General features: G+C 44.7%; 2 protein-coding genes and 1 pseudogene across 4 annotated transcripts in view; 1 reads left to right on the top strand and 2 right to left on the bottom strand.

Annotated features, from left to right (window-relative positions):
• Window positions 1-9,158: 9,158 nt before the first annotated feature.
• ABCC5 (ATP binding cassette subfamily C member 5) lies at window positions 9,159-110,262 on the bottom strand. 3 transcript variants are annotated; one of them, XM_025375650.1, is made up of 30 exons: window positions 110,077-110,262; window positions 106,484-106,667; window positions 76,083-76,240; window positions 75,422-75,577; window positions 74,621-74,768; window positions 69,606-69,839; window positions 69,299-69,472; window positions 68,584-68,731; window positions 65,442-65,590; window positions 64,463-64,570; window positions 58,786-59,142; window positions 55,140-55,211; window positions 52,557-52,681; window positions 52,365-52,437; window positions 50,598-50,801; window positions 48,757-48,900; window positions 46,971-47,073; window positions 42,119-42,303; window positions 40,891-41,037; window positions 40,481-40,610; window positions 39,004-39,157; window positions 38,785-38,913; window positions 36,468-36,654; window positions 34,998-35,087; window positions 31,576-31,765; window positions 26,423-26,582; window positions 17,842-17,920; window positions 16,447-16,560; window positions 14,837-15,001; window positions 9,159-10,624 (listed from the first exon to the last, which is right to left on the bottom strand). In XM_025375650.1, exons 2-30 carry the CDS (start codon window positions 106,610-106,612, stop codon window positions 10,523-10,525), a joined length of 4,314 nt encoding a protein of 1,437 aa, XP_025231435.1. In that variant the 5' UTR covers window positions 106,613-106,667; window positions 110,077-110,262; the 3' UTR covers window positions 9,159-10,522. The 3 variants fall into 3 exon arrangements, with proteins under 3 accessions (XP_025231435.1, XP_025231436.1, XP_025231437.1); XM_025375651.1 differs by having other exon boundaries at window positions 58,786-59,257; window positions 110,077-110,207; XM_025375652.1 differs by lacking the exons at window positions 9,159-10,624; window positions 14,837-15,001; window positions 16,447-16,560; ... (20 more) ...; window positions 69,299-69,472; window positions 69,606-69,839 and adding exons at window positions 70,583-71,729; window positions 72,141-72,215.
• Window positions 110,263-118,533: 8,271 nt separating this feature from the next.
• LOC112619684 lies at window positions 118,534-120,227 on the bottom strand (annotated as a pseudogene).
• A 9,399-nt stretch (window positions 120,228-129,626) lies between these two features.
• LOC112619236 (5-hydroxytryptamine receptor 3D-like) overlaps window positions 129,627-130,690 on the top strand; it is a 2,565-nt gene continuing 1,501 nt past the window's right edge. The window contains 1 exon segment of the mRNA XM_025377231.1: window positions 129,627-129,767. Within this exon segment, the coding sequence (XP_025233016.1) occupies window positions 129,627-129,767 (141 nt within the window).

The following is a 130,690-nucleotide window of genomic DNA, read 5'->3' as shown; positions in this document are numbered from 1 at the left end:
TTTTTTTTTTTTGAGACGGAGTCTCGCGCTGTGTCACCCAGGCTGGAGTGCAGTGGCGCGATCTCGGCTCACTGCAAGCTCCGCCTCCCAGGTTCACGCCATTCTCCTGCCTCAGCCTCCGAGTAGCTGGGACTACAGGCGCCCGCCACCACGCCCGGCTAGTTTTTTTTTTTTTGTATTTTTAGTAGAGACGGGGTTTCACCATGTTAGCCAGGATGGTCTCGATCTCCTGACCTCGTGATCCGCCCGTCTCGGCCTCCCAAAGTGCTGGGATTACAGGCTTGAGCCACCGCGCCCGGCCCAGTGTGAATGTACTTAATCCCACTGAACTGTTCATGTAAAAATGGTCAAAATGGTAAAATTTGTGTTGCATCTATTTTACTAAATTTTTAAAAAGTCAAGGGACAGAGATATCAGAGGTCGGGAGCCCCTACCCGGGTGGAGAGGTTGTTGACAAGCGTATGCAGTTCCCTCTGCTCAGAGCGCCTCACCCCTGCATCTCCATCTCTAGAATTTCTACCTACCTTTTTTTTTTGAGACGGAGTCTCGCTCTGTCGCCCAGGCTGAAGTGCAGTGGCCGGATCTCAGCTCACTGCAAGCTCCGCCTCCCGGGTTTACGCCATTCTCCTGCCTCAGCCTCCCGAGTAGCTGGGACTGCAGGCGCCCGCCACCTCGCCTGGCTAGTTTTATGTATTTTTTAGTAGAGACGGGGTTTCACAGGGTTAGCCAGGATGGTCTCAATCTCCTGACCTCGTGATCCGCCCGTCTCGGCCTCCCAAAGTGCTGGGATTACAGGCTTGAGCCACCGCGCCCGGCCGAATTTCTACCTACCTTATCTCAAGTTGATGTGATGATAACAATGCTTACCCCACAGGGCTGTTGGGGGATAAGCTGAGCTGGTGTGGTGTGAAAGTGCTATGGATTGTGCTATGGAAGTGCTATTTGTACTATGCTTGCGCAAATAGTAATACTGCTGCAATTTCCGCAAACCCCTGCCTTCTGTTTCCAACAAATCACGTTCCTCCCTCCTCAAAATACTGCTGAAGAGACTGCAGGCCTCTGAAAGCTTCACTCCACCAATCTCTGCTACCTCCAAACACACCAACCGTCTCCCACAGTGGTCCTTGCTTTGTTCTGGGCTGAGACTGGCTCTATTATCACTGCATTTGCCCCATCTTGATCATATAGCATGAGCAGTTCAAGGGCAGGCGCCGGTTCTCCCTTTCTTTGGGTTTCTCTAACAGTGTCAGCGATTGCTTGGAGCCTGGAGTTGCCATTGAGTGATGTGACTCACTGATAGAAGGACCTGGTGGTCCCCAAGTCCCTGTCCCATGGTGCTTAGCACTCCTCTGTGTGAGCCACCAGTGAGCCGTTTATGATGGCTCCTTATGCTGCCTTCATACATGACCAGGCCATTGTTTGACCTCCTCCTCTCTCCACTGCAGTGAGAGCTACTTTAGGCCAGGGACCCTTCTCAACAGAATATCTTGCATGTAATCTAGTGTACTGTTTCAGGGATCAATTTAATTCCGATGATTTTGGTAATTTGGAGGGTGGCTGTGATGGGTGGTGCTCGAAGACACTGAGGTTCTAGTAGAGGCTTTAGCATGGATGAAGGTAGTCAGGCACTGGCTGTGATGGTAACTATGGTTTTGGAGATGGAGCTAGGACAGAAATATGGATCTGTCATCTGCCTTGTGACCCAGTGATCACACTCCATTTGGGCTGCAGCTGTTATCTGGTTATCTTGGCCGGGAATGTTTCTCAGAGCCTCCTTAAAATCAGATAGTGTATTTGAAGCCTTTTTTTTCCTTTCCCTTTTTTTTTTTTTTTTTTTGAGTCGGAGTCTCCCTCTGTCACCCAGGCGGAGTGCAATGGTGTGATCTCGACTCACTGCAACCTCCACCTCCTGGGTTCAAGCAGTTCTGCCTCAGCCTTCCAAATAACTGGGATTACGGGCACAGGCCACCACGTCTGGTTAATTTTTGTGTTTTTAGTGGAGACAGGGTTTCACCATGTTGGCCAGGCTGGTCTCGAACTCCTAATCTCAAGTGATCCACCCGTCTCGGCATCCCAAAGTGCTGGGATTACAGGTGTGAGCCACAGCACCTGGCCTGTAGCCTTTTCTTACAGTTTATCATCCCAAAGGGAGATTTACCTGCTCAACATTTCCAAGTGTGTTGAACTTTGACAAACTTGCTCCCCTCCCTCTGTGCCCAAGGGTGATAGCACGCTGGCAGCTAAGGCTGGGATGTGGTACTGGGAGCAGAGACACACCCAGAACACTGGGCCAGGATGCGACCAGATTCTAGGGTGGCAGGTCACAGGAACACAGATTTGGAGTGGAGACCCTGGGTGACCAGCCCCTCTATCACCCAGCCAAGGCCCTCCATGTCTGATTGTGAGCTGCGGCCTCCTCAGTGAGCAGGTGGAGGTGGGCCACACAGTCACTTTTACAGGAGTCCCCATGCAGAGTGGCGGACCCTGTGGCAGCCCCTGTCCAAGTTGCACCTTCCCCCTCAGTGGTATCCCTATGAGTCCAGCCATGTCTATCCCCCAGGCCATGGGCCTCTCTGTTTCCTTGTTTGAATTCTAGGCCAAGAATGGACAACACTCAGCCTCTGCTCCTCTAAGAACAACTCAGGCTGGGCGCAGAGGCTTACGCCTGTAATCCCAACACTTTGGGAGGCTGAGGGGGGCAGATCACCTGAAATCAGGAGTTCGAGACCAGCCTGGCAAACATGGTGAAATCCCGTCTCTACTGAAAACACAAAAATTAGCTGGGCGTGGTGGGCACCTATAATCTCAGCTACTTGGGAGGCTGAGGCAGGAGAGTCACTTGAACCTGGGAGACGGAGGTTGCAGTGACCCGAGATCACGCCACTGCACTCCAGCCTGGGTGACAGAGTGAGACTCCGTCTCAAAAAAAAAAAAAAAGAAAAAAAGAAAAAAAACCCAAACCAAACCAAAAAAACTCAATTCAACTAAGATGACAGATGATACAGCTGCGCCCCTTCCCTGTATGAGGTATTTCCACACCAAATTTCTAAACCCGCCCTTCTGCAACACGGTGAAGGCTGTTATGTAAAGGCTTCATCCCCTCGCAGATGAAGGCAAGGCTCAGCAGGTGGAGTGATTTGCTCAAGGAAGTGGGAGGGCCACAATTCTACAGGCCTTCAGTCTCCAAGTTCAGTGTTCTCTTTCCACAGCTGCCTCCCAGCTGGGACAGGTTGGCATTCTCACAAGGAAGGTTCCTATGAGGAACCAGAGCTAGTCACACTTCCAGAGGTTCCGGCCTGGACTCAGAGGCCTCCTTGTGGCTCGGGCTGCCCCCAGGCCTGGCGTGTGCTTCTCGCCTGAGGCTGCCCGCAGGGTCTCAGAACTGGTGTACTCTTTCTTCTCCCTTGTCTGTCTGCATACCGCGTCCAGGGGAGAGCCCCTTCCATGGCCCTTGGAGAAACAGTGGCTAAGGAATGCTGAATGGACAGCTTCAGCCAAGGGCCTGTACCCAAGCAGGGGCCGTTTCCCATAGCCGACCCTTATTGTAGATCCCGCAACACCCTCTCCTATGGATAGATCTCAGAACAAAAGGACACTCCTTTCCCCTTCTAGAACAACCCAAACCCAGCACCCACTCCACGCTCAGTGCCTGAAAGTTGCTCCATCCCACACCCCCACTCCAGCAAGGCAGGCCCACCCCCTACTTCTCCCTGACTAGGAAGGGGAGTAGATAAAAATAAGGAGCTACAGAGACCACTAGAGATGGAAGAAATGAGAAATGAAGCAGAAGAGACCCCCCCAGTTACCTCCATACACCCGAACACAGAAGGAGAATTCCATTTGTTGCGTTTGTGTTTAACTTGTCCAATGTGCCCCAGTGCCCATGGGAGTGAATGGGAACAAATACAGGGGGCCTGCCTGCCTCTAGACATTACATGAAGTCCCCAAGGGACAGGAGCTATTTCTGGGGAGGGCTGGGAGACCCAGGAATCCCCTAACTGAAGGAGGGGCAGACTCAGGGACCACTTCCAGGCAGCCAGAGCACGGGCCAGTGCTAGAGGACATAGCCCTGCTTTGCATATTTTATTATCAATAGTTCCTTCTTTCACTCTCGGTGTGACTCTATGACCAGTGGCTCTGCCCAGGTTTCATAGATGAGGAAAGGATGACGTGATGCCTGACAGTTTGCAATGAACTCAGCATCTAGAATTTTGCAGAGTACTCCAGTGGAGTTCCCACGGGGAGCTGCTTTCCTTCAAGCCCAGCTTTGAGTAAGGGGAGAAGGGCAGTGAGATGCGCCACTGCCATGCTGTGCTCCAGTCAGGATGGGGGCGCAGGAGAGGCTTCGTGTCCGAAGAGTGTGGCAAAGGGCAGCCAACATCCTCCCCCTCCCTGCCCCCAACACACACACCCACATCCTCACCCCATCAAGGGCTGTAGAATTAGCCATCCAACCAGAATGATGCCTTTAATGCTCCCAGGATATTCATCTTATCTGAGAATGATTCATGGCAGCTATTATTTAAAATAATAAAAATATTCAAGGCTGGGCATGGTGACTCATGCCTGTAATCCCAGCACTTTGAGAGGCCGAGGCAGGTGGATCACCTGAGGTCAGGAGTTCGAGACCAGCCTGGCCAACATGGCGAAATTCCATCTCTACTAAAGATACGGAAATTAGCCAGGTGTGGTGGCATGTGCCTGTAATCCCAGCTACACTGGAGGCTGAGGCAGAATTGCTTGAACCTGGGAGGCGGAGGTTGCAGTGAGCTGGGATCGTGCCACTGCACTCCAGCCTGGGTGACAGAGCAAGACTCCGTTTCAAAATATAAATAAAAAATATTCAAGACAGTCAAAAGGAAAGATCAAAATGTTACGAAGGATGAGGGAAACAAGCTGAGATAAACATACAGGGCCCTGAGCTTCCTGTCAGCTAAAATAAGAAGCGGGGAACAATGTGTTCTAGAATCCTCACCGAGAAGCAGAGAATTTTCCCTAGGTCAGATTCTGGTTTTTGTTTTTGTTTTTTGTTTTTTTTATTTTGAGACAGGGTCTCGCTCTGTCGCCTGGGCTGGAGTGCAATGGCGCGATCTCGGCTCACCGCAAGCTCCACCTCCCAGGTTCACGCGATTCCCCTGCCTCAGCCTCCCGGGTAGCTGGGACTACAGGCGCTGCCACCACGCCCGGCTAATTTTTTTTGTGTTTTTTAGTAGAGATGGGGTTTCACAGTGGTCTTGAGCTCCTGACCTCGTGATCTGCCCAGCTCGGCTTCCCAAAGTGCTGGGATTACAGGCGTGAGCCACCGTGCCCGGCCCCGAGATCAGATTCTGAAAGGGATTTCTTGTGTGGACACAAATGCCAACAGAGATTTTTTTTTTTTTTTGAGACACAGTTTCACTCTTGTTGCCCAGGCTGAAGTGCAGTGGTGCAATTGGCTCACTGCAACCTGCATTTTCCAGTGATTCTCCTGCCTCAGCCTCCTAAATAGCTGGGATTAGAGGCGCCTGCTACCATGCCCAGCTAATTTTTGTATTTTTGTATTTTTAGCAGAGACAGAGTTTCACCATGTTGGCCAGGCTGGTCTCGAACTCCTGACCTCGTGATCTGCCCACCTTGGCCTCCCAAAGTGCTGGGATTACAGGCGTGAGCCACTGCGCCCGGCCTGCCAACAGAGATTTTATGGAAGATGAAGCAGCAGCTTTTCTCGTGTGCCCATTTCTGAGAGTTATTCCAGGACTCACCAAGGGTATTGAAACTGAGAGTGGTAGTCTTTCTCCGAGTACAACATGGCACGGTAGGGATTGAGGGGTAGAACTCGACCATACGTAGGCATGGAGGGATGGCATGCATGTTCCCAAGGTGTCACTTCTCTTAGCCAAACATTGTTTTGCTTATCTAAGTATGAATGCCAGTGATGGTATCAAATGGTCGGTGGCTGGGATCCAGCCCCTGTATTTTTGATCAGCTGACAGGATCCCAGAGGAAATATACACAGAGGCCGCTCTAAAAAACCCTTCTGTTGATGACTTCACACCTTTGGCGCCGTGAGGCAGCGTGGTGGGCTAGTCCGGAGAGTCTGGTGCCTGAGGACTCCTGTGGCTGGAGAAGTGGCCCAAGGCCCAGAAACTTCCTTGGTACCAGCCCCGGGTCCACATCCTTATTACAATGGCCCTTTAGATCTTACCACATTCTAGGTAAGGAAGGGAGATCGGAGGTAGGGAATACCAAGGACAAGAGGGAAAGGGTGTCTCTGAATGACCCAGGGCAGAACTGGCCAGGTGCCATCCCTGAACTCCTAGGTCATGACCGAGAAACTCAGAGGAGGAGAAAGGGTGAGAAAAAGTGAGCAAGTTACTTGAAGTTTATCTTCTCATTTGGACTATAAGCTCCCTGTGTCTGTTTCTGGTCTCCTGTGCCCAGCAGAAGGTATGGGACCTAGTGAATGTTCAATAAATAGTTTTTGGGAAAAGAGCCCAAGGGGGCTGGAGTCCAGGTATTGGGAGGCTGTGAGGGAAGAGGCGGTTGGATCAGTAAGTCTGGAAGGAGAAGTGTGGAGCTAAAGTTCCCGGAGGGCAGGTCACTCTCAGAGGCCCATGGGAATGACATCAGGGGGAGACTCCCAGAGTGGGCCTCATGGCAGCTTTTTTCTCACCAGTGGTCAGAATGGCCCCAGGACTGCAGCCCACCAGATTTGTCAAGGACACAAAAAATGAGTTAGAGAAGTCTCCCCCAGCCCCTAGCCCTGTGAACCAACCATTCCAGGCAGTGTCAGTGTCTCTGCTCCAACAGGTGTGTGCCCATGGTCCTAACTGCCTGGCACTGGTCAGTCCTAGCTGGGTATGGAGCTCCCCTTTGAGAACAGGGCTGTGCCAGGCCTGTGGGAGACCAAGTACTAGCTCTGATGGTTCTCACTTGGACAGCAACCTGCTTAGTCCTGCTAACCTGGGTCCACCTGAGCGGGTAGAAGGGAGCTTCGCTGAGCCAAGGAAGAATGCTGAATTCAGGCCACAGGCAGAAAGAAACAGGACAGAGAGAAGATTCCAGGAAAAGAGGAAATCTGCTCCCAGTACACACCACCTCCCTCGTGGAGGCAAAGAGGAAGAGGCAGAGTTCTAGAGCCATGTCCCAAATGAGGTGAGCAGGATCCAGGTTTTTCAGGTCCTATTTACGGACTCACACTAGTCATGGAGTTAGAGCTGGAAGAAACCTTAGAGGCCATCTAATCTAGCACATGCATTTGATGAAACAGAATTTGCTGATGAAATTGAAGCTCAGGTCATGAGATGAGGAACAGCTTGAACTCTGGGAGCATGCTGTTTGGGTTTGAATTGTGTGTGACTCACTTCATACTGCATATTGGCTTGAGACAACTTAAATCTTCATGAGCCTTTCCTCATCAGCAAAATGTGCTTAATTATAGCTACCTTGTAAAGTGGCTGAGAAAATCAAGTAAGGCCCATATGCTAAAAGTACCTCGTACAGTGCTTAGCATACAGGTGCCCCTGACCCTGAGTTCTAGCCAAGAAAACGAATACAGAAGCAATGTCTACTGTTTTCAGACCTGGCTCATAACCCTTTCTGCTCAACATTCTGTGCTCTCTTCTCTGATCAGCACAGTGGATCCAGCAGAGAAGCTCAAATCTAGAAGAGGTTTGCGGGGTGACGAGGAGGGAGGCAGCCTGGGTTCCTGAACGCACAGGCAGAACCTTCATTCACCCCTCCACAGACCACACTGCTTTGCTACAGGAGTTTGGTGACTGTGGTAAACTGCTGAAAGTCTGGGCTTGTTTCATACAGCTGTTAGCCTACTCTACTTGGCAACAGAGAATTATGAGCTGGGAAAGCACAAAATGGCGATATGGAAATTGCTTTTAAAAATTCAATTTAGGCTGAGCATAGTGGCTCATGCCTGTAATCCCAGCACTTTGAAGGGTCTCGTTCTGCTGACCTTGTTACGTTCTTGGAAGATAAATCTAGTGCCTCAGTAAAAGTGGTTACCGTTTAGATTGGTGCTGCCCAATAGAACTTCCTGCAATGATAGACACGTCCTATGTATCTGCACTGTACATTACTATGTTGTACAGGTCGCATACAGCTACTAAGTGCTTGAAAGGTGACACCCGAGGAACCAGATGTTTAACTTTAGGGTCAAGCCCCTGGGTTCTCACGCCAGCACAGGTACTTTAGAAAAATTTGTATAATTTCTACTGATGGTCAATTAACTAATACCAGTTTAAAAGCTTTCTTGGCTGCATTCAACACAATATAGTCAGAAATTTTAGAATGCGTACCTTTTTTTTTTTTTTGAGATGGAGTCTCGCTCTGTCGCCCAGGCTGCAGTGCAGTGGCGCCATCTCGGCTCACTGCAAGCTTCGCCTCCTGGGTTCACGCCATTCTCCTGCCTCAGCCTCCTGAGTAGCTGGGACTACAGGCGCCCGCCACCACGCCCGGCTAATTTTTTGTGTTTTCAGTAGAGAGGGGGTTTCACCACGTAGGCCAGGATGGTCTTGATCCCCTGACCTTGTGATCTGCCCGCCTCGGCCTCCCAAAGTGCTGGGATTACAGGCGTGAGCCACTGCGTCCGGCCTTTTTTTTTTTGAGACAGAGTCTCACTCTGTTGCCCAGGCTAGTGTGCAACGCCGCGATCTCAGCTCACTGCAACCTCCACCTCCTGAGTTCAAGTGATTCTCCTGCCTCAGCCTTCCGAGTAGCTAGGACTACAGGCGCCCACCACCACGCCCGGCTAATTTTTGTATTTTGAGTAGAGACGGGGTTACTAATTTTCAGTGGGTGAATCTGAATGAATTGGCTGAAAGGGTAATTATATTGTTTGAATTGCTAAGAATCCTTGACAAACTATTCATTTTAAATACATCTCACCACAACCACTCACCTCACCACAACCACTCACCTTTCCACTCCCCACCCTCTTATGGGCAGCCAAGGAGCTTTATTTGGGGACCATACCCAGGAACACAGGCAGCGGGACTAAGGCCCACAGAGATGATTCCAGGCGTTCAGGGCCCCGTGGCCCTTGCAACCAACCAGCTTTGCTACCAGCCCTTCCCAGATGCAACTCCATCGCTGGATATCCAGGTCCCAAAGCCATTCCAGGATATCCCACTCCCTTCCCAGAGAACTGTTTGATACACGAAGAGTTTTACAAAATCCAAAATAATTTTATTCACATTTTCAGATTTTTGCTTCCACAAGGTGTTCAGCAAACATGCTAAGGCGACAGAATGTCTAGTTGGTCACGACATGCAACGCTGACCACTCAACTGATGACAGCAGTGACCACGCCCACCTGAGCTACCAGCCCCACAGCACAAAGGGGGTTTGCGGGAACACACCAAACCACACAGCAACCAGCAACCTGAGGTAGGTCTCTTTACAGTACAAAAACTTCTACGCCAGTGTGAGACACTGATTAGCAAGAGCTGCTTCAAGTTGCAGACTTTGGGGGGAGAGAGAGAGAGACTGTGCGACAACTGCGGTGAGAAAGGAAAACAGACCCACGGAATCCTGAGCCCTGCCACTGAACTGTGGAGGTGTGGGAAGAGGCAAATGAAAAAGCGCCACCTCAAAAAGCAGCAGTTGGCTCCGGGGCTTGGAACCAACAGGTCTTGGAGCTGGAGAGCTCTGTGCAGTGGCCAGCTGTAGGAACCTGAGGCAGTGGGACTCTCTGTGGATAGACTGATTCTTGTTTAGAAACAACAGCAAAAAGAAGAAGGCAGGAAAGAAACTCCCTGGCTCGGAGGAATGTCTCTGTGATTCCCATTCCCAATGGAGGGAGTGAAAAGGGGCCCGGGCTTCGCCCCGCTGCTCTCCTGACAGAAACAGTAAGTGACACCAGGACAGAAGGCAGGAGCCCTGAGAACTCACGGCACTCTGCATGGTCTCCAGCTGCCCACCCCGCTCCACCCACCCCTGGAGTGGCCATGGGGAGGTGGCAGAGGGGGCTGTCGGAGGGCCCACTGTTGCCACACGTCTTCCTTTGGACACCCAGAAAACCTGGCACCGTGAAACCACCAGCTAGAGAAGAATGAAATGCTACCCTTCCTACAGTCTAATAGCAAAACCAGATCTCTAGTACAGCAAACTGTACAAAAATGATAGAAAGGAATATGCACTGTTATTAGCACAGTGCTTATTTTAATATAAAATAAACAGCTTACATTTTCACTGTAAATATAGGCTATGTACAGAATTATATATAGATATAGCTACACGTATAAAGCTTCATTATAGGCCTCTGATACAATTATAATAACGGTTCCCTGAACCTTTTAGAGTGCAATTAAGAACAAAAACTAAATTTTGTTTACATGAATATGGAATAAATACAATAATCAAAATATGACTCTCCCTAAAAGTGAAACACACAAGCCAATCCGGAACTGCTGTGCGAAAGATAAAATCGAGAAAGGCAAGGTTTCCGTAGGAGGACGCGATGAGGGGCCCGCCCCAGGCAGGGAATGGCAATGCTCTAAAGAAAAGAGACTTCGTCAACAGGGAGGAGTCAGCCCTTGACAGCGACCTTGTTCTCTGCAGCAGCAAACATGGCATAGAATCGGGAGCTGTCGTTGGACAGAAGGACCGATGGGGTGTCAAACTCCACCACCTGCAAAAGAAGGAGACGCCGTCAGGACGCAGCTCTGGGTCATGCAGGGTGATTCAGAGGATTCACTGCTCAGGAAGGGAGGGAAGTCCCAATGCCCCCTAAGGGTAGAATCTGGGGACAATTCAACAAGCCCTGAGTGCACCTCCCCACTTATTTTTTTATTTTCAACTATCCAGGGTGTAAGGGAAAGGACAGAGAAAACGACTTCCAGCATTTTTACAGTATGCGGTTTTGCCTAATAAAGTATTCTCATAGCAAAAAAAAAAAAAAAGAGAGAGAAAACGACTTCCAGACCTCCTTCACATATATCCAAATTCCTTCAGCCTTGGGAGCGAAGGAACCAACCAACCAGGTCTATAAACTGCAGGAAGCTGGTGGCTCACACCTGTAATCTTATCACTTTGGGAGGCTGAGGCGGGCGGATCACCTGAGGTCAGGAGTTCAAGACCAGCCTGGCTAACATGGTGAAACCCTGTCTCCACTAAATATTCAAAAATTATCCTGGCATGGTGGTGGGCGCCTATAATCCCAGCAACTTGGGAGGCTGAGGCAGGAGAATCGCTTGAACGCAGGAGGTAGAGGTTGCAGTGAGCTGAGACTGCACCGCTGCATGCTAATCTGGGCAACAGAATGAGACTATCTCAAAAAAGTAAAACAAAATAAAATAAAAAACAACAGGCTGGGTGCGGTGGCTCATGCCTGCAATACCAGCACTTTGGGAGGCTGAGGCAGGCGCATCACCTGAGGTCAGGAGTTCGAGACCAGCCTGACCAACATGGTGAAACCCTGTCTCTAGTAAAAATACAAAAATCAGCTGGGCATGGTGGCACATGCCTGTAATCCCAGCTACTGGGGAGTGTGAGGCAGGAGAATTGCTTGAACCTGGGAGGCGGAGGTTGCAGTGAGCAGAGATCGTGCCATTGCATTTAAGCCTGGGCAACAAGAGCGAAACTCAGTCTCAAAAATAAATAAATAAATAAATAAATAAATAAAATAAAATTAAATAAACTGCAGGGGAGAGAAGTTGCAGCTGAAGTCAAGGGCACACCAGACAAATGTCATTTTGTTATACAAGCTGATCTAACCCTATAGAGGGAAATGGAAGAGCTCAGAATGTCTAGTTGTCAGGGAAAAAAAAGGAAGTCAGGGAGTGACTTAGTCAAGTGGCCATTCCTATGATGGACATCTATGCAGCCACGGAAAATCACGTGGCAGCAGAACCCTGAATGATATGCTGGCAGAACCCACCTCCTGTGGCAGAGGCTGAAATGCATATACCCAACTATCTCAGCCTCCCCCGCCACAGGGCAAAGGCATGGAACATAACCTTGGTTAAGGAGATGTAAGAGGAAGTCTCCTTGGTGCTTCTAGGAGAGGGTGTCCTGCCCAGTGGACAGGCCACGAGGAGAACGTGAACGTGTCCTTTCTTTGGACACATGTCCTTCCTTTGGTTGGGGGCTTGAGCAGGCATCCTGTACCAGCAGGGGAAGGTGAGTACTGGTTGAGAGTGACACAGAGCCCCACACTGCTGGGCTGCACAAAAACCAACCCTCTGCCCTCCCGTTTGCCATGTGGGATAACAAAATCCTATCCTCCAAACCCCTTTTAGTCTGGTATTTTGTGTCTATGGCAAAGAGCATCCCATCTGCTGGAGTCTGTGTGTGCAGATGCATGAAAAACACAGGGTAAGTCAGTGTATTACAATGCTCATCTCTGGGGGTAAATGGCTTACCATCCTGTTTTTGCCTTTATGCTTTTTTGGTGTTTTTGTTTTTGTTTTTGTTTTTTTTTCGGCTTTCCTAAAATTACAAGGAAATTTTAATTAGCAAGAAAAAAATTAAGGAAAGAGAAGGATAGAGTCTCTCATAAAGAGTGAATCGGCTCCCCACTCCAAAACATCAAGCCAACTATAGAAAGAAAGGGATCTCAATTTGTGTCCTTAAGAAAGAATTTCTGGCTGGGCACGGTGGCTTGTGCCTGTAATCCCAGCACTTTGGGAGGCCGAGGTGGGTGGATCACCTGAGGTCAGGAGTTCAAGACCATCCTGGCCAACATGGTGAAACCCTGTCTCTACTAAAAATACAAAAATTAGCCAAGCATGGTGGCACGTGCCTGTAATCCCAGCTGCTCGGGAGACTGAGGCAGGAGGATCACTTGAACCCTGGAGGCAGAGGCTGCAGTGAGTCAAGATTACATCACTATACTCCAGCCTGGGCGACAGAGCCAGACTCTGGCTCAAAAAAAAGAATTTCCCAGATGTTCTTGGTCCCATCTATTATACCTTACTAGGCTCTATTTTAACACTTATGTACAAAGTAGTAGCTCAATATATCTTATGTATGACAGAATCTCAGTAAACACTTAGTTTAAGGCAAACAAAGATAGTCACAAAAAACACTAGTGTGAAAATAATTTCAAGATGAGGAGAAAAATCCTTAGCCCCCAAGTTCTCTCAATTCAGCTTTGAAGCCCAGGCTGAACCTGCCCTATTTAACACTTTTCTCAATATTTCTCCACAATTTAGACAGTGTGCTGGCAGTGGGCTTGCTGGCCTGAGTCCTGTCCCATCTCCTTCTCCTTCACTTCCTTTTTTAAAATCCCACCAATTTTTATTGTTTGCTTTTTTTTTTTGGAGATGGTCTCACTCTGTCACCCAGGCTGCAGTGCAGTGGCACTATCTCGAATCACTGCAACCTCCGCTGCCTCCCAGGGTTAAATGATCCTTCCACCTCAAATTCCTTAGTAGCTGGGATTACAGGTGTGTGCCACCATGCCTGGCTAATTTTTTGTATTTTTGGTAGAGACGGGGTTTCGCCATGTTGCCCAGGCTGCTCTCGAACACCTGAGCTCAGGCAATCTGTCCACCTCGGCCTCCCAAACTGCTGGGATTACAGGCGTGAGCCACTGCACCCGGCCTACTCCACTTCCTATGGACTTTCCCTGAGACTTTGTCTCCTCATCTGTAAAGTAGAATTCACGCTATGTCTCTCTCTAGGTTGTTGTGATGACTGATTGAATTTTGAGAGATTATATGTAAAGCACTAAGCACAGTACCTGATACACAGTAAACATTCAATAGAAGTAGCCATTATAGTAGCTGTTGCTGTGGTAGCTTCTACAATAGAAGACATGTTACCCATTATAAATGTCTTGCTATTTCCTCCAAATTATTAATTTACTTTTATCCTAGGGGCACACAAAGGAGGTATTTGTCTAACATAAATGTACTTAACATCACCTGTGCAAAGAACTGTAGTGCTAAACACTGCTGGGCCCTAAAGATGAATGAGCGGTGACTCTGCCTCAGAGAGCATTCAGGGAGTTTTCTAGGGAGACAGGGCATTGCACAATTCCTATCAGCTGAGGCAGAAGAGCTACAAGAGAGGTACAGACACAGCCTAGGGCAGCTGAGGCAGCCAGGGGGTTTCATGGAGGCTTTGGCATCTGGGCCATGTCATTCTTCAGGGACAGGCAAGTTGTGAGCAGGTGGATATGGGGGAGAGAAGGGCAAAGGGCCTTTTAGGCAGATGGAACTGTCTGAGTAAAGACAAATAAAAAGTTTTGAGAATGCAAGATGTCCATAGCCAATGGCGCCTGTAAGGGAAGAGTGGAAAATGAAGAAGGCAAGGCTAGGGCCAGGCTGTGGGAACGCCTGAAACAACAGGGTAAGAAGTTTGGCACTGCTACATGATTGCAAAAAAGCAAACATGTGCTGGCTGGTCTCAATAGGCCTCTGTGGGGGTGATCACTGTGGATGTGAATGAGTCACTGAGTATCTATACTCTCTGGCCCAAGTATGCCAGGGGTGATCATTGTGGATGTGAATGAGTCACTGAGTACATGTACCAGGGATAATTGTGTATGTGAATGAATCACTAAGTATCTATAATCTCTGGCCCAAGTATGCCAGGGGTGATCACTGTGGATGTGAATGAATCACTAAGTACATGTACTCTCTGACTTAAGTCAAAGTGTCACTACTCACACGCAACAAAAGGACAAACAGTAAAGTAAAATGAGAACCCCATCAGAGTGTGCCTGAGTAATCTTGTGATTAGGAGGCTGCATCCCTCCCAATAGCAACTAAATAGAGTTGCTGCAAGTGCTTATCTGAATGCCCAGAACGCTACAAAGATGGCAATCAGTCCATCCCTGCCAGGAGCCAGTTTCCTCCCAGATATGCCAAGCCAAAGTCCCTGAAGGACTCGGTACCTGTCCCTGGGCCAGCACCATAATCCTATCGGAGCCTAGAACCGTGTGCAGGCGATGGGCAATGGTCAGCATGGTACAGTCTGCAAATGCTTCTCTGATGGTCTCTTGAATCAATAAGTCTGTCTCTGTGTCCATGGCAGCTGTGGCTTCATCTAAAATCAGAATCTGCCAGAGAAGCAGAGGAGAAAGAAACTCGATTAAATTCCTTAAGCATTCTGGTTAATCTAGATTTTACCAAAATGTGTTTGATTATTAAGTTTTATACCATCTACTGTTTTTTTCTAAGCACACATATATGTAAAAATATCCTTTTACTTAGAAGTGATACAACTTCAAAACCATGTTTGCCTTGATTTCCATAACAGCATATTTGTATAATACTGATCTAGGCTGGGCTCATGCCTGTAATCCCAGCACTTTGGGAGGCCGAGGCAGGCAGATCACGAGGTCAAGAGATCGAGACCATCCTGGCCAATATGGTGAAACCCTGTCTCTACTAAAAATACAAAAATTAGCCAGGTGTGGTGGTGCACACCTGTAGTCCCAGTTACTCGGGAGGCGGAGGCAAGACAATCGCTTGAATCCAGGAGGTGGAGGTTGCAGTGAGCCAAGATCACACCACTGCACTCCAGTGTGGGCGACAGAGCGAGACTCTGTCTCAAAAACAAAACAAAACAAAACCTAACAAAACTAATCAAATACTTGCCCCTACATGCTCTGTGACAGTGAGTATGTGCAATTAATCCTTTTTTTCCCTTGAATCCAGTATGGCTGGTAACATTAATCTTTCTGGACATTCCTTTTCCTGTTTGTAAATGAAGGGGTTGGATTTGATGACCTTAAAGTCTCTTGCAGTTTTAAAATCTATATCGGCCGGGCTCCGTGGCTCATGCCTGTAATCCCAGCACTTTGGTAGGCCAAAGCAGGCGGGTCATGCGGTCAGGAGTTCAAGACCAGCCTGGTCAACATGGTGAAACCCCATCTCTACTAAAAATACAAAAATTAGTCTGGCATGGTGGTGGGCGCCTGTAATCCCAGCTACTCCAGAGGCTGAGGCAGGAGAATCGCTTGAACCCGGGAGGTGGAGGTTGCAGTGAGCCGAGATTGTGCCACTGCACTCCAGCCTGGGGACAAAGCAAGACTCCGTCTCAAAATTAAAAAAAAAAAAATACTATGTCTATGGTTTGCAGTTGTACAAAACTACTCAATGGCCAGAAACAAAAGTCAGTCTTGGATGAAGTTAAAAACAAAGCAATCCCTGTTCTCCCTCCCCAAAACCCGATATACCCAAACCCGATATACCCAGAACCAATATACCCAAACTCGATATACCCAAACCGATATACCCCAAAACAGACACACCCGAACCTGACATACCCGAACCCCACACACCCGAACCCGACCCTGACATACCCAAACCCGACATACCCGAACCCGATGTACCCAAACTGTGTCAGGGTTAGAGTTCTCACTGGCCATGCTCTTAGAAAGTGCCAACAGGGTTCACAGCCAGGAATACCTTTGGACCCCACTGCGTCAGGGAAAGGCTGCACTAAAACGTTGCCATTCTCTGCTGCCGCCCCTTCCCTGCCAACCACGAACTGCCTTACCTTACAGTGGCGGAGCAGGGCTCTTGCTATGCACAAAAGCTGCCGTTCCCCCACTGAGAAGTTATCCCCGTTCTCCATCACTTCAGATTCAAGTTTCAGAGGTAGCTGAGCAATCTAGGGAAAAGGAAAGTAGAGATCGGAGGGGTAAGAAACTAAGCTGAATTTCCTGAAAATCCAAGGACAACAAGAAATTATTCTGAAACAGATGAAAGAACTATTAGCCAAGAACCTGCCTCATCTGGAACGAAGGTGCAGGTGTACTGATCATGCGCACTAGGACCCACTTCCAAGGCAGTCCATGATTCCAATAGACTATTCTGTTAGCTTTATACCATTAAAACATCCCAGAAATTCCAATGATTTCATGTCCCCAAAATTCAGTCAGATAGTGGGCCTTAAGTTTTGGTTCTGAAAATATGGTCATGCAATAGGAAACAGAGTAAGGAAAAGTACTCTCCTTTTGAAGTCCAAAGCTGTAGGCCCGTGACTGTGAAACATTTTTTGTAAGCTGCAGAACTTACTCTTCAAATGAGAGGAATCCCGGTAGAGGAAAGGAAAAAACAGAGCTCACCTACTAATAGTTGAATTAGGGCAGGGGATCCCAGGCCTGACTCAACCCAGGCACACCAGAGACCTCACCCCAGGCCAGGGGTATCAATCTGTACACTACAGCTGCTCGTGCGGGCCTACTGAGTTATCCCAAAAGGTCTGTGGTCCTTATGCACACTGTGTGCTTTATGCAGACTCAATACGTTATGTATCTTTTTTTTTTTGAAACAGAGTTTTGCTCTTGTTGCCCAGGCTGGAGTGCAGTGGTGCGATCTCAGCTCACTGCAACCTCTGCCTCCTGGGTTCAAGCGATTCTCCTGTCTCAGCCTTCTGAGTAGCTGGGATTACAGGTGCATACCACCATACCCAGCTAATTTTTGTATTTTTAGTAGAGACAGGGTTTCATCATATTGGTCAGGCTGGTCTCGAACTCCTGACCTCAGATGATCCACCTGCCTCAGCCTCCCAAAGTGCTGGGATTACAGGTGTGAGCCACTGCACCTGGCCATGTTATGTATCTTTTGCATACATGTGGATGCTTCAAAGTATGTTACACTGTCATGACTAATAAAACAAATTAAAAGCATCACTTAATTCTAAGTAGTTGTCATTACTACCTTCAATCAATGGATAGTGCAAGGCCAAAATGACCGTGGGCAGTGTGGGAGGTGGGACTGGGAGAGATCAGCTTTTCCTAGGTATCTGAAAGACTTGGAGAGCCCTGCCATGAAGGCTTCGTCCACAGGCATCCTGGTGGCACAGCCAGACCAGACAGGGTGTGGCAATGGCACTGCCGTGCTTCCACCCTCACCATCCCAGCACGGCTCCCCCAGGCTCTTCACTTACACATTCTTTCATGTGTGTCCTCTCCAGGGCATCCCAAATCTGGTCTTCAGTGTACTGGTTGAAGGGGTCCAAATTTGATCTAGGGAGAAACACAGGAATTTCTCAGTGGTCCCGCCCTGAAGCGACCTACTGGCAAAGGCTGTCTGTGGAAGATGTTTAACACACATGCACGGGGAGAGAAGACTCCAAACCTTGACAATCACAGACGGCTCATTCCCCAACCAGCCAGATGGGAGCTCTGACTGCACAATGGGCCACCTCCTCATCTCCATAAAACTTGATTTATTCTTTTATTATTTTTACTATGTAAATAATACCAGTTATAGAACAATTTATAAATGCAAATATTGGCAAATATCCTTCTAGATTTTTTCCTGTGCATGTATTTGTTAAAATACATCTTTCAGGTGGGTGCGATGGCTCGTGCTTGTAATCCCAGCACTTTGGGAGGCCGAGGCAGGTGGATTACTAGAGGTCAGGAGGTCAAGACCAGCCTGGCCAACATGGTGAAACCTTGTCTCTACTAAAAATACAAAAATTAGCCAGGCGTGGTGGTGGGCGCCTGTAATCCCAGCTACTTGGGAGGCTGAGGCAGGAGAATTGCTTTAACCTGGGAGGCAGAGGTTGCAGTGTGCCAAGATCACACCGCTGCACTCCAGCCTGGGCGACAGAGTGAGACTCCATCTCAATAAAATAAAATAAAATAAAATAAATAAAATAAAATAAAATAAAATAAAATAAAATAAAATAAAAAAAAAAAAAAAAATAAAATAAAATAAAATAAATCTCTCCGTACATACAAACTTAGAAAAGCACCCTCTTTCTCTTGGTCTACCTGGTTCACAGCCCTGTCATTGAGCATGGGGCTCCACGACAGCTGGCCTGACCAGGAAAAGAAATTGATCCAGTAGAAGGGTGGAGGAAGAAGGAGAGAGAGAATAAAGGACAAGTCAAGAAAAAGGAAATTTCCTGGCACAGAAGACCAGTTTGGGGGCCATTTTTGCTTACTGTGCCAACAGTATCTACATCAAGGAAATCAGAGGTGATACCAAAAGAACGAGACTAGATTTTTTTTTTTTTAGTCTCTGTAACCCAGACTGGAGTGCAGTGGTATAATCTCGGTTCACTGCAACGTCTTCCTCCTGAGATCCAGCTATCCTCCCACCTAAGCCTCTTGAGTAGCTGGGACTACAGGCGCACACCATGTTATTTTTGTATTTTTTTGTAGAGATGGGTTCTGCTATGTTGCCCAGGCTGGTCTCAAATTCCAGCGCTCAAGCTCAAGTGATTAGCCTACCTTGGCCTCCCAAAATGCTGGGATTACAGGCATGAATGAGCCACTGTGCCCGGCCAGGACTAGAAATGTTTAGGACAGGAAAAAATTATCTTTGCCACTGAGGATGAGGGTGGAGAGCTGGTGGTGGAACAGGTATTTGGTGGAAAACTGGGATGTTACAGTAATTGTGGATGTCTTGTCTTGATCTACACATAACATTTGGAGGTCTAATAATCTGAAAAGTATTAAGAATAATTTGCTTTGCTCATAAAATTATGCCTGGCATGTGGGAAACAGGAAAATCTCTGGGAGAAACATGGACTTTTGCTCTATGCCACACACCTGTTTCCATACCTGGGGTTACTAATTACAGGCATGCAAATACAATCACGTCATTATCACAGAACTCTGGTGAGAGGGGGAGAGCAGGCCGGCACTGCCTCATTTCTGCTTTTTGGGCGTCTCTTGATCTCCTGGGAGATTCTGACCCGCCCTGCTCTCCAGTGCCTCTTGCCCTTTGCACAGCATTTTTCCCGCTTGGAAACATGCTCACTTCTCACTACCCCTGGCCTAGGAAGTGTTGTTTAATACTATACAGTTTAATGGGTTGAACTGTGTCTCCCCAAGAGACACCTAAGTACCTAAGAATGTGACCTTATTTGGAAATAGGGTAATTTGCAGATGTAATTAGTTGAGATGAGGTCATACCACAGTAATAGAGAAGGGTGGGCCCTTAATCTCATATGACTGGTCCTTATGAGAGATGGCCATGTGAAGGCAGAGAAACACTGGGAGGGCATCATGTGACAATGGAGGCAGAGGCCAGAGGGTGCATCCGCAAGCCAAGGAATGCCAAAGATGGCCCCAACTACCAGAAGCTGGAAGAGGCAAGGAAGGGTCCTTCCCTACAAGTTTCACTGGCAGCATGGCCCAACTGACACTTTGATTTTAGACTTCCAGCCCCCAGAACTGTGAGATAGTAAATTTCTGTTGTTTGAAACCATCTAGTTTGTGGCTTAAACTGTTTGTGACAGCCCCAGGATACAAATACAGCGAGTAAGTCCATCAGATGCCGCTGGATGAAACAGCAGGCATGGAGTCCCCCGTCATCCACAAGCGTATGCTTCAGGGAGCCCTGGTAGATGCCTCAAACCACAAATAGTACTGAACTCTATAAATGCCAAGTTTTTTTTCCCTATATATACATACCTATGATAAAGTTTAATTTATAAATTAGGCACAGTAAGAGATTAACAATAATGAAATCAAATAATTATAACAATATGCTGTAATGAACATGATTTGACTGTGGTCTGTCTCTCACAAAATATAGTATGTAATATTTTTGGACCCCGCTTGATCATGGGTAACTGAAACTGCAGAAAGTGAAACCACGGAGAAGCAGGAACTGCTGTACACAAAAGTGCAGTCTCCTGCCCACTGAGTAGCTGGCCCTATCAGATTTTCTATGGGTGAATATGACAACAAGCATAACATTCTTATTTTTTGAGCCAGAGTCTTACTCTGTCACCCAGGCTCGAGCGCAGTAGCATCTCAGCTCACTGCAACCTCTGCCCCACCCCCCAGGTTCAAGCAATTTTTGTGCCTCAGCCTCCCAAGAAGCAGGGACTACAGGTGTGCGCCACCACACCTGGCTAACTTGTATTTTTTGGTAGACACGGTTTCCCCATGTTGGCCAGGCTGGTCTCGAACTCCAGATCTCAGGTGATCCATCTGCCTTGGCTTCCCAAAGTGTTGGGATTACAGGTGTGAGCCATTGTGCCCAGCCCAGGCTTAACATTCAATTCACCCAGGTCCATCACACCGGCTGAAGGAGCTTCAGACCACTAAACAATGGGTTCCAGATAGAAAAGGAATGTTTGCATACACTGGTAGGTGGTACACAGTAAGGCAGACCAGACCCACCTCAACAGGGAGCTTAATCAGGAATGGAAAAATATCTTCCCTCATTAGAGAAGCCAGATGGTCCTGGGTCTGACCCACAGACAGAAATGAAAGCAAAGTTATGCATCCACTTAATCAAACGGTTTCAGTTAAGCGATTGGATAGAAAAGTGTCTGAACACGAGGGCAGTTATTTTTAACATCAGAACCCCTGGAGTCCTATCTTGCCAAAAGTACATTTTCATCTTTGGTTCTTTATATTTTATTTTTAGCAATAGTCAACACTGACCACTGCTAAATGAAGCCAAGAATATCTCCCAAAGTGTGAGACAATACAGCAATTCACCCTGGATATAGTAGAAAACACTGTAGTAAACCACGCTGCCCTGTCATCTGTGCTGGGTGCTTCTAGCAGCCTCAGTCTTCAGAGCAGGAGATTTTGGGACTCATGTACCTTCTTCTATCAGGAAGCTAAAGGAAACCTTATTTTGAGGTATGCAGAAATGTGGACTGATTGTGGCTTTTAGTTGTTAAGAGTCAGATTAGGTGAAAAAAGTTAAGAGCAAAAGTAGAGCAAATAAAAAAGACTAGAGAGAAAGGCATAGATTGGGTGACTTTCTTTTTTCGTTTTTGAGATAAGGAAGGCAGATGAGACTTTGAAGATGCTGGGAAAAGAAATGTAACTAAAGGTCAAGATCCATAAAGAGGCAAGTCTGTTTTTTAGAGAGATGGAATATCAAGGTTGTGGTTAATAGTGGGGTCATGACACATGCTTCAGGAGGCAACGCAGTGAGTGTAGTGAGTAGAGCCAGCCAGCCAGCCAGCCAGGGTTCAAATCCTAGCTCTACCACTTTTAGCTGTGTGTCTTTGGGCAAATTACTCTCACTCTCTGGATTTCAGTTTCATCATCTATATAAAATAGGCATAAAGGCCAAGGGCAGTGTCTCACGCCTATAATCCCAGCACTTTGGGAGGCAGAGGTGGGAGAATCTCTTGAGCTCAGGAGTTTAAGACTAGCCTGGGCAACACAGTGAAACCTCACTATTTTGTAAAATAAAATATGCATAACAATGGTGTCTGTCTCATGAAGTTTTGAGCATTTGTTAAACACAATTAAGATGGTTATGACAGGTGGGACACGGTGGCTCATGGCTAATCCTAGCACTTTGGAAGGCCAAGGTGGGCAGATCACCTGAGGTCAGGAGTTCAAGACCAGACTGGCCAACAATGTGAAACCCCATCTCTACTAAAAATACAGAAATTAGCCAGGTGTGGTGGCGGGTGCCTGTAATCCCAGCTACTGGGGAGGCTGAGGCAGGAGAACTGCTTGAACCTGGGAGGTGGAGGCTGCAGTGAGCAGAGATCATGTCACTGCACTCCAACCTGGGTGACAAAGTGAGACTCCGCCTCAAAAAAAAAAAAAAAAATTAATGAGCAGATCAAAAGGAGAGGGCAACTGAAGAAAAAGAAATGCGAACACTGTTTCTTGCTAATGAATGGGCACCAGGCAGAAGTGCTCCGAGTAGACAAGGTACCCGTCACTCACAGGGGACCAAGACTCAAGAGAGACCACAGTGACAGCTGGGGACAGCTCATCGTCAGCCTAGCCAGGCTCCGGACAGTCCTCAGGATGAAAAACACTCCAGCTGTGGGGGACAGGACAGAGGCCAGGGCTGGGTTTCCTGGGTCCAGGAAGCACAGGGAGCTCTGGGAGAAGGTGGGGAAAGCTAGGGCCATGAGACAGAGGCCAGCAAAAGTGTTTTAGGGCCTGGATGAAAAGGGGGCTCTCTTCTTGGAGCCAATCATGAGGGCAAAACAGTAGAGATCTGCAGAAACACAGGCCGGAGAACTCAGGCCCACACAGGCAGGTAAGGGAGGGCTGGGATGCAGGTACTAGAATGGATCAACACTCTGGCTAATCTAGGAAGGGGTGTGGTCCCACATGATCTGGCCTATGATTTAGATTAATTATATTAGTACACAGAACAACTCAGAAATTTATATCTTGTGACTTTCTGAGTTTTGTTGGTTTGATTTTGGTTTTACCTTGCTTTTCCTCTAAGAGTTCCTTTCAAGTTTTAATTGTTTGTAGGTGTCTCAAGAAGAGGTACCCACCCTCAATACTGGCTAATGGTGGTGGAGGCGCAGTTTCCAGATTCAGAGTCTCTAGGAGGTAGCTGAGGAAACAGCTCATGTATCCTGCCTTTGCCTTGGGAAACTCATCATAGGCTTTCTATCTTCTAAGAAAAGCCAAAGAGTACCAGCCGGGTGTGGTGGTTCACGCCTGTAATTCCAGCACTTTGGGAGGCTGAGGTGGGCAGATCACCTGAGGTCAGGAGTTCGAGACCAGCCTGGCCAACATGGTGAAACCCCGTCTCTACTAGCTGGGCATGGTGGCCCGTGCCTGTGGTCCCAGCGACTCAGGAGGCTGAGGCACGCAAATCACTTGAACCCAGGAGGCAGAGGTTGCAGTGAGCTGAAACTCCAGCCTGGGCGACAGAGCGAGACTCTGTCTCAAAAACAAAAGAATACCAAGAGCTGAACATTTTCTGGGATCCATAAGAACCCTGACAGGATAAAAGGAAACTTTAGGGGATAAAGGACAAGTCTGGCATTTAATTTTTCCTCAGTGTCTACTACTGACTAAAAAGCCAAAATTAGAGCTGGCAGAAAATTTAACTGAAACGATTTTCTCACTTTGCACAGCTGACTTCCTAAGCTGCACTCTAAGCTCAGTAGCTACAAACCCAGGACAGCAGTGTACCAACTACTGAGTTAGCCACAAAGCAGCCAACATTTCTTTCTCTGGAGATAAATGATTCCAATTCCACTAAAGCTACAGGTCTATGATGTTCTACCCACACCAGCTGCACATGCCCACGGTCAATTCTTTTTCTTTAAACGTTTTATATTATTTTAAAAAGCAGAGACGCGGTCTCACTATGTTGCCCAGGCTGGTCTCAAACTCCTGAGCTTAAGTGATCCTTCCGCCTCAGCCTCCCAAAGTGCTAGGATTATAGGCATGAGCCACTACGCCTGGCATCGTGGTCAATTCTTAACCACTAACTCTAGAAGCTCCCAATTCACAAACCCAAATGAAATGCTATAAAATTTTTAAATTAAAACTGAGGCTTCTTGGTGGCAGCATTTTCTCAAATTTAACATGCTTTATTTCTTAATTCTCTTCCAAATGATGATTTAAAAAAATAGTTCTTATGGCCAAAAACAAGTATCGTAAGGCCAATTTTTTTTTTCAAGGTGTTCCTGTGGCATTTAAATATAGAGAGATTTATGGGAAAAGCCAATTAGGCAACATTTTCCTTATTTATTTATTTATTTAGAGATGGAGTTTCACTCTTGTTACCCAGGCTGGAGTGCAATGGCGCGATCTCAGCTTAATACAACCTCCGCCTCCCGGGTTCAAGTGATTCTCCTGTCTCAGCCTCCCAAGTAGCTGGGATTACAGGCATGTGCCACCACGCCTGGATAATTCTGTATTTTCAGTAGAGAGGGGTTTCTCCATGTTGGTCAGGATGGTCTCAAATTTCCGACCTCAGGTGATCCACCTGCCTCAGCCTCCCAAAGTGCTGGGATTACAGGCATGAGCCACCACACCTAGCCAATAAACTCTACTTTTCTTCTGATATCGCTTGTCTGACCTTATTACCTCAATACCCAAAGAGAATGGTTTATTATCAACCACAGATACAGTGCATGCTGTCCAGATTCAACTACAGAAATACCAAAATAAACATACCCTAGGGTGTTGACTCTACACAAACACAGGTGAGAATTCTGCTGATTTACTACTATGGACTACAGGTTTGTGTGCCCCTAGAATTAAATTGTTGAAACACTGACCCCAATGTGATGGTATCTGGAGGTGCGGCTGTAAGGAGGGGTTTAGATGAGATCATGGTTTAGATGAGATCATGAGGGTGGGGCCTCAAGAAGAGGAGACACAAGAGCTCTCCTTTCCGAGGGCACACACCACAGGCACACACCGAGGAAAGGCCACGTGAGGACAGAACAAGACAGCCATCTGCAAACCAGGAAGAGGGCCTTCAGCAGACACCCATCCCGGCCTTCCCAGCCTCCAGAACTGAGAGAAATAAATTTCTGTTGTTTAAGCCACCCAGTCTATGGTATGTTCTTATATACAGCAGCCTGAGCAGACTAAGGTATCTACCAAAGTTCCTTGAGTTCAAATGCCATTTCCAAAGGTAGAGGGGATAGTTTTAAAACAAGTCTGAACACTGCCTATGATTATTTGAAATCAGGTTGGTACCAATTTTTCTGAAAACTGCTAAGAATTACTTTTAGAATGATTTTTTAATAGGGACACAAATGATGGAAATCCACTGTTTTTAGGAGGAAGAAGCTTAAGGGTAAAGGTAGGATCAGGTAAGCTTAGGAAAGATAATGTGATGCTTTCTCCTTGGTCTGTTTTAATAGGCCAAGAAGAGGGATTTTATCTCTGGCATCTTGGCAGATTTCAGAAAGTGACACAATTCCAGAGTATCAAAGAAGACACTAGAAAACGAAATAACACAAGAAGTAATAACGCCTGAAAGCCACCATTGGAACTGGAACTTTTGGCCGGGTACAGTGGCTCACGCCTGTAATCCTAGCTCTTTGGGAGGCCGAGGCAGATGGATCACTTGAGGTCAGGAGTTTAAGACCAGCCTGGCCAACATAGTGAAACCTCATCTCTACTAAAAATACAAAAATTAGCTGGGCATGGGGGAGGGCGCCTGTAATCCAAGCTACTCAGGAGGCTGTGGCAGGAGAAATCACTTGAACCCAGGAGGCGAAGGTTGCCTTAAGCCAAGATCGTGCCACTGTACTTCAGCTTGGGCAACAGAGTGAGACTCCAACTCAAAAAAAAAAACAAAAACTGCAACTTTTAGCACACCTAGGAGAGATGACAGAATGGAGTGGGAGGCAGGTGAGAATGATGTTGTTGAGGCTGATGACAGCAGCCACCATTTGCCGAATGCTTACCATTTGCCAGGCCCTGTGCTTATATAATGTACATGAACTTACTCAGCCTTCACAGCAACAGATCTTTAAAGCATCCCCATCTTATGGGCGAGGAAACAGGCACAAGAGTGGTTAAATAACTTGTCCGAAGTCACGGAGCAGAGCTCTGAGCCCAGATCTCTCTGGCCTCTTCAGCGCTGTGCTGCAGGCCTCCCTGTCCCCTTTAGTCAACCAAGTGGCGTGTGCAGTGGGGCTGCCTCTCCCTTCTGCACCAGCAAGCACATGGAGTAGTGGGAAAAGCACCAGACTAGAAATGGCGAACTCATGGTCCCAGGGTATGGTGCTAGCATCGTGTGGTCCCACATGCCCACTCAGCCTCTAAGCGAGGCACGAGGCATGCACGTGCTCAAGTCCTCACCTGACAGTGCCACTAAACAGCACCGGCTCTTGAGGAATGATGGAGAGTTTGCTTCGGAGGTCGGCAAGGCCAATATCACTGATTCTCACTCCATCAATCTTGATGCAGCCTCCAGATAACTCCACCAGACGGAAGAGGGCCATCCCCAGCGAGGACTTCCCTGATGAGTCAGAAGACATGCGAGAGAGGAGCTGTTAGCAAATTCTGTGAGGACAATGCTGGTTTAGCCTCAGGGCAATGCCAACTGTTTTTCTATTTCTAGTCAGTTGTTATTTCAACTGATTAACTGAGATAATGTATAAAATGATAGAAAAAAGTGATTAACTTTCCTGAGATACAAGGCAGACACCTTCAAATTACACAGCTTCAGCCTGAGAAGGAGGGGAAGGGACCATTCCATTTTCATTTTTTTTGAGATGGAGTCTCGCTCTGTTGCCCAGGCTGGAGTGCAGTGGCACGATCTCGGCTCACTGCAACCTCCGCCTCCTAGGTTCAAGTGATTCTTCTGTCTCAGCCTCTCGAGTAGCTGGGACTACAGGCACGCGCCACCACGCCCAAATAATTTTTGTATTTTTAGTAGAGATGGGGTTTCACCATATTGGCCAGGTTGGTCTCAAACTCCTGACCTTGTGATCCGCCCACCTCAGCCTCCCAAAGTGCTGGGATTACAGGCATGAGCCACTGCGCCTGGCCGACCATTCCATTTTCATGAAAGTAAAATGGAAAAATGCCTCCTGGTTACCTTAGGAACAGGTGCACAGAGCTGAATGCTTCTTAGGCAAAGTCAGGAGAACAGAGATCTTACAGCAAGCAGTTGAGGGGCAAACCAGAGGACAAGATGCCTTTTCTCCCCCTATCCCCTCATTACAGCTGAGAGAGAGACTAAGACAAGGCCTCTTGTTGCCACGGCAGCAGCTGGGGAATGGAAGAAGTTCCAGGGATAAACAAACACGCACGGGAAGAAGGTTTTGCCTCAACTCAATGAGTGGCTGTCAATGGCTCTACTATGACAGGAAACTATGGCAGAGAACAGGTTTGGGGGACCAGTGTTATTACAGTGGTCAGCAGAACCGGTTAACCGAATCTTCATTTGAAAAGTTTTACATAAGTAATATGAGATGACATCATCAAGCTCCCATAATCTTACTTCTATCATTTTGGGCATACTTCCTTTCAGTCTTTCCTCAGAGTTGAGATCATATCAGAAATGCAATATTGTAATTGCTTTTTTTCACTTAACACTGTATTGGCCATGCATGGTGGCCCACGCCATCCAGCACTTTGGGAGGCTGAGGCGGGCGGATCACCTGAGGTCAGGAGTTCGAGACCAGCCTGGCCAACATGGTGAAACCCTATCTCTACTATAAATACAAAAATTAGCTGGGCATGGTGTCGGGAGCCTGTAATCCCAGCTACTCAGGAAGCTGAGGCAGGAGAATCGCTTGAACTTGGGAGGTGGAGGTCGCAGTGAGCCGAGATCACATCATTGCACTCCAGCCTGGGCAACAGAATGAGACTCTGTTTCAAACAAAACAAAACAAAACAAAAGCATTGTATAACAGGCAGTCAACCATTTTAAAAAACATTTTCAAGATACAATTTTAGTGGTTGCAATATTCCATCATGTGGACGTATTCTTGATCAATCAGCCTTCTTAGGGTGAACATTTAGTTTATGTAAAACTTATAATAACGTTGTGTCCTATATCTTAGTGCTGAAACTTCACTGCTACCTCAGACGATTTCCTTGGGAAAGAATCTTAGAACTGAAACTACTATGTCAAAGGATAGAAACATTTAAAAGGTGCTCTCTCTATAGTGCCAAAAAGAAAATAAGTTTGCCATAGTCCTGTCTACCTTTCTGCAACTTGGTTCCATGGTTTAGATTTAGAACTACAGTGTTTTAGCTGTTGAATCATTTTCCTTGGCTGAACGCCTGGTTCTTGACCCTCCTACCCTTCTTTTGCCTCCGTGTCGTAAAAGACCTCTCATGAGGGCCTCATCGAGATCACCATGACGCTGTCTCTTCAGCACTCATGGAGGGCACAAACAGCCCACCTTGCCCCAGTGTCTACAGCCACAGCCCTACTGTCGGGATCTGTCCCCTGGGCATACCTCTGTCTTACAGCCCAATGGGAACCTGAAAACACCCATAAAGCTTGGAAGAAGTAACGCCCAGGAACTTGGAAAAAGCTGTATTAGGAGAGTATATTAGGACCCATCTTCCTAATGCAATAATCCCCACATGCTTCTACCAGAAACAAGTTAGGAAACCTGGTTTGTCTAGCAGCATAGTTCTTCTCCTAGAAATGAATGACTCCAGGCCGGTGGGCGCAGTGGTTCACTGTAATCCCAGCACTTTGGGAGGCCAAGGTGGGTGGATCACTTGAGGCCAGGAGTTTGAGACTAGCCTGGCAAACTTGGCAAAACCCGGTCTCTACTTTAAAAAAAAAAAATTAGCTGGGCATGGTGGCATGTGCCTGTAATCCCAGCTACTCCAGAGCCGAGATCACACCACTGCACTCTAGCCTGGGCGACAGAGCGAGACTCTGTCTCTCAAAAAAAAAAAAAAAAAAAGAAAAGAAAAGAAATGAATGACTCTGTTCAGAGTTGGGGGACTCAGTTCCTGGCCCCTTTCCCAGATAGAAGAAGGGGAGGGAGACACCCCCTCTGGGCCAAGGCAGTGCTTTAAGAGCTAAGCTAAGGGAGCCAGGTGCAGTGGCTCACGCCTGTAATCCCAGCACTTTGGGAGGCTGAGGTGGGTGGATCACCTGAGGTCAGGAGTTTGAGACTAGCCTGGCCAGCATAGTGAAACCCTGTCTCTACTAAAAATACAAAAAATTAGCTGGGCGTGGTGGCGGGCACCTGTAATCCCAGCTACTAGGGAGGCTGAGGCAGGAGAATCACTTGAACCCAGGAGGCAGAGGTTGCAGTGAGCCGAGATCACGCCACTGCGCTCCAGCCTGGGCAACAAGACAAGAGTGAAACTCCGTCTCTAAATAAATAAATAATTTAAAAAAAAAAAATCTAAGCCAAGGAAGGAATGGTGCTCGAAGCAATGGGTTAAGTTGTTCCACTTTAACAAAAGGCACGTAGATTTGGACAACCTGGACTGGAAGACTTTAGAGTCCTCTGAATCTGACCATCTTTGCATTGATGGAATGTGCTGGTAAGAAAGGCAGTGAAGTCCTCGACTGACATGAATGACCACAGAAGAGTTTCCAAGTTTCCCGTGAAACTTGGAAGCAGCTCTGTTAAGACAGAGTGTAAATCAGGCTTTTTTTTGAGATGGAGTTTCACTTTTGTTGCCCAGGCTGGAGGGCAGTGGTGCAATGTCGGCTCACTGCAACCTCTACCTCCCAGGTTCAAGAGATTCTCCTGCTTCAGCCTCCCGAGTAGCTAGAATTACAGGTGTCCACCACACCCGGCTAACTTTTTGTATGTTTAGTAGAGATGGGGTTTCACCATGTTGGCCATAAACTCCTGACACCTCAGGTGATCCACTCACCTTGGCCTCCCAGAGGGCTAGGATTACAGGTGTGAACCACCATACCCGGCTGCTATGTTCTTTTTCTTGTTTATTTCTTTTCTGACACTAACTACTGTTTAATGAAGTTGTGGTGCCTGTTTTGCCTGTCTCACCTGTGTTAAAGGGAAATCATAACAAGGGACATCGGTCAGCTTTCAGGGGAGCCGTGTACCCCTGGGGACCAATGCAGCAGAGGGGCTCAAGGCAGAGAACAGTAAAAAGGCTTGGGGACAGCCACTCTGCTTGGCTGAAGATTCCCTTCCAGCATGAAAGACCTGGAGCAATGTCTTGTTTTGACATGAAGTCATTCCCTCAAACAGAGAGGAGGAAATGGTTTTTTTCTTTTCTTCCTTAGAAAGTTCTTTAAAATAAATTGGCCAGAAAAGATAAAAGCGTTTTTCTTTCTTTTCTTTTTTTTTTTTTAATGGCAAGGTAAAAAGCTAGAAGAGTTTTGATGCCAAAGAAGCATACAGCCTAGAAAGTTAATGAAAACGGAATCAAAGACCTCTTATACAAGGATAAAAAGGCAGTAAAAGAAGACAAGTTCAATCTTTGAAATGCTATTCAGGAATGAAAGTGAGAAAAAAGGGGCCAGGTGCGATGGCTCACACCTGTAATCCCAGCACTTTGGGAGGCCAAGGCGGGTGGATCATGAGGTCAGGAGATGGAGATCATCCTGGCCAACATGGTGAAACCCCGTCTCTACTAAAAATACAAAAAAATTAGCTGGTATGCCTGTAGTCCCAGCTACTCGAGAGGTTGAGACAGGAGAATCGCTTGAACCTGGGAGGTGGAGGCTGCAGTGAGCCGAGATCGCTCCACTGCACTCCAGCCTAGCGACAGAGTGAGACTTCGTCTCAAAAAAAAAAGAAGTAAATTACTCAAGTCCCAACCCTAGAAATCTAAAGGATCTACATCTACACATTTCTTTTCCTTTTTTTTTTTTTTTTTTTTTTTTGAGACGGAGTCTCACTCTGTCATCCAGGCTGGAGTGTAGTGGCATGATCTTGGCTCACTGCAACCTCTGCCTCCCGGGTTCAAGCAATCTCCTACCTCAGCCTCTTGAGTAGCTGGGATTACAGGCATGCGCCACCACACCTGACTAATTTTGGACTTTTAGTAGAGACAGGGTTTCACCATGTTGTTCTGGCTGGTGCTGAACTCCTCAGGTGAGCCACCCGCCTCCCCTTTCCAAAGTGCTGGGATTACAGGCGTGAGCCACTGCACCTGGCCTACTGACAGTTTTAAAAGAAGGTCATGAAACAGCATGTGTCAATGACCTCATTTTTGTAAACCTACATATTACTAGAGGAAGCCTAACAAGATAGCTACCAAAGTGTTACCAGTGCTTCTCTCTGGGTGGCAGAGTTGTGGGTGCTGCTCCTCTTTCGTACTTGGCTGTGTGCCCCAGTGTTCTGCATTGAGAATGTGCATATTTATGACTGGGAACAGCACTCAATGTTAACAAAGCGGGGTCAACAATAAACCTAGACAATTGGTTTCGGTGGGGGCTGAGACACTAATCGCTTATCAAACAAATAAGGATCTGGTTTAAAGGGATGAAAGTGGTATTTCATAAACTGCTACATTCCAATGGATTCAAAGAAGGCTTTGCACATCCTTACCGGATCCTGTCCGCCCCACAATGCCAATCTTCTCTTTAGGTTTGATCGTGAAGGATACTTTCTTCAGGACGAGAGGGAGGTTTTCTCGGTACCTCATCTCTGCATTCTCGAAGGTCACCTCTCCCTCCTGGGGCCAGTCAGGGGAGGGAGCCTTGTTCTTAATTCTGGCAGGTGCTTCCAAGGAGAGAGTCTGGGGAGACAGGAGTGGCCGGTTCAGACTGACCACAGATTCTTGGGAAGCTGCAGGCTTTGTCACAGAGAAATAAAACCAGGACAACCATAGTAGCCACACCGAGGTAGCTGCCACCCTGTCACCTTGCTAGGAAAGAATCCCTTGGCAGTAAATGCTTATTATCACTAAACCAGACAGAGACAGGGCACAATGGCTACTAAGTGTTATGGCTACTAGCGGCAGCCTGGGGAGGGAAGTGGTGTTTGGACTACCTTTTGTCTCAAGGAATTCTTCCACAAAGCTGCCTTGGGGGCCAAGGGAAAACTGACACAGGCAGACACGAGGCCTTCCGCCACTCCACCATAGCAGTTTTTACTGAAATTCTTTGAGATAGGATTCTACCATTTGATAACCATTGGCTTAAATCCGGTGGAAGAAAACTAATATTTACTGAACATCTAATTGGATACTGGCATTCTGGCACATCTTGGTCAATCCAGGAGACACAGACTCTAATTCTAATCTTGCCACTGTGTAACTTGGACAGATCACCACTTCTCCTGCATCGTAGTTTCTTTTTTTTTTTTTTTTTTTTTGAGACGGAGTCTCGCTCTGTCACCCAGGCTGGAGTGCAGTGGCCGGATCTCAGCTCACTGCAAGCTCCGCCTCCCGGGTTCACGCCATTCTCCTGCCTCAGCCTCCCGAGTAGCTGGGACTACAGGCGCCTGCCACCTCGCCCGGCTAAGTTTTTTTTGTATTTTTTAGTAGAGACGGGGTTTCACTGTGTTAGCCAGGATAGTCTCGATCTCCTGACCTCGTGATCCGCCCGTCTCGGCCTCCCAAAGTGCTGGGATTACAGGCTTGAGCCACCGCGCCCGGCCTATGCATCGTAGTTTCTTATCTGCAAATTGTGGAGACTGGATTAGATGATCTTGAGAATCTATTTCAGCTCAAAATGCTGTGATATAACTGCTTGGGTAATTTTTGTCATCAACAATCGTATTTCATGATCTTTTAAAACTCTCTGGCAATTGTCCATGGACTATATAGCCTTACAGGGGAAGTAAGGGTCAAAGACTGTAGCACTCTGGGGGCTTAAGCCTGAAGTCCAAAACTCCAAGCTGGAAGGACTCTGTGTTGGGACAGTCAATGGGAGGGCAGGCCTCTGAAATGTGACCGGTTTCAGCACAGTCCACTTTGTACCACCACTGACCGTAATCCTGACCTCTCCAGCATGAGGCTCTCATCAACCATAACATTTAACTCAAACACTGCACACATGTACATACACGGGTCATCTACATACCAGGATAGTGTACAAAGAGGCTAATTTCTAAATATTAAAGAAGAGCTATGACTAGATACACTGGGCAGCCACCTGCCATCCTTTCTGAGAATAAAAAAGTTACTCATTTGTAAGCTTAAGAAATATTCCACCACTAAGGAGGTTCACTGTCAAAGCAAATCAGTGAAACACATCTCTATTAGAAAATTCAGTTCACACACACTCAGTTCCCAAGTGAAAGAGTAATTTTTCAGGCCAGACACTATGGCTCCTGTCTATAATCCCAGCATTTTGGGAGGTGGAGGCAGAGGCAGATCGACTGAGCCCAGGAGTTTGAGACCCACCTGGGCAATGTGGCGAAACCCATCTCTACAAAAAATACAAAAATGAGCTGGGCCTAGCGGTGCATGCCTGTAGTCCCAGCTACTTAGGGGGCTGAGGTGGGAGGATCACTTGAGTCTGGGAGATAGAGGCTGGACTGAGCCGTATTCACGCCACTGCACTCAAGCCTGAGCGACAAAATAAGACCCTCTCTCAAAAAAAAAAAAGGAAAAAAGAAAAAAGTTAATTTTTCAAAACTATGTTTCAAAGTCAAGTGTTGGGAACTCAGAATATACTCTTCACATATAAACAATGACACAGATGCTTGTAAAGTCTCACAGTAGTTCAATAAAATAGATAACTCTTAAGAATTGAGTTCAATTTGAGAATCTAACTACTTACAATGCTGCTTCTTTATAAGCAAATTTGTCTAGTCTGCGGCCCTTGGGCTACACGTAGCCCAGGACAGCTTTGAATGTGGCCTAACACAAATGTGTAAACTTTCTTCATTATGAGACTTTTTTGCAATTTTTTTTTTAAGCTCATCAGCTATCATCAGCATTATTTCATGTGTGGCCTAAGACAAGTCTTCTTCCAGTGTGACCCTGGGAAGCCAAATGATTGGACACCCCTTGATATGGTTTGGCTCTGTGTCCCCACCTAAATCTCATCTTGAATTGTATAATAATCCTCATGTGTCAGGGTAGGGGCCTGGTGGCAGATGACTGAATTGGGGGGCGGATTTCCCCCTTGCTGTTCTCATGATAATGAGTTCTCAGGAGATCTGGTTGGTTGAAAGTGTGTAGCACTTCCACCTTCTCTCTCTCTCTCCTGCTTTGCCATGGGAAGATATGCTTGTTTCCCCTTCACGTTTCGCTATGATTGTAAGTTTCCTGAGGCCTCCCAGCCATGCTTCCTGTTAAGCCCGCGGAACTGTGAGTGACTTAAACCTCTTTTCTTCATAAATTACCCAGTCGCAGGTAATTCTTTATAGCAGTGTGAAATGGACTAAGACACCCCTGTAGGAAATTGCTTTAAGAGTTCCAATTAGGACAGTAGCAAGATGCCTGCCACCCACGGCAAGACAGAAGGGATTCCTGGGGAAAAGTGGGAAGAGCTGGATACTCTCAGTATCAATTAAATTTACTTGTTTGTAAGCTGGGAGAGCAGTTTAGAATTAGCTAGAGTTTTTCAAACTATAGAAGCCTGGGTCCTATCCCAATTCACTGCAACAGAATCCAGAGTTGAGGCCACGTTTGTCCTGTCAAAAGCTCAGGGATCCTGATGGCCATCCTGATTAAGAACAATTGGACTATAGTAAGAATTAAAACAATACATTGTTTTAAACAGTGCAAGGAAAATGCTCCACTAGTCAGTTAAGCTGAACTGACAAGATTCTGAACGTTCTGGAAATTAGCCAATGAAGTTCTCAACTCGACATAAATTACAAATATACTTAGAAACTCTTACGGTAATCTCTTGCCTATTCCAAGCACGGTGGAGAGACTGCTGGAGATTCTGCGGGATTAGATACGCAGACAACACAAGCCTCCTCCTTGTACACCCAGCTGAGGTAGCAAAGGGTAAACCGACTCCAGGAGGAGTCAGATCACGGTATAAGGCCTACAGCAGTCTGACTCTGACCTTAATGTAGTGATTGATCCTCTCCACCGAGGTGAATCGAGCTTCTGTCTCGGATGCCAGTCTGACCGTAAACTGGAACAGCCCCGTTAACTGATAATGGAAAACAACAATCAAAGAGATAATTCATTTTCAATACGTGCCAGGCCAATGCTGGAGAACTTCCTTCATCTATAGGATCACTAAGAACTGAGCACATGCAGCAGCTGGTCTTAGGGACCTAGTCGTTCTCTTAGCTTTGAACACATACCTGTTACCCCATCAACTGCAATGCTCAGTGAATGCGGGCAGTATTATGGTGCTGCTGGAACCACTTTCTTGTACCCAAAGGCTTTCTATTCATCTTTACATTTCCAGTAACACATATCTGCAGCTGATTCACTTCCGGACTTCCTACTTGTATCTGAGCCCGTTTGTGGGAGTCACAACAAATGGAGATATCAACCTATGAGCAACTAGTAAGAATGCTTCCAGGAAAGTCAAATCAGATACATAATGCTGGCAAATGAGTGAATCTGGAGCCCCCGTGCTCCACAGACTGGGGAGTCTAAAAACAGTCTATATAACGCACTGTCTTCCCCAACCAATTGTCAAATAAATTGCAAAATGTGGCTGGACATCTTGGGGTATCTGTGAAGACATATATCTCTGGGGTTCCTTTTACTACTTACTTATTTTTATCTTTTCGACATAGAAAAATGTCAAACACACAAGAGTAGAAAGAGTAGTATAATGAACTCCCAGGTATCAAAACTCTACTGTAAAAATGATCAACTTACAGCCAATATTGTTTCATCTGTATTCCCTTCCATTCCTACCCCCACGCCCCATATTATTTGGAAGCAAATCGCAGATAGCTTATTTCATCCACAAATATTTCAGCTTGTACCTCTCTAAAATATAGACTCCTTAAAAACACAATTCCAATATCATTAGAGAGTAATAATAATTACTCAACATCTTAAAATATCTAGTCAGTGCTCAAGTTCTCAACTATTCTCTGAGCTATTTGAAGACCCTCAATCATCCCTAGGGGCCAGAAGGGTTTATGTATGTATCGGGAAAATCAGGTCCCTGAAAAGAAAATGCATATAAGAAGCACATTGAGTCTATAATATTTCTTAGAAGACTAGAAAGAGGCCAGAGATGAAAATGGTGGTGAACATAGAAACCCACAAGTAAGAAACTATTTTCAAGATCATATTTCTTTTTGAAGAAAATAGCAACTATTTCTTACACACATGCAACAGAGTTCAATTCCTTTATTCCTGGATTCCACACTTACCTCTCTCCTATCCCTACCTTCCCCAGTCAAATCCAGATTGTTACTGTCAAATCAGACCACAAGCAACTCTAGGGGTCCAGAGGTGAAATAACGGCTCAGGGTGGAGTCTCCACCAATCATGCCTCTTTTACGTCAGCACAGGAAGGACTCAAACAAGCAAAGATGACGCTCCTATCCCAGAGACTGACCTGGACAGCATAAGAGATGGCGAGACCCGCATAGGCTGGGGGAATCTGCCCATGCATGAGAACGATCATCAGCCCCGTGGTGGTGATGAGGGCGATGCTGATGAGGTCCAGCCGCACAGCCAGCCACCGCATCGCACACGTAAACAAGAAAAAAGGAGCCTGGTTGTCATCCAGCAGCTCCTGGTACCTGTGAGAAAGACAACACCTAATGAGCAAAGAAAGTACCACACAACCCCGCACACGGTCAAAGCTTCAGTGATCACAGGATGGAGGGCACATGTTTACATATGTCCTGTTGCTAACTGAGAGAATGCCCTGGAAACTCAAGGAGGGTATTCTAGGAATTCTGGAGGTATTCTGGGCCACATGCACAGGAGGACATTAAGTTTTTCTAATCTTAGTTACTCTTTAAAAAAAAAATCCTATTAAAGATGTTAGGGAAAAACATCTACCTCAGCACAGAGTAAGCATGGGAAAAGACTGAATAAAGAGGCTTGTGTCACAGTTTAGAAAAATGTCTTAGGTGAGAGGGCATTTTCTGAAAGAAAGGAAGGTTACAAACGCCAACAGCAGAAATGGTTCAAGACCAGGGAAAAGAAACTCAGAGGGAATATGGGAACACTGTTAAGTGTGTGCTCACACCACCACTGTGCAGAATGGCAATTGTTCCCCAGCTGTGGAGCCAAGCACCAGGAGAAACGAGCTAAACCACAGCAAAAGGGACTCAGGCAACCTTGACTGCTACTGAAGGAGCATGGCATGGCCATCCGTAGGGGTCCCAGAGAGCAGAACAGACCCCTCTGAAGGCTCAGTGCACCATGTACAACTAGAACTCCAGAGCAGGAAGTTCTGCTGTGCAGATGTGCTTTGCTTTGAAAAATCACTTTTCCTCTTTCCAATAAAATGTGTAATCTTTAGAGAAAATTTAGAAAATGCAATAAAAATAGGAAGATGTAAAATTCCAATAATCTCATCACCTTGTTAAAACCAGAGTTGATATTCTGCTGCATGTCCTCCCAGCAGTTTTTTTCAATGCACTTACATTTACTGTGTGTAGGTATATACACATGTATGTATTTAGTACATTTCACTTTCCTTTCCACTTAAAGTTTAGGAATTATTTTTCTGAGTCATTTAACATTTTGAAAACATTTTTTTCTAAACTTGCTAAATTTTCTCTCTAAAAATAGTTGCCTAACTTTTGCAATAGGCGACATATATACAGAATAGAAAATTTAAAAGTTACAAAAGGTTTATCATGAAAAGTCAAGTCTGTCTCCTTCCCATCTTCCAGCTACCCAGTTCTCCCTTCCAGTGGCAACTAACAGGTTTTTTTAAATCCTTTCAGAGATATTCTTAATTTTAATTTTTATTTTTTTGAGACAGAGTCTCGCTCTTGTCGCCCAGGCTGGAGTGCAGTGGCGATGTCTGGTCTCACTGAAACCTCTGCCTCCCAGATTCAAGTGATTCTCCTGCCTCAGCCTCCCAAGGAGCTGGGATTACAGGCGCCTGCCACCACACCTGGTTAATTTTTTCGTATTTTTGGTAAAGACAAGGTTCCACCATGTTGGCCAGGCTGGTCTCAAACTCCCGACCTCAGGTGATCCACCAACCTCAGCCTCCCAAAGTGCTGGGATTACAGGTGTGAGCCACTGTACCCAGTCTGATATTCATTCCCTATCAGTACCTATAGAGCTGCCTCATTCTTTTTAAGGGCCACATAGTACTCTGGATATACCATAGCTTATTCAACCTGTCTTATATTGAAGAACATTTAAGTTAATTCCAATCTCTTATTAATAGAAAGCTCCACAATGAAATGTATATAAGTTTCACAAATAAACAATACTCTATGCTTAAATAAAATCTACTCAAATGTCAATGACTACCTTTTACTACTTAAAAGAAAAAGCAAAACTCTATGAAATATAGCTTTTCAGGACCAAAGGCCAATAGACTCCTAATCTGTGGGGTTTTTTCTTTGTATTCTGTTTTGGGATGGGGTCCACTATATTGCCCAGGCTGGACTTGAACACCTGGGCTCAAGCCATCCTCCAGCGTCAGCCTCCTGAGTAGCTGACTATAGGCACGTGATACCACACGCGGCCCAAATCTGTATTTTCATTTTCTCACTAGCTCAGAAAGGAGTCCCACCAAACAACTGGATTTTAATCAGAGATTATTCCATTAAATCATGAATACCCTTGGTAATGAGCTTTATAATCCCCATCTCTGGCCTTGAAGAGCCTCCCAGACATGTATCAAATGCTGGGATGCTGACTCCCTTTTGAGGCCTCTAGCCCCCATCAGGACAAACCTGTGCAGAAACTCCTGCCCTTTATTGTAGGCGTGGATGGTGGCAAGGCCCTGTATGCTGGACGTGATGTGGGAGAGGAAAGGTGACTGCGTGATATTGTCCAGACGCTTTAGCTCCCGAATCAGGACCCTGGAGAGAGAATGAGCTCTGTGTCACAGCAGCTGCCCAGCAACTCAGGCTTCTCCGTGACCCCAGCAGACATGAATGCTTCCTATTTACCTGGAGACAATGTGCAGGACTGAAAAGAGGATGACGAGGGGCCCCACTGCCACAAGGAACCACGGGAAGACTCCTGCGATCATTCCCACGCAGAAGAACACCAGGATAACATTCTGGATGAACATCTCAGCCTGGAACGGCAGCCGCACATCAACTGCAGAAACCAATAAAGCAGCAAGTGTCAGACAGTTTGGAAAAATGGAACTGAAAATGGAAAAAAAACAAAAAGAGGTTCCACAAAATCTCTATCTGAAGTTTGTGTTGTCTTTAAACAGTCTGATCAAAGAAAAATTTAGAAACCTGGATGCTCTGATTTTTTTTTTTTTTTTTTTTTGGTCTCAAGAAAATCCTCTTACTCCACTCCTTTTTCTTGGTTCGCTTCCTGCCCCATGGCTTTAAACATTTTCCCCCTTTACAAAGTAACATATGCTTGTTTTAAAAATTTGGAATATAAATATGTGAAGAAGAAAACAAAAACTATATTCTTACCAATACCAATGAACTGTCATTAACATTTAAGACATTTTTTGTCTTGCAAAATTTTTAAAGATACACAAAAGTTAAAGGAAGAGCACAGACCCTTCAACAGTTAATCAACTTTCATCTCTTTTTGGCTATCTCCCCACCACACCCCCTTTTTTCTTTTGGCTGAAGTATTTTCATGCAAATCCCAGATATGCTGCTATTATTTACTTTTTTTCTTTTTTCCATTCATGTGTGAGCACGCATATGTGTGTTTAGCAGAAATGGGAACATGTTATGCATCAGTTCGAATATCAGGGATAGTTCTGATTCCTTGTTACCTCTGGCCATGGTTTACAATGGCCTATCAATGCCTGAAACACACTCCTTCTATGAAGGCAGCTATAGTGCAGCAATTAAAAACATTAGCTTTGGGGTCAAAAGATCTGGGCTCAATTTCCAGCTTTGTTACTCAATAGCTGTAGATCTTGGGCCAGTTCCTTGACCTTTCCAGATAGCAGCTTTCTCATGTATTCAAGGAGTGAAACAACACCCACTAGACAGGGCTGCTGCAGGGATTAAGATAACATGCATAAAACACTGAGCACGCTGCTTGCTGCACAGGAAGGCCTCCATCAATGTCAGGGGCTTTACTGTTACTCTGAACTGTGAGGGTACAGTATTTCAGTTCTGGTGCAGGCACAGCCCATACAACAGCCAGAAAACCTGCCAGGTTGTAGACATCCAGAAACCAATGCATTGCTTTAACATCTGTGCGTGTTTCAGAATCTCAGATGCGTCTGTCCAAAGCCTTTCTGCTAACTCAAACCATTGAATTTGTTTTCAGGTCAAACAAGACAGAAAACGCAGATGCAATGTTCCTGGTGAAAACACCAGCAGCTACCGTGCTCTCAGGATCTACAGACAGACAGATCTGCACATTTGGAGAAGCATCTAGAAGGCTGGAAGCACAGTGAGCTCCAGAGCATTAAAAAAAAGGCTCAGTGAGAAATACCTTCATCCATGTCTTTGGAAAACCTGTTGAGAATCCTCCCTGTGGGGGTTGTGTCAAAAAACTTCATAGGGCTTCGAAGGATCCTTCGGAAAAGCTCATCATGCAGCCGGGAGGAAGCTCGCAGTGTGCCCTGAGGAGCAGAGCACAGAGTGGTCAGAGCCCAGGACGGCTCTGTTCCTACTGGTCCAGAGAACCGCTCCACAGCACATCCTCTCCCAAAGCGGGGAGGTGCAAGGGGTCAGGAGGGTGGCAAGTGAGAAAAGGCAAAGGCTAACGGAGTATGAGTCATCTCAGCCAGGGCCATCCTGCTTAAGGGAGCTCCCCTACTCAGCATGAATTGAGTGATGCCACACCGAAGCCTGACCACAGGTCACCAGGGAGGAGGGCAGACACCACCCACCACCGCATACCTTGACAAAGACAACTCCTCGAATGGCTTTCAGGATCAGCATGACTGCCATGGAGAGGGCGTAGATGCTGGCATAGTACTGCATACGAGGATTGTCCTTCATGCTGTCACTCACCGAGGTCTCATTCCCTCGAGTCACAGTGGTGTTCTGTTTGGAGCCAAAGCTCTATGAGGCAAGACTCCTAAAGACTGCCAAGAGCCCCTGCTCAGCGCCATTCTCAGCTCAAGGGCAGGGCAGGGTACAGGATAATGACCCTGAGACCTGGCCATGGCTTTGTCCACCTCTTTATCTTTTTTTTTTTTTTTGAGACAGTGTCTCGCTCTGTCACCCAGGCTGGAGTGCAGAGGCGCAATCATGGCTCACTGCACCCTCTGCCTCCTAAGTTTAAGCAATTCTCATGCCTCAGCCTCCCAAGTACCTGGGATTACAGGTGTACACCACCATGCCCAGCTAATTTTTGTATTTTTAGTACAGACGGGGGTTTGCCATGTTGGCCATGCTTGTCTCGAACTCCTAGCCCCAAGTGATCCACCTGCCTCGGCCTCCCAAAGTGCTGGGATTACAGGCATGAGCCACCACACCTAGCCCTCTTTCTCACCATTCTAATGTGATATGGTTAGGCTTTGTGTCACCACCCAAAGCTCATCTTGAATTGTAATCCCCAGGTGTTGAGGAAGGGACCTGGTGGGAGGTGACTGGATCATGGGGTGGTTTCCCCATGCTGTTCTCGTCGTGACAGTGAGTTCTCACGAGACCTGATGGTTTTAGAAGTGTTTAAGATGTCCTCCTGCACACACATGCTCTCTTCTCTCTCTCCTGCCACCTTGTGAAGAAGGTGCCTGCTTCTCCTTTGCCTTCCACCATGATTGTAAGTTTCCTGGGGCCTCCCCAGTTATGTGGAACTGTGAGTCAATTAACCCTCTTTCCTTTATCAATTACCCACTCTTGGGTATTTCTTTATAGCAGTGCAAAAATGGACTAATATCTAATGGATGAGAGCAGATAGCCTGCAGGTGTCCTACTGACATGCCCTACTGCCCTGTGGGTTGGTCAGGGTTTTTTTCTTTATGGTGAGGCTACATTAGGGACTCATCTTTTCATCCTGGAAAAATCTCTCTTCATGGCTTTTAAGTAAAAACTAGAACAGTTTCCCTAAGAATAGCCAGGGAATAGGGAGAAATAGCCACATTCTTAGACACAGAACTTTCCCATTTATGAGTAACCTTACCCCACTTCCTTGCTTGATCCAGTAACTCAGCCACCAGGTGCTGAAGGCAGTGCTGCCTACATTCAGCATGAAAAGGGCCATAATAACCAGGAATGCCAAGGGGCCTCCAGCAGCCTGGATGTAGACACCATATACTGACCAGGGCACTGAACCCTGCCCTTTCTCTTCCAGCTGCACCAGCTGTCCTAGGTAAGGAAAAAAGAAACATGGACTCAGAAGGGAAGAACTATTTCCACAAAACTAAGTCACCTGCAGAGCAGCAGAATCGGAGAGCCTGCAGCTTCACAGGGCTCTAGATTCAATTTCCTCTTTGTCAGAAGCATTCATTCATCTATTTAACATTTACTGAGCACCTACCATGAACCAGGCCCAGGAAGAAGTCCAGGAGCAGCAAAGAGGATGAAGACCAGGTCCCCACCCCTAGGGACCTGGCTGAGGAACCTACCACAGACTGGTAGGATAGGCAGATCAATAATCACATAATTATAGTAAAATGTGCTCAATGTGATGATAAGAGCTATATGCAGGGCAGCATGGGAAACCCTGGGAGGTATACTTGACCTATTTGGCTTAGGTGGGGGTGGTTGGCAGACACGTTTCAGGTAATACTTTCTGTATTGCTTCTCAAAAGGTAACCCACAGGTGACCAGGTGGGGAGAGGAGAGATAGCAGGCAGAGAGAACAACATGAGCACAGGCACAGGGGTAGCAAAACACACAACCACAGTGATTCGGCACAGCTGGAACAGATGTGTACTTAAAAGAGTGGCAAGAGATGAGGCCGACTAAGCAGGCTGTGGTCACAGAAGGCTTTGAATTTTGGCCTCACAAAGAACTTCTCAAGAGAAAGGGTGACAGGTTTGTCTGACTTCCGTTGGGCTAGGATGGACCTGGGATGGCCGATATTGCCAGAGCAGCTGACTCTGGGAGTAAGCAGCCTCTTTCATGCCTCCCATGTTCCACACAAAGAGCCTTTTCTATGTGTGCCCTATCAGGAAAAAGATTAGAAAATGTAGCTTTGAAAATGGAAGGTTACTGAAAGACTCCATGCAGAAAAGTTGGTTGGTCTCATGGTTTTTGTTTTTTCGGTTTTTTGTTTTTGTTTTTGTTTTTTTGAGATGGAGTCTCACTCTGTCATCCAGGCTGGAGTGCAGTGGCGTGATCTTGGCTCACTGAAACCTCCACCTTCCCAGGTTCAAGCAATTCTCCTGCCTCAGCCTCCCAAGTAGCTGGGATTACAGGTGCCTGCCACCACGCCTGGCTAATTTTTGTATTTTTAGTAGAGACAGGGTTTCACCATGTTGGCTAGGCTGGTCTCGAACTCCTGACCTCAGGCAATCCACCTGCCTCAGCCTCCCGAAGTGCTGGGATTATAGGAGTGAGCCACCGCACCCAGCTGGTCTCATGTTTTTAACTAGATCTCGCAGCTGACAGTGTGGAAGACAAGTTTAAAAGGAGGCAGCTGTAACACTGTATATACGAGATGATAAAGGCCTGAACTAGGGTTGTGATGGTGGGATGGAGTTTCGAGAGTAAATTCAGTAGGACATAGTAACTGGCTGGCTGCTGGAGGACAGAAAAGGTTCAAATATATTCCTGAGGGTTTCCCTGGCGCAGTCAGATTCCTGACGCTAATATGAGAATACAGAGTGTAAACCAGCCAAGTATCTTGAGACGGGTCTCAATCAATTTAAGAGTTAGTTTTGCCAAGGTTAAGGATCATGACCAGTGAAGCAGCCTCAGAAGGTCCTGAGAACAGGCCCAAGGCAGTTGGATTACAACTTGGTTTTATATTTTAGGGAGACATGAGACATCGATCAATGTAAGTGGGGTAATCATTGGTTTGATCCAGAAAGGTGGGGCAACATGGGGCAGGGAGGTGCAGCTTACAAGTCAACGGTTAATTCAAAGATTTTTTTCTGATTGGCAATTGGTTGAAAGGGCTAAGCTCGGCCTAAAGAGTTGAAATTAGCTTGAGGTAAGTAAGTCAGGGAGTGGTGGGGGACAGGGTGTGGACGCCAAGGCTCTTGTCATGTAGATGAAGCCTCCCAGTAGCAGACTTCAGAGAGAATAGATGTGAATGTCTCCTATCAAAGGTGTCAGACCCTCTGGAGAGACCTAGTAAAGGAAAGAGATTCTCTACAGAATGCAGAATTTCCCCTTCAACACACAGCTTTACAGGGACATTTCAAAATATGCATTTCTTCCAGGGCCCTGCTATCTGTCATGTGATGCTCTATTATTTTAACAGAGTCAGGTTGGAATTAGGTATCTTATAGCTACAAAGAGACTGTTCTGTCAGTCTTAGGATCTCTATATAAATGTTAATACATCTTAGGATCTCTGTATAAATGTTAATGTTGGTCAGTTGTGTGCCTGAACTCTAAAGGCAGGGGAGTATAATAAGGCACATCCAACATTGTCTTCCCTTCATGGTCTGAACAGATTTTCAGGTTCCATTGGGTACCGTTGGCCTAGAGGAGAGTTTATTCAGTTAGTTACAGGGCACAGAATTTAATTTTTCATTTGCAAGAGAAACAGCTATACAGTAAGCTTTTCTCTGTTTTGTTTTTGAACTTTCATTTTAGATTTAGGGAGTACATCTGCAGAACTGTTACATGCAGATCCGTGTGTATATCACATCTGTTACATGCAGATCCATGTGTATATCACATTGGTTACATACAGATCCGTGTGTATATCAAATCAGTTACATGCAGACCCGCGTGTAAATCACATTGGTTTCATGCAGATCCGTGTGTGTATCACATTTGTTACATACAGATCCGTGTACATATCACGTTACATGCAGATCCGTGTGTATATCACATCAGTTACATGCAGATCCGTGTGTATATCACATCTGTTACATGCAGATCCGTGTGCATATCACGTTACATGCAGATCTGTGTGTATATCACATCGGTTACATGCAGATCCGTGTGTATATCACATCTGTTACATGCAGATCCGTGTGCATATCACGTTACATGCAGATCCATGTATCACATTTGTTACATGCAGATCTGTGTTTATATCACATCTGTTACATGCAGATCCGTGTGTATATCACACCAGTTACATGCAGATCCGTGTGTAAATCACATCGGTTTCATGCAGATCCGTGTATCACATTTGTTACATGCAGATCTGTGTGTATATCACATCTGTTACATGCAGATCCGTGTGTATATCACATCAGTTACATGCAGATCTGTGTGTATATTACATCAGTTACATGCAGATTCGTGTGTAAATCACATCGGTTACATGCAGATCCACGTGTATATCACATCAGTTTCATGCAGATCTGTGTGTATATCACATCTGTTACATGCAGATCTGTGTGTATGTTACATCTGTTACATGCAGATCTGTGTGCATATTGCGTGACGCTGAGGTCTGGGTTACTAATGATCCTCTCACCCAGGTACTAAGCATAGTATCCGGCTTTTCCCTCTTTACCCAAATAATGTTTACAAATCTTGGAATAAGCCTCCCTCACACATGCCTCGAGCACTTTAAGAGTTGTGAGTAGCCAGGTTAGTGACTATGTAGAGAAGAACAAATGTTTGCTAATGATATTCTGATTTTTACTGCCTATGGTAAAAACTAACAAATGTCTCAGCCTTCTGTGCTGTTTGTTTTTTGGGGTATGTCAATAAGGTATCATAAACCACATCTGAATTCAAAATCCCATACCTTTTAAAAAAAGAAATAAAAGAGGCAGTAAGTCAGAATGATCAACTCCCAATACCAAATATCTCCTGCAGTTTCCTTTTTTTTTTTTCGTCAGGATCTCACCTGGCCCCCACGCTGGAGTGCAGTGGCTCATCTTGGCCTCCCAAGTAGGTGGGACTACAGGTATGCACCACTACGCTTGGCTAATTTTTATATTTTTTGTAGAGAAGTGGGGCTCGCCATGTTGTCCAGGCTGGTCCTGAACTCCTGGGCCCAAGCAATCTTCCCACCTCAGCCTCCCAAAGTACTGGGAGTACAGGTGTAAGCCACCTATGCCTGACCTCCTGCAGTTTTAAGGATAAGGAAGTGGCAACAGGCCCTGTCTCCAAAGCAATGGCAAACCCAAGAAAGTCCCTGGATTCAAAACAGTGAGGTGAGGAGGTGAAGTAACAGAGAGATTAAAACAAGACCACACATATCTACATCTCTACAGTAAACACACACACACACACACACATATATAGTGTGTGTGTATTTAAATTGACATGCAACTTAAAATTCAAAGGTGAAAATGCCCACATTATTGCAATTAGCTTCCCTTAACTCTCAAGATTTGTTACTGTTGATAACATAAAGGGCTTAAGAAACAGGATCAAGGGCTCTGGACAGGAATCGCCAAGTAGGAAAAACCCCTCTCTGTCACTCTTACTCATAATCCTGGTGCTATATTGTCAGGACAAGGTGATGAGTCTACTGTCCTAACACGGGCACTTCTGAGGACACGGGTATTCTTAGAGCCAGAACACCTCTGCTCTGGTTGGGACTTTCCATGAGCAGAGGTGAATCACTGGATGGAAGGGTGAACCTGTACCCACCATTCGATTTTTCCTTACTCAGGATGACTCAGTTCTAATTACCTAAACCTGACCCCATCCTGCACAGGAGGAGAAGGCATGGGTCTGAAGGTGACTCTTACTGCCCTGGTCTGTTTAAGCAAACAGAAGGTGCCTCGTGGTCTCCCAGTATTATATAAGAACTTTGTTTTCCAGAAATGTAAGACCAGGTATTTCTATTGTACACATACTGCTATCAAACATCATGGATTACTTACCACACAAGTAATTTCTGATAAACTTTGATGACAAATCTAAAAATTTCAAAAAAGCCATTACCTTCCTCTGGCTTTACTGCTTTCTCCTTCTTTACTGATCCTGTTTTAGGACCCTTGTCTTGTGACTTCTTCTGTGAACCACTGGTTTCCTTTTTTGAGTTGATCTAATAATATTTAAAAAAAAAAAAAGTCTCCAGTCACGTTAGCCATCCAGATGAATGTCCACAGGATACACATTAGGAAATCATCAATCAAGCTGCTATTACTGAAGAAAGATACATCCAACTTTTTAAAAGGGTCACCTATACTCATTTCTTGTACTTCCTCATCTCCTTAAATTTTTAAGATTTAAAATTTAGTCCACTGACATTTGCTCTCCCCAGCCACTAAACTCCAAACACAGTAACTTTTATATTCTGTTCTTGTCCATTCCAAGTTGTTCAAAGTATTAGGGGCGGGGTCTTAGAGGTGGGGTCATTTCTATTCCTACTATGTCTGAGCCCCCACATCACTAAATCAAATCTACAGATCTGATCATTTCCCACCGCTACCACACGATAAACATAAGCTTTTCCGCCTGGTTCTGTAGGACCTCCATATTCTGGCCCTACCCTAATCCTGCAAGCTCCTCTCCCATCTCACTGGTGTCCACGGCCCCTACTCTCAAGCCACACTGGACTTCACACCATTCTTTACACCACATTGCAATTTCCCGTTTCTCTACCTTTGTCCACACTTGTTCCTCCACTTGGAATGCCCCTCCCCTTCTCCCAATCACAGTCACAGTTGTCCCCATTCAGAGAGATTCAAGTCTTCCGTTCTTCATGAGGCAACACTCCCGGGAAAGCTCACCCTCCCATTTGCCCTTAGCACTCCATTAGTGCTATACATGTGATATGGTGTTCTAAGCCACATCTGTAAGTGCTTGTAAGAGCATAAACACATTGGTCTTCCCTAGAACGCTGTGAGTCCCTCAAGGACAGAGATGATGTCTCTCACATGGTGACAACCTACACAGGCCCTACCCCTGAGAACTGCCTGTAACAGGGCACACAGGAACTCAATAAACAGCCTCAGGTTCTATCTGAGACAACAGAAACTACTTAGTGCTCCCCTTTCCAAGTTTCTCTTATGTCTTTTTTTTTTTTTTTTTTTTTTCTTGAGATGGGATCGCTCTCTGAGCAGTCTCAGCTCACTGCAACCTCCGCCTCCTGGGTTCAAGTGATTCTCCTGCCTCACCCTCCCAAGTAGCTGGGATTACAGGTGCCCGCCATCACGCCCAGCTAATTTTTGTATTTTTTTTTTTTTGTAAAGACAGGGTTTCTTCATGTGCATTGCTCAAGCTGGTGTCAAATTCGTGGGCTCAAGCAATCTGTCCACCTCAGCCTCCAAAAATGCTGGGATTATAGGCAAGAGTCACAGTGCCCAATCTGAGTGCTTTTAAATGTACGCAATATTTAATTTCCCTACCTTGGCACTTTATTCACTTGTTTATTTAAAAAGAGCTTCATAATGCTTCAATCAGGGGGATGGAGCTTATGAAACTGTGACTGAACAGCAGCACACATCTTCTCTGCCCTCACTGAGCCCATATCCTTCTCCCTGCCATTGTCATATTAATAAGTTCTTAGTGACAGAAGACCTCAACTCACCAGCCCTACAATCCTGCTCTCCTAGAGCAGAATCAGTATGCGAACTAAGGCACAGCAATCTGTTCACCAGAAAACAAAGCCCCTGCCAATAAGACACAGACACTAGATTCAGCTGAGATCTCTCCATCACTCACTCCGGCTGTGTTTCCCTTGCAGCGAGAGAACGGGACACACGCAAACACCATCAGATCTTACCTCAACTGGCGGTGTATCTCCCAGCAACAGGTTATTAAAAATGGTAGCATAGTCACCATTTAAATTCATCAGTTCCTCATGGGTGCCTCTTTCCGTAATACAACCCTCTTTCATGAAGATCACTTCGTCACAATCAACCAGGTACTGAAGGCAAAGGCAGAGACAATACAATACGCTATTTGTGCAAATACATTCAAACATCCATACCTTAGTTCAGTAGTTCTCTACAGGAGGCGAGTTAACCTCCCAGAAGACATTTGGCAGTATCTCGAGACGTTTTTTTTTGAGACAGAGTCTTGCTCTGTACCTCAGGCTGGAGCGCAGTGGCGCAATCTCCATTCACTGCAACCTCTGCCTCCTGGGTTCAAGCGATTCTCCTGCCTCGGCACACACCACCATGCCTGCCTAAGTTTTTGTATTTTTAGTAGAGACGGCGTTTTGCCATGCAGGTAATCCACCCACCTCGGCCTCCCAAAGTGCTGGGATTACAGGTCTGAGCCACCCTGCCCAGCTGGAGACATTTTTGGTTGTCACAACTGGGGGAAGAGGTACACAGATGCTCCTCAATTTACGATGGGCTTACATCCTGATAAACCCAACGTAAACTGAAAATATCAGAGCTTAGCCTAGCCTACCTTAAACATGCTCAGAACTCTGACATTAGCTTAGAGTTGGGCAAAATCATCTAACACAAAGCCTATTTTATAATAAAGTGTTCAATATCTCATGTAATTTTTTTCAATACTACGCTGAAAGTGAAAAACAGAATGGTTATATGGGAACCATCATAAAGTCAAAAAACTGTAAGTTGAACTATAAGCCAGCGACCGTCTGTACTGGTATCTAGCGGCTAGAGGCCAGGGATGCACAAAGCAGCCCCGCACAACAATGGACTATCTGGTCCAAAATGTCAGTGGTGCCAACACTGAGAACCCCACTTTAGTGTATTGTGCCTCGTGACATAGTATAAGGAGCAGTTTCTCCAGTTTTTCTTTTTCTTTTTTTGAGATGGAGTCTCACTCTTATTGCCCAGGCTGGAGTACAATGGTACAATCTCAGCTCACTGTAACCTCCACCTCCTGGGTTCAAGGGATTCTCCTGCCTCGGCCTCCTGAGTAGCTGGGATTGCAGGCATGTGCCACCACGCCGGGATAATTTTTGTATTTTTAGTAGAGATGGGGTTTCACCAGTTGGTCTTGAACTCCTGACCTCAGGTGATCCGCCAGCCTTGGCCTTCCAAAGTGCAGGAATTACAGGCGTGAGCCACCACGCCTGGCCGAGTTCCTCCAGTTTTTCACATGAATCTGCTGATGGAGCCACATGAGCCCTGCATTAAATTTACACCCTTTCACTGCACTCACAAATACACAAAATTATGACTTTCTTTGGCAGAATGGAGGGTTTGCCCCCCAAACGTGACAACATATGTGAACCAGATGGCAACATCTTTGAGCTGCTCTCCAAAGTGGCTACTTATCATGGAATGACAGAGGGAGAAAAGCTTGTTTTCCCAAAACAGTTCCCACTTGCACAGAGATGTTAACACAATGCTTTCCAAACTATCTTATACCCAAACTCCATTTTTGGCCCGCTCCTCTCAGCCCTTTTGCTTGCTGATCTATATGCAGAAGCTGATATGCTCCAAGGATCTCTGATTCAGATGGCCATCTGTTACACTGGTACAGTGAGCTTTATTGGTACAGGGGGCTAATTTGCCAAGAAAATGAAACCTTGATTCCAGGAATTTCTAGTTATAACATAAGGATACCTGAAGCAAACCTCCCTCCCTGTTTCTGATTTCCCAAAGTCAGGTAGGCAGCCAAGGGAAGAAAGCACCATACCTGTAACTGGTGGGTAACAAACAGAACCGTCTTGGACTTGAGATGTTTCCGGATAGCACTATTGAAGATGTGGTTGCCCACATGGGCATCTAAGGCACTAAGGGGGTCGTCCAGGATGTAGATGCTCCTGTCACTATACAAGGCCCGGGCAAGGCTGATCCTCTGGCGCTGCCCACCGCTCAGGTTGGCTCCTCGCTCTCCAATCTACAAGAGCCCAGAAGTGTGGTGAAGCCTCCAGCGCAAGTCAGTCCAGAACAGCGCGTAGGGGTCACCCAGTCACTTCTCTTCTTTCCCACCCAGACCAGCTCCTTCTCTCAATTCCCCGCAGATGAACTGCCACGCTGATCCTTCCAGGAAGGGGGGAGTTGGCCCAGATGCCTGTTCCTCTACCACTGCCATCTGGGTACCAATCAATCTTACATCTGGTCTTGCCACTCCACCCGGATGCCCCCCCTCCAATCCATTCTCCACATGGCAGGAAGAGCTTTCCAGAACACAAAGCTGACCATCTCCTACCCCTGCTTAAAATTCTTCAAGAGCCCCAAAGGATAAACCCCGACTATTCAAACATGGCATACAAACCAGACCCTTTGCCACCCAGTTCCCCAGCAATTCTCAGCCTCCAGTGCACAATCCCCCTTCCACATCCTGGGACCTAAGCCATTTGAAATTATGTGTATATTATGAACACGACAATGTCATGTGCTTGCCTCTACTTTGTCTGCTCAGTTCTGGCATCATCTCCTCTGAAATCTCCCCTAACTTCCTTCCCGCTAGTACCCCAAAGAGATGGGGCTCTTTTCCATCAGATTATTTTGTGCCTGTTTGTTTGGGTATCTCATCCTCTTAACTGTACACTTCTTTACATGCAGATTATTGTCTTATTCCTTTAAATTCTTAGTGCCAGTGTCTGCACATGTCACTGGCTCATAATAAGCACCTAATAAATGTTACTAAATGATCAAATGAATGAATCAGTTGTCAAATATTCAATTAATTCAGAGGTTTTCAAACTGGATGTTGCATCAGAATTACCTGCAGGGTTTGTTAAAACAGACCTTTGCGCTCCACCCCTAGAGTTTCTGATTCAGTAGGTCTGGAGAACAGCCTAAGAATTTCTGTTTCTAACAAGTTCCCAGGTGATGCTGATGCTGATGCTGCTGATTTGGGGACATGGATTTAAGGATCTCTAAAGTAATTAAACCATTCACCAAATCTGGTTTGAGGGATTTAACTGAAGTCAGCTAAATAAAGGTGCCAATCCCAGAGACCTTCAGGGCAATTTATGGGAGACAAGTTCTAACACTGAAGAGCACAAAATTAGTTCCAAAGACACGCCTCCGGAAACTGCTGCAGGACAGAGACCCAAAGAAATGTGGATTTGTTCTAAGGGCTCTTTCTAACAGAAAAGGGCTCTCTACAAACTATCTGAGTTAAGGAGATTGACAAAATCAAGTTCAAGGAAGAAGCTCAACATGCACACGCTTACTTGTAGTTTTAAAAATATCTGGATAGAGTAAAAAACAACTCTGAGTCAACAATGGGATTTTGCTTAAAATCCCCAAGACATAGAAAATGCTTACAACCTTAAAACAAGCAGTGTTAACATCCCTGCCCTAACAGATGCTTTCCTAACACAAAGGCCTAATGACAGCCTAACCCCCTGTGAGGCTCTTCTCCCAAGTACTTCAGATGCACTCCCAGGAGCAGCTCTGGCCCAGGTCCGCCACTCTGCTAAACGCCTGGTCAGGGGCAGAAGGCCTGTACCTCCGTCAGGTCGCTGCTAGGAAGAATAGCCAGGTCAGGCCTCAGGCAGCAGCTGTTCAGCACAGAATTGTACCTGGAGGACACAAAGAGACAGCGTCAGGGACACGGTGGGAGCAGAGCCTGCTGACTAGGGCTGTCTTGCATCTCACATGGCCAAGATGGAAAGCATGACAGAAGCCAAACATTCCTTGCCTTTCTTCATCATATTCCTTCCCAAACAGGATGTTGTCTCTCAGAGTAGCGTTGAGGATCCAGGCCTGCTGGGCCACATAAGCGAAGGTTCCACTGATGGCAATGCTGCCCTCTAGAAGTGTCATCTAGGGAGAGCGACATCATCCAATGACATCATAACTCAAAACCATCACCCCATGCCAACAGAACTCCCACCTTCCACAGTGGAATCTAGCTCTGGTAATTTCCCTGGATGCTTTTTGGACCCAAATCCAGATCCCACCTTTATTCCAAAGAGAGCTACAGAAGCAAAAAAAATCAAAGTTCTCCTTGTTTACGTGTGACAGGAGCCCAGCATAACCCGTAACTTGAAGGAGCAAACACTTCCCTCTGCAGCCATTTGCTGTGTGCAAACTGTTTAAATTAGGAAAAGCACAAGCAAGAGGTTCTTGCAGAATTCTCCTGGAGAGGATGCTGTAGGGGTTTCCAGCTAATCCCTGCCTCAACATGGGGGTAGGCCAACTCATCCACGGCATTATCTAGGATGCTGGCTAGACCAGTTGCTTCTATGAAATGAGGACCAAGAGGAAAAAAAAGCCCAGGTTAGACATCACCTAGTATTTATAATATTTACACAGTGTCCATTTACCAATGATGGACCCTCCCTGCCCACAAGCAGTGATGAGCCATGTGCTTTGAATTTTGTGTTCAGTTGCAATGGTTGATATGAATTGACTTATCCATTTTACCCTCTTCCATGATTTCTTTCGTTTGAGACTGATAGTAGACATTTGTCTTGGTTTAGGGATGCTACAGCTTTGAAGCAAAGTTTCACTAACCAGCCTGTGCAGTACTTGTTCATATAAGCTGGTCTTCTCAAACACCCTCACACAGCGTGTACACACACAGGTGTACCTACGTACACCACAAACTGGTAGCACTCTGATGTGCACTTCAAAGGGTTCAGAAGCCCTCAGAGGGTCTACTGTGGAAAGCTGGCACTTCCGACTGCTACACAAACACCCCACACTGCAGCACTATCAATGGAGGTAAACTACAGTTAAAGTAGGGCTGACCAGCACAACCCGTTTCCCTGCCAGAGACAGGGCTGCCAGGATTTGTCCAGAAGCAAAGCCTGACTTGGTTTTCAACCTAACCACTGCCTAATCAACCCTGGAAAACGGAGCACATTGGTAGATGGCAGAGCAGCACTTACGAATTGACCTTTTCTTTCCTGCTCCCCCTCCCACCATCTCTGTCTTTCCTCACTGGCCCTCCAAATCTGGTTGGTCATCAGAAATCACCTAGGAAGTTTGGTGCTTTTTACAAGACCAAAGGCTGGGCCCCACCACTGGAGAGTGTCATAAAGCAGAAGGTGCGGCCCTGCCCGCCATGATCTGAACTCAGACAGCCCCAGGCACCACCACCCTCAAGGAGGACCACAACTCACCAACTGTGATAGCTGATGCCAAACAAGACAAGAAAGCACGAGACTACAAAAGCATATCCATCAGGATGTAGAGATAATCGTAAGTTTACGCTCATCTCAACCATCTAAGTCAAGTTAATTTAATTCTAGTTTAAAAGCATGTGGGCGCCTTGTTTTTTTGTTTGTTTGTTTTTTCTGGTCTGGATTATTTGGTTCTTTTTTTTTTTTTTTTTTTTTGAGATGGAGTCTCGCGCTGTCGCCCAGGCTGGAGTGCAGTGGCCGGATCTCAGCTCACTGCAAGCTCCGCCTCCCGGGTTCACGCCATTCTCCGGCCTCAGCCTCCCGAGTAGCTGGGACTACAGGCGCTGCCACCTCGCCCGGCTATTTTTTGTATTTCTTAGTAGAGACGGGGTTTCACCGTGTTAGCCAGGATGGTCTCGATCTCCTGACCTCGTGATCCGCCCATCTCGGCCTCCCAAAGTGCTGGGATTACAGGCTTGAGCCACCGCGCCCGGCCGTATTTGGTTCTAAAACACAGCAATGATAGTGGGTCTCAGCGGCATGACTCCAGCCCCATCCTGTCCCTCACTCTCAGTACTGGCCACCGTGTGCTGGGCCCTGCGTGCTGTTCACTCCCTGCCTGGAGATGTGCTTGTGTGTCCGCAAGGCCTTGCTCCCCACTGGACCATGAACTCCCCAAGGGCATGACTCTTTCAGGGATTAGGCAGAAAACAGAGGGGCTTTGCTTCTAGATCAAACCCTGACAGTCCTGTCTGACAGATTGGCTGGAAGTGCTGTCAGCCCTGCTTCTTTATAGGTTAACTCTGTTGGCAGCACTGCAGTGTAGGGTGTCTGTTCATCTCTTATCTCTGCCATTTTCAACACACAGGCGTACCTGTGGCATTCAATAGATACACGCTGAATGAAAGAAGGCATGAAACCAAATGGCTCCAGCTGAGGCAACAGTCAGTCATCCATCAGGCGCCCACCAAGCCTCCTTCCAGGCAGAAGGCTGTGAAGGGGTGGAACTGGGGAGAATTGGGGGAGTACAATGCAGGCTGAGGGTTCATTTGTTTCCACCTTTCCTGACTCTCTTCAGGAAATTTGTTCATTTTTTCCTGAGACTCTTGCGAATCAGACAAAGAAGCAGAAAAGGACAATAACAAAAATCTTACCTGGCCTAAAATGGCTGAAATGAGAGAGGTTTTTCCACTTCCTACACTGCCGCAGATTCCAACCAGTTTCCCCTGGACAAGGTACACAGAGAGGAGGGTCATTGAGATACTACTAACCACTCATCTTGAAGGACTTGAGGAAAAAACACATTAACTGTAGTCTACGCATATAAAACTGTCACCCTGGTAACTCAGCAGGCCACTTACCTGTTTTCTCACTCATTAGCTGCCTATCTCATGGGTTTCTGTGGAGACACCTGAGATAACAGGAATGGAAGCCCTTTGGGGAAAGTAAACACGCCACCCACTCCAGTATCCCACCATCATTCTCACATTCCGGTAGCCCACCATCATTCTCGCATTCTGGGCCAGGCTGGTCTCAAACTCCTGGCCTCAAATGATCCGCCCGCCTTGGCCTCCCAAAGTGCTGGGATTACAGGCGTGAGCCACCGCACCTGGCCACCCATATTCTTTATTTACTTGTTTTTGTTGTTTTCCAGAAGAGAGGGCAGGACTCTTAAAAAATCATTTTATTATGATTTTTCTCTAAGGTGTATACATCGTGTATTTTCAATAAAAACCATGGACACTGTTGCTTCCATTTTTCTGCAAAACATTTCCAAAAATCTGAGGACTATTTATATCATCAATCCCACACAAAAGTAGAAAACCAAGTCCATGACTAAATGAGTATCCTTAGGCAAGACACAGAGTTCTCAAAGTCGCGTTGAAAGTTTTCAAGGGACAGACAGATGACTTCAAAAGGGTCACTTGTTTACAGCCCTGTGCTGGTTCAAGCATCCCCAGGAAGGAAGGGAGAGTGGTGGTATGGACGGAGCATGGATTCTGGAGGCAGATGGGTCTTTATCTGAATCCCAATTTCACCAGCACTTGCTAACTGTGTGATCTAGGCCCCGTGACTTAACCTAATACTGTGTCTGTCTCCTTCTTTGGACTCTGAGCACCTTGAGGAAAGGCAGTATCCTTGTAAAACTAAGTACAGTGTCTGATAGTTGAACAAATAGTTTTTGACGTGGTCCAGGAGTACTGAATGGTTTACTGCCTGGTGGCAACAAGGAGGTCAACTTACAGGTTCAACCTCTGCTCAGGCCAGTTAGGTTTACGTGAGAAAAATGCTATTCTGATGATTAAATGAAGACTAAATGAGACACCAAAAATGAGAAAAATGCCTGGTGCACAGAAGACACTTGGCAAACATCACCTCCCCTTCCCTTCCCTAAAAAGAAGGCCCAGGGAGAATTAAGGGATTTCTCTTCAAATGGCTAAAGGTCTCCCATGTGTCTGTGGGCTCTGAAGGGCAGAATGAGGGTCAATGTACAAAGTAAAAGAATACATTTTAGCTGCACGTGTGGAATCATTTTCTAATAGAGCTGATTAGCAATGTATTAGAGCTGCCTCAATAATCAAGCTAATAGTTACTAAATAAAAAGCCTGTTAGGCGTTAATTGAAGTAAGGCCAGGTGCAGTGGCTCACGCCTGTAATCCCTGCACTTTGAAAGGTTGAGGCAGGCAGACTACCTGAGGTCAGGAGTTCGAGACAAGCCTGGCCAACATGGTGAAACCCTGTCTCTACTAAAAATACAAAAATTAACCAGGCACAGTGGCACATGCCTACAATCCCAGCTACTCGGGAGGCTGAGGCAGGAGAATCACTTAAACCCGGGAGGCAGAGGTTGCAGTGAGGCGAGATCATGCTACTGCACTCTAGCCTGGGCGACAGAGGCAGACTCCATCTCAAAAAAAAAAAAAAGAGTTAACTGACGTAAAAAAACTGACTTGCATGCCCTTCAATGACACTAATAGTTTCAAGTGGTGTCGCTAAAGACTGTCTTCCCTTCTTGCTCGTAGTTTTCAAAAGCTGGAAGCTTTTTGTTCTCTTCTCAGTCTAGTTCTGGATCAGCTTACCATGCCTCTGGTCAGTTGCTGATTTTGATAAACACTGCATTCAAACCTCCTCCTCCCTACTTCCAGTTACATGGACAAACATTTCTTACCACCTCCCACCAGCAACCTTGATCTAAGACATCCTCATCTTTCTCCTGGTTACTGTGGTAACAGAGCCTTGACTGTTCTCCTTGCTTCCTTGTCTCCCCCTGCAGCAACCAGAATGATCCTCTTCATACATAAGTCTGATCATGTCATTCTGCTGTGAATCCTCCAAAGGCTCCTCTTCCCACTTGGAGTAAAGTCGAAGTCTCACCAGAGGCTCTGGCAGGCACCACCTCTGCCCTTGGCATCCACTACTCTCTCCCACGCTCATTCCACTCCAATAACAGGCACACTCACCACTTGCGGTCTCTGTGTTTCTGTTCCTTTGGCCTGGAATGTTCTTACCCACCCACCCCATACCCAGGTAGCTCTCTCCCTCATCTCCTTTGATCTTTGCCCAAATACTACTTTTTAAATGACGCCTTCCCTCAGGCAGCTATTCAAGTCGTAACCACACCTGCTCCCTGCCCAGCACACTCTCTCCCTGCCCATCATTTTTTTTTTTTTTTTTTTTTTTTTTGAGACTCACTCTGAGTCTCACTGAGTCTCTCACTCTGTCACCCAGGCTGGAGTGCAGTGGCGCGATCTCAGCTCACTGTAACCTACGCCTCCTGGGCTCAAGCAATTCTCCTGCCTCAGCCTCCCAGGTAGCTGGGACTATAGGCGTACAGCCGGCTAATTTTTCTATTTTTTGTAGAGACAGGGTTTCAACATGTTGGCCAGGCTGGTCTTGAACTCCTGGGCTGAAGCGATCTGCCCACCTTGACCTCCCAAAGTGTTGGGATTACAGGCATGAGCCACCATGCCCAGCCTCTGTCCCCTTCTGTCATAGCCCTTATCACCATCTGATATGTAATATATTTTATTTGCTCATGACCTGTCTGTGCCTGCTAGAATGTAAACTCCATGAAGGACGGGATTTTTGTCTGTTTGGGTTTTTGTAGCTCTATGCCCAGCCCTACCACAGCATCTGGCATGGAATTTGATACTCATAAAATGGCTGTTGAATGAATGAATATATACACATCTGGGGCCCTCTAATGACACAGACCTGTGAACATGGTGCTGGTTCCGAAATACATAGTCTATATTTTAAAAGCCTTGAACCTGGCATCTCTGTTCCACCATTCCCTATAGGAGGCCCTCTGAGACTAATCTTATGCTACCTGGGCTGTGACATCATCTACCATAACGATCCTTAACTTATATTAAGAATAAATAATTACAACACGATTGTTGTCACAGTAGCCCTGAGACTACCTATGACGCGCCAGGTATGGTGCACAGCCTCCTGCACAAGGACCCTCACAGAGTGGTAACAATCAGAAATAGCTGTCACAGCTCACATACAACTAAAACTGAATCCTCTTTAGGGGAAAATCCTGGAAAATCCTCTTGAATGTTTCATTTCCTTGCTTATAAAACTATCACCTCATAAGATCAGTTGTTATTCAATTCTGCTGCAAAATGCTTAATTGGTTTTTTTTAGAGTTAGAGCTGGTCTAATTTGTTCTTTAGTTCAAAATCACTCCTAGCCACAAAGCACTTTGTGAAAAGGAACAGCAGCCGCCTATTGGTGGCAGATCAGCATGGGGTTGCGGGGTGCGGGTGGGGAGGCAGGGGGCGGGCCGCTTACCTCTTGGATTTCCAGGTCGATGCTGTGCAGCGTCCTCTGTAAGCGCAGGTGGCCCAGGTGGATGTGCTTGCCTTCTTCCTCCTCAGGACTGGGCCGCTCGTCACTGTCCAGGAGGAGGTGGCCTTTCTGCTCTGCCAGCACCGCCTGATGCTCAGTGCGCTGCAGCTGCCTCACCTTCTCTTTCTTGCCCCTGGAAGCCCTCTTGTCTTTTTTCATTTTGGGGGTCAGCTTGGGCGAGTTCTGGATACTGGAGTGGGAGGAGTCCCATGCCAAGGTGGCATTTTTCATCTCTATCTTGATGTGAGGACTGGCTGGTTTGTTCTTTATCATGTGAACCTCTTCCATTAGAAACAAACTCTGATAGGAGTTGTGAGAGAGGTGCAAAGATGAGACACTGGATCAAGACCAGGGAGACAAGCCTAGGGCGCACACTCACGTAGCAAAACACATCAGGCTATACAGTGGAAGGAAGCTGAAGGGCAAAAGGTAGCTCATTAGTGCAGCCAGTCTCAGGCCCATCAAGGGGTCACGGGAGTGTGGGGCAACCTCAAGAGGTCCAGGGGCCTTGTCAATGACCCAATATTCTACATGACAAATTACATGCTAAACTGCCTCTCCCCCTCAGCCAGCCTAACGCGGACCTAATGACATTTAACTGACTGGCACGTAGCCCCTTGTTCTAAGGAGTAGTAAAAAGCAGGTAGGAAAAGCAAAGGGCATGCTGATCTCCAGTACAGATGCTCACTATGTGTTTTCCTTCCAGACCCCTCCTGCAGAATCCCAAAGCCTGCCCACTTCCCACACTCACAGCGCCGCACGTATCTAGGAGTACAGACTGTCACAGGCTTACATTGCTACCGTCAGAAAACAGTATCTAAAAGTTTCATCTACCACAGAGAACATCTTCTTGCCAAGAAACTCTCATGTCTTCAAAGCCTTGCCTTGGAACTTGAGAGTTCAACAACCAAATGAACGGGCTTGCATGGAAGTGAAGGGTATCTCCCTGAGAAACATCCCTTGGGAAGAGAACAAGACACTTTCCTCCCACTCATTCCCAGAGACCCCTGAGTTACATTAAAAGAAACAATTTTTTTTTTTTTTTTGAGACGGAGTCTTGCTCTGTTGCCCAGACAGGAGTGCAGTGGCACAATCTCGACTCACTGCAACCTCCACCTCCCAGGTTCAAGAGATTCTCATGCCTCAGCCTCCCAAGTAGCTGAAATTACAGGCATGCGCCACCATGCTGGCTAATTTTTGTATTTTTTTGTAGAGATGGGGTTTCGCCATGTTGGCCAGGCTGGTCTTGAGCTCCTGGACTCAAGTGATCTGCCTGCCTCAGCCTCCCGAAGTGCTGGGATTACAGGTGTGAACCACTGCACCTGGCTGAAGAATGAATTCTTGAAGAGGGAAATGTTTCTGAAATTAAGATGTAAAACACTGATCATAATATATCGCAGCCCAGGATGTTCCCATAAGACTTCGAATTCACTTCTAACAATTCTCTTAAGCCAGTGATCTTCTCTACAGATTGCTATACCAGTTGGATTCACAGTATGATTTAAAACATATTTATCTTAATTTTTAAAAATTTTAAACATTACAAAATCTTTAGAGAAAAGATAGCTTTTAGGGTCAGGACTCTGCTTAATTACTGAGAACCCCGCAGCTATCTTAAATTTTGCAGGTGCTATAAAATATCATACATAATCCCTCTCCCCAAGAACAAACCCTTTCTCTCTTGGATTCTAAACTTCTAAGCTCTCCCTTAAGCCCCCATCTCCCATTCATCCCTGACCCTGTCTTCCCCGCAGTGTCATGATTCTAAACTTCTGAGATAATCTTCACTCTTGAATAACCTTAGGTGTAGCCCCTGCTTGCTGAAACGGCTGCTGGTTTCATTTGTTCAAAGCCTTCCTGAGAGACTGAGCTAAGAGTAACATGCCAAACATTTTGATCACCTTCACAGAGTAAAACCACATGACAACAGAATTTCCATCATTTCTCTCCCCTAAAGAGTTATTCAAAGGACAAAGGTCTTTTAGGCCTCAATGAACTATTAAGAAACATGCCAGTACCTACTGGTTTTCACAGCTCCAGCCCCATGTTTCCTTCCTACTCCCCGCAGCCTTACCCTCCCCCTCCTGCCAGGAGAGTTTTGGCTTCAGGTCACTCTGTCCTGATGTGCTAAGAGACAGACAAGGGCCTCCCCATACTTGAACTTGTATCTACTTGAATTTGCACCTGTCAGAACAACAGAATCTTAGATATAACGTAAACCTATAACCATATAAACCTATAAACCATAAGCCTCAACTTTATCATAGGACACTGACCATGAAAACACTATTTATTCACTAGAAGAATCAAATCAGAATGAATCTGTTGAGAGCAGAAGAGGGGACTACTCACAGGGTTGCCAGATAAATATAAGATGCCCAATTAAATTAATTAATTAATTATTTTTGTGAGACAGGGTCTCACTCTGTCACCCAGGCTGGAGTGCAGGGGTGCAATCTCGGCTCACTGCAACCTCTGCCTCCCAGATTCATGCCATTCTCCTGTCTCAGCCCTGCCGAGTAGCTGGGATTACAGGTACCCACCACCACGCCCAGCTAATTTTTGTATTTTTAGTAGAGATGGGGTTTCACCAAGTTGGCCAGGCTGGTCTCGAACTCCTGGCCTCAAGTGATCCACCTACTCAGCCTCCCAAAGTGTTAGGATTACAGGCATGAGCCACCATGCCCGGCCCCAGTCAAATTTAGATTCCAGAAAAACAATAATAATTTTTCAGTATAAGTATATTCCATGCAGTATTTCACCGGGCGTCCTGTGTCTGTATTTGCTAGAACAAGCCACCCTACTCCACTGGTGACAATCAGTGCAGCTTCGAACTGCCTTTCTACAGGTCATCAAATCTATAAATTACAGGTTACATAAATAAATTTTATATCTCTTTTCCTATTCTTTATGCGTACTACCCAACAGGAAGCAACAAGTTCTCCTGCAAGATGCACTTGCAGGGTAGGTGAAATAGAGAAAACACTATACTTGCCAATCTATCAGATCTCCAACTCCAATTTAAAAAAGAAAGAAAGAAAATGATGTAAAACAAGACACAGGGTGAAAAGCAGGGCTCTGTAACATCATTAATGAGTTTCAAGGTCTGTAAAATGAATCAAAGAAGCAAGTCCCATCCTTGTTATTCTATATTCCATCTTCTAAAAATGATGGGAGGGCAGATGCTTTTGGGGAGATACAATCCCAGGAACAGTTTTGTTGTTTTCAAAAGGCTGCCTTAGATGGGCCCCCAATTGTGGCAGACTTCCTTTAATGTACTCAGAAACATAATAAACAGTTGCCTTACACCTAAAAAACAGCCCTCCAACCCTCATAAAGTCAACGTAATTCTAATTAACAAACATCTGAAGATAGGAAGAAGAAAGAACCGGCTTAGAGTTGGGGAGGAATTAAGTAATAAATACTTGTTATCTTCTTTTTTTTTTTTTTTTTTTCTGAGACAGAGTCTCTCTGTGTTGCCCAGGCTGGAGTGCAGTGGCGCGATCTCGGCTCATGGCAACCCCCACCTCCCAGGTTCAAGTGATTCTCCTGCCTCAGCCTACTGAGCAGCTGGGACTACAGGCGCACGCCACCACGCCTGGCTAATTTTTCGGATTTTTAGTAGAGATGGGGTTTTACCGTATTGGCCACGCTGGTCTTGAACTCCTGACCTCAAGTGATCCACCCACCTCAGCCTCCCAAAGTGCTGGGATTACAGGTGTTAGCCACCAAGCCTGGCCATAAATACTTGCTATCTTGTGCCAAGCATCTAATTAAAAAAAGAATAAGAAGGAAAAAAAGAGACTGAGACCGCCAAGAGGAATAAAATAGCAGGGGTCTAAAGTCTCATGGGGCATCAAATAGAGCTGTGGGTGGTGCTGCTTCTACTATTAACTCTGAAGCTTCCTGGAAAGAGGAGGGACCTATGATGTGAAAGCCACCTGCTAATCCAAGTCCTCACTACTAAGCAAGAGATGAGAGTCCTCGAAAAACAAGGGGAGGACCAACCTACACTATAGGCCCTTACTTTATTCAAAGTGCTACCAAATCCATTCACTAACAAGAATATAGAAATGAACAGCAGGGAGAACTTATGGTCAAACATTTGCCTTTCATCCACGACTGGTTATTGTGGATTCAGCAAAATAAAGCTCAGAGTCCCATTAGGCCATTTTTTTTCATATGACTCTGGCTCTTGGTTTTCTAAGCAGCCACGCTGGGGTCGGGGAGGGGCATATTCGAAGACTAGCTTTCTTCCCCTCCCTCTCCCCCTCCCCCTCCCCCTCGCTCTCCCTCTCCTTCCTTCCTTCTCTCTCTCCCCTCCCTTCCTTCCTTTTTCTTTCTTCTTTTTTTTTTTTTTTTTAAAAAAAAAAGGTAAGAGTTTCACTCTGTTGTCCAGGCTGGAGTGCAGTGCCATGATCATAGCTCACTGCAGCCTCAACCTCCTGGGCTCAAGCAATCTTCCCACCTCAGCCTCCCGAGTAGCTAGGACTATGGGTGCATGCCACTGTGCCTGGCTATTTTTTTATTTTTTTGTAGAGACGGGGTCTTGCTGTGTTGCCCAGGCTGGTCTTGAACTCCTGGGCTCAAGTGATCCACCTGCCTCAGCCTCCCAAAGAGCTGGGATTACAGGCGCGAGCCACCATGCCTGGCCAGGACTGGCTTTCTTGACCAAATAAAAGTCACCTGGTCAACTGTAAACAAGTAGAATATAAACAAATCCCAGGAACTGAGTTTCCACATTTCTTAAGAAGAAAATCCAATTTGTTTTCTCCTGAACCTCCAAGATGATTATATCCATTCCTCAAACGTGTGAGCTTCAAGCCTTCACATCACCAAAATTGCTTTCGTATTCCTCTCACCAGCCAATAAAGACAAGCAGGGACATAGGAGCTAATCTATGCAGTGACAATGTCAAAGAATTCCAGCCCACATGGCGTCCCCTTTTTTTTGTTTAGTATTAACCACTGTCAAATATCTATTTCTCTCCACCCTCCCAAATATACTCCCTTTCATATCATGTATGTATATTATCCTGAAGGAACAAGGAACACAGCCAAGGTATGATCAACTAACCACCTGCAAAAAAAAGAAGCTGATACTTACTTAACTGCACTTCTCAACATGATCTAGTTTTACAACTATTTCCATGTCACTGCTTTCCCTGCATCATGAGTAGCAACCACAGGGCAGGAAAAAGAAAGTATCAAAAAGGATTCAGCGTGTCAACCAATCAAAGTGACAGTAACAAAGATCAAGGGGAAGATGCCCCACAGTGCTGGTCTTCTAGGTTTAAGCCACTTCAAGGCCCAGTGAGTTGCGACACATCCATGTCAGGACCAGGTGGAAGGGGCTAGCTCTAAAGGGGAACTCTGCAATCCTGGGAGCTCAGATCATGGCCATCCACAAAAGGTAAAAATTCACATTAATTTAAAAAGGTGGTAAGTCTCGTCCCTCAATTCAGTCTCCTCCACTGCCCCCTTTTTCTTACCGACTTGCCAAAAGGCCAAAGCCAAGCTTAAATCCAGTGAGGCCAGCCTGTGCGGCCCCTTGAACAGAGCCAGCAGTTAGTTGTGTGGGGAGGGCTCCTGACACTGGGGCAGGGAAAGGAGCCACTTACCTTAAATCTGTCAACAGCCACCGAGGCTTCTGAGAGGGACTTTACTGAAAATGGTGTTACTTTCAAAGCAAAAGTCATGGAATTGAAGACTGTCACCACCGTGAAAGCCTGAAAATAGGAGAAGAGAAGAAACTGTGCTTAATTATGCTATGCAACTAAAGTAACCTGACACCATCAATTTCCTCTCAGGTGCTAGGAAGGCTGCAGCTTGACTGTGAGATGTTATTACAAGTCAATTACTTTTTTTTTTTTTTTTTGAGACGGAGTCTCGCTTTGTCGCCCAGGCTGGAGTGCAGTGACACAATCTCGGCTCACTGCAACTTCCACCTCCCAGGTTCAAGCAATTCTCCTGCCTCAGCCTCCCGAGTAGCTGGGACTACAGGCGCTCACCACCACGCCTGGCTAATTTTTTGCATTTTTAGTAGAGATGGGGTTTCACCATGTTTGCCAGGCTGGTCTCAAACTCCTGACCTCAAGTGACCCGCCCACCTTGGCCTCCCAAAGCGCTGGGATTACAGGCGTGAGCCACCATGCCCGGCCACATTTTTTTTTTAAGTAGAGTTTTTGAGACCTTCAATTGAAATTGCCAGTAAATATGAACCACAGGATGATCTGTAATTTCAGAATTAAACTCAAATTTAGGTTGACTAAAAATAACTCATACACTATTTGTGCATAAGGGCTGGCTCCCCACTCTTCTGCTTCTCAGCTTAATCCCATGAATGAAAAAATATCTACTAATTCTTGGGGAAACCTCCAGGTCCAGTAAGAAGATCAGAGCATCATCTCCATAGGCGGTATTTTTTTTTTTTTTTTTTTTTTTGAGATGGAGTCTCGCTCTGTCATCCATGCTGGAGTGCAGTGGTGCGATCTCAGTTCACCATAACCTCTGCTTCCTGGGTTCAAGCGATTTTCCTGCCTCAGCCTCCGGCAAATGTGGTATTTCTAAAATGTTCCCCATCCCTGAGGGTTGCCTGACCTGTGCTGCTGTCAGATCGAAGCCCAAGGTCATATGAACAGAGAAGGTCACTACGCTGGCGATCACCACCACAATGGGAGCCACACCCACAGTGATGCTCTGAAAGTACCCGGCTTTTTCCAATATCCGACGCTCCTCCTCACGGATTTCTATGAAAAAGCAAGCCAATTTCAAAGCAAGTTAAAAGCAGCCTAGGGATGTTGTTCCTCCACCTCCAAACAAGACTCCGTAGGTCTCCAGCCACTCTTCAACACTTATGACTATCAACTTTACCACTACAGCTGGTATAAAAGGCTGAGGTTTGAAATGGATCAAGTGACAGGAATGAATCTAACAGAAAGCAATCACTATACATGAACACAATGATCATCTTCTATGATACCTTTTTCTGATTCTTCTTGTCAGTTTCTTAGGTTTAGAAAGAATGAACACATTAATTGTATCTGTAATTGGCAGTTGCGTTTGCTTACCCGGTTGTTGTTTAATTTTTGCCTAAGGAATTAATACGAAAGACAACACAATGACACTGGAGAATTAAAAAGGGACTAAGAGGTCGGGCGTGGTGGCTCACGCCTATAATCCCGGCACTTTGGGAGGCCAAAGCAGGGGGAATCACCTGAGGTCAGGAGTTCGAGACCGTCCTGGCCAACATGGCGAAACCCCGTCCCGCTAAAAATACAAAAATTAGCTGGGTGTGTTAGTACACGCCTGTGATCCCAGCTACTTGGGAGGCTGAGGCCAGAGAATCGCTTGAACCCGGGAGGTGGAGGTTGCAGTGTGCCAAGATTGCACCACTGTATTCCAGTCTGGGTGACAAAGCCAGACTTTGTCTCAAAAGGAAAAAAAAAAAAGAAAGGCGGTGGGGAGGTAACTAAGATTTCGTAGAGTGCCTGCTGTATGTTGGCAGTGGCATAGAAGCTTCCATATAAAAATGCAGTAACGACAACTGGAAGATAGGTGAAATATAATTTCTATAGGCAGAATGATTTTTCTTAAATATTTGCAAAATCAACCCCCTTATTAGCAAAGCAACCATACAGTACTGAAGACCATGGAGCAGGAAGCAGAACAATAAGATACTTTTTTTTTTTCAGACGAGGTCTCACTCTGTTGCTCAGGCTGGAGTGCAGTGGCACAATCATGGCTCACTGAAACCTCAACCTCCATGGCTCAAGTAATCCTCCCACCTTAGCTTCCCAAGTAGCTGGGACCACAGATGTGCACTACCATGCCCAGTTAAGTTTTATTTTTTGTAGAGATGAGGTCTCACTACGTTGCCCAGGCTGGTCTCGAACTCCTGGGCTCTAGTGATCCTGTCTCTCCTTCCGAAGCGTCGAGACTAAAGGCATAAGCCACCTCACCCGGACAATACTTTTTTTTTTTTTTTTTTTTTAAGATGGAGTCTCACTCTGTTGCCCAGGTTTGAGTGCAGTGGTGTGATCTCAGCTCACTGCAACCTCTGCCTCCCGGGTTCAACTGATCCTCCTGCCTTGGCCTCTTGGGTAGCTGGGATTACAGGCTGTGCCATCACGTCTGGCTAATTTTTGTATTTTCAGTAGAGGAGGGGTTTTGCCATGTTGGCCAGGCTGCTCTTGAACTTCTGACCTCAGGTGATCCACCCGCCTCAGCCTCCCAAAGTGCTGGGATTACAGGCATGCAACACCGCACCTGGCAAATACTTAATTCTTCTAAGAGGCTATGCACTGACCTTAAAGGTGTTACCACTGCCTAAGGCATTGGGGAACTATCTTCACAGCTAGTTTGTAAGTCACATAAAAACACTGAACTCCTTACTTTAACATTTATTATACACCTTGGCCATGTCTATAATGAGTAAGAACACTCTCTTCAAATTAATACCTACAGGTAAAGATACCAGTCAGGGGCTGATGGATGAGGGGAATCTCAGAAAAAAGACCATAAAACTATAGAATCAGAGAGCCAGAAGGACCACTGGCAGCCATCCTGCCATCAACCTGCTGGCAGCTGTCCATTCAGAAACCATTTGTTCCACTCCAGTAGAAACAAACTCACTGTTTAACAAGGCAGCCCCATCCACTGGGGGGCACCTCTTGAGTGGTCACCTCCTCTGGATGCTTCTTAGCTTAACAGCCCTCATAAATCAAATGTAGATTCCAGAACTGGACATCATGTTCCTGAAGGTTACTCAATGAAAGGAAAACAGCTGCCTTGCTCTGAACACTTTCTCTTTTTCTTTTTTTTTTTTTTTTTGAGACAGAGTCTCACTGCAACACCCAGGCTGGAGTGCAATGGCGTGATCTCAGCTCACTGCAACCTCTGCCTCCTGGGTTCAAGTGATTCATTCTCCTGTCTCTGTCTCCCAAGTAGCTGGAATTACAGGAACATGCCACCACACCCAGCTAATTTTTGTATTTTTAGTACTGATGGGGTTTCACCATATTGGCTGGGCTGGTCTTTAACTCCTGACCTCAGGTGAGCCTCCTCCCTCAGCCTCCCAAAGTGCTGGGATTACAGGTGTGCGCCACTGGCGCCCGACCTGAACACTGTATTTCTACTCCACCTATAATGTACTGACTGTTTTACAGCATTGGACTCAGCTCCTAATGAGGTTAAGGTCCACCAACAGCTCCATCTCTTTTATTTAAATTAAGTATCTATGCATTTGGTTTTAAGTATCTCCTGCTTCAATTTCATCTGTTTTAAGGCACACTGGTTCAACTTGTGTGGAGATCTTTCTGAATGCCCCATCTGTGCTATTTCTCCTAGCTTTATTGGCACTTACATATTTGACAGCGCTAGGACCAGCATCCAGCCATCCTGACTCCCAGCTTACCTCAAAGCCTCATGACCAGGCTGGGAAATCATGGGCATGATGAGAATATACACAGGGGGCTTTGAAACTGAATTATTCGTAACTAGCTGTGTATTAACTGGGAAAAATCCATTTTCCCAGGTCTCAATTTCCTCATCAGTGAGATGAGGTTATGGGTTCAAACCTCTAAGATCCCTTTTGAACACAAAGATTCTATGATATTATGTCCTACGATATACTAGACACTAGTCCTAATATGTAATGTGTTCAGAAAGCCAAGTGTGCGAATAAGACCCAAAGAATCCAAAGTCCTTCTATCACATGCACATACGAAATCTTTAAACTCACTTTGAACACTTTGAGAAAATGCTTTGACCCAGGCATACATTTTAATAAATTTAATGTAGGTAAGAACTTCATTCATCTTCTGGACACGTTCATCCGTGGCAGCCACGCATTTTCTCCTGAAATATGCTGTGAGCCGTGATGCAAACATCTGAAAGGAAAAGCGATGCCACACCAAATTAAAGCTCATTCAAACTTGAGAACTACCTAATCTGCTTAAGGTCATTCTCAATAAAATGAGCATATAATCCTGTTTCCTAGGATGTTATGTAGCTGTACTGTCTTTCATAAAAGTGACCTATTGAACTGTAATAAAACATTACTGAATTCTTATCTCTTTGTAAGGCAATGAAGACAAGTAAGTATCTATTCTCAATAGTGACCACAGATACTGCGTGTTTCCAAAGGGGAGGCAGGAGGGCCCTATCACTTAGCACCAACTCCAGCGCAGTGACTCAAACACTCCTATGTCAAGTGAGACAGGGCTCACTGGCTGGCCTTCTCATTCAGACTCTTTTTCATGCAAATGACACCTTACCTCCTCTCAAGTCAAAATTCTGTCCCAACGGAGCAAGCGCTATCTAGCTCTAGATTTAATCTGCTTTGAGGAAATTTCCAATCAGAGATGTGACACCTCAGCAATGCCTACTATAACCCAATGGAAGTAACTCATTTCCTAAGGAGAAACTGCCAAGATTCAGCTGGGAGGCTTACTCACCATTGCTGGGTAAAAGAGGATAAAAACAGCTGATCCCAGGAAGCCTGTTGGTCCCAGAATAATTACATTATAAATCATGCCTAAGATGGCAACAACGGGTCCTCCAGCCAGCAGGCTGCCAACGGCTGCTGCCTCAAACATCCTCTGCCCATCATTGGAGCAAATGTTGATGAGCTGTAAGATACAAAGAGTAGTGAGGGAGCCCTGCAAGGACATGGTTCATTCACCTCAGGAGGCAGGGCCCTAGAGGAACGAACCTCAAGCTAGGAAGTTGCCCTCTGCTGTGAAGCAAACACCCCTCACTCACCTCACCCAGGGATTTCTCTTTAATGTTCTTCAACTTAAGGATCTTCTTAAATGCCATGGTTAGGATGGCCCCCCGCAAGCGGACACCGGTTCGGTAATTCAATGCCCAAGTCAGTGCAAGCGACCAAGACCGCACAATTTCTGTCAGAAGGAGGCCCAGGACTAACAACAAGCTGTACTGCAGGTTAGACTCTGTTGCCTGGGTATACTCCAAGAGGTGTTTCACCATGAAGGCCTACAGGGAGAGATACACACCAATGTCAACATCTCCACGGCACTCACACACAATGCCATAGTTTTATGTTAAGTTGGAAAGAGTAGGCAGCTCCACTCAGGGACCAGTGTGCAAGCAAAACAAAACTTTGGAGGACCCAGTTATTACAAGCTGCCTGCAGTAATTTCCTCAGGGCATTCTGCAGGAGCTAGGTCTAATTGAAAACTTTCTTCCTTACAGGACACCATCAAAACCATTACTCTTTCTAATGTAACATAAACCTATCAATGAGCTGAAGTTAACTCTAAACACATGGTCATTCAAAAGTACAACTTTGACCTTATTCCAGTATCTCCACACATGGATACATTTCTTTACATGAAATTAAGACCTTTTTTTGGATCATTTCAAACGTGCTTATTTGATAAAAAGGAACAGTGTACCTACAGTTGTACTGGGGAAGAGTGAGAAGTGCATTTGCAAAACATTCCTGAAAATAAACATCAGCAGTTTAATAGTACAGAAGAGAGCAAACAAAGCAGGCTATCAAAACTCCAGAGACCCTCCCATGGGCCCACCCCACTCCCAACTCCCTCCCAAAAATGAAAACATGTTACCTCAGGCAGTATATGTGTAACACCACCTGCAGAGGGAAGGCGGCCAGCCCCCAAGAACCACCGAGTGCCACCTCCAGCTGAGGTCCTGCAACGCCGGAGCACACACTCACACAAGGCACATTCAGCAACAGTATTAAATACCAGGAAGTGGGAAGGAATGTACTTTTATTGAAAATGAAAAAATATAAAAGTACCATCTTCAAAGAGCATCTCACAAACACTGTACAGCAGGTGAAGCATTGCAGTAACATACATTGAAACATACAGAGTCAAATTATACAGGACTAGCCATCTAACAGGTCAACTGGCCTCCGACGGTTGTTTAACGACACACAGTAGAAATAGAGAATAGAACCCATATCTGTTTCCAGAGTCCAAAGTAGTATATCAGGCTGACAGCACTCAATCAGTGAGGGCTCCTGAGGTTGCAATGATTCTGCAATGGAGTAGATTCTCTAGGAAAAAAGACCTTGCTGCTAAGGAAAGAGAATTAAAAACAAAACAAAACGAAAAGCTCCCCAAAGAGGTGCTCTGCTCAAAATGGCTGGTGCCACGGGTGCACTAAGCTGTGAGGAATTACCTCTGCTCGGGACAGAAAAAAAAATCCTAGGCCTCAAGGAAAAACTGGTGGCATCCTTCTGGGTCTTTTCAAGTCCTTGCATCTAAAAATCAATCTTGATTGACAAAAATAAAACAAAAAACAACAACAAAAGAAAGCCAAACCAATCCCCCACCCTAAAGGAAGAAAAAAATTAACGTGAAGCCCATCCACCCCTATACCCAGGTTCCTTACAGCAAAGGTGACTGCAGCTGTAAGTCAGAGCTGAATGACAGATAAAAATGGAGGCCAGACACCACGGTCCGGAGGTAGCTATGCTGAATTCCAGAACCCAGAATCTCTCTGGGTTAATTTCTTGTTTTTCCTGAGATTAAATTAATACCAGATGTCCACTAGGTCCTAGGAGATCCCCACCAATCAGATTTTTGCCAAGTCCCAGGAAATAACCTGATCAAATAGGAGACTTCAGATTCCAAGAACTACTGTATTCCACCTCTCCCCTCCCTCAGACTTTTAGATTTATATCCATTGCTTGGGTCACCACTGTATACAGCCGGGTTGCTGGTTTACTAGCAAGAAGATTGGCTTCTTTTCCAGTATGCAATCCAAAATGTGGAACTGAGTCACAGGGCCAAAGCCCCCTTTTCCTCACGTGAAGCAACTCAGTAAGATGGCGGTGCAGTGACGCCTGTTCCCACACACCTCAGCACTGATGGAGCAGTCTCCAAAGGAAGGCTGAAAGGACAGCAGGTGGTTGCCTTGGGCTCCTTCCTTCCCATACCTTTAGAGTGCCATTTTTCAGCACCAGGTAATAGCATCAGCGCCTCCCAGAGGGGAGGAGCAGGGAAGGTAAAAGACAGAGTGAATGTTTATACTATGCGAAACTTTCAAAGGGGGGGGGGGGAAGAGGAAACAGCAGATTAAAGAAGTTCCAACACATCGGGTTTTTAAATAACAATGACATTTCAAACCATTTTTTAGGGGATAAAGAAAAAAGAGATTTCCACGAAAAATCCAACCAAAATTTAGTTTTTAAAAAGTTACAAACGTATCATTTAAATCTAAACAAACTGGAAGAAAACCTGAGACTGTTAGCATAGCTGTCTGGCTGTGGAAAGCATTCCCAGTGAATAAACATTACCTTACCTGAACTCTTGGCGAGAGATTCTGCCCAGCTTGACTCTCTCATTCTGACCGCAGAATACAGCCATCCTGAAAATTCTAAAGAACAGCTTCTGTCACTGGTTCCACTACAGAGAGACTCCCCCCAAATCCAGATCCTGACAGCACCAAGCAAGCTGCAGGTGGAGAGAGGTTGGAAGGGTGGGAAACTTACCTCTCTAAGGGTTTTACACTGTCCTTTCCCCAAAAGGCCCTCGGGCAGAGTTAGCATTCACCAAGAGATAGCACTGCAGGAGGCGGCCTTCTCTTGCAGATCTAGGTGCGATGCTAATTCTTTATACACAGATCACAGGTGAGGCCTGGTCTTTTAGAACTGTCTCAATCCAAAAAGGCCCCAAAGCATCTCTGTAAGTGTAGCAATGTGGCTACACAGGACCATACTGTTAGAGAGTCTGGTACTCCATGAACATTATTATGACCCCCAGGCACCCTGCACATATGGCGCTAGTCCACTGGCATCACCAAAGCCTTGGATCATCTTGGTGTATAAATGTCAGCATCAGCTGGCCGGTAGGTAAAAACAAACACAGCACAACAACTTGATTGTGTTTCATTTGTTCTGTGTATGGCTACCAAGGTTCGGTGAAACCCGAGCAGGGACAAGAAATAAAAATGCCGTTTTATTTGGGGAGCCCGTATGTGGGCAGTCTGTCCTTATACAGGTTTCTGTAAGGACAGATTAAGCTAGTTTGAAAGTCGTGCCAGATTAGGAAACTTGCAAAAATCTAAAACGAATGTTCCTCAAAAGGATTTAAGGCCACAGAGAGGAGGTTTACTCACTGCTAGTACTAATCTCAAAACCAGCCTGGTTTTTCAATTTCCAATGGAAAAGAAACATATTAGAATTGGAGTTCCAAAAAAGGAAGTGTGTATTATTTACACTTTTAAATGTATAAGACACTATGGATGAGTCCATTGCTTTCTCAGTTCCAGGACAGAATCCCATGAAATAACACTGGCCTTAAGATGCTCTTCCCTGAAAGGGCAGAGAGAAGAAAAAGCACGCTGCTGCTTTCCTGTGAAAGGAGGGCTCTTAGCTTTCCCTGGCAGCTAGAACAGTTTCCTAGAGGTTAATATCCCAGTGTTCTGCACCATAAATGAGAGATTACGGAATATACGAATGTTCAGGGGGAGTGACCGTGAAGCCACCAAGCTGAATATGGATAGGTAACTTTTTTTCAAAAAATAAAAATAAAAATCCCAACAATCCATGGAATTTTTTTTTAGAGGGGAGTCAATGAAGTTCTTGCATTGGCCAAATGGAATCAAGAAAGCCCATGATCACTTTATTCGGAAAGCCTGCATAGGGTGCTACCCAGAGGAATGAATTCTATGAGGTAAGAGCAGCCACCAGCCCTGTAGTGAAACAATGACAGAAGCTCTTCTTGGGGGAAGCTGGCTCTATGAAAGTGTTTGCCATTTTGGTAAATTACATAACACAACATTTCAGTTACATGGTCCTTCTTACTTAAAACTTTTATATAAAGTATGTTAGTTGGTCAATTATTAATAATATAGAAACCCAATACCAGAAAAGTAGTGTTCTCTGCTTCAGAAAAGAGATCAAAACTTTAACAAGAGGCATCAAACATTAAAAAAACAAAAACAAAAACAAAACTGCAAATTAGTTTTACCTAATCACCATGCATCTGAGGCACATACTTACCAAAACCATGAACCTCCAGCTTTACCCACACACGGAAAACGCACAGTACAAGCAGTACTACTGCTCCGATGCCTCAAGGCAAATGTGTAGAGAATAGATTTAATCAAGGTCTCAAGTGAAAGGCAGCACAGCAAGTGTAAGAAACAGGTGCCCAGGAAACAGAGTGAATGTCAAAGGCTCTCTTGTCTATTCTGCATCAGTACAGACTGGGGAAAACCACGGCTGCCACCCCAACGCTTGCCACACAGTTACACTATAAGTCAAACTTAAATGGACTCCAGGTCAGACTCTAAAATCCTCGACAGTCCTCTAGTTTTCTCAGGGCTTATTTGCCACGGACCCGCCAAACATGTGATAACTCTGCCTCCAGGCACTCGGTATGTCCCCAGTGCTGGCTCACCAGCCCAGGCCACATAATGTGCTCTCACCCACTCACAGCACTGCAAGACACATCTGCCTGCACCGACTATCATTTCATGTCAACACACAACCGAGAAGCACAGTCCTGTGCAGAACTGGAATCAGTTCCATTTTACCCCCGCCCAGAAATCAAGCCAGTTCCATTTCTTCTCTGGCAACACTGCCCTTTCATCCTTCCAGCTGTTGCCAAGCCACCATTCACTCCAAAATCCATCGACCCCTTTCAACAGTCCTGAAGGCATCTCTAAGACTGCTACCTAGCCCAAAGCTGAGCACAACCCCTGGAACAGAATAAGAGTGTTAGAGCTGGCCATGGCCGGGCCCCTGGAGACTGTCGGAAAGGATGGTTAGAACTTACTGGTCCACTGAAGCCAGCCAGCTGCGTGATCATCAGGCACACGATGGACAGGATGAGCCTGGTGCGGCAGAAGATCCACACAACCCTTCGCAGGGAAGCAGCGTCTGGCCCAACTTCATTCAGTTCTTCTTGCCACAGTCTCTCTAGTCTTAATAAGGGCACACGTCCTCGTTACACATCTCCCCGGGGGAAAGGCACACCTAGCTCCCCGCCTGCCACCACTTTTTGTCTCCAGGTTTTGCCACCACTCACATAAGTCTCTCCTTTAAAATTATGTACACAGTCTTCACCTTCTGGGAAAAAATACCCTTCCTGGGGAACTACATATTTACCCTGTATAGGGAGCCTCCCAGGATACAGAAAATGATGAGAGCAAAAGCCTTTCTTTCCACCCAGGAAATGATCCCTGAATGCAATTTGTGAATAAGAACTTCCTTTTTCAGGGGCCCCCGACCCTTTCTGAAGGTTCCTGTAGTAAAATGTGAAGTTGTAAACTAGATTTTAATCATGACAATCAGCTACCACAAAAATGTATTCTGTCACAAGGCAGCAACATAATCTCCCTGCAGACTCAGGAAGAGAAGCGGGGCTGAGAGAGAGAGAGAAAGCCCGTGGTTAAAACAGGATCAAAGGTGAAATAGGAGATAAAGCAAAAGAGCAAAGAGAAAGTCATCCCCAGGCCGCCCACCCTCCACTGGACAGCTTGGCTCTTTAAAGACACAGAGCTGTGGACTTCACACTCCTAGCTCAGGCCCTGCCCACCCAGCATGGGGGAGATGAGGGTGGACCAGAGGCGCCTACCTTCTGCAGTTCACATCAGAAGACTCGTGCTTGGACAGAGACCACACGTCTTCCATTGAGAGTTCCCCCTTCTTGTGGGCCACACGGGCCAGAGAAGAAAGCCACGAAAAAGTCATACAGGAAAAAAGCCCAGCATTGTCCACTGGGTGCTGGTGTCTAAGGAGAGAAAACCGAAATCACAAAGCTATCAACACGCACGGAGAGGGCAGCCCGTGTTTAAAAGACAGAGTTTAGTGAACAGAGCTCTTAACTAAAGACAGGTCTCCCCAGCTGATCTAATCTTGGCCTGAATGTTCTAAAACGGCTTTGATGGGGCGGGTGTGGTGGCTCACACCTGTAATCCCAGCATTTTGGGAGGCCAAGGCAGGCGGATCATGAGGTCAGGAGATTGAGACCATCCTGGCCAATATGGTGAAACCTAGTCTCTACTAAAAATACAAAAAAATTAGCTGGGCTTGGTGGTGCCTGTAGTCCCAGATACTCAGGAGGCTGAGGCAGGAGAATCACTTGAACCCAGGAGGCGGAGATTGCAATGGGCCGAGACCGTACCATTGCACTCCAGCCTGGCGACAGAGCAAGACTCCGTCTCAAAAAAAAAAAAAAAAAAAAAAAAAAAAAATGCCTTTGATGCTTCATGTCATCAGCCGGCAGGGCGTCTTACTTGGAAGTAGTCCGGATGGGCTTCAGAGCACTCAAGCCATGGTGGTACTTTCCCTTGGGATGCTCGTCGTCCAGGATTCTGAGCTGAGAATGCATGGAGACATCCAGAGAGAGGCCCTCGGCTCGGGCGGCTGTTTCCAAGGCATCTTGGCATTCCAACTATTCCAGCAGATAGGGAGAAAGGCAAGAGCACAGTTAACACACGGGCAAGAGGCAAACGGAACTGATGAAACGGGCTCAAACTGCAAACTGGACCCATCTTAACTGAGAAATCCCAAGCAAGGGTCAGGAGGTTAAACACTAACTTTGTATGATTTGAACCCACTGGGGAACAGTAAGCTAGATATTTAAAAATTTTAAACAGTTTTCTTTTTTTTGGCCTCTTAGGTTCTACAGAAAAACTGATCAGATAGTACAGAGTGTTCCCATATACCTCTGTACCTCCCCCATCCTCCCCATCTGTTTTTCCTATTATTAACATCTTCCATTAGTGTGGTACCTTTGTTACAATTGATGAGCCAATACAGATTCATTATTAACTGAAGTTCCATAGGTTACATTAGGGTCCACTCTTGGTTTTTTTGGGTTTTTTTGAGATAGAGTCTCGCTCTGTCACCCAGGCTAGAGTGCAGTGGCACGATCTCAGCTCACTGCAACCTCCAACTCCCACGTTCAAGCAATTCTCCTACCTCAGCCTCCTGAGTAGTTGGGATTACAGGCATGTGCCACCAGCCTGGCAAATTTTTGTATTTTTAGTAGAGGTGGGGTTTCACCATGTTGGTCAGGCTGGTTTCGAACTCCTAACCCTGTGATCTGCCTGCCTTAGCCTCCCAAAGTACTGGGATTACAGGCATGAGCCACCGTGCCTGGCCCTGTTTTTGTTTTTGTTTTTTTCTTTTGAGATGGAGTCTCGCTCTGTTGCCCAGGCTGGAGTGCAGTGGCGTGATCTTGGATCACTGCAATCTCAGCCTGCCTGGTTCAAGCAATTCTCATGACTCAGTCTCCGAGTACGGGGGTTAGAGGCGTTCACCACCACACCCAGCTAATTTTTGTATTTTTAGTAGAGATGGGGTTTCACCACGTTGGCCAGGACAGTCTTGATCTCTTGACCTCATGATCCACCTGCCTCGGCCTCCCAAAGTGTTGGGATTATGGGTGTGAGTTGCAGCGCCCGGTTTATGGTCCACTCTTTGTGTTCTATGTTCTAAAATTTACATTTTTATTACCAACGTTTTATCTTCTGTTTCCCAATATGGATTGAGAGTCAATTATTTCACTACTAACTGCAAATCTGATTGCCCATTTTCTATGACAAAAACTTCCATCAGCCCTAATTAAACAGCCCTGCCATGCAGAAAGAGCCTGGATGTACATGTGCCTCCCCTGTCTCATCAGTAGCAGGAAGAACAGAACATGAGTTCTCATCCTGGCTGCACAGCTTAAGAGCTATACACTTCCCTGCAGCAGAGGGCAGAAGCTCTCATGAGCTGAAATATAAAGTTACACGTATTGACTAACTAGAAAGCATATAAATGATCATTAATTAGATTAACAAAAGTGCATGCAAAAGTGCATTCTAAGTCTGACTGTGGCAGAAGAGGGTGGGTCAAGAATCTAGACATGCTTATCTCCGTTTACTCTAAAAGTAACTCAAAAGTTTATGCTTTCCTGTTATAGAAGCAGAAGCTTCATTTTCCTCAATTTCCTTATCTTCCTTTTCTGTCTTAGCAGTGAAAGTCACATTATTACAAATATTTCCAGCAATTACTGTGAAATAGTAAAAAACAGATCTCAGCTGGGCATGGTGGCTCACACCTATAATCCTGACACTTTGGAAGGCCACGGCAGGAGGATCGGTTGAGCTCAGGAATTCAAGACCACCCTGGGCAACACAGCAACACACCGTCTCTACAAAAAGTAAAAAAATCAGCCAGGCATGGTGATGTGTGCCTGTAGTACCAGCTACTTGGGAGGTGGAGGCAGGAGGATCACTTGAGCCCAGGAGTTGGAGGCTGCAATGAGCTATGATCACACCACTGCACTCCAGCCTGGGTGACAGAGCAAGACTCTGTCTCTAAAAGAAGGGAAAAAACAAACAAACAAAACACACAAAAAAAACCAAGGAGAATAGATCCCCAAATCAAGAAAAAGTTAAGTGATTTAGCACCTAACACACCAAGCCTTATACAAAGCAGTCAATTTTTATACATCACCTCTTTTCCCACCAAAGAACAGAGGCAACTTAAACATTAACAGAACTGAACAGGCAGAATTCTGTATACAGGGGTCAGCTGGATGGCTGGGTAGATCAAACACAATAGCTTTAGTTCACAGCACAGTTAAGTATCTTTAGATAGCTTCTTGGTATTAGGAAAGCACACAGCCATGCAAAGCACACTCCCTTCCTTTTGTCAAAGGCAAGTCAGACCAGTGTGAAGAGAACAATGGTACAACATGACAGGAGTCAACAAGAAACGAACTCATTCTTATACGAAGTCCTTATGTATAAGGTCAACACTTAATTTAATGGTTAGGGACTATGGCACTTGATAATGAACTGAGGACTGCTGAGATTCAAGTACATTACAAAGGTTTTTCTTACCTATAAGCTGCATATAACCACAAGGGGAAGGAAAAAAACTCCTGGGTTGAGAAAGCAGAAATATACACTAAAAATACAAGCACACCTATTTTAAGTGAGTAGAAACTGGGAATCTGTACAGAGTAGGTACAGAATGTTACAGGGACCAACCTTATTTGGATAGCCAAAGCTTCAGAAGACGACAAAAGATCTGAAAAATGTCACTTCAAATATACATTGGGTATCTGCCAAAATGGGCTATACGCTGGGCTATAAAGTAAACCTCAACAAATCTCAAGACTGACATCATGTATACATGCACTCTGACCACTTTAGGATTTAATTAGAGCTCAGTAACAAAGATTTTTTAAATCTCTGAATGTTCAGAAATTATGCAATATACTTCTAAGTAATATGTAAGTGAAAGAAGACATCAAACAGGCATGACAATTTGTACCTATATAATCTCAACTTCTCAGGAGGCTGAGGTGGGAGGATTGCTTGAGCTCAGGGGTTTGAGGCTGCAGTGAGCTATGATCTCGCCACTATACTCCAGACTGGGCAACAGAACAAGACTCTCTTTAAATAAATAAATAAAAAGAATGCGTTAAACGGAAACCAGAATATATTCTGTACTAAACAGTATGAAACTGCAATACATCAGCATCTCTGGGATGCAGTTAAAACAGAGAATAGAGTGAGATTTTCATCGCCTTTAAAGCATATACCAGAAAAGAAGAAAAAGAGAAAAATTAATGTTTTAAGCTAGGGGTTGACGAACATTTCTGTAAAAGGCCAGAGGTAAATATTTTAAGTTTTGTGGGCTAAGAGGCAAAATCAAAGATATTAAGTAGGTACTCCTATTACAAGAGAAAACAAATCTCCACAAAATGTTGACACAATTCAGATTATAATAATTGAATACAATTTTTTATAATACACATCTACTGATGAGAAGAATGAAATTCTTTTATGGGGGAATAACATTTCACTTAACTGGGGTTTAAAATAGTTTTCCCTTTCATCAAAATTGATTGCAAATATTCATCTATGAATACTGATTTGCAATGAGATTCTACAATTCCACTTTTGCAAATGTCTTCATGAAGGTACACTGCTGGGCTGGGTGCAGTGGCTCACACCTGTAAGCCCAGCACTTTGGGAGGCCAAGGTGGGCAGACTCCTTAGGTCAGGAGTCTGAGACCAGCCTGGTCAACATGGTGAATCCCCATCTCTACTAAAAATACAAAAATTAGCAGGGCCTGGTGGCACACACCTGTAGTCCCAGATACTCGGGAAGCTGAGGTAGGAGGATCTCTTGAACTACGGAGGCAGAGATTGTAGTGAGTTAAGATTGCGCCACTGCACTCCAGCCTGGGCAACAGAACAAGACCCTGTCTCAAAAAAAAAAAAAAAGGAACTGCCAAATACTGAGCTAAATCCAGGAATATACACTTTTAATTGAGCCTTTTATCTCATGGAAGGCATTATAGAATTATATTAGAGTCCTCTCTTGACATTTACCTTTACCATGTTATTACACTGCAGATTAATCACTTTCAATGGAAAGTTATGTGGAAGCTACCAAATGCCGCAGTTAAATGGATTATTTCTACATGGTAAAATATATATAACATAAAATTTGGCATTTTAGCCATTTTTAAGTGTATAGAATTCAGAGGCATTAATTATATTCCCAATACTATACAACCATTGCCACTAATTCCAAAATACATAGATCTTGAAATATGGAAATTGGCTTCGTATATCATTGAGGTCTAAAAATCACTGCTAGAACTATAACTGCGGTTTGAAAATACATCCACTATAAATTTGTATTGGAACGGAGAGCTCACTTTTTTTTTTTTTTTTTTTTTTGAGACGGCATTTTGCTGTCACCCAGGCTGGAGTGCAGTGGTGCAATCTTGGCTCACTGCAAGCTCCGCCTCCCAGGTTTCAGCAATTCTCTTGCCTCAGCCTCCCAAGTAGCTATGATTACAAGTACCCACCACCACGCCCGACTAATTTTTGTATTTTTAGTAGAGATGTCATTTTGCCCAGGCTGGTCTCAAACTCCTGACTTCAAGTGGAGATCTCACTTCTTGTTTAACTTTTGACAGCACAAGAAGTATATAAAGCAGCTTGACATTATTTATGATTCAAATATTAGTTGTCATTGAAATTACTTGACCACAGTACCATTTTACATTCCCACTAGCAATGGATGCGAAATCTAGTTTCCCCACATCCTCACCAGTGCTTGGTATTGGCTTTTTTTTTTTTCCTCCCCAAGACAGAGTCTTGTTCTGTCGCCCAGGCTGGAGTGCAGTGGTGCAATCTCGGCTCACTGCAACCTCCGCCTCCCAGGTTCGAGCAATTCTCCTGCCTCAGCCTTCTGAATTGCTGGGATTACAGATGCCTGCCACCATGCCCAGCTAATTTTTATATTTTTAGTAGAGACGGGGTTTTACCACGTTGGTCAGGTTGGTCTCGAACTCCTGACATTGTGATCCACCTGCCTTGGCCTCCCAAAGTGCTGGGATTACAGGCGTAAGCCACCGTGCCTGGCCAGTATTGGCATTATATTTTCTTTTAGCCATTCTAATAGGTGTGGTATGGAATCTTATTGTGGTTTTAATCTGCACTACCCTAATGGTGAACGAATAATGTTTAACATCTATCTGTACTTATATGTCACCCCTACATTCTTTTTGCTGAAGTGTCTGTTCAAGTCTTTTGCCCATTTTCTATGTTTTTTTTTCTTTCTTTTTCTTTTTTTTTTAAATTTATTTATTATTATTATACTTTAAGTTGTAGGGTACATGTGCATAACGTGCAGGTTTGTTACATATGTATACTTGTGCCATGTTGGTCTGCTGCACCCATCAACTCGTCATTTACATCAGGTATAACTCCCAATGCAATCCCTCCCCCCTCCCCCCTCCCCATGATAGGCCCCAGTGTGTGATGTTCCCCTTCCTGAGTCCAAGTGATCTCATTGTTCAGTTCCCACCTATGAGTGAGAACATGCGGTGTTTGGTTTTCTGTTCTTGTGATAGTTTGCTAAGAATGATGGTTTCCAGCTGCATCCATGTCCCTACAAAGGACACAAACTCATCCTTTTTTATGGCTGCATAGTATTCCATGGTGTATATGTGCCACATTTTCTTAATCCAATCTGTCACTGATGGACATTTGGGTTGATTCCAAGTCTTTGCTATTGTGAATAGTGCTGCAATAAACATACGTGTGCATGTGTCTTTATAGCAGCATAGTTTATAATCCTTTGGGTATATCCCCAGTAATGGGATGGCTGGGTCATATGGTACATCTAGTTCTAGATCCTTGAGGAATCGCCATACTGTTTTCCATAATGGTTGAACTAGTTTACAATCCCACCAACAGTGTAAAAGTGTTCCTATTTCTCCACATCCTCTCCAGCACCTGTTGTTTCCTGACTTTTGAATGATCGCCATTCTAACTGGTGTGAGATGGTATCTCATTGTGGTTTTGATTTGCATTTCTCTGATGGCCAGTGATGATGAGCATTTTTTCATATGTCTGTTGGCTGTATGAATGTCTTCTTTTGAGAAATGTCTGTTCATATCCTTTGCCCACTTTTTGATGGGGTTGTTTGTTTTTTTCTTGTAAATTTGTTTGAGTTCTTTGTAGGTTCTGGATATTAGCCCTTTGTCAGATGAGTAGATTGCAAAAATTTTCTCCCATTCTGTAGGTTGCCTGTTCACTCTGATGGTAGTTTCTTTTGCTGTGCAGAAGCTCTTTAGTTTAATTAGATCCCATTTGTCAATTTTAGCTTTTGCTGCCGTTGCTTTTGGTGTTTTAGACATGAAGTCTTTGCCCATGCCTATGTCCTGAATGGTACTACCTAGGTTTTCCTCTAGGATTTTTATGGTATTAGGTCTAACATTTAAGTCTCTAATCCATCTTGAATTAATTTTCGTATAAGGAGTAAGGAAAGGATCCAGTTTCAGCTTTCTACTTATGGCTAGCCAATTTTCCCAGCACCATTTATTAAATAGGGAATCCTTTCCCCATTTCTTGTTTTTCTCAGGTTTGTCAAAGATCAGATGGCTGTAGATGTGTGGTATTATTTCTGAGGACTCTGTTCTGTTCCATTGGTCTATATCTCTGTTTTGGTACCAGTACCATGCTGTTTTGGTTACTGTAGCCTTGTAGTATAGTTTGAAGTCAGGTAGCGTGATGCCTCCAGCTTTGTTCTTTTGACTTAGGATTGTCTTGGAGATGCGGGCTCTTTTTTGGTTCCATATGAACTTTAAAGCAGTATTTTCCAATTCTGTGAAGAAACTCATTGGTAGCTTGATGGGGATGGCATTGAATCTATAAATTACCTTGGGCAGTATGGCCATTTTCACGATATTGATTCTTCCTATCCATGAGCATGGTATGTTCTTCCATTTGTTTGTGTCCTCTTTTATTTCACTGAGCAGTGGTTTGTAGTTCTCCTTGAAGAGGTCCTTTACATCCCTTGTAAGTTGGATTCCTAGGTATTTTATTCTCTTTGAAGCAATTGTGAATGGAAGTTCATTCATGATTTGGCTCTGTGTTTGTCTGTTATTGGTGTATAAGAATGCTTGTGATTTTTGCACATTAATTTTGTATCCTGAGACTTTGCTGAAGTTGCTTATCAGCTTAAGGAGATTTTGGGCTGAGACAATAGGGTTTTCTAAATATACAATCATGTCATCTGCAAACAGGGACAATTTGACTTCTTCTTTTCCTAACTGAATACCCCTGATTTCTTTCTCTTGCCTAATTGCCCTAGCCAGAACTTCCAACACTATGTTGAATAGGAGTGGTGAGAGAGGGCATCCCTGTCTTGTGCCAGTTTTCAAAGGGAATTTTTCCAGTTTTTGCCCATTCAGTATGATATTGGCTGTGGGTTTGTCATAAATAGCTCTTATTATTTTGAGGTACGTTCCATCAATACCGAATTTATTGAGCGTTTTTAGCATGAAGGGCTGTTGAATTTTGTCAAAAGCCTTTTCTGCATCTATTGAGATAATCATGTGTTTCTTGTCTTTGGTTCTGTTTATATGCTGGATTATGTTTATTGATTTGCGAATGTTGAACCAGCCTTGCATCCCAGGGATGAAGCCCACTTGATCATGGTGGATAAGCTTTTTGATGTGTTGTTGAATCCGGTTTGCCAGTATTTTATTGAGGATTTTTGCATCGATGTTCATCAGGGATATTGGTCTAAAATTCTCTTTTTTTGTTGTGTCTCTGCCAGGCTTTGGTATCAGGATGATGTTGGCCTCATAAAATGAGTTAGGGAGGATTCCCTCTTTTTCTATTGATTGGAATAGTTTCAGAAGGAATGGTACCAACTCCTCCTTATACCTCTGGTAGAATTCAGCTGTGAATCCATCTGGTCCTGGACTTTTTTTGGTTGGTAGGCTATTAATTATCGCCTCAATTTCAGAGCCTACTATTGGTCTATTCAGGGATTCAACTTCTTCCTGGTTTAGTCTTGGAAGAGTGTAAGTGTCCAGGAAATTATCCATTTCTTCTAGGTTTTCCAGTTTGTTTGCGTAGAGGTGTTTATAGTATTCTCTGATGGTAGTTTGTATTTCTGTGGGGTCGGTGGTGATATCCCCTTTATCATTTTTAATTGCGTCGATTTGATTCTTCTCTCTTTTCTTCTTTATTAGTCTTGCTAGTGGTCTGTCAATTTTGTTGATCTTTTCAAAAAACCAACTCCTGGATTCATTGATTTTTTGGAGGGTTTTTTGTGTCTCTATCTCCTTCAGTTCTGCTCTGATCTTAGTTATTTCTTGCCTTCTGCTAGCTTTGGAATGTGTTTGCTCTTGCTTCTCTAGTTCTTTTAATTGCGATGTTAGAGTGTCAATTTTTGATCTTTCCTGCTTTCTCTTGTGGGCATTTAGTGCTATAAATTTCCCTCTACACACTGCTTTAAATGTGTCCCAGAGATTCTGGTATGTTGTATCTTTGTTCTCATTGGTTTCAAAGAACATCTTTATTTCTGCCTTCATTTCGTTATGTACCCAGTAGTCATTCAGGAGCAGGTTGTTCAGTTTCCATGTAGTTGAGCGGTTTTGATTGAGTTTCTTAGTCCTGAGTTCTAGTTTGATTGCACTGTGGTCTGAGAGACAGTTTGTTATAATTTCTGTTCTTGTACATTTGCTGAGGAGTGCTTTACTTCCAATTATATGGTCAATTTTGGAGTAAGTACGATGTGGTGCTGAGAAGAACGTATATTCTGTTGATTTGGGGTGGAGAGTTCTATAGATGTCTATTAGGTCTGCTTGCTGCAGAGATGAGTTCAATTCCTGGATATCCTTGCTAACTTTCTGTCTCGTTGATCTGTCTAATGTTGACAGTGGAGTGTTGAAGTCTCCCATTATTATTGTATGGGAGTCGAAGTCTCTTTGTAAGTCTCTAAGGACTTGCTTTATGAATCTGGGTGCTCCTGTATTGGGTGCATATATATTTAGGATAGTTAGCTCTTCCTGTTGAATTGATCCCTTTACCATTATGTAATGGCCTTCTTTGTCTCTTTTGATCTTTGATGGTTTAAAGTCTGTTTTATCAGAGACTAGGATTGCAACCCCTGCTTTTTTTTGTTCTCCATTTGCTTGGTAAATCTTCCTCCATCCCTTTATTTTGAGCCTATGTATGTCTCTGCGTGTGAGATGGGTCTCCTGAATACAGCAGACTGATGGGTCTTGACTCTTTATCCAGTTTGCCAGTCTGTGTCTTTTAATTGGAGCATTTAGTCCATTTACGTTTAAGGTTAAGATTGTTATGTGTGAACTTGATCCTGCCATTATGATATTAACTGGTTATTTTGCTCGTTAGTTGATGCAGTTTCTTCCTAGCCTCGATGGTCTTTACATTTTGGCATGTTTTTGCAATGGCTGGTACCGGTTGTTCCTTTCCATGTTGAGTGCTTCCTTCAGGGTCTCTTGTAAGGCAGGCCTGGTGGTGACAAAATCTCTAAGCATTTGCTTATCTGTAAAGGATTTTATTTCTCCTTCACTTATGAAACTTAGTTTGGCTGGATATGAAATTCTGGGTTTAAAATTCTTTTCTTTAAGAATGTTGAATATTGGCCCCCACTCTCTTCTGGCTTGGAGAGTTTCTGCCGAGAGATCTGCTGTGAGTCTGATGGGCTTCCCTTTGTGGGTAACCCGACCTTTCTCTCTGGCTGCCCTTAAGATTTTTTCCTTCATTTCAACTTTGGTGAATCTGGCAATTATGTGTCTTGGAGTTGCTCTTCTCGAGGAGTATCTTTGTGGCGTTCTCTGTATTTCCTGGATTTGAATGTTGGCCTGCCCTACTAGGTTGGGGAAGTTCTCCTGGATGATATCCTGAAGAGTGTTTTCCAACTTGGTTCCATTTTCCCCCTCACTTTCAGGCACCCCAATCAGACGTAGATTTGGTCTTTTTACATAATCCCATACTTCTTGCAGGCTTTGTTCATTTCTTTTTCTTCTTTTTTCTTTTGGTTTCTCTTCTCGCTTCATTTCATTCATTTGATCCTCAATCGCTGATACTCTTTCTTCCAGTTGATCGAGTCGGTTACTGAAGCTTGTGCATTTGTCACGTATTTCTCGTGTCATGGTTTTCATCTCTTTCATTTCGTTTATGACTTTCTCTGCATTAATTACTCTAGCCGTCAATTCTTCCACTTTTTTTTCAAGATTTTTAGTTTCTTTGCGCTGGGTACGTAATTCCTCCTTTAGCTCTGAGAAATTTGATGGACTGAAGCCTTCTTCTCTCATCTCGTCAAAGTCATTCTCCGTCCAGCTTTGATCCGTTGCTGGCGATGAGCTGCGCTCCTTTGCCGGGGGAGATGTGCTCTTATTTTTTGAATTTCCAGCTTTTCTGCCCTGCTTTTTCCCCATCTTTGTGGTTTTATCTGCCTCTGGTCTTTGATGATGGTGATGTACTGATGGGGTTTTGGTGTAGGTGTCCTTCCTGTTTGATAGTTTTCCTTCTAACAGTCAGGACCCTCAGCTGTAGGTCTGTTGGAGATTGCTTGAGGTCCACTCCAGACCCTGTTTGCCTGGGTATCAGCAGCAGAGGCTGCAGAAGATAGAATATTTCTGAACAGCGAGTGTACCTGTCTGATTCTTGCTTTGGAAGCTTCCTCTCAGGGGTGTACTCCACCCTGTGAGGTGTGGGGTGTCAGACTGCCCCTAGTGGGGGATGTCTCCCAGTTAGGCTACTCAGGGGTCAGGGACCCACTTGAGCAGGCAGTCTGTCCCTTCTCAGATCTCAACCTCCGTGTTGGGAGATCCACTGCTCTCTTCAAAGCTGTCAGACAGAGTCGTTTGCGTCTGCAGAGGTTTCTGCTGCTTTTTTGTTGTTGTTGTTGTTGTGTAGCTGTGCCCTGTCCCCAGAGGTGGAGTCTACAGAGACAGGCAGGTTTCCTTGAGCTGCTGTGAGCTCCACCCAGTTGGAGCTTCCCAGCAGCTTTGTTTACCTACTTAAGCCTCAGCAATGGCGGGCGCCCCTCCCCCAGCCTCGCTGCTGCCTTGCCGGTAGATCACAGACTGCTGTGCTAGCAATGAGAGAGGCTCCGTGGGCGTGGGACCCTCCCGGCCAGGTGTGGGATATGATCTCCTGGTGTGCCTGTTTGCTTAAAGCGCAATATTGGGGTGGGAGTTACCCGATTTTCCAGGTGTTGTGTGTCTCAGTTCCCCTGGCTAGGAAAAGGGATTCCCTTCCCCCTTGCGCTTCCCAGGTGAGGCGATGCCTCGCCCTGCTTCAGCTCTCGCTGGTCGGGCTGCAGCAGCTGACCAGCATTGATCGTCCAGCACTCCCCAGTGAGATGAACCCAGTACCTCAGTTGAAAATGCAGAAATCACCGGTCTTCTGTGTCGCTCGCGCTGGGAGTTGGAGACTGGAGCTGTTCCTATTCGGCCATCTTGCTCCGCCCTTTTTTTTTTTTTTTTTAAGACAAAGTCTTGCTCTGTTGCCCAGTCTGGGAGTGCAATGGCATGATCATGGCTCATTGCAGCCTCAAACTCCTGGGCTCAAGTGATCCTCCCACCTCCCAATGAGCTGGGACTGCGGGCACACACCACCACACCCAGCTAATTATTTTTACTTTGCAGAGACAGCACTGTGTTGCTCAGGCTGGTCTTGAACTCCCGGGCTCAAGTGATCCTCCCACCTTGACCTCTCAAAGTGCTGAAATTACAATTTATTTTCTAAGCGAATTTTTTTTTAGTGTTGAGTTTAGCAAGTTCCTTATATATTCTGGATTAAAGTTCCTTGTCATATGATTTGCAAATATTTTCTTCCATCTTATGGCCATGTTACATCCTAATTAGGGCCATTCATGCAGCAAAAGTTTGTAATTTTGAAGTCTAATTTACCAATTTTTTTCTTTCCCAATTGTGCTTTTAGTGTCATGCCTAAGAACTCTTCTTCCAACCCCCAGGTCATGAAGATTTTCTCCTATGTGCTCTCTTAAAAGTTTTATAGTTTTACATTTTACATTTAATTCTATGGTTCATCTTTAGTTAATTTCTGTATAAAGTGTAAGGGTTTGGCAAAGGTTCACTTTACTACCTACAGATGTCCAACTGTTCCAATATCATGTGTTGAAAAGATTACCATTTCTCCAGTAAGGTGCTCTGCACTTATGTCAAAAAGTTGGCCATGCCTGTCTGAGTCTATTTCTAGACTCTATTTCATTAATCTATTTGTCTATCCCTCCACTGATACTACTGACTTGATTACTGTAGCTATAAACTAAGTCTTAAAATAGGATAGTGTGATGCCTTCAACTTTATCCTTCCTTTTCAAATCTGTTTTAGCTATTCTATTTCTTCTGCTTTTCCAGGTGAACCAAGTTCAAGAGTTAGAAGGGTTTTATAAACATCATTTGATATATCAGAAGAGGAAAACTTGGCATGCAATCCATCAGTATGTTTACAGGTGCATGGCATATTAGCATTAATAGGAAACCAGAATCTTCACATCCTTCATCCATTCTTTCAACAAATAACTTACCAAGTGCCTCCTCCTGTAAGACTATTCCAGATGGTGGGAACAAAACAAATGCCAATTCCTATGTGTATAACACACTAATTTCATTTTCTTCATTTCTAAAATGCCTAGTGACAGTTTTCACTAAAACCTATTCATAGAAAAGTAAATGGACTTAATAATTCTTTTTAAATCCTCTGATTGCATGGTTTTTGTTGCTTTTACTATATATAACTATGTCATGTTTCACCACCACCTAGGTAGTAACTTACTTCCTATATTGGAAAACATCAAATTCAAAGGCTCTTTTTTAAGAGATTCAAATGAAAGCTGCCAGGCAAGCCTTCATTTCCCAGGTTTCTCATGAATACTGTAGTGGCACTACTGATGGCAGACACTCAGGGCTCTCCTGCTGCCTTTGGTTTTAGAACAAGGCACTCGGTGCAGTTTTATCCTGACAAACCCCCTAAGAGCGGTTGAAATAGCACTAATCTCAGAATTCTCATGTAACAAAGCATGGAGTAGAAATTCTCACAGTAAGAGTATGGAAAAGTCTATATTGTTGATCTAAAAGAATCAAACCTTGCTACACTAAGCAACGAACTTTCCAAGTCGCATCCTGACCCTGCTATTCTTTCTTAAACGTTTTCCCAAACTGTCAATCTTGTTGTCATATCTTTACACATTAACCAAGTCAGGAAAATGAACTATCTGATGGAAACACAGGTATGATACAGGATCTTCTCCTTTGAAGAAACCACTGTCCCACTCCGTATCTGCATCTAGCTCCTTCAGAGACAGGTCTCTCAAAACAATAAGCAACAGACATTCAGCTGTTGGCAAGAACTCTCAAATGTTAACATGAAAAATAAATAAATAAATAATAATAACAACAAGAGAAAAGAATTCTCTTACTCCAACAAAACTATTTCTTTCTTATGGCCTTAAAGTATGAAGATCTCCATAGGCAGAATCTTCCCACAGCTGGGGGCCATAGTAATTTCAAACATGAATTTTAGAAGACAGATACAGATTTAAGTTTGTTTACTCATTTTTACAGTGGTACATGCACCTACCACATAGGGATGAGAGGAATTAATGGGATAATTAAAAGTGCTTAGCAAAATACTGGGTATATAATAAACATTCAATACATGTTAGCTATATTATCCCAATTTAGCTAGCCAATAAATCTTAGGGTCTATCTCAACTATTTCTTCTTTCCTTTAGTTTTCTCTGACTCTTTCAAGGTTGGGGCATTCATTTCCTTCCTCCTATGTCTTCCCTGCACCTATACCACCACAGCAGGATGCTTCTGGTAAGAGGTCCTAGAGGGCAAGCTGTCTTCCTGTTGTTTGTATCCCTGGCCTCTGGCATAGTAGAGAGTTTGGCACCTAGTATTCACATGTCAATGAAAATACCTTCAAAATACCTTCTTTACCTTACATTCTACATATCATCAATTAACGCTACATGATATACCACTGAGGCAATCTTACCCATTCCACTTCTGTTTAGATTCTCTGTTTTGCTTATTATTATTTTTGTCTGAAACAGGATTTTGCTGTCACCCAGGCTGGAATGCGGTGGCACAATCATAGCTCACTGCGGCTCTGACCTCCCCAGCTCCAGCAATCCTCCTACCTCAGCCTCTAGAGTAGCTGGGACTACAGGCATGCACTACCACCATGTCTGGCTAATTTTTTTATTTTTGTAGAGACGGCTTCTTAATATGTTGCCAAGGCCGGTCTTGAGGTCCTGGGCTCAGGCAATCAATCCTCCATTCTTGGCCTCCCAAAGTGCTGGGATTACAGGTGTGAGCTACCACACCCAGCTTTTGCTTATTATTAATAGTATAACATACAATTACAGTTTTATTTTTCTCCTTCTGGATTATTTAGGATAAATTCTATCATTGGGGTTACAGGATTTAAAAAATGTAGGTCCTAGCAATTAGACTTCTACCCAGTTTGCTCCAATTAACTTTATTACAGGATATGTGCTCCAGGATTATTGCAAAAGAGAATTGCTATTAACTTTAGTACTTTCACTTCCATTTTGTGGACCTCAGGTTGTCTTGACATCAGCAAGAAATAAAGGAAGCTATAGCAATCTTCCTTGTGTACAGCCAAATCTCATAACTAGTATGCATTTATAAAGGCAAGCTTTTCACTTAAAGGTAATTCAGAAAATGTATACAAATTTATAACAAACCAACAGACACTGTTTTAAATGGTTTACAGATATTAACTAATGTAATCCTCATAATAACCCTTTGAGGTAGGTACTAGTATCCCCATTTTATAGCTAAGGAAACCGAAGCACACCAATGTTAGGTCACAGCAGGGATTTCAATCCAGCCTTGAGCTAAGGCTCTTCATCACTCTGCTATGTGCCTGTCAAGAAAAAAACAAGACAAACAAACAAAAAAACAAAAACAGCAAATAAACCATAACTGTACAAAATTATCCCAGGTGTACCTCATAAACGGCTCTTCTCTATTCCCCGGGTGAATACCAGATTAAGATAAACAATGACTCAAGGCCAGGCACAGTGGCTCACGCCTGTAATCCCAGCATTTTGGGAGGCTGAGGTGGGCGGATCACCTGAGGTCAGAAGTTCGAGACCAGCCTGGCCAATATGGTGAAACCCCGTCTCTACTAAAAATACAAAAATTAGCCAGGCATGGTGGCACATGCCTGTAGCTACTCGGGAGGGTGAAGCAGAAGAATCACTAGAACCTGGGAGGTGCAGGTTGCAGTGAGCTGAGATTGCGCCACTGTACCCCAGCCTGGGTGACAGAGGGAGACTCTGTCTCAAAAAAAAAAAAAAAAAAAAAAAGGAAACATAACAGCATCTTTATACTAACCTGCCAGTAACTGCACAGATGTCTCCCACATGTAACTAACTATATGCTTGGATGTCTAACTTCTCTTCCTCTCTAGGCTTCCCAAAAAAGCTCACATGCCCGAGCATGCCAGGAAAAAAAAAAAGTGTGTCTATTTCAAGGTAAAAATAAATATTTTCTACCACAGTTAACATTCCATGAAGTGAGTTATCAACATTCTAAGGTTGAATGGATAGAAAATGGCAACGAACCAAGAGAAAAGACTTAATATATTCAAGCTTTAAGGGCTTACTATACAAAAGCATAAATAATATAATAAGGTAGGGAATCATGAGTCAGTGAATATTGTTGAAACAAATAAATACCAGATTGTGCCAGGTGCAGTGGTTCACACCTGTAATCTCAGCATTGGGAGGCCAAAGTGGGAGGATCACTTGGGCCCAGGAGTTCGAGACCAGCCTGGGCAACAAAGTGAGAACCTGTCTATATACAACATTTTTAAAAACTAGCCGGGCATGGTGGTGCACACCTGTGGTCCAGCTACATGAGAGGCTAAGGTGGGAGGATCGCTTGATCCTGGCAGGTCGAGGGTGCAGTGAGCCATGACTGCACCTCTGCACTCCAGCCTGTGTGACACAGTGAGACGGTCACTCACATCCTACCTACCTACCTTCCTAACAACTAACCAGATTGGAGATGAATTAATTGAGATCCAGGTTTCATATCATACATTAATCCATCTGGAATTAACCTCCCAAAAATTACATTAAAAATGATGACATAAATTACATAGCATACTTAGTCCAGCTATGATGGGGGACAGCCTCCATTTACCCCCAACAATCAGAAATGTATCAAAGGGAAGAGAGGTTAGAACATGAGAAGGAAACTTTTTTGCATAAGGAAATTAGCATTAAGAGAAGGGAAGATAAAGCTAAAGAAGTGACCAAGTGGTGGGGTGTGGTGGCTCGCACCTATAATCCGAGCACTTTGGGAGGCTGAGGCGGGCAGACTGCTTGAGCCCAGGAGCTTGAGACCAGCCTAGGCAACATGATGAAACCCCGCCTGTACAAAAAAATACAAAAAAGGTACGCTATTAGCCCCAGCTACTTATGAAGCTGAGGTGGGGGGATGGCCTGAGCCGGGGCCATCGGGCTGCAGTGAGCCAAGATCATGCCACTGCACTCCAGCCTGGGTGACAGAGTGAGACTCTGTCTCTAAATAAATAAATAAATAAATAAATAAAAATAAGAAGTAACCAAGTAACTAACAGAATAATATATTTCCAGTAGCGGACTTTTACTGAAAAAGTAAAATACAGTATTTTTTTTCATCCATTCATTCAACCAGTCCTTATTGAGAGCCTGCTATGTGCCAGGCACTGTTCTAGATACAGGAGAGAACACACAGACCCAATGTCACCAATCGAGAAACAAATTAAATTTAAGATACAACCATATATGCCTTAAAAGAGATAAAATCCAATATGGAAAAGAAAATGCAATATGGAAAGGAGGGAAATATAGACAAACATACACGGTCTGAACATTAAACTGATTTTTAATATGCTACCAGCAGGAATTCAGGAGAGCAAACTGGTAATATGTACTACCACATACTCTGGGTCTCCATAACTTTACTGCATAAAGGAAAATCTTCCAAAGGAAAAAACCATTAAACCCAACAGTTTATAGGGATCTAAATGCCTAATACAAAATCAATGGCTAACCTACAGTAGATCAACACTCTAGCTCAGCACTGTCCAACAGAAATATAACGCAAGCTGCAAATGTAAGCCACATAATGTAACTTAAATTTTTCTAGTAGCCATATTTAAAAAGTAAAAAGTAGGCAGGGTGCAGTGGCTCACGCCTGTAATCACAACACTTTGGGAGGCTGAGGTGGAAGGATGGCTTCAGGCCAGGAATTTGAGACCAGCCTGTGTAACCCTCCAAGACCCCATCACTACAAAAAATTTAAAAATTAGCCGGGCATAGTAGCACGAGATTGTAGTCCTAGCTACTCAGGAGGATGAGGCAGGAGGATCACATGAGCCCAGGTGCTTGACACTGCAGTGAGTCATGATCATGCCACCGCACTACAGTCTGGGTGATGGAGTGAGACTCTGACTCTAAAAATAAAAAGTAAAAGGTGGATTAATTTAAATAATGTATTTCATTTAACCCAATAAAAAGTATTATATCTTTTTTAACATATAATCAATGTGAAAAATTATTAGGTATTTTACAAATGAAGTATTTCTTTTTTTGTACTAAGTCTCTGAAATCAGGTATTTTATGCTTACAGCACATCTCAGTTCAGACTGGCCATAGGTCAAACGCTCAATAGCCACAATAGTACTATGTCGCATGGTGCAGCCCAGGAATTCACAAGTGAGGGTGTTTTGCTTGCCCAGAGGACATTTGGCAACAGCTGGAGACGTTTTTGATTGTCCCCACTGGGGGGGGGCTACTAGCTCTAGTGGGTAAAGGTCAGGGATGCTGCTGAACATCTACAATGCACAGGATAGCCCCCACAATAAAGAATTATATGGCCCAAAATGTCAATAGTACTAAGGTAACCCTAGATAGATAAACAGCTGGTACTGATATAGGCTGACCTAGGGGAATGTATTTTATGAGGCCATTTGTTTTTTGTTATGATGCTGTCAATCCCTTTTACAAGTAACTTTTTAAAGCTTCCCCTGAAACAAGATGAGGGGACCCATTTCTCTTATTTATCTTAAGGAGCACGGCACACTGAAAGGCTGTCAGTGGCCAGACGGCCCGACCACACAGAAAGGCATCTACACCAGCTGCTTTGTCTCAAAGGGAAAAATACTGGCAGATCTAGGAGCTGAGAAAAATATTAAATGAGGAAGTATGATTGCCATTTATATCTTTCCCATGACTATGTGACTAGGAGACTCAGCATTTTTCCTACCAAGGTAATGGCAATGGGGCAGGAGCGGGGTCATAGGGAAGCTAAAAAGGGACAATGAAGTTCAGATTCTGCCAGGTGGGGTGGCTCATGCTTGTAATCCCAGCATTTTGGGAGGCCAAGGTGGGAGGATCACCTGAGGTCGGGAGTTCAAGACCAGCCTGGCCAATATGGTGAAATCCCCATCTCTACTAAAAATACAAAAATAATCTGGGCATGGTGGTGCATGGCTGTAATCCCAGCTACTCGGGAGGCTGAGGCAGGAGAATCGCTTGAACCAAGGAGGCAGAGGGTGCAGTGAGCCAAGACTGCACCACTGCACTCCAGTCTGGGCAACAGAGCCAGACTCTGTCTCAAAAAAAAAAAAAAGGAGAGAGAGAGAGAGAAATAAAAACAACAACAACAACAAAACAAAAAGCAATTCAGATTCTGTCAAGGTTCAAACAAAGGTCAGGGAAATACATATTCATAAACACCTCTGGTACGAAAAACAAGTAACATTCGATCCATAAGCAGACAGATCTGCTCTTGCAAAAGACACCTCTGCAGGCCCTAACACCATCCTCAGGCCTCAGATAATCAGCACACCTATCACACCCCATGGCCGCCACTTCTCCAGCTGTCCCATCTCACTTTAACAGGCTGCCAGAGTGAATGCCTGCTGACAGTGCAACCAAGGGCTTTTCCCCTGCACAGAGGCCACGGGGACAGATACCAGGGGGCAGAAATCATTCCCCGTCTGAGCAATCCAATCCCTTCCTGACGGCCAGACGACAGCAGGGTAGCCTTCCTAATAAGCCTCAGGCTGAGGATTCAACCAAGTTCTTCCTGAAGGCAGAGACTGCAGGTATCAACTGGCAACACAGAGGCACCTCGGTTTCCAAGGGGGGTTAAAGGCTGCCTGCTCCTGTCTGGCACATCCCTCAAAGAAAGTGGTATCTGGGGCACAACTGGAATCAACAGGCCTCAGATCTCACAACACTGTCTTCCTCTCCTCTCGTCATTCACAAGACCTTAAGACAAACAAGAGAACAGGCTCCTCTTCTAATACATCCTTCTGGCCAAGAAAAGCATTTCTACAGATGTCCCAGGCCCATGCAGCCTTTATGACAAACATCTAGAAAGACAAACTTTTAAGGGGAACTGTTGTGCCACCAGATACAGTTCTTAAGGGACTCAGAATATTAGAAATTAAATTTAAAAGAAACTAAAATTCACTTTTAAATTAAAAAATATCAAAAACTGATGTCCTCCCAAGACCAGCTGACTTCAGGCTTTCCCGCCCTTCCTAATCTCCAACAAGTTAAAGAAACCTACCAAGCACGTTTCCTCTCCTAATTCCCACCACATCCTTACTCCCCAGTGGGCTGTTAACATGACCCTGACCATCTTAAGCTCTTCCCTTAAGAACTTCCAAATAGTAGCCATTTCAGTCAAGAGGATCAGCAAAATTCTAGAACCCAACCTCTATGGGGAAGAAGCAGAATACAAAAGAAAGAGCTATTAATCCAAGTCAGGGAAGCTGCTAAACTCAGTCCCATCACCAGCAGCTATGCTACACGGAGAAAAGAATTAACTTGAGCATCAGCTCACTTACCTGTAGCTGTGCTGTTACTCTGAATAACTGTGCTGTTACGTTGATCAGTTAGCAATACAATTCACAAGCATCCCTCCACCACCACGGTAAAACAAGGTATTTGTCTGCAGTTGATAATCTAGCATTACTCCATAATCAGCAGGAATTTGAGGGTTTTCAGTTGTTTCATAAGCTAAATTCCAAGGAACTTATTCAAAGCTCCTATTACGTTGGGTCTAAGATTAACTTTGTTAATACCATGGTAAAGTTTCAAAGGATTAAACTGAAAATGAATCACAGGGGTAAAGGGGGATTTACAGGAAACACTTGGAGCCAATGGGTGAGGGGAGAGAATAGACTTTATTCCATGAGATCCAGACTAGAGATTCTCAGCACTGCCTACCTACTAGAATCACCAGGGGAGTTTTAAAACAATACCGATGCCTGGGTTCTATCCCAGAGACTGATTTAATTGGTCTGGAATAGGACCCCAACATTGGTATTTGTTGAACATTCTTCAAGTGATTTTAACATTCAGCCTGGCTTAAAAACCATTGATTTAGAGAGTTGTGAATATTGTTCTTTTGCATTTGACAAAAATCCCTTCAACAAGATTTTCAGGAAGGCCCAGTGCAGTGGCTCACACCTGTAACCCCTGCACTCTGGGAGGCTGAGGCAGGTGGATCACTTGAGGTCAGGAGTTTGAGACCAGCCTGGCCAACATGGTGAAATCCTGTCTCTACTAAAAATGTAAAAATTAGCCAGGCGTGGTGGTGCACACCTGTAATCCCAGGTACTTGGGAGACTGAGGGCAGGAGAAGTGCTTGAACCCAGAAGGCAGAGGTTGCAGTGAACTGAGATCGTGCCACTGCACTCCAGCCTGGGTGACAGAGAGAGACTCCATCTCAAAAAAAAAAAACAAAAAAAAAACCACAAAGGCCAAAATATAATTTGTAAATAAAACTTCCTCCAGTGCCTAACACAATGTGTGTTAAATGCGTAGTACAAGGCTTTCAGGGTTCCATCATGTGACCGCTGTACTGCAGAGCCAGCCAGAACTGCTGACCACGGTGAGAAGCAAACACAAAGGTTAGGGGCTGAGCGGTTTGGCTATTTTTCTACTGGGAGACACAACATTGAAGAAAACTAAGTGACTGCTCAACATCATACCTGCATAATACCAATTAAAAGTAAACAGAAGGTTGTCAAGTTCACAGGATTCTTAAAAAAGTCAAACAACTATAGCCATTTATTGGAACCCATTCTGTGTAGTTTATTTATCTCTAAAAGCCTAAGTGTGTCTATTTCCACCACATAAATACAGATTTCATAATAACATATAAATCCTTTTTAGTGAGATTTGCTTTTGAAAACATACCCCGAACTCTAAGGTCAGGTACAGCTGTCAGTGTCGTGGCATCTCCTGGCTGGTTCCATGCTCTTTTTGGCAGCCCAGCACACTGGGCCAGAGACAGGCAACAGAGCCATCATGCTTCAAAGAGGAGCCAAGTACTGTGTTCTGAGCCACTGGATTCCAGAAAGAACATCCCTGGAAGCTCACCCAGCCCCAGCATAGTCTGCCGAGTAAGTGTCTCTCCTGGGCCTCACCTACAGAGAGGTGAGGCTAAATGGGGACTGGGCAGGATGGCCTTTGAGGTTCCATCCATCTTTTAAAGTACACATGTCAGTCTTGCTTTCTGCCTCCACGAGCAGGCTTTGGTAAGTGGAAGTTCTCATCTGATATCTAATAACAATTGATTCTTTGAACAGCTAATTCAGAAAATAATCTTAAGCAGTTAAAACACATATAACATCTAATCATCTAAATTGGCTAACTCCTTAAAAGGGGGGCAGGGAGGGAAAGGATAAATTTAATTCTGCTCATTAGTGGACTTCAGTGCACCAAATTAACTTCACTTTAGTCTGTAAGCTTAACAATGACAGTTGCAAACCCTTCCGGAGGCCCTGTTTCTTGCGTTGACCTTTTTATTTTTGACTAAGAGAGAGGGAAAAATGGTAAGACATTAAAGAAAGCATTAACAGAAACCTACCTAACGGTGGAAACAAGATTTCATTGAAAAAGTTTCCATTAACCATTTGTAACTTCCAAGTCATCTTAACAAAGATTTAGGTACTTAAAAAAAAAAAACAAACAAAAAAAAAACCGGGAAGCTAATTCCAACACTTTTCTTCCCCTTTGACAGAAAGCTCCTTTAACTCATGCCAACAGGCTATATTTATTTCCCTTAAGCAGCACTTCCTAGGAAAGCCGCGGCAGTCTTGCAGCAGACAGCATAAGAGAGCTCATGACCCCGGCAGCAGCCCAACCTCAAGAGCCCCAGCGAGCTGTCCATGCAGTTACCAAGCATGAGAGCCACTTGGGCTCTGCACCAATCGCAGCACTGTTGTTATCTCAGCCGGAGAGCTCTGGGCTGCTATTGGAAACCAACACCTGGCACCAGACCAGATACGGTGTCACACCCAGCAGTGCCTAAGAGACTACTGAGCCTCATAAAGCTTTATGGATGCCTACAGGGAGAGAAAAAAAAAAAAATGCAGGTATTCTTACTCATCTTAACCCTGTCCAGAAAATCTGCTGAGTCACTGAATATCAATCAAGAGAAAAATAATGCAGAGCTGCAAAATGCTAATCTCCTTCCTCCTGCTCTCCTTTCTAACAGCAAGCCGACTCACAGGTAATACTGTTGACTCGGAAAACACAAGGGCATAAACAAATTCACACATCCTTAGTCTGTAAAGAAAAGCTTTCAGGAGCAAACTCTAAAAGTACAATGTACTAGACAAAACTATTTTATGAAAACAATGGTTGTCTCTGGGTAGAGGAATTAAGGGTGGTTACTTTTTTTCCATAACTTTACACACTTTGTACATTTTCTATAATGAGCCCATGTTTCTTTCCTAACAATACATCTTCGAATCATTTCTGGTAAGAGATTAGACCCACATCTTTGATCCCTAAGATATAACTTGAGCTCACCAAAATATTTCAAATCACTAATTATGAAAACTCCAACCAAGGTTAAAGGGTCAGCCTACCACAGAACTAAGGAAATACTAAGTAAGAGCCCTGGATTTTATGAATACTTGCTTTGTTACCTTTCCTAGACACAGAACATTCTAATTTGGTAGGAAGAAAATCCCACCAATGACACATTTTTGAGAGAAGGGGAAAAATAACTAAAGATCATGTGCCAGTAATAAGGGTACATGAACTTTAGTTTACTTCTGCTTTTTTTTTTTTTTTGAGACAGAGTCTTGCTCTGTCACCCAGGCTGGAGTGCAATGGCGTACTCTCAGCTCACTGCAAACTCCGGCTCCCAGAGTCAAGCGATTCTCCTGCCTCAGCCTCTCCCCAAGTAGCTGGGACTACAGGCGCATGCCACCACGCCCAGCTAATTTTTTGTATTTTCAGTAGAGACAGGGTTTCACCGTGTTAGCCAGGATGGTCTCGATCTCCTGATCTCGTGACCGTGTTAGCCAGGATGGTCTCGATCTCCTGACCTCGTGAGTCACCGCGCCTGGCCCACTTCTGCTTATTTTTCCATTCTTCCTCCTTTCCCAGATTAGACATGCTAATGAAAAACAAGGCACCCTTAGCTTTGCCTGAGAGCACTAAGAAAACAAACCACCACCCCAATAAGATAAAGCGCATAAAAGCATCTGACAAGCTTTGTCTTGCTTTTGCTTAAATATTAAAGCAATTAAAATCCAAACTCCTTGGCTCGTTATTCAAGAACACACATGCTCAGGCGCGATGGCTCATACCTGTAACCCCAGCACTTTGAGAGGCCAAGGTGGAGGGATCACCTGAGGTCAGGAGTTCGAGACCAGCCTGGCTAACACGGTGAAACCCCATCTCTACTAAAAATACAAAAAATTAGCTGGGTGTGGTTGCATTTGCCTATAATCCCAGCTACTTGGGAGGCTGAGAAAGGAGAATCGCTTGAACTCGGGAAGCGGAGGTTGCAGTGAGCCAAGATCGCGCCACTGCCCTCTGGCCTGGGCTACAGAGGGAGACTCAACCTCAAAAAAACAAAAATAAAAAACAAAACAAAAAACACACATAATGTGAAATTCACTGAGGTATTGTACTATAGCTAAGACATCATACATTTTATGCTCAATACCAACAGGGACTAGGTATCCCTAAAACCCACAACTCTTTTTTTGCCTGGCAAGTTCTTCATTTCTCCAAATTCTACCCATTCCTCAAGTTTCCAGTCAAATGATACCTCCTCCTAAAGTGTTCCCTGAGAAGCACTTTCTCGTTTTACTAATTCCCCCAGCACCTAAATTATAGTCATCTGTGTAGAGTACGTGTTTGTGAGTTTAAGCTTCTATTGGTGAACAGGCAGGCCCAGCACCAATTTATCTTTATCTGCACCAGACCACTTGGTTCAGTGCTGTGCATGCATCTTGAAGAGTGTTCAAATATTTGCTAAATTAAAAAAAATGAATAAACACTGCATCTTAAAAAAAAAAAAAATCAGGGCTTGTGCAGTCATATGAGTTACATGTGCATACACAAATAGGATAAAAAAAGGAATACCTAGGCCTGAATAATCATGCCTCAGGCACAGGAACAGTGTTTAGGAGTAGCCTAGGCATAAATCTTCATGTTAGCCGAAATAACGCCAGCCTAATGCCAGCCAAAGTTAGTACTCAGGCTCAAAGAACTAACAGCAACAGAAGCCACCACTTTATTAACACTTCAGGATTAAAGGACGCCTGCTAAGCCTCAAATTGTGTCACAAGTATTAACATTATAGTCCCAAAGAAAGTGCGTAGGTGTGTGAATGCTTTATTTCAACCCTAAGCATATGTGAGAAATTACAAATATTTGAAGATGTGACTATTAGAGCAATTTTTCCAAATCATATTCCAAGAGAATGATTTGGTCACAATACTAAGAAATGGGCAAACCATGTAATCTGCATCTTCACTTCTTCACACCTTGAAGAAAAAAGCACTGGCCTGCTTAAAGTCAGAACTTATTCTTTGGTACTTTGCTTCTGACTTCTGTTTGACACCATTTCTTTTCTTTCTTTATTATTTTTTTTTTTTTGGCGAGACAGGGTCTCGCTCTATCACCCAGGATGGAGTGCAGTGGCACAATCACAGCTGCTGGGTTCAAGTGATCCTCCCACCTCAGCCTCCCAAGTAGCTGGGACTACAAGCACAAACCCCCATGCCCAGCTAATTTATTTTTATATTTTGTAGAGACAGGTCTCACTGTGATGCCCAGGTTGGTTGTGAACTCCCAGACTCAAGCGAGTCTTCTCCCTTGGCCTCCCACAGTGCTGGGATTACAGGCATGAGACACCAGCAGCACAGGTCTCCTGCTTCCCGGTTAACTGGACATATCAAAGGCTAATAGTGGTGAATGAAACCTTGCTTTCCACATAAGAGCCACAGATGTATCCTTATCTTTTGTTACTTAGAGGCATTTTTTTGTTTGTTTTAAATTTCTGACGGGTAGTAGGCATACCTGGCATCCTGGGAGATCCTGTCCCAGATTTCGTCTCTAACAACTAATACAAAACTGATGGTTATCATGATGTGACATGAAATTGCAATCTCTGCCCAATTAACTGCTTACTTTAAAAAACAAAACTATATGCTTATATAGGAATTCTGCTTCCCAACTACTTATGTTATCCATTTTTATACCATCTCAGGCCAGAAAATGTTTTGTCATCTTGCTAGTTCCCCCTGTCAGCAAACTTGTATCATGAGACAAGTTAAAGATAAATATATCTGAGAAATTTTGTGTTTTGACAGGTAATGGTCAAGCAGGTAATGGTGTCTGAACTTACAAAAATACGTAGTAGGTATGCATTCATTTTAATGTATATACAAAAATAGATTGAATAAACCTATGGGCTTATTGTTGTTGTTTTGCTAGGTCTAGGCTAAGTAACAGAAAGAGAGTAGAATAAAAGAAATCTTTTTTAAAAGTTCAGAGATTACAAGGATACAGTAAAATCAGGAAAACATACTCAAATTTCAAAGTTTAGGAGCAGGGTGTGGTGCCACATGCCTGTAATCCCAGCATTTTGGGAGGCTGAGGCGGGAGGCTTGCTTGAAGCTGGGAGTTCAAGAACAGCCTGGCCAACAGTGAGACTGTCTCTACAAAAAACAAACAAACAAAAAATTTAATAAAAAATAAAAGTTCATGGCCAATGTGGTGGCTGATGCCTGTAATCCCAGCACCTTGGGAGGCCAAGGCAGGCGGATCACTTGAGCTCAGGAGTTTGACACCAGCCTGGCCAACATGGTAACAGAGAACAGCAGGTAGGCACCTGCTGTTCAGGAGGCTGAAGCAGGAGAATTGCTTGAGCCCGGGAGGCGGAGGTGGCAGTGAACCGAGATCAGAACACTGCATTCCAGCCTGGGCGACAGAGGGAGAGTTCGTCTCAAAAAAGAAAAGTTTAGGAAACATGAAAGAGTAATAAAAATAAAATTCATGTGGATTCCTGAAATTTTATAAAAGTGGTATTAGCCTTCGTATTTCTCTGAGATAAGGCTTCAGTGGCATGTTGAAAACCTGCTACAGTGATGACTGACTCTGTATCCTTTAGGGTACGCAAGGCCCAGCGGTGCCTAACTGCTGTTCTTCTCCACTTTGTAGAAGAAAAGCTCACTGCTGCCACTGCATACCCTGATGTCAACTCTACTCTAACAAGCTGGGGACACTGTCCTCAGAAATTTCACAGGACCACACACCAGCTCCACAGCCTCCGCCTTCTGCTCTGCAAGCCATCCTTGGGTAAGCCTGCTCACTCTCACAGCTTCACCTACATGGACACACTAAAGGCTCTAAATGTTTTTTCCTACCCTACTTCTTGTCTATGCGCTACCTACTGATAATTTTACCTGTATGCACTTCAAATTCAACATCTTCAAACTCAAAATCATTCTTTTTTTTTTTTTTTTGAGACAGAGTCTCACTCTGTTGCCCAGGCTGGAATGCAATGGTGAGACCTCAGCTCACTGCAACCTCCGCCTCCTGGGTTCAAGAGATTCTCTTGCCTGAGCCTCCCAAGTAGATGAGGTTTCACTGTGTTGCGCAGGCTGGTCTCAAACTCCTGAGCTCAGGTAATCCACCAGCCTCGGCCTTCCAAAGTGCTAGGATTATGGGCGTGAGCCAACGTGCCCAGCCCAAACTCATTCTTAATATCTCCCTAATCTCCTTTTCTTCCCTTATGTCCATGAATAGGTTTAAATCCTTACCATCAATCCCAGACACCCCAATGCCTCCCTATCTTCTAGAAACGCCTTTCCTCCATCCTCACTTTTATGCTTTACAACAGAAGCCTGGCCTCTCTGACATGGATGGGCAGAGCCGCTTCCTGACTGCTCCCTATATTTGATCTCTTTCTCCTGTACAGGTTTTTTCTGCATTGCTTCAAGACTAATCTAAGATAAAAATCTACTCTCAAACATCAGTAGCCATTAGGGAACTACAAATTAAAACCACAATCAGATACCAGGCACATATATAATAATGGCTTAAATAAACATTATGATAACATTGAGTACTGGCAACAATGTGGAAAAACTGGATCATTGCTGGTGGGAATGTAAAATGGCACAGATACTCTGGGAAAGAGTACTGCAGTTTCTTACAAAACGAAATATGCACTTACCATATGACCCAGCAATCGCAGTCCTGGGCATTAATCCAGAGAAATAAAAGCTTATGTTCACACAAAATCCCATAACTGAAGGTTCAGAGTACCTTTATTTATAATTGCCATTAACTGGAAATGACCCGTATGTCTTTCAACAGATGAATGGTTAAAGAAGCTATGGTACATCTATAACATGGAATGCTACTTAGCAATACAAAGGAAAGAACTATTGATGCACACAACAAAATTAGGTGGCTCTCAAGGGAATTCAGCTGAGTGAAAAAAGCAATCTCGAAAGATTATATACTATATGATTCAATGTATATAGCATTCTTAAAATGACAAAATTACAGAGATGGAGAAAAGATTAGCAGTTGCCAGAGACTGAGGTTGAGGGGACATGGCTGTGGCTATAAAAGGGTAACGAGAGATCCTTGTGATGGAATCTTTGCATCCTGACTGTGGAAGCGGTCATACAAATTTACACCTTTAAATAAATGCATAGAACACACACACACAAACACAAAAAAGGGTGCATATAAAACTGGTGAAATCCTAAAGTCAATGGATTGTATCAAGGTCAATCATTGATATCCAATGTCAATCAATGTCATTGATATCAATGTCAATCATTGATATCCTGTTGTGATATTTATTGGACTATAGTTATACAAGATGTTACCACTGGGGGAAACTGAATGAAGGATATACAGGATCTCTATATTATTTTTTATAATTACATATAAATCTACAGTTAGCTCAAAATAAGAAGGTTTTTTTTTTTTTAATCTCATTAACTTCCAATAGTTCCCCAATGCCCACAGTGAAATATTTCTTAGCATGGCATGCAGAATTTCCCCCAACCTATAATCCCTTTATACATCCTACACCCTAAACAACTAGTTCTAAGAGCTAACATTTATTGGGCACTGGCCATGTGCCAGGTACCATTTTAAATATTTTATATGTATTATCTCACTTACTCCTCAGTGATCCCATGAGTCAGGTACTACTGTCAACACCATTTTATATACAAATGACGTAAGTGGCTTATCCAAAGTCCCAACATGCCATATGCTCTTTCCATACCTTTGGGTCTATACTTGTACTGCCTAAAAAGCCTCCCCACCTAATTGCCCTTTAAGGCCCTGCCCCAATGTTACCTTCTGACATTTTCTAGACTTAACTGTTACACTAACTGTGTCTAGCACTCAGAGGGTATTCGATAGATGTTTAATCAACATAAGGTCTAGACAAAAGGACATGAGGAAGTTATAAAACTGGCACCACGAGAAGTATTTGACACTGATTACATTGAGCCTGTTTCTTTGAAGTTAAACCTGAACGGAAAAGCATTTGATAATACACAGTAGGGTACAGAGAAGACTCATTAGCAAGAAAATGTTAATTAATAAAGCAATGGCTTTAACACAACCAAAGAGGGAAACATAGTATCAGGCTAAAGAAAGGCCAGTGCCAGCTGCAAAGTCTGTACCTTTCTCAAATTTTCGCATAACAAATACACCAACATAAACCTCAACCTCGTAAACCTAGTCCATTCTGCTTTATTAGGTACTTTTGTAAGAAAAGATATATTTTTTTTCCTCAGGAAAAAGAATATTTTCTCCAGGTGAAAATGCATCTTCATTATTTCCCTTGGAGGAAACTAATTATCTAAAGACTGCTTAACTTATGAATTCGCTTGAAAATCATACTGATTATCCCACAACTATCTAGAATTGTTCTGAAATCTGAGTCTCTCCAAAGGATTCACATTTTATTTTATTTTTCATTTTTTTTGGAGACAGAGTCTCACCTGTTGCCCAGGCTGGAGGGCAGTGGCGTGATTTCAGCTCACTGCAACCTCCACCTCCTGGGTTCAAGTGATTCTCCTGCCTCAGCCTCCTGAGTAGCTGGGAGTACAGGTGCCTGCCACCACACCTAGCTAATTTTTGTATTTTTAGCAGAGACAGGGTTTCACCATGTTGGCCAGGCTGGTCTCGAACTTCTGACCCCAAGTGATCCACCCACCTCAACCTCCCAAAGTGCTGGGATTACAAGCGTGAGCCACCGCACCTGGCCAGATTCACATTTTAAACACGGATGACAGAAAGTAGAAGAAAACACCAAGTTTGTTTAGGTACATGAATGAAGCTTAATTGGCTTTATATTCTCTGTCGTCGCCCCCACGACCCCCTCCTCCTCAATAAGTTGTCTTCTCTTAAGCACAGCCTTTTCAGAAGGCACCAACATAGAGTAAAAGCGAAAAAGAGGAGAATGCTCAGCACAGATCAGGTGGGAGGCTGAAAGTCAGCCTCTCTTCCACGTATTGAGTGCTTACTATGGACCAGAGACTCATAAATAACCATAAATTCTTAACAGTAACCTAAAGTCAATAAAGAAAAATATTTTTTTTTTTTTGGAGACTGAGTCTCACTCTATCACCCAGACTGGAGTGCAGTGACATGATCTCAGCTCACTGCAACCTCTGCCTCCCGGGTTCAAGCGATTCTTGTGCCTTAGCCTCCCAAGTATCTGGGATTACAGGCGTCTGCCACCATGCCTGGTATTTTTGTACTTTTGATAGAGACAGGGTTTTACCACGTTGGCCAGGCTGGTCTCGAACTCCTGACCTCAGGTGATCCACCCACCTCGGCCTCCCAAACTGCTGGGTTTATAGGCATGAGCCACCATGCCCGGCCAAAAAATAAGTTTCTAAATTACGCATTATATGAAAAAAAGAAGACGTGTTTTAGTACAATAAGCAGATAAGAGACTCTTAGGAAAGGAAACTGACCGGTCGAGTTCTCCTGAACTTAGAATCTTCGCGGTCTCTGTGCGGCCCAGAAGTGCTGGTTCTCTCCCTCACACTTCTGTACCCAGGACTGGGGATGATATACTCTTTTCCTATGTCAATATCCTTCATCTTCTCTGAGTGGAGGTTCCAGGGCTCATAGACTCTTAGTTTCACATCAGAATTCCTGAAATTAAAAATTCATCAAGAAATAGATTATTTCCTAAACAGTACTTAACCATATGTTCAAGTGCCTTAAAATACGGGGGGGAAAAAAAAAAAAAGGCAAAAGTACTAAAACTTCCTACTGTTATAGCTACAAAAATTAATTTTCAAAAAATGTTCAAAGATTTTCATTTCATTTTTTTTTAAAGAAAAAGATTCAGTATAAGAGAATCAAGAAAAATTACCTTCTCCCACTTCTAAGGGAAAAAAATTTAGAAAAAGTAAACACACTAGTAAAGAGACACCCACTCTCTTCAACTAAGCTCAAATCCAGTGTATACAGCATATAGATAGGTTCGTTTTTTTTTTTTAAAGACTTCATAGAAACAATTTCAGTTTGTCCCAAGTATTAAAAACTCCACAATTTTAAAGTGGATATCATTTCTCCCACTAAATTTTACTAAATAAAAACTTACCGAACATTTATTCTACCAATGATATATTCCATCTCTGCCTTTTTATAATTAACTAATGGGTTAGCTGGTGTTATTTTAAAGCTCCATGAAGTTACACAGTTAAAACAATATTATAACTTAACTTCAGACACAAATTCCCTGGGTACTGAAAATGTTCTAAAACTAGATAGTGCTAATGGTTGCACAATGCAGTGAATACACTGAAAAAAAACCATTGAATTGTATACTTTAGAAGAGTGAATTTCATGGCATATAAATCCTACGGCAATAAAGCTGTTATTAAAAAACAATAACAAAAACAAATTCCCCACCCTGTATTACTAAGTCTTACCTAGTTTTTACCTGAAACTCTGTTCTAAACCACTGCTTGCCTGGCTAAGTCTAATCAATATCCTGTGTCAACTCAGGTCACTTAAAAACAAAAAACACATACATACTTCTCTAAAATGTTTCCCCCTCTAAGAAGGGTCACAGCCCTCCAGAGACAAGCTGAGAAAACACCTTTCAGACTAGCCTCCAACGGAAATTAAAGACGTGTAGCCATGTTGCTTTCTGGATTCCATAAATCCCTAGCTATCGCTGTGACTTAAAAGTACTACTTCTGCAGCACAAAATTCTAACCATTATAATGCATTTTTTAGGGTGTCAGATAAAAAGAGAACACTTAGTAATCCTCTAAATAAAAAAGACTAAATCTCCTCCGCAAAGACAGGTTTCCAGTCCAAAGAAAGCATGACTTCTTACCTTTCAGAATTCTGGTTCAAGTACCCTAAGTTGTTATAGCTGTTACTTATCTTTAAAAAAAAAAAGTCACCTTGTCCAATGACAAACTACACCATAAAGAACAGCGGCTCACCAAGCCAGAGCGCAGCAATCACGTCATTGAGACCTCATTAAGGCTAAACTATAAACAGACCTGGCATCTGCCAGTGTCCCCAGCGTTGAGCTGTAGCTGTAGATCAGAGTAACCTTCTTGTTATGAGAATCACGGAAGTCTAACCTTCCCCTTCAAGGGTTCCCTAGCTTAGCTGATTATCTGGAAAAGGAAAAGATTAGTGCTACCTTTTTTAAAGGTGAGGGTTGGGGCGGTGAGCGGTTTGAAAGAGAGGTGGTCACTGGAACTCATCCACTATACGAAATGCCATGTCAAGAAGAACACGAACATCATCTTAATTATCTAAGCACCCATGATAACCAAAGATTCTTTCAACCACGTTTATTTCAAAGGATAAGGCAGAATCAGTGGAGCACAGGAGCAGAGAGAGGCAGGGACAAAACGACTTCCCTGTTATGGCACAAATGATGACTGTTTTGTGCCCAGAGTGACTGCTGTGGTAGACACTGCTAAACTATCCTAAGGGACTAAGTTATTCTATGTATGAAGGGTGTGGGGAACAGTGTTCCATTATCTCTAACACACTCATCTCTACTTTCCTGGAAAAAGAGGCACAATCAAGGGAGCAGGCAGGCCCAAAGTAGGCACAAAGTTACTGTCTATGGCCTTGAACATAAGGACACCATCGTCTGTGTATCTGGAACATAAAAGAGGGCACCCCACGTGGAGGCCGGCGAAGAGCTGGGAATCCTGACAGGTTTGGAAAGAAACAAAGCCCCAGTCTGAAGCAAGCAAGCAAGGATGGATCCCCAGGTCAGCCTTTTTATTGATACTATTTATATTTCCCTATCTTCTCGTGTTCTCCTTTGAAGTTGTTGGAAAATCTTTTTTTAAATGGTCGCTTGCCTCAGCTATCAAGAGAGGAAGAAAGAGAAGGGATTTTTGTTTGTAGAAAACAAACTTGTTGTCCAGACCTGTACAAGGGTAGAAGCAGAATAATCAAAGTGGGAGAACCCCAAAGAAGTCCCAACAGGGTTGAGGCCACTTAGCTGCCCTTTTTTTTTTTTTTACCAAGATTCTCTTTCCACTGATTAAAGTGTAGACAGTCTCCCTACACAATGATACTGATTCAACTGCATGGCAGCAGGAGAGTTGCACGGGACTACACGAACTGTTGCCTAGCCAGACTGGTGTGTGCAAGCTGCAGTCATCCCAACACTCTTGAGTAGGTTTCCATTACCTCCAGGCCCTCAAGCTACACAAGGAAGACACCATGCTAAAGGGATACGTATTTACCACACCCACTGTAATCCACTTGTTGCGTCTCCAAGCAGCCTCACCTTTCATGCACGCTGCAGACCCCAGTAAAACCTAGCCATCTCCTCCTCCAAGACCTCCTGAAACTTTCCCGGTCGTTCCTGTGCCCACCTGCCTGCAGCCTCTCCGTCTGTGCAGAAACCAAATGACCCCTGTGTGATAAACACAAAGCCACCCGCAGCTCTGCGTGGCAGAAGCGAAAAGAGCACTGGATGACCGTGGAGAGATCTGGGCTGCGTTCCCGGCTCAGCCACGGGTTTGCTGCGCGTGCTTATGTCACGTACCTCCATTTACCCGCTTGCAAAAACGAAGGGGATGACTTACTTCGAAGGTCGCTGGCGGCTCCGCTGCGGGTTGAGCATGGTGCCCTGAGCCGCCCGCTGCACAGCCTCCCGGGTGGGCGCTTCTCTCAGACGGGCTTCGCCTGGGATGCCCGGGCCCTAGGGCGTTCCCACCGCCCGCTCCGGCCTGGCCAGGCGAGCGCGACCCACACCCACGGCCCACGGGCGCAGCGCCCCCTGGCGGCTGCGGCCAGAGACGTAGCCCGCGTCCCTGCCCGCTCATCCCAACCCTACCTGCCTGTCTTCCAGCACACGACCCCGTCACCAGACCCCGGGCTCACAGGCCTAGGAGGCGGCGGCAGGAGACCAAGGGGAGGCCATACCCCGTTCCCCAAGTCTGCAGTATCCCCCGAACTGCTCGTAGCCCTGGCCACATCCCGCCACGCCCCAAGGAAATGCAAAGCGGTGATCCCCGTGACAACCAAGCTGGAGGGCAGGGGTGCGGCAGCAGCCATCACCTACCTGCGCCCCTCCTCCAGGACAGCCGCGCCGGCCGCTCAACCACACTCCCGAGCATGAGCCCCGCAGCAAAACAAGCCTTTATAGCGGCATCGGCCGCCACACCGCGCAAGCGCGCTGCACAAAGCATTCCCAAGGCCGAAGGGAACTGTAGTCCGCCTTCCGAGAGCCCGGGGCTGCGGATGCGGCTAAGAACTACATTTCCCAGAAGCGCCGGTGACATCCCGGGGGCGGTGCGGGCTGCCCCTCTTCCCACCGAGCTCCCGGGTCCGTTCCATCCTTGCCCGTGCCTCTGCGAGCCTGTCTGGAATCTTCTCCGGGGTCGTGTTCCCGGGGGCAGTCAGCCGGGAGGCTTAACCGTAGCCCTGTGTTCGCACACAGTGCTCTTCGTAGGCAGGGCAGTCCCGACCCTGCGTGGCCGTACAGCTGCCAGAAAAGATCGTGAAGGTCATCGTGGCCCGCGTCTAACCCGTTGAGAGTCGTCAGGCCGGCCAGCCCCAGTTCTTGTCTGTTGTGGCAGATATGATTGCTTGCTCATGGTTCGACCCTGCATTCTGCGCAGATACCGCCTTTCTCACTTTAACACCAACTGCCCATCAATGTCGCGCTGCCTGGTCTCTAGATAATAAAAATGCCAGGATCACAGTCTTAGAAGTGGCAAGAGACTTAGAAATGGTATGCTAACTCATCCTCTTCTTTTTATAAATGAAACTGAGGCTCCCGGTAAGATTGATCCCTTTATCAAAGATCGATCCCTGTTTCATCGGTACCTTCAGCATCATTAAATAAAAGCCACTGTTGAGTTCTTCCCTACCCTGTATCCGATGCTTTACATACCATTCTTGTTTCCTTTAATCTCCATTACAGCCCTATGAGTAGGTATTATGAGGTTGTGTGTGTTTGTTTGTTTAAGAAGGAGTTTCGCTCTGTTGCCCAGGCTGTAGCGCAATGGCGCGATCTCGGGTCACTGCAGCCTCCGCCTCCCGGGTTCAAGCAATTCTCCTTGCCTCAGTCTCCCGAGTAGCTGGGATTACAGGCGTCCACCACCACGCCCGGCTAATTTTCGTATTTTTTTAGTAGAGAAGGGTTTCGCCATATTGGCCAGGCTGGTCTCGAACTCCCGACCTCAGGTAATCTGCTTCCCAAAAGTGCTGGGATTACAGGGGTGAGCCACCGCACCCTGCCGTATTTTTTGTTAATTCAAAGGAGGAGGAGGAGGAGGAGGAGGAGGGGGAGGGGGAGGGGGGAGGAGGAGGAGTGATTTGTCCATCTTTATAACAACTAGCTAGTTAGCTAGTGTGAAGACACTACTGTATCATAAAGCAGTGTATTCTTGCACACGGATTGATAGACCAATGCAATAGAATAAAGAGCCCCCAAACAGACTGTTGCATACGTGTAACTTGATCTGTGACAGAAAACCTTACAAATCTGTGGGAAAGGAAGAACAGTCAATAAATAGTACTGGAACAATTGTTTGTACATATGAAAAAACAATCAGGGATTACCGCTTCATACTGCACAGAAAAAAACCCATTTCAGGTAGCTCAAACGCTTACATGTGAAAGGGAAAACTTAAAAACTTTTAGAAGAAGGCAGGAAATATCTTTATGAACTTGGGAGTAGGAAATAACTTTTTAAACAAGAAACAAAAAATAAAGGAAGAAAGGTTGATAATTTTTCATATATTAAAAGTAATACCTCTGTATAAGATGGCATAAATTGAAAAGACAAACCACAAGTTACAACTGACAAAGTTTTTGAATAAAAAATACTCAAAATAATGTCTAAGTTCAGTAAGAAATGGCAGATAACCCAGTAGGAAAATAGGTAAATAACCTGAACAGACAGCTCACAGAATAGGAAACTTGAGCAGCCACTCAAATATGAAAAGACACCCAATCTCGTTAATAGGGAAATGGAAATTTTTTTTTCTTTTCTTTTTTTTTGAGACAGAGTCTTTCTCTGTCCTTCAGGCTGGAGTGTAGTGGTGCGACCTCGGCTCACTGCAACCTCCGCCTCCAGAGTTCAAGTAATTCTCCTGCCTCAGCCTCTGGAGTAGCTGGGATTACAGACGCCCGCCACCACGCCCAGCTAATTTTTGTATTTTTAGTAGAGATGGGGTTTCATCATATTGGCCAGGCTGGTCTTGAACTCCTGACCTTGTGATCTGACCACCTCGGCCCCCCACAGTGCTGGGATTACAGACGTGACCCCTGTACAGGTGTGAGACCATGCCTGGTCCAGAAATGTAAATTAAAATAGTAATGAGATACCATCTCACCAAAGATTCTAGTACCTTCCAACAATGCCTCAAACACTGTAACACCCAAAACTGCAGATCTGATATGGTCATATTTTTAAAAAAGCTTCTAAATCCCCCTGAAATACTTCATATATGTCGATTACAGTTTGTTTTTTATTGAAAAAGAATAGATGGACACCAGACAGCCCTGGTGGCAGGCTTCAATACACTGTAGTACTGTCTTGGTCTGTCCAAGTATAGTCTGAGTGAAAGAATTATACTTACAAAATTACCCCCTCAAAATGTTTGTATTGTGAAATGTTTAGAGGGGCAATATTTCCCGGACCTCAGGCAACAGGGCTAGAGAATCTATGTTGCAGCGTAAAATTGTGTGTATATCTTTTCTTTTCTTCTTTTTTTTTAGATCTTGGCTCACTGCAGCCTCCACCTCCAGGGTTCAAGTGATTCTGATTCTCCTGCCTCAGCCTCCGGAGCAGCTGGGATCACAGGCGTGTCCCACCACACCCGGCTAATTTTTGTAATTTTAATAGAGACAGGATTTCACCATATTGGCCAGGCTGGTCTCGAACTCCTGAGCTCAAGTGATCCACCCGCCTCAGCCTCCCAAAGTGCTGGGATTATAGGCGTGAGCCACCGCGCCCGGCCAGAATTGTGGGTATTTCTAAATAATATTTATGTTGTGTAATGTACTAAACATATTCATTAAGTATTTGATGGAGATGCAATGGAGCTAAAACAAACACATTTCCAGCCCTCGTGGGGCTTAGACTCCCAAATAAACACTAATCAAAATTTAAATAATTGTAGTAAGTGCAAGGAAAGGAGGTGTGTGTTTCATCTGAAGGAAGGAGGAGTTTGTGAAGTGAAGACAGTGGAAGTAGGCAGCAGAGAGAGCAGTTGAAGTAGAGGAAACAATGAAGACCAGGTGGTGGTAGAAGGAAGGGAGCATCTCCAAACATGTAGATATTGTTACAGGTCTTCAGGAGCAAAAGGCAACCACTGAAAAGTTTTAAAAGGGTGAATATGTTAGGGGTTGAGAAATTAAATTTACCTTTTGGGGCCGGGTGTGGCAGCTCATGGCCTGTAATCCCAGCACTTTGGGAGGCTGAGGTGGGTGGATCACCTGAGGTTGGGAGTTCGAGACCAACTTGGCCAACATGGTGAAACCCCATCTGTACTAAAAATACAAAAATTAGCCGGGCGTGGTGGCACACAGCTGTAATCCCAGCTGCTCTAGAGGCTGAGGCACGAGAATCCCTTGAACCCAGGAGGCAGAGGTTGCAGTGAACCAAGATCTGGCCACTGTACTCCAGCCTGGGTGATAGAGCAAGACTCGGTCTCAAAAAACAAACAAACAAAAAACAGAAAAAAAAAAAAAAAAGTACCTTTTGGAAACTGCACTGTGGCTGGCAGACGAGAAAAAATTTGAGACCACTAGAATGGGAGAGAAGAGGCCACCTAGGAGCGACTGTTGTTATCTAGGAAAGAGATCATGGTGGCTTGGATTAAGGTTGTGATGGAAAAGATGGAGAGAAAAAGGTGAACTCAAGAGAAATTTAAGAGGTGAAATCAACAGAACATGTGGATGGATTAGGTACAGGGGAATGAGAAAGAAATGTCAAGGATAACACGTGGGCGGTTGTGGAACTGGATAGACGGTGGTTTATTCATTGGCAGAAGCGCTCTACTGCAATAGCCTGACACCCTCCTCTACCTAGCTTGTCTAGAGCCAATGTCAAATGCTAACAATCACCCTATATCTGCTTTGATACTCATGTTGAATTCTTCTAACAGTGATCAAGACAGAAGCTCCCTTTGCAGTTCAATTTTTCAATGAAAGGCATTTTCATGGAATAAGACCTTTTTTAAAGTTAGTTAATAAATCAGTTTTATATTTGTTTTTTGTTTTGTTTGTTTGTTTTTTGAGACTGTGTTTTGTTCTTGTGACTCAGGCTGGAGTGCAATGGCACAGTCTCGGCTCACTGCAACCTCCGCCTCCCGGGTTCAGATGATTCTCTGGCCTCAGCCTCCCGAGTAGCTGGGATTACAGGCGCCCACCACCATGCCCGGCTAATTTTTTGTAGTTTTAGTAGAGACGGGGTTTGACCATGTTGGTCAGGCTGGTCTCAAACTCCTAACCTCAGGCAATCCGCCGGCCTCGGCCTCCCAAAGTGCTGGGGTTACAAGCATGAACCACCATGCCCAACCTAAGTTTTATATTTGACATCATGGAAATCATGTAGTGTAAAAGAATAATGCACCTCTTTAATGGCCTCAGGCAAATTAGAAAACAAGAGAATTTAAGTTTTAAATAATATCAGATGAAAGCCAGATGACGTGATAGCATGTTCTACAGCCAAAGGGTTCACATATTTTCATAGAGAAGCCAAGTCTTCCTAAAGTACACAGAAGTATAGGCATGTTATGATCAGTCATAATTGCACATTCATCATTATAAAGGAAAGCATTGCACATTTCCTTTGTGGTAGCAACTTCCCTTGTTATTTCATTGTTACATTACTTCATTAGCAATACGGGTAGTAGTTAGTATGAAGAGTTGCTTTTTAATTTTTTTTTTTTTTTTAAGACGGAGTTTCGCTCTTGTTGCCCAGGCTGGAGTGCAATGGGGTGATCTCGACTCACTACAACCTCCGCCTCCCAGATTCAAGCGATTCCCCTGCCTCGGTCTCCCTAGTAGCTGGGATTACAGGCAGATGCCACAACGCCCAGCTAATTTTTGTACTTTTAGTACAGATGGGGTTTCACCATGTTGGCCAGGCTGGTTTCAAACTCCTGACTTCAGGTGATCTGCCACCCTCGGCCTCCCAAAATGCTAGGATTACAGGAATGAGCCACCAGGCCCGGCCTGCTTTAAAATTTTTTTAAAGTACTATTACATTGAGCACTATGGAATTCATTGGCCCAACAATAACAGATAGGTGTTCAAAAACTAGCTCCTTTTTAAAAACAGGAAATAAATTGACAGCAATTATCTAATTTTAGCAAAACAATATTTGTAAATTCATTTTAACTTTATAGTGCTATAAGAACTATAAGCATAATGACTTTGCACACAGCTTTATGAATGGATATATTTAAGTAATATTATAATGTAAATAAGAAGTCAACATCAGGGGTTTGAGAGAATTGTTTGTCTTAAAAGGGGTCTGAGCCTTATTTGAGTTATGGAAACACTGGGTTATAAAATTAAAGCAAACCTTGGCTGGGTATACAAGGTCTTCCGTGATCTGGCCCTCATAATAACACTGCTTCGTCTCCTGTCACTCTCCTAGTCAAACCTGAAGTCCACGTAATTTCCATGTTCTTACTCTAGCTGTTCCCTCTCCCCAGAACACCCCTCTAAATCCACTCAGCTAAAATAATACATCACAGCCCATAGGCAGGTCTTGGGATTTTAATCCTCCCAGAATGACAATTAGATACTTACTTACTCAATGGAATAAAATGGTAGAATATGTCTGACATCTCATGATGAGATGTATATGGAGAATTCTCCCACATCATATTGTGAAGAATGGACTGAGCACCTGGGAATCAATAGGATCCCTCTAAGCCAGAGAAGCAGGACCAATAGTCCAGACAAAACAGAGCCTTCTCCAAAAAACAGGCGTTGTCAGACAGAATGGTCAATCCCAGTCATTCCGCAATACTTCTCTTAAGCGTTTTCCTTGATAAATATGGACTTTTGACCAGAAGAAGAGATAAACAACTTTGGTGTAAAGATTGTTATCACTAGTGATCCCTCCCTCGCTCCCTCTCTCCCTCTGTTTCTCTCTTTCTCTCAGTTCACGGCAACCTCTGCCTCCTGGGTTCAAGTGATTCTCCTGCCTCAGCCTCTGGAGTAGCTGGGATTACATGCATACACCGCCAAGCCTGGCTAATTTTTGTATTTTTAGTAGAGACAGGAGTTTTGCCACATTGGCCAGGCTGCTCTCGAACTCCTGAGCTCAAGTGATCCGCCCACTTCGGGCTCCCAAAATGCTGGGATGACAGGCAAGAGCCACTGCACCCGGTAGGCTACAGTTTCCTTCAATCAAAACAATTCAATTGTTGAGACCCTGAGGAAAACGTATGTATTCTTAAAACAGAAATTGTATACTTTATTGATTATAGGAGACCACCAGTGAGAAAAAATCAACATTGTTTTTCAGCAACTAAAGTTGCCATGTAGGTGTATTTGATAAGTCATGATACCAAAGCATCTTTTTAAACTTTCATCCTAATATTAAATCTAGGTAGATGGCATGTGGCCTGCAGCTGTCAGGTCATTGATCTAAAGGAAAAGGGGAAAAAAGATTCCTCCTTGAGTCGGTCTAAGTTTAAATTGCTCAAGGATTCAGGGATTAAAATTTATGTCTATTTTACTTTCTACTTGCTTGCAGCTTATAGTTCTCAACAATCTTTAGGTTTTAAAATACTTATCAAGTTTTAAAAAATTTCTTCATTTATTTGTATATATGCTTTTTGCATTTTATATTGTATCTGTAGCACACTTGAGACAATTATTTCAAGTTTTTTTCTACATTCCTATTTACTTAAAACAGTATTTCCACAAAATAATCCATGAAATACTAGCCCTGCAAGATATTCTGAAAAAAAGAGAGAATTTCCAAAATCAACTAAGTTTGGAAAATTGTGTATATCATAGTCAAAAGTTACATTAATATATTAGCTAGGCCAAGTGCAGTGGCTCATGCCTGTAATTTCAGCATTTTGGGAGGCTGAGGCAGGAGGATTGCTAGGAGCCCAGAAGTTTAAGGCCAGCCTGGGCAACATAGTGAGACTCCATATCTAAATATATATATATATATTATGTATATAGTAAATATATATATAATTGTATATAGTAAATATATATTTGCATATTTATACATTTTAATATATTTATATAAAATGTTTTATATATTAATATATGTAAAATATATTTTTCAAATATATAAATATATATTATATAATATGTAAATATAAATATACATAATATATAAATATATATTTATAATATAAGCTAAATACTCTGAGAAATCCTGCAACAATGAAAGCTGGTTAGTCTTGTTTAGTTCAGCATTTCTCAGACTTATTTGAATATTTTATCAGTCCATTTTCATAGTGCTGTGAAGAAATACCTGAGACTGGGTAACTTATAAAGAAAAAAGAGGTTTAATGGACTCAGTTCCGCATGGCTGGGGAGGCCTCACAATCACGGTAGAAGGCAAAGGAAGGACAAAGGCACATCTTACGTGGTGGCAGGCAAGAGAGCATGTGCAGGGGAACTGCCTTTTTTTAAGCCATCACATCTCATGAGACTTATTCACTATCAGGAGACCAGTACGGGGGAAAAACCCGCCTCCATGATTCAATTACCTCCCATCAGGTCCCTCCCATGACACGTGGGGATTATGGGAGCTACAATTTAAGATGAGATTTGGATGGGGACACAGCCAAACCATATCAAACATGAAATAACAAAAATATTATTTTAGAAACAGAATTTAACACCCTCTGGAATTAGTGTTTTACAGAAAATGCTTTAGCAAATGCTTATCTAAAGTCACTTTTTAGGCCAGGTGTGGTGGCTCACGCCTGTAATCCCAGCACTTTGGAGGCCGAGGTGGGTGGATCATCTGAGGTCAGGAGTTCGAGACCAGCCTGACCAACATGGTGAAACCCCATGGCTACTAAAAATACAAAAAATTAGCCAGGCATAGTGGTGGGTGCCTGTAATCCCAGCTACTCGGGAGGCTGAGACAGGATAATCACTTGAAACCAACCGGGAGGTGGAAGTTGCAGTGAGCCGAGATTGCGCCATTGCTCCCCAGCCTGGGCGACAAGTGAAACTCCGTCTCAAAAAATAAAATAAAATAGTCACTTTTTTTTTCTCACTTAAACTTTGTTTTAATGGGTCTCAAAATTCTATGACAGATCTTTGGTCAAGTGTTTCCATTAAAAAGTATAGATTTTTAAAACTAATAATTTAAAACTGCCACACTCAAAAAAATAAAACCAAAGTGGTCCACAAAACATTCTTCTTTCCTTCTGAAGATTTTATGATGCATTGTTATCATTAACCAGTCTTTTACTATTAAACTGAAATGGCCAATTGAAACAAATAGTTCTGAGACTGTTCTTCCACCACTGATTACGAAGACGAGGGTGGCAGGTATTAGGGATAACATTCATTTAGCCTTCTGAGCTTTCTGGGCAGGCTTGGTGACCTTGCCAGCTTCTGCAGCCTTTTTGTCCACGGCTTTGATGACACCCACAGCAACTGTCTGTCTCATGGACAGCAAAGCGACCCACAGGTGAATAGTCTGAGAAGCTCTCAACACACATGGGCTTGCCAGGAACCATATCAACGATGGCAGCATCACCAGACTTCAAGAATTTAGGGCCATCTTCCAGTTTTTTACCAGAACGGCAACCAATTTTTTTCCTTCAGCACAGCAAACTTGCATGCAATGTGAGCCATTTGGCAATCCAGTACAGGGGCATAGCCAGCAAACCAGCTGATTTGGCCTGAATGGTTCCGTATAATCACCTGAGCAGTGAAGCCAGCTGCTTCCATTGGTGGGTCATTTTTGCTGTCACCAGCAACATTGTCATGACAAACATCCTTGACAAATACATTCTTGACACTGAAGCCCACATTGTCACCAGGAAGAGCTTCACTCAAAGCTTCATGGTGCATTTTGACAGACTTTACTTCAGTTGTAACGTTGACTGGAGCAAAGGTGACCACCATACCAGGTTTGAGAACACCAGTTGCCACTTGGCCAACAGGAACAGTACCAATACCACCAATTTTGTAGACATCTTGGAGGGGCAGGCACAAGGGCTTGTCAGTTGGACCAGTTTGTGGTAGGACACAGTCCAGAGCCTCAAGCAGTGTGGCTCCATTGGCATTGCTATCATTACTGGTGACTTTCCATCCCTTAAACCTAAGGTGTGTTAGCACTTGGCTCCGGCATGTTGTCACCATTCCAAGCAGAAATTGGCACAACTGCTACTGTGATGGGGTTGTAGCCAATTTTCTTAATGTAGTGCTGGCTTCCTTAATGATTTCCTTGTATCTCTTCTGACTGTAGGGTAGCTCAGTGTAACCATTTTGTTAACACCAACAATAAGTTGTTTCACACCCAGTGTGTAAGCCAGAAGGGCATATTCTCAGGTCTGCCCAAACTTCAGATTCACCAACACCAGCAGCAACAATCAGGACAGCACAGTCAGCCTGAGATGTCCCTGTAATCATGTTTTTGATGAAGTCTCTATGTCCTGGGGCATCAATGATAGTCACATAGTACTTGCTAGTCTCAGATTTCCACAAAAGAGATATCAATGGTGATACCATGTTCACGCTGAGCTTTCAGTTTATCCAAGACCCAGGCATACTTGAAGGAGCCCTTTCCCATCTCAGCAGCCCCCTTCTTAAATTTTTCTTTTTTTTTTTTTTTTTTTTTTTTTGAGACGGAGTCTCGCTCTGTCGCCCAGGCTGGAGTGCAGTGGCCGGATCTCAGCTCACTGCAAGCTCCGCCTCCCGGGTTCACGCCATTCTCCTGCCTCAGCCTCCCGAGTAGCTGGGACTACAGGCGCCCGCCACCTCGCCCGGCTAGTTTTTTGTATTTCTTAGTAGAGACGGGGTTTCACCGTGTTAGCCAGGATAGTCTCGATCTCCTGACCTCGTGATCCACCCGTCTCGGCCTCCCAAAGTGCTGGGATTATAGGCTTGAGCCACTGCGCCCGGCCTTAAATTTTTCAATGGTTCTTTTGTCGATGACGCGCGTTTGTAGATCAGATGGCCAGTAGTGGTGGACTTGCCTGAATCTACGTGTCCAATGACACTAATGTTGATATGAGTCTTTTCTTTTCCCATTTGGCTTGGTAGTTTTCATGACACTTGTGTTCTGGTGGCAAACCTGTTGCGAAAAAGAATAATGTCACCTTTTAAAAAAAGAAAAAACAGCTACAACAAACTTCCCAAAGGGTCAGAGATTCTCCAGGATAAAGAGTGATGCTGAGGACAGCAGATGGGTGAATCCTATCAGTATCCAGCTGAGCGAGGCTAAGAGAGAAGGGCCTTATGCTTACAGGAACTGGGGTTGCTGCAGTCAACCCAGACATTTTAAGTCCAGAATAGTCCATTTAGGCTGAAGCAACCTGGGCAATCTTAGGTTCAACAGGATAACTGTTACTGCCATTTTTACTGTTATTTCTGCTTCAATTTACTGCTATTAATTGCTTAAGATGGGCAAGGCACTATACATACATTATCTCAAACCACATAAGACTCTTGCAAGATAGATTTTACCCTCCCAATTTTAGAGATAAGGAAACTGAGGCTGAGAGAGAGTGACATGATTCTTGTAGAAAGGATTTGGTCTTAGACATTTCTTACTGCATTGTGCTACCTCAATCTGTAAACCTTCATTGAGGCAACTGCTCTCTCTTTGCTCTGTAAGCCACTTATTACTTTCCCTAAAGCCTTCCCTTCCAGAAACAATTCTAGAATAAAACAGGTTAAACCACTGATGACCTTGGCCCAATTAATCTTATCATGTCTGGCTTCCATCATGAACCGATTAATTACATACATTAATCTGATAAGACCTATGCTTACCTAGGCATGAAATGGTATTTTGAAATTACTTCCCAAGGCTATTTAAGAATCACTATTATAAAGACACATGCACACATATGTTCACTGCAGCACTATTCACAGTAGCAAAGACATGAAACTGACCTGGAATAGCAAATGGAAAAGACATAGAATAGCAAAGATCATGGAACATGATCAATGATAGACTGGATAAAGAAAATATGGTACACACACACCATGGAATACTATGCAGCCATAAAAAGGAATGAGTTCATGTCCTTTGCAGGACCATGGATGGAACTGGGGGCCATTATCCTTAGCAAACTAACACAGGAACAGAAAACCAAGTACTGCATGTTCTCACTTACAAGTACCAACTAAATGATGAGAACACATGGACACATAGAGGGGAACAACACACACTGAGGCCTATCAGACGGTGGAGGGTGGGAGGAGGGAGAAATAACTAATGGGTACTAGGCTTAATAACTGGGTGATGAAATAATCTGTACAACAAACCCCCACGACACAAGTTTACCTATATAACAAACCTGCACATGTACCCCTGAACTTAAAAGTTAAAAAAAGAGGCCAGGCACGGTGGCTTACGTCTGTAATCCCAGCACTTTGGGAGGCTGAGGCGGGTGAATCACGAGGTCAGGAGATTGAGACCATCCTGGCTAACATGGTGAAACCCCATCTCTACTAAAAATACAAAAAATTAGGTAGGTGTGGTGGCGGGCGCCTGTAGTCCTAGCGACTCGGGAGGCTGAGGCAGGAGAATGGCGTGAACCCAGGAGGCGGAGCTTGCAGTGAGCAGAGATCCACTGCACTTCATCCTGGGCTACAGAGTGAGACTCCTAAAAAAAAAAAAAAAAAAAAAAAAAGTTAAAAAAAGAATCACGCAAGAAAATCTTAACATTGGAAGCCAAAGTCAAACATCTACAGAGGCCAAGGAGGTAACATAAATGAGGAAAGCTGCTCAGGAATGAGACAGGAGGGGAGATGGAGACTGTGGTGATCTAGAGCAAATATGAACCATCCAAAGGGTTTTGCCACTTCTGAGCTTTGGCAGATTGTTGTCAAGCAGAAACGTGAGCCTCGTGTTACTAGATCTTATTTTTCAAACGAAGCCAGAAACAGTTTTTATATGAAATCTCTCAATGTTTAAGTGTTACACAACTAACTTTAAAAAAAGAAAGAAAGAAAGAAAAAAACACTAGCAGGGCCAAAAACAACATAAACTTTCAGGCTAATAGCTCATGACCTTTTCTTTAAAATCATAAGTCAGCAGCCGGGTGCGGTGGCTCACGCATATAATCCCAGCACTTTGGGAGGCCGAGGTGGGCGGGTCATCTAAGGTTGGGAGTTCGAGACCAGCCTGACCAACACAGAGAAACCCTGTTTCTACTAAACACACACACACACACACACACACACACACACACACACAAATTAGCTGGGCATCAGCCATCCCATTACTGCGTATATACCTAAAGGATTTTAAATCATGCTGCTATAAAGACACATGCACACTTATGTTTATTGCAGCACTATTCACAATAGCAAAGACTTGGAACCAACCCAAATGTCCATCAATGATAGACTGGATTAAGAAAATGTGGCACATATACACCATGGAATACTACGCAGCCATAAAAAAGGATGAGTTTGTGTCCTTTGTAGGGACATGGATGAAGCTAGAAACCATCATTCTGAGCAAATTATCGCCAAGGACAGAAAACCAAACACCGCATGTTCTCACTTATAGGTGGGAACTGAACAATGAGAACACTTGGACACAGAGTGGGGAACATCACACACTGGGGCCTCTCGTGGGGTGGGGGGATCTGGGAGGGATAGCATTAGAAGATATACTTAATGTAAATAACGAGTTAATGGGTGCAGCACACCATCATGGCACATGTATACATATGTAACAAACCTGCATGTTATGCACATGTACCCTGGAACTTAAAGTATAATTTTAAAAAATGAAAAAAAAATTAGCTGGGCATTGTGGTGCATGCCTGTAATCCCAGCTACTCGGGAGGCTGAGGCAGGATAATTGCTTGAACCTGGGAGGCAGAGGTTGCGGTGGGCCGAGATCGCACCATTGTACTGCAGCCTGGGCAATAAGAGAGAAACTCCGTTTTAAAAGAAAAAAAATCATAAGTCAGCTTTTATTTAAAAAAAAGTATTACCTCTGCTACCACCCCCTATCCACTAATCACTCCCTTCTTTGGGTAGACCTGGGTCCAGATTGCTTTTGAAACACTAAAAAGGCATGGCAAATCAGCTTGGAGAAGAGCAAGCAAAAACGTGTTGTCACTGGAGCAGTGCTAATGGCTTCCTCATACTTTAAAGTCTTAACTATACTGAAGTCATGTTTAAAGCCTCAATGTATGAAGTTGCTTATATTAATGGGGACCCCCCCAACATTTTTCTTTTTTGAAAGATGGCAGCAGGGGGTCGGGCGTGGTGGCTCACATTTGTAATTACAGCACTTTGGGAGGCCAAGGTGGGCAGATCACCTGAGGTCAGGAGTTTGAGGCCAGCATGGCCAACATGGTAAAACCTCATCTCTACTGAAAATACAAAAAATTAGCTAGGCATGGTGGCAGGTGCCTGTAATCACAGCTACTTGGGAGGCTGAGGCAGGAGAATCAATTGAACCCAGGAGGTGGAGGTTGCAGTGAGCCAAGACCGCACCATTGCACTCCAGCGTGGGAGACAAAACGAGACTCCATCTCAAAAAAAAGGAAGGAAGGGAGGGAGGGAGGGAGGGAAGGAAGAGAGAGAGAGGAAGGAAAGAAGGAAGGAAGGAAGGGGAAGGAAGGAAGGAAAAGAAAGAAAGAAAGAAAGAAAGAAAGAAAGAAAGAAAGAAAGAAAGAAAGAAAGAAAGAAAGAAAGAGAGAGAGAGAGAGAAAGAAAGAAAAGAAAGAAAGAAAGAGAGAGAAAGGTGGCAGCAGGGTCTAACAAGTGCATGTGGCACCTTGAGGCAGTGGTAGTCATACGTGCCTTCTCAGTGATGCACTGTGCACCAGAGTGACTTTAAAGTATGAGGAAGCCATTAGCACTGCTCCAGTGACCACATATTTTTCTTCCTCTTCTCCAAACTGATTTGCCATATTACTTTTGGAGGCTAGATTCAGGCCCAGTTAAAGCACCGGGTGAGTTATTCCTCTGTGACATTCTCTTGTCACCAAGGGGTCTTGCTAGAGAGGTGGCTAATGCCAGCTCATATATGTATTATTCAAAGGTAGGGCTCAAGGTGTGGTCTGAGTTTTTTTAAGGTTAACATCATCATCAAGTACCCAGAGAAGTGCCAAAGAGAGGAAGATGGAAAGAGGCTGGTTCCACGGGAAAGGATTCCTCCTCGGCTTCATCCTCCACCTGCTGCTGCAAGGTACCATAACATAAGAGTAAGAGCTGAGCAGACATGTAACTCCTGGGAAGCCGAGAAAACAGGCTAATATTTGTTATTCCTAGATAGTCAATGATTGGATGTTCATTATGGTAAAAATGATGCTCATGTCATTGACAACTTTGTACCTCTTCCTAGGATCCTAACATTTAGTTGACTCTTTTCTTTTTTTTCTTTCTTTCTTTCTTTCTTTTTTTTTTTTTTTTTTGAGATGGAGTCTTGGTCTATTACCCAGGCTAGAGTGCAATGGCACCATCTCGGCTCACTGCAACCTCCACTTCCCAGGTTCAAAAGATCTCGTGCCTCAGCCTCCTGAGTCGCTGGGATTACAGGCACCCGCCACCACGCCCAGCTAATTTTTGTATTTTTAGTAGAGATGGGGTTTCATCATGTTGGCCAGGCTGGTCTCGAACTCCTGTCCTCAGGTGATCCACCCACCTCGGCCTCCCAAAGTGTTGGGATTACAGGCATGAGCCACTGAGCCCAGCCTGAGAATTCTTTAAGATAATCTCAGTGATGAAGACTACTAAATGTTAGAACAATCACAGCACATAGTAAAGACACAGTAAATACTCATTAAATTGAAAAACTGAAATTGATTTGTTTTCTTAAGATCTCATATGTCTCACACTACCTACCTGATTACCTCCCTTATCATTAATTTATTAGCATCTATGACATATTAATACAGTGAGGCGGAGAACTGTGAGTGCAAAATTTGTCACTGACATCACTCGCATGGCTCCACATTGGAGGTAAGCAAGAGAAGGACCCTGGGGGAAGGTGGAGAGGTTGCAGTGAGATTGTTAAGGATGTGGCAGGACACTGTAAAGTGGCGGTTAGGGTTGAGTTTGCGTACACATCTGGACAGGTTTTGCATGGGGATAAAACAGTGGCACTGAGGATGGATCCCTGACTCAGCTTACCTCATCAGCTTCCACCATTTGCCTACCAGCCCAGCCCACCCTTCCTGGACCAGGAAGGAGGAGCTCACTTGCTTCTCCCAGTGCCCCCTGTTTTCTCTCCATGCAGAAACACTCTCCAGGCCCCCCAGCCCTGGCCCTCCTCTCTCAGAGTCTCTGCTCACTACAGGAAAGGGCAACACTTTAATTATCAATTGCTCAGGCTTTGGCCAGCATGGGGTGGACCCTGCTGCCTTTCTTTTTTTTTTTTTTTTTTTTTTTTTGAGACGGAGTCTCGCTCTGGTCCCCTGGCTGGAGTGCAGCGGCGCAATCTCGGCTCACTGCAAGCTCCGCCTCCCGGGTTCCTGCCATTCTCCTGCCTCAGCCTCCCAAGTAGCTGGGACTACAGGCACCCGCCACTGCGCCCGGCTAATTTTTTTGTATTTTTAGTAGAGACTGGGTTTCACCGTGGTCTCGAACTCCTGACCTTGTGATCCGCCCACCTCGGCCTCCCAAAGTGCTGGGATTACAGGAGTGAGCCACCGCGCCCGGCCCCTGCTGCCTTTCAAGCAGTGTTTGACAGAAAGGCTGTCGGTCCAGTCACCAACTGCAGCATCCCCATTCATGTCAACATCACCTTCACCCTGTCTGCCATCTGGAAGTGGTAAGTCCTCACCCAACACTGCAGTCATCTAGTGGTGAGCAGCGGACCCTCTGATTGGATTTTTTGTTTGTTTGTTTTTATTTTTTTGAGATGGAGTCTTGCTCTTGTCACCCAGGCTGGAGTGCAGTGGTGCAATCTCAGCTCACTGCAACCTCTGCCTCCCAGTTTCAAGCGATTCTCCTGCCTCAGCCTCCGGAATGTGCTGCCACACCCAGCTAATTTTTGTATTTTTAGTAGAGACAGGGTTTCACCATGTTGGCCAGGCTGGTCTCAAATTCGTGACCTCAGGTGATCCTCCTGCCTTGGTCTCCCAAAGTTCTGGGATTACAGGCGTGAGCCACCATGCCCGGCCCTCTGATTGGATTTTGTAAAATTGGTTACAACAAAAAAATCAAACAATCAAATTCAAAAATGGGCAAGGGACTTGAAAAGACGTTTCTCCAAAGAAGATATACCAATAGCCAATAAGCACAAGAAAAGATGTTTGTTCAATGTTACTAATAGTTAAGAAAATGCGGATCAAAACTACAATAAGATACCATCTAACACCCATTAGGAGGGCTACTATTAAAAACAAACAGAAGCCGGGCAAGGTGGCACATGCCTGTAATCTCAGCACTTTGGGAGGCTGAGGTGGGTGGATCACCTGAGGTCAGGAGTTCAAGACCAACCCGACCAACATGGTGAAACCCTGTCTCTACTAAAAATACAAAAATTAGCTGGGTGTGGTGGCAAGTACCTGTAATCCCAGCTACTAGGGAGGCTGAGACAGGAGAATTGCTTGAACCCAGGAGGTGGAGGTTGCAGAGAGCCAAGATTGTGCCACTGCACTCCAGCCTGGGAGACAGAGCAAGACTCTGTCTCAAAAAAACAAAACAAAACAAAAAATCAGAAAATAACAAGTGTTGGTGATGATGTGGAGAAATTGGAACCCTTGTGCACTGCATGTGAGGATGTAAAATGGTGTAGCCACTGTGGAAAAACAGTATGGCTATTTCTCAAAATATTAAAAATAGTATTACCATGCAACCAAATAATTATGCTTCTGGATAAATACCCAAAAAAAGTGAAAACAGGATATTTGTCCACTTACATTCATAGCAGAATTACTCACAATAGTTAAAACTCGGAAGCAGTCTAAGTGTCTATTGATAGATGAATGGACAGATTAAATGTGGTACGTACTTACAATGGAATATTATGCAGCCTTCAAGTGGAACAAAATTCTGACACTTGCCACAATGTGGGCAAGCCTTGAGGATATTATGCTAAGTGAAATAAGTCAGTCACAAAAGGACAAATGGTGTATATGTCTAATTTTATAGAGACAGAAAGTAGAATAGCGGTTGCCAGGGATTGGAGAGAGGGTGAAAAAGGGAATTACTGTTTAATGGGTGTAGAGTTTCCATTTTGCAAGAAGAAAAGATCTCTGGTGATGGAGGGTGGTGGCTGGACAACAATGTGAATGTGTTTAATGCCACTGAACTGTACACTTAAAATGGTTAAGAGAGTACATTTTACGTTATATATTTTTGTCACAATAAAATATTGAAAAAATTATTTTTAGCCTGGGCAGCATGGCGAAACCCCATCTCTACTAAAAATACAAAAAGTTACCTGGGCATGGTGGTACATGCCTCTAATCCCAGCTGCTCAGGAGGCTGAGGCAGGAGGCAGGAGGCAGGAGAATCGCTTGAACCCGGGAGGCAGAGTTTGCAGTGAGCCGAGATGGCACCACTGCACTCCAGCCTGGGAGACAGAGCAAGATTCTGCCTCAAAAAAAAGAAAAAATGACACTTAAAAGTGTTTTAAAAAGTAGAGCTAGGCCGGGCGCGGTGGCTCAAGCCTGTAATCCCAGCACTTTGGGAGGCCGAGACGGGTGGATCACGAGGTCAGGAGATCGAGACCATCCTGGCTAACACGGTGAAACCCCGTCTCTACTAAAAAATACAAAAAAAACTAGCCGGGCGAGGTGGTGGGCGCCTGTAGTCCCAGCTACTCGGGAGGCTGAGGCAGGAGAATGGCGTGAACCCGGGAGGCGGAGCTTGCAGTGAGCTGAGATCCGGCCACTGCACTCCAGCCTGGGCGGCAGAGCGAGACTCCGTCTCAAAAAAAAAAAAAAAAAAAAAAAAGTAGAGCTGTATTCTGGGGAGTGGAAAGGCATGATAAGAAATGCTGCAATGACATTACTGCAGGTAAAATCTGTTCTTTTTGGAATACTTGTCAAGAAACATTTTCCCAATAGACCTTCTTACTAGGTTTTTTTGGTTATATTTTCCATGTACTTTGAATTGTTTTGACCTGTATATTTCCATGGCTTAGATCAAAAATCATTATTGCCACATGGAAGAGACTTGAAAGTGAGCAAGGAGGGGGTGGTGGCATGGGACCTGCCTTCCTGGAGTTAATCATCTAGATGAAAGCTGCTTTTCCAGGATTCACGTCTTCAACTGGTGACATCATTCCTGTGACTAAATATGGTATGACAGACTCAGTTTCCCCTTTCCTGTACTCTGGTACTTCTGGAAAAAAGGGTACCTCCCTTTTTTCCACTGCTAGGTCCAGTTTTGCAGAGTATATTGGATAAAGCTGAAAATATCCATAAATTAGACAAGGTCAAATGATCAGACCAATAATGAAAATATAAAACTTTCTGATTATTCTGCTGGTTTAGGAGGGCAGAGAAGAGGCACAGGGGGAAGGTGGCATACACTAAGGCCACGGGAGCCAATACTTATGTGGCTCCATCTCAGGGAATCCTGAACCGAGCTCAAGCTCTGTCTTGAGAATACTGAGGTAAACAAACAAGGCTTTGTTAGTGTGATGGCTGTCACTAGATAGGTGGTGGGAGAGTAAAGAAATGGGTGAAAAAAGGGAATGGGAAGGTGCAGAAGACAGAGCAAAACTAAAACTAGCTCCCTCCCCGTGTTTCTCTCATGCCATGGTTTCCTACAGATCTAGCACAATCAATTTTTTTTTTTTTTTTGAAAGAGAGTCTCACTCTGTTGCCCAGGCTTGAGTGCAGTGGTGCAATCTCAGGCCACTGCAACCTCCACCTCCTGGGTTCAAGCGATTTCCCTGCCTCCTGTCTCAGCCTCCTGAGTATCTGGGATTACAGGGGCCTGCCACCACACCCAGCTAATTTTTGTATTTTTAGTGGAGACAGGGTTTCACCATGTTGGCCAGGCTGGTCTCGAACTTCTGACCTCAGGTGATCCACCCACCTCAACCTTCCAAAGTGCTGGGATTACAGGCATGAGCCACCGTGCCTGGCCTGGGCACAATCAGTTTGTGCAGTGGAACCCAGATGAATGCAGAGGCATCAAGAAGTCCGGCATGGCAACTGAGAACCTATGGCTTTCAGATGTCTTCATCGAGCAGTCGTGAGTCTCAGGGCCAAAAATGCAAAATGGAAACCACATCTACAGGGAAGGACATGATGTTACCAATAAGGCCACACAAAGACTCAACTTAGAAAAGAGCCGGGTCTGAATTGAAGAACTTATAAACCCCCAGAATATGATTATAGGTAGAAGAAAGAAGTCATCTGAGTGGGACTGGAGCTCAAGAATGGGATGACCTGAGAGAGAAAGAAGGTCAAGTCTGATGGGGAAACCCACAGCACCTACCTCTCTGTCCTTCTCCCACACAGCATCAGTGTGGATCAGACACCTGCAGGTCTCATGGCTAGTATGTCAATAGTGAAGGTCACATCAAATACAATAAGCCAATGGGGGTGGTCAGCATCTGTAAACTGGACACCTTCTATTTCCCCTTCCATGAACAGAGCTGCATGCTCTCCTTCAACTCTTTCACCTACACAGGTTAGTGGGGCTCACTAAAGTAGACTGTTGAGAGGCAGAGAGAGGGCTTTGATTGAGAAGAGGACAGAAAGCTGGGAACAGTGAGGGAATCTTGCTGAAAAGGGCCTGGATGCTAAGGAGTGAGGGATCCAACAGTCTGGGCAAGGGACTTGGGAGCATTTGGGGAGGCTGAGTCATCGGGGCCTGCTTTGCAGTGGAGAACACGGGCCCGGGCATGGAGAAGGACGTCCAGGAGCTTTCAGATACATCACAGAACCTCATTCAGAGCAGGGAGGGAGTGCGTACTGCTGGGTATCTACCAAAGAGCAATAAAAGTGACCATGGCCACTAACCGGTATGAACAAGCCATCTTCTATGTGAGCTCAGGGGCTGAGACCAGGTTTCACCATGTTAGCCAGGCTGGTCTTGAACTCCTGGCCTCAGGTGATCTGCCTGCCTCCGCCTCCCAAAGTGCTGGGATTACGGGCGTGAACCACAGAGCCTGGCCTTTGTCACTCTTCTTTTTTTGAGATAGAGTTTTGTTCTTGTCACCCAGGCTGGAGTGCAATGGCGTGATCTCGGCTCACTGCAACCTCCACTTCCCGGGTTCAAGTGATTCTCCTACTTCAGCCTCCTGAGTAGCTGGGATTACAGGGACCCGCCACCATGCCCAGCTAATTTATGTATTTTTAGTAGAGATGGGGTTTCACCACATTCGCCAGGCAGGTCTCGAAGTCCTGAACTCAGGTATCTGCCTGCCTCGGCCTCCCAAAGTGCTGGGATTACAGGCATGAGCCACTGTGCCCAGCCTTTTGTCACTTTTTTCACTGATAAACCTTCAGTACTGAAACAATACCTGGTACTCAGTAAATAGTTACTAAACAAAGCATCCCTTGAGGAGGAAACAAAGTCTCTATGCCGGTGATTCACAGTGAGGGTGAGCT

The sequence above is a fragment of the Theropithecus gelada genome, chromosome 2 (assembly GCF_003255815.1).
Source record: "Theropithecus gelada isolate Dixy chromosome 2, Tgel_1.0, whole genome shotgun sequence".
NCBI classification, from domain to species: domain Eukaryota; kingdom Metazoa; phylum Chordata; class Mammalia; order Primates; family Cercopithecidae; genus Theropithecus; species Theropithecus gelada.
The sequence above is the reverse complement of the archived record's forward strand: the minus strand, read 5'-3'. Positions and strand labels throughout refer to the sequence as shown.

Excerpts from the sequence above, each read along its gene's own strand:
- ABCC5 (XM_025375650.1), bottom strand. The coding sequence starts at position 106,612 with ATGAAGGATATTGACATAGGAAAAGAGTATATCATCCCCAGTCCTGGG. Across the intron at positions 76,241-106,483 it reads AGTTCAGGAGAACTCGACCG|TTGGAATGCCAAGATGCCTT; the intron begins GTCAGTTTCCTT and ends CTGCTGGAATAG. Across the intron at positions 17,921-26,422 it reads CTGTTTAGTGGCACTGTCAG|ATCAAATTTGGACCCCTTCA; the intron begins GTGAGGACTTGA and ends GTTTCTCCCTAG.